The 144179-nt window shown below is 36.1% G+C and overlaps 8 protein-coding genes and 2 non-coding genes across 11 annotated transcripts in view; 6 read left to right on the top strand and 4 right to left on the bottom strand.

Moving 5' to 3' along the window:
- The window catches only part of LOC120427067 (ejaculatory bulb-specific protein 3-like), a 23059-nt gene extending 20497 nt beyond the window's left edge, over window positions 1-2562 (top strand). For both annotated transcript variants that reach the window (XM_052707647.1, XM_039591906.1), the window contains exon 3: window positions 2125-2562. In XM_052707647.1, the coding sequence (XP_052563607.1) occupies window positions 2125-2309 (185 nt within the window). In that variant the 3' untranslated portion in view covers window positions 2310-2562. The remainder of the gene's footprint in view (window positions 1-2124) is intronic.
- Window positions 2563-17936: 15374 nt separating this feature from the next.
- LOC120427054 (chitinase-like protein Idgf4) lies at window positions 17937-23025 on the top strand. The gene is made up of 2 exons (XM_039591884.2): window positions 17937-18119; window positions 21769-23025. Exons 1-2 carry the CDS (start codon window positions 17996-17998, stop codon window positions 22965-22967), a joined length of 1323 nt encoding a protein of 440 aa, XP_039447818.1. The 5' UTR covers window positions 17937-17995; the 3' UTR covers window positions 22968-23025.
- A 1987-nt stretch (window positions 23026-25012) lies between these two features.
- On the top strand, window positions 25013-26560 carry LOC120427052 (imaginal disk growth factor 6-like). Its single transcript, XM_039591883.2, has 2 exons — window positions 25013-25227; window positions 25287-26560. Exons 1-2 carry the CDS (start codon window positions 25089-25091, stop codon window positions 26495-26497), a joined length of 1350 nt encoding a protein of 449 aa, XP_039447817.1. The 5' UTR covers window positions 25013-25088; the 3' UTR covers window positions 26498-26560.
- A 3847-nt stretch (window positions 26561-30407) lies between these two features.
- Window positions 30408-35665, top strand: LOC120427063 (chitinase-like protein Idgf4). The gene is made up of 3 exons (XM_039591902.2): window positions 30408-30608; window positions 30897-31629; window positions 35103-35665. Exons 1-3 carry the CDS (start codon window positions 30494-30496, stop codon window positions 35575-35577), a joined length of 1323 nt encoding a protein of 440 aa, XP_039447836.1. The 5' UTR covers window positions 30408-30493; the 3' UTR covers window positions 35578-35665.
- Window positions 35666-44956: 9291 nt separating this feature from the next.
- LOC120427065 (putative odorant-binding protein A10) lies at window positions 44957-103740 on the bottom strand. Its single transcript, XM_039591903.2, has 2 exons — window positions 102999-103740; window positions 44957-45591 (listed from the first exon to the last, which is right to left on the bottom strand). The coding sequence occupies exons 1-2, from the start codon at window positions 103222-103224 to the stop codon at window positions 45449-45451; spliced, it is 369 nt and encodes a 122-aa protein (XP_039447837.1). The 5' UTR covers window positions 103225-103740; the 3' UTR covers window positions 44957-45448.
- Trnaf-gaa (transfer RNA phenylalanine (anticodon GAA)) lies at window positions 59796-59868 on the top strand. Its single transcript has one exon. It is a non-coding gene; the product is annotated as a tRNA-Phe (tRNA).
- On the bottom strand, window positions 59964-60036 carry Trnaf-gaa (transfer RNA phenylalanine (anticodon GAA)). Its single transcript has one exon. It is a non-coding gene; the product is annotated as a tRNA-Phe (tRNA).
- Window positions 103741-111854: 8114 nt separating the features above from the next.
- On the top strand, window positions 111855-113515 carry LOC120427066 (uroporphyrinogen-III synthase-like). The gene has a single exon (XM_039591904.2). The coding sequence runs from the start codon at window positions 111980-111982 to the stop codon at window positions 112730-112732; it is 753 nt and encodes a 250-aa protein (XP_039447838.1). The 5' UTR covers window positions 111855-111979; the 3' UTR covers window positions 112733-113515.
- A 4384-nt stretch (window positions 113516-117899) lies between these two features.
- LOC120427062 (uncharacterized) lies at window positions 117900-127682 on the bottom strand. The gene is made up of 4 exons (XM_039591901.2): window positions 127478-127682; window positions 125713-127308; window positions 118254-118391; window positions 117900-118199 (listed from the first exon to the last, which is right to left on the bottom strand). The coding sequence occupies exons 1-4, from the start codon at window positions 127512-127514 to the stop codon at window positions 118102-118104; spliced, it is 1869 nt and encodes a 622-aa protein (XP_039447835.1). The 5' UTR covers window positions 127515-127682; the 3' UTR covers window positions 117900-118101.
- A 7343-nt stretch (window positions 127683-135025) lies between these two features.
- Window positions 135026-140067, bottom strand: LOC128092827 (uncharacterized). Its single transcript, XM_052707644.1, has 2 exons — window positions 139023-140067; window positions 135026-135927 (listed from the first exon to the last, which is right to left on the bottom strand). Exons 1-2 carry the CDS (start codon window positions 139273-139275, stop codon window positions 135695-135697), a joined length of 486 nt encoding a protein of 161 aa, XP_052563604.1. The 5' UTR covers window positions 139276-140067; the 3' UTR covers window positions 135026-135694.
- Between the last annotated feature and the right edge of the window lie 4112 nt (window positions 140068-144179).

Here is a 144179-nt window from a genome sequence, read left to right as displayed (position 1 = left end):
CTGAAAAATATCTTTTAATTGTCAAAAAAGATTTTTCCAAGTTCCCATACCTCTAATACAGCGAGGTCGATGCAATATTTTGCACCAGTGCATCATTTTCATATGGTAACATTTCAAAAGATAATAACTTTTGGTTGCTGTTAAGTATTTATCACTATGAACAAGTGCTATTCTTAATCGGACCTGCATCGAATTAGGTATAAAATGTAGGATTATTTTGTGACAATCTTTAAAGCTTATTTTGTTGAACATTTTCATCAATTTATTTATTTTTAATCGAAAAAGAATTGTTATGAATGTCGAAAAAAACATAACTCCTTTCTGGTAATGGGACAAATTTGCCACAAAAAAATCACACAATGATCGAACCACTCGTGCAAGGCTTGCTACAACCATTCTTCGTCTGTAGTCCCAGGTAGAGCTTGCCAACAATGGTTGAATTCGGCGAAAAGGACGTGACAACATCAACAGAGCTCGCTCCCTTCTGGGTTTACATTGTGATGAAAATCAGAGTGGTGTATTATGAGGTTGAGATTTTTTGTCATTTTGAATGAATCAAATGATTCCTACCATTAACACACAACCTTGGTCAAACAGAGAAACGTTGTCACACAGACAAGATGTAGCTGGTGCACGCAGTCTGGCACAGTGGCAACAGGATTTACATTTTTGAGTGATTTTTGAGAGGTGGGATTTGCTTGTCGTTTCTAGAGTAGAAGTCCCAGGTTACATGTCGGATGTCAACCGGTAATGGGCAGAATTGAATGTTCCTAAACTCAATTTATTTGTCGATATTTGCCAACTTTATATTTTGTTAAAATTTGAAAGAGTATATTAAAACCATGAATTATGCAGGACATCGCAATAAATTAAATTGAAATTTCCGAGAAAGCATTGTCATCAGGAACACGATTCTCAAATTAAAGTGACTAACTTAAGTACACTACAACTCACAGTCGTTACTCTTAAACAGAAGTGTGAAAGCTGCCTCACCTGTGCGCCACCAGACGAGCTGCTTTCAACACCAAACGGTACTTCTGTTTAATCTTTTCAGCTTTCCCCAAGCTGTTTTTCACTCTTGTATAAGGATTCCGCCACTCCTTCTGTTCAAAGCATACGGCAGCCAGCAGTAATCCACGAAAAGTCACTGTTGATGCTCCAACCCACCACCCACCGCCACCATTCATGAGGTGCCGCCGGCTTTTATATTTATTTCTTTTTATTGCGCCTATTCAGAACTTTTCCTTCTCTTCTCGGTTCAAACTGTGCGCCGTGATTCTGATGGTGGCCGATTTAAGGCCTAGCGCAAACTTGGTTGGCTGCCATCATCATCATCTGAAAAGTCGGGCAAAAGTTGGACTCAAGTTGAGTGGAACCGATGAAATTGAGATGTCTGCAAACAACACTTGTTCCGCGAAGACCAAAGTCTTCTAGTTTACTCAAAGGGAATAGATATGCGGACTTCAATTTTGCTCTTTGAAAATTACTAGTTTTTTAATCATCGAAAGAAATTAATATACTTGCAAACATAACATTTCTTGTTTAAAACCGAAATTTTGAATTTTTTTGATAAACAACAATAAAAATTTTCACCATATTGGAAAATGTTGCACAATTTTTCCACTGGACAATGATAGAATTATTTTCTGATCCAATATTTAGAAAACGTTTTTAAACACTTTTATTTTAATTGTTATTGTTATTTTATCAATCTATGAATACTTCGATCAAATTTCCCATGCTTCACATCCCCTTACAATCCACTAACGAGTGGTTGTCGCGCCGCTGTGGTGGTGATTTATGGACAAAACTTTCCATCGTCGCAAAGCCGATTTTCTAGGGGACTCTTCATCTCGCCGAGTACAACATAAGAAAGAAGTGGATAAAAATCTGTTTCCCCTCGCACACCATCAACATTAACTTGACCGTCAGGATCAAACGTCAGAATAAATTGAGTTTGTCTCGTTCCGAAAAAAAAAAAAAAACTTGAAAAAGTTATCTGGTACTTGTTACTGAAAAGAAGTCACCAACTGGCCAACGGGGAAGATTTTCGTAGATTTACGTCAGTTTTAAAATTGGTCGCAATTTAATTTCGGAAAAACTTTTCCCTCTTTCCCCCCTCAGAAACTCTGCCGGACGCGCTGCGCAGCAACTGTGAAAAGTGCAGCGAAAAGCAGCGGAACAACTCGCGCAAGGTCATCAGCCACCTGGAGGCGAAGAAACCGGCCGACTGGAAGAAACTGCTGGACAAGTACGACCCGGAGGGCCTCTACAAGAGCAAGATCGAGAAGCTGAACAAGCGGTCCTAAGCAGCAGCAGCTTCGGCAAATTCAGCGTGCGCATTTGATGAGTGATTGAAATTGTTTGTGTGTTAGTGTGTGTGCGAGAGAAAGAGAGAGTGAGTGCATTTTGTGATAGGAACCATTTATGACAAATTTATATAATAGTACAAGATCGTTACGATTAAGAAATTGATTCTCCAAATTTCTACAAAGCCATCAATAGTTTTCTATAATCCAAGAAAATTCGAGTAAATAAATTACCAACTATAATTACCCAAAACTTGAGCCTTTAGCTCCGAAAGCCAACACCGAAAGTCCCATGGGAAAGATAAACTGATTTTGCAAGAGGTAATGATGAGCTGTGCACTATTTGCAAGTTGAACAACATCATCAGGAAGCATCTTTTCTGACCGGGCTCACAGTGGTGCAAAGTTATGTTTCATAAGGATGGAATTTAAAAATACTTCCAATTAACTTTTCAATTTCACTACTGATAAAAAACGAAGTTGACTTTATAGCTGTCGGCCACCATTGCTAGTACCAACCATTAGTGCCTTCCTTTTTATCTACAAGGACTTCGCCGCCCTGGGCTCCTAAGTGTATTAAAGTATGGCACGGAGCGACGGCGCCGAATACCCATATTTACACAAAGAATTTTAGAGCGCCCGCCGCGGGATTCGAACCGTCGACCTCTGGATTGTGAGTCCAGTGCGTGGTCCGATTGATCTACACGGGCAGGACAACGACTGATTGATGTTATTATTATCATTTACCCTGTTTGGCTTCAATTAAAAACTGATGTGACAAAACTGATTTTTCAGGACGATATAAAACTTGATTTTTTTTCCGGAAAATTCGTCGAAAATAGAAATCTGTAATGTTAAACGACACTTCAAACAATAAAATTTCAAAAATCAAAAAACTACATCATTTTCTCAATCATTGGAATCAATCAATGGAAAAAATCACCACTTGTAACTTTAAACTTTTAGGTACATTCAACTTCCGGTGGTTGGCCACTTTTTCGTTTGACACTTTTTAGTCAAACTAAAAAATGACGGACTGTCACTTTTTACACGAGACTCACACTTACTCTCAAACCAAACTTTTGCTAGTAAGTGTGAGCTCTGTGTAAAAAGGGAGTCAAACCAAAAAAGTGACCCTGTTCATTTGACAATAATTGGTGTCAAATCATCAGTGTTTCAGTGTACAGTCGACCTTCTGGCTGTCGATCTTCTTGATATCAAAATTGCTTTATCTGTCAATAATTTTTCAGTCCCTTCAAATAGCATACACAGCAAAAAATCCGATGGTAAAATCGCATGCAAAAGCATGCACATCACCTTCGTCAAAATAAACACTTAATATTACACACTGCATGTACAGTTTTTGCAAACACAAAAAAAAAAGTTGCAACCGACGGGATTCAAACCCAGCACCAACAGTATGGACTGGTGCCTTAGCCCACTCGGCCATCAGACCGATGAAAGGCTGTAGGGATAAACGCATATATGAGTTTGACATTTCGGTCAAGTAGGTTTCCCATACTGATGGGCTACATATTTCGGGGTGTAAAATTACATAGAATTGCATGAAATAGTGCAATATTTATTTTACACCCAGGCTTTTTACACGCAGCTGGATTACTACATTTTTAGCTGTGTATGCTTTAATTTTTCGTTCTTTAATTTGATACCTCCCGCTCTCGGCGGTTCCTTCAATATCGACAAAGATATTTTTTTTAAATGTTAATGAAGGGCCAAGATAAAATTATCAGTGACACAAACATACTTCAAATATATTGTTAATTATCTACTTAAATTTTATTTTTTTGTTGACTGTTTGTTGAGATTCATCAAAAAGTTAATCCAAAAAAAAAAAATGCTGTAACAAAATGGCTACACGGTGGGTAAGAAGGGGATTATTATGTAACATGCATGCACCTCGGTCAGAAAAAACGATTCATAAAATATTCTGTCGGTGAAAACTGATTTTATCTCAATTTGAAGTCAAAAAACCTAATATATCACCTGAAACCTCAAAAATACGTCCAAAATATCGGTGTAACTTAGGACAGAGATGTAAATATTCATCAATATATCAATATGTTGTTCTCAAAACATATTTCTGATACCACACTCATTGAATCGATTGATAACATGAACCCCAGAGTCATTATGGGCTGTAAATAGTGGTAAACAAACTTTCATTACTGAAAGCAAAAACTAACGATGCAGCGTTGTTGCATACAATATTGTTACAAATTAAAATAAAATTTATCATATTTCTGAAATAATGTCGCAAAAAATAAAATATTCAAAAAATAGTACACTCTTAAAAATATATTCTCTCTCTCTCTCTCTCTCTCTCTCTCTCTCTCTCTCTCTCTCTCTCTATACTTTTTTATCAATTTTTTTTCACAAATCTTTGAAAATCTTTGAAAATAGGTAGAAAAAAAATTATTTCGTTTTAAATGCAAAAATCAGTTTGGATTAAAAAAAACCTTTACATAAACTTTGATAAAGTGCACCGTTTTAAAGGTTAATCCACCAAAAGTTAGTTTTTCCCATGGTTGCCCAGGTCTAAACATTTTAGAAAATTTCCTTGAAATTTGTCCAAGAGATTGGACCTTTAGTTGCAGAAATACAGCCACATAAAAGAAAACGAAATAGGAAATATGAGGTTTTTAGGTGATCACCCAATTAGCTCTTTATTTTAAAATGCTGCATTCTCAGCTACTACACCCTTAATTGGGCTGCAATCGTCCGAGAGAATAATGGCATCGAACTGAGAGAATAATGATACCACTTACGGACACAGAGAATACAGCTCGACAAGAGAATTTAAAAAATGATTTTAAAATTTTCTTTTTATTTTCATCGCAATGATCAGTAAACTTCACTTATTTTATATTTTTTACATTGAAAATCGGATAAATGATAATTTGTGCAATTTGGGTAATTATCAATTATCCAAATTTTTCTTGTAATTTTTTTTCTTTTTATGGCTGAAGGAACTAGAAGTCTAATCTTCAAAGTTTCTTTGACAAATTTATATGAAATATTTCGAAACTTGGGCAAACATGGGCACATCTGAAAAAAAAAACGAAAGATTGTTATTTTTGTAATAATCAAAGTTTAGGTAGATTTACTACAAAAACGGTGTTCATTTTCTATAAAGTAATCTTTGATTTGGATTTTTTTAATACAGTCCGTTTTTTCAAAGTTTTCCAAAAAAATGTCAAGTATTTTATTCTGTTGCTGGGTCATAACTCTAACTTGTCTTTATGATCCTCTAAAACAAATTAAAAATGCAAATTTGACGGGTTTTCCACAAAAATATCCCCATTTTTTTAAATTATATTTGTATTTAAAAAGGATGCAGCAACTTTCCTTAAAAATAAAAAAATCATTGATTTTCCTGACAATTTTGAATGAAGTTCTTTGTTTTAATCACTGTCTTTATAGTAAAAGTAATTCTTTCCCAGTTCCTGAGGGGGACACCCGTGAAGAGTATCAGGGCCGGCATTTACAAAGCGGATTCAGTGGCAGTTTTTCACTCAACTAATGTTAACATGTTTAGGTTAATGTTAACATTTCATAGGTCGCCTCCCTAAAGTGTCGTGATAAGGTCCAGTGACGATACACTACCTTCCCTTTTCTTAGCAATCGATTCCAGAAGGGAAAAGATCACCAGTTGTGTTGGTCCGAGCCGGGATTTGAACCCCGATCTACCGCTAACGAGGCGGAAGCGTTACCACTAGGCTACGTGGCTTGGTCATATACTTTAAATACAGCGAATTAAAAAAATGTTTTGAAAAACATGTATATTGCATTTTAAGGTGGTATTTAACTATTTTGTAGAGAGAGCGCTCTCTACCCTTATTTTAACATTCCAACGCCCAAGGCTCCAAAAAAGTTAGAACGGTAACTTCAACTCAATTGTTCTCGGGCATAACTCAACCAATCTAGATGATTCTTCTTTCCAGTGATTTGTTAGGATGTCTAGATGATCCTAGAACTTTGCAGAACTTAATTTGATCAAATCTGTAATTTTTGCGATCAAAAACATCGTTCCAACATTCTTTTTTGCGTGTAAAAAAAAATTCGCCAAAAATTCCGCGGAGGCAGTCGTTTAAAAAAAGGTGGAACGATGTTTTCGGTCGCAGAAATTACAGATTTGATCAAATTAAGTTCTGCAAAGTTCTAGAATCATCTAGACATCCTAACAAATCACTGGAAACAAGAATGAAGTTACCGTTCCACCTTTTTTGGGAGGCTTGGGCGTCCGTGTAAGTAGGTCATGCATTGGGCGTTCCAGTGTTAAAGAACTTTGTACAATCAGAAAAAAATCTAACCGATTCTAGAGTTTAAAAAATAAGTCCTATAAGCTATGGGATTTGCTATGTTAAAAGGTCCTTTTCAAATAAAATTCTAGAATTATATTCCAAATAAAAAACAAACCTTTCTGAATTATCGTCCATTAAATACCACATTACAGGGAAGGAGAGAGTTCACGGGATGTCCACGTTCCATACAATACGTGCATTTTAGGCCAAATTGAGTTAAGATCGCCATTTTGTGCAGCTCACAATGCCTTACCTTTTGACTTTCACAGATACCCAAAATTCGATTTCAATCCTGAGATATTCAACGAAATCCAAAAAAACTCCGTGCATTTTTGTCACATGTTACATATGAAAGTAGTTTAAACTTGTCGTGCTATCTTGTCATTCCCTGAAAATTTATGTAAATGCAACAACTGGCCAAAGGGATTTCAAGTCAGAACGCGTTTGACGCATGTACAAGTTGGATTACCGTAAATATTTGTATTTATAGCTCGGGACTCGAGCAACCAACTTCAACCAAACTTCGGTACAATGCCCAGAATGGTTAGCCAAACAAAACGTGTTTGTTATTCTTTACATTGCGTGCTCTAGTTTTTGTTTATTCAAGGTCAAACATTAAAACGCGTTTTTCTCGGCACGCCGAAATGGCGGGTGCGACAATGTAGCACGACAACGTCGAATTGTGCATAGAAGGGATAAAAGTTTAAATTACCAAAAATGAGCTCTAATTGAAATTAGAATACTTGACCATATAAATCAAATAGCATTAATAATTTGAGGACTTTATTTTTAATTCCGATTATCTTGACCATTAGATTGTATTAAGGACCCACCGTACCCTAACCAGTTGGTCCACGTGGGATGCGTCCCGGTATTCTCTTCGCACAGCACAGCTCGAACGAACGTCAGCAACCTGTCGGAAGACTATGCCATTACATCAAAAGCTCGTGATGCTTCCAGTCTTCGAAAGTCTGGCTTGCTGGTAGACTGGCGGATCCGGATGGGCTTCTGTGTGGTTGTGGGGTTTGGGTTGGTTTTCCTCCCTTACTCCCCAAGTCGATGCAGGAGGCCCAGTTGGTGGTTACGTTCTGGTGGTGGTTCCATTATCATAGCTTTTGCTTCTTAACTCGTTTGCCTACAACTTCAGTGGCGACGAGGAGCTGTATAGCAACTCTTTCAACAGCTAGAATTTCGAGCTTTTCGAGATCTTGTCGGCACATCACGTCGCACAAAGGGTTCTCTGGAGCTGCGGTTTTTCAAACTTTTGTTTTGCTAGGTTAGTTCCGTTTTTTGTTTAAAAATGAGGAAAACACGTTGAAGTGATTATTTATAAAGTTATGCTTTTTACACATTTTATTTCAACTCTGCTATTTCAAACCAACAAACAAAAAACAACTCTGCACCAACGTACTCTGCTGACTTGGCCATCATCATCACGTTGAAGCCTGGTGGCATTTTTGCTTCTTCAGCAGAGTCCTCCCACGGGAGCAGGAGGAGGCATCATAGACATAGTTGAATCTAACCAACCCCTTTTGGGACATCAGGACTCGGGGCAAAAGAATAGAGTAAATTCTCTGCTGTTGGCATTAATGCGGTACTTTTACTGCTGTTGTACGCCGCATTATTGTGAAAATGAGGAATTATTCGTGCTGGCTGGGAGCTCACTCGTTGAATGTACTTCTGTGCAGTACCGTAAACTGGGGTGACTTTGATAGCCCGGGGTGACATTGATAGAAATTTGATTTGTCCACTTATTTTGATACATTCAATGTAACAGTCACATTTTTGCATATATGTTTGATAATAAGCTATCCCTTAATGCTTACATACTCAAAATTCTCAAAAATGTTTAGATATAAATTTGACGGGCATTTGAAAAACCTATCAAAGTCACCCCGGGCTATCAAAGTCACCCCAGTTTACGGTATTCGAAGCGAGATGGAGCTTTTCGTTCTGGGAATAGACCAACCGACAACAGCCACAACAACAGCAACAATGAGCTGAGTGCGGAACCGTAAGTCTTGCATAGAGAGGATGCTTTGAAGAGCTATGGTTCGGACCTGTTTTGTGGCCGATGTATTTTTAATTCTGTAGAATTTGTTGATTCAAAAGCGGAGCTATTATTTCTACAAATTGGTTGATGTCGAGTGTTTATCAGCAATTTGCATAAATCGTGATTTTAAAATTATGTGCTTATAGCTATAATTCAAAAAGTATGTATTTTTCACAAAAAATACAAAATAAATAACAGTTTCCTTCCCCACCCCCATGGCCAATACAAGACAGGAAGGACCTCCCGCATAAAGATTTCTGATGAACTTACAGTAAATTTTAACGTTACAAAACGATAAAATATATTGTCATTTTGACAGTGTTTTAACAGTAGACAGCATCGTTTTTTAAGATAATTTGCGTCGTATTTTGGGATTTTGCCATAAAAAAGGGGGGTTGTTATGCACCGGTACCATAAAAATTTCGAAATTTTTCCATACATTTTTTTTCCAAATACGACGCATTTTACTGTTAATCTAATGTTGCATTTTTCATCCAAAAACTCATCCTGACTATAGAAAACATCATACATTAATAATAAAAACAGCAAGCATTACAATGCATTGCACAGTCAATTTACAGTTCTTCATGGTTTTTTATCTACTAAATGATGCGGTAAAAACTATATGCGGACAATAAAACTAATAAGCATTACAATGAATTACACAGTAAAATTATTGTTTTTCATGGTTTGTTCCCTACTAAATTGTACTGTGACAACAATGTTCGGACATTAAAATAAATAGTATATACAGTATGTTTTACAGTACTTTTATATTATTCATTTTAATTTATTTACATTCAACATTGAATCACTTTGGTTTTTTTTTCAATTGTTAATTGATAATACCCTCTCCAGAGTTTTGCAAACACCAAAACGAAGCCGCTTTCTTTCGCTTTCGTTCTCGATCGCGACCGATTCTTGTTTCTCCTCGGATGGATGATGTCATGGTGCGTTTAAACTGACCACCGGTCCCTTTTTGCGACTGGAGACTCCGGATTGATTTGCTGGTTTCTTTAGTGCTTAAAATGAGAAGAGTAAAGGATAAAATCAAACATTTTTTATAATGCTGAGTACAAAGCTCAGAACGAACGCGGTAAAAAAAATAGTTGCGCAAGTTTTATGCTCCCGCTCGAGTTGAACCTGCACAAAAACTTCGTAGGTCGGTGTTATTTGATTCTTTAAATTCTTAAAAATAATTAAGTTATTAGATTCTAATATTATTATTATTAAAAAAAATATAATTAATACAAGACATTTTAAAAAAATCTGAATTTCCAAATGATTCATTTATTCTTGAATTCTAAAATTCTTAAATCCAAAAATCTTAAATTCTTAAATTCTTAAATTCTTAAATTCTTAAATTCTTAAATTCTTAAATTCTTAAATTCTTAAATTCTTAAATTCTTAAATTCTTAAATTCTTAAATTCCTCAATTCTTAAATTCTTAAATTCTTAAATTCTTAAATTCTTAAATTCTTAAATTCTTAAATTCTTAAATTCTTAAATTCTTAAATTCTTAAATTCTTAAATTCTTAAATTCTTAAATTCTTAAATTCTTAAATTCTTAAATTCTTAAATTCTTAAATTCTTAAATTCTTAAATTCTTAAATTCTTAAATTCTTAAATTCTTAAATTCTTAAATTCTTAAATTCTTAAATTCTTAAATTCTTAAATTCTTAAATTCTTAAATTCTTAAGTTCTTAAATTCTTAAATTCTTAAATTTTAAAATTCTTAAATTTTTGAATTCTTAAATTCTTAAATTCTTAGTTTCTTAATTGCTTAATTTCTTAATTACTTAATTTCTTAATTTCCTAATTTCCTAATTTCCTAATTTTTTAATTGGAATTTCCTAATTTCCTAATCTCCTAATTTCTTAATTTCTTAATTTCTTAATTTCTTAATTTCTTAATTTCTTAATTTCTTAATTTCTTAATTTCTTAATTTCTTAATTTCTTAATTTCTTAATTTCTTAATTTCTTAATTTCTTAATTTCTTAATTTCTTAATTTCTTAATTTCTTAATTTCTTAATTTCTTAATTTCTTAATTTCTTAATTTCTTAATTTCTTAATTTCTTAATTTCTTAATTTCTTAATTTCTTAATTTCTTAATTTCTTAATTTCTTAATTTCTTAATTTCTTAATTTCTTAATTTCTTAATTTCTTAATTTCTTAATTTCTTAATTTCTTAATTTCTTAATTTCTTAATTTCTTAATTTCTTAATTTCTTAATTTCTTAATTTCTTAATTTCTTAATTTCTTAATTGCTTAATTTCTTAATTTCTTAATTTCTTAATTTCTTAATTTCTTAATTTCTTAATTTCTTAATTTCTTAATTTCTTAATTGCTTAATTTCTTAATTTCTTTATTTCTTTATTTCTTTATTTCTTTATTTCTTTATTTCTTAATTTCTTAATTTCTTAATTTCCTTATTTCCTAATTTCCTAATTTCCTAATTTCCTAATTTCTTAATTTCTTATTTCTTAATTTCTAATTTCTTAATTTCTTAATTTCAATAAAACATTATGCAAAAAAATAAAACAAATGAAACACAACATTAATTACAACATTACTGAAACGTTTGTTATTTTCAATTGCATTCAAATTTTCGTATCCAAATTGTTTAATTTATTCAACAAAAAAATTGATAAATAGGTACTACACATTTTTTTTGTACTTCACGATCTGTTCTTTTTCGTTCCTGCTTACCCGGTTGTGTTGGGAATGTTCCCTTGGTGATCATCTGACCCATGTGCGATGATGTTCCTCTATTGTCTGATGATTGCGGCCGGACTGGTACTCCCCGGCAGCACAAATTGGGCCACACGCCATCCACGATCGTCCATGTAGAAAAGCCAACTTCTTGGCGATCTTGTCGAGTGATTCTGTTGCGGCTTTCCTCGTCCATATCGAGCGCGAAGTTCACCCCATAGGCAAAATGTTCCCTGTTGAATAGAAACACAAAATGATCGTATTGTTTTTACATACAGCAACATAGCCAAACTTTTCGGCACCCTCAGCAAATGTAAATCAGTACAAACTTGCTGCCGGATCTCTTCCCGAAAAGATCCGACAGCAATTTTGTGTGGTTTACGTTGGTTGGGAGAGTCGAAAAATGAAGGCAAATCACTTCTTGCATCAGCCTACTAGGTTTTACGCCGACTCGAGTTTTAGGTTAGAAATTTGACAGCTTGCCTGTACTGTTTTCATTTTTTACACGTGTGTCAGTAAAAATGTGTGTGCGTGTGCGGTCGTGATGTCAAGCTGTGAAACCTAATTGTCTTTTGCGAGAGTAACACAAAAAAACTTTTCGGCATCCTCAGCAAATGTCAAATCAGTAAAAATTGCTGCCGGATCTTTTCCGGATCTCTCCCGGAAAAGATCCGGCAGAAATTTTGTTTGGTTTAAGGTTTGCTGAGTGTGCCGAAAAAAGATGAACAAATCACTTCTTGCATCAGCCAATATCCAAGCAGCTCAAGCAGGCAAAGGAAAATGTATGCCGTGGGACGGGATTCCGCCCTCCGCAAATATAACGCACCTGAAACTTTCGTTGTTTTACAGCAAAACTCTTCGCCATCGTCGGAACAGTTCGAACACCCGGCGGATGTGTCCAACACCAGGAACGCATTCAGAATCCTGAGGCCAACCGCTGGATGTTTCTTTTTCACGAGCACACGCGATTTACCGTTGAAAATTTCGGTTAACACTGCGACCGAATACAGACACTAGACAGGATCGAGCACGCGCGAGTGAAAAACTTTGACAGCTCGCTCAACTATGGTGCGTTCGTTTCAGGAGCGTCGCACGGGTTCAGTGTAATGGTGTGTCCGTTGCAAGAGCGTCGGCTGCACAGATTAAGTGTCATGTTAGGTTCGTTTGTTGATCCTTATTATTTATTTTTCGAAAAAAAGTTTAAATATTTAATTGTTTAAATGTTTAAATGTTTAAATGTTTAAATGTTTAAATGTTTAAATGTTTAAATGTTTAAATGTTTAAATGTTTAAATGTTTAAATGTTTAAATGTTTAAATGTTTAAATATACTCAACCCCCGGTGGTTTGTCACTTTTTCGTTTGAAAAAAAAACAAACTAAAAAGTGATAAACTGTCACTTTTTACACGACGCTCACGCACACTATCAAAACGAACGTTTGGTAGTGTATGTGAACTCCATGTAAAGGGGTGTCAAACTAAAAAGTTAGCCCGTTGGTTTGACAACAGTTGGTATCAAACCGTCGGAGTTTGAGTGTAATAAAATCAAAAAATATAAAGTTATCATAGTATCAAAACTTCACAATGTGTAGAAGCAATCAAACAACATTTAATTCTAAAATGTAAAAATTTCGAAAAAATCTGATATTTTTAATGTTGCCATATATTTAGTATTATTTTACGAATATTTTATTACTGAAATATGTCTATTTTCGACACTTTTGATGTTTTAATATTTATTTTTTTTTAAATATTTCAATGTTTTAATATTTTAACATCTTAATTTTTCAATATATTTTAAAAGAAAATAGTTTATTTTTCTAGTATTTCAATACTTTTCAAATGAAAATAGTTTAATATTTTAATATTTAAGTACTTTAATATTTTAATAATTTGATTTTATTTGATTTGAGCTTGTCAAAATCGTTTGTAATGTTTTGTATTTAAAATTTAACTCGGTTTTCAATACTTTAATTACAAGATTCGCAATATTAAAAAAAAAAGTTACACTACGTAACTATAACATTACAATGAAACTTACTGTAAAAAATAATTGGAAAAAATGCATTATGAGATTTCCAGTAACAGAACCATAATATTCGCTGTAACCATGAATTTTAAGGTAGCTCTATCGCCATTCCAATAAAGTTCGAAAAAGTCAACAATAAACTTACCATAGATATTATAATATCTATTGTAACTGCATGATTTTTACAGTGCAAATCATCATATAATTTTATGCGGGCTACTTATGATGATGTTGTACGTTTACGGTTGGTAGATAGTTCGTCCTGAAGAAGGAAGCGCCTTAATATTTCATTTCCGTTGAAGGCGGTAGTCAGCGTTAGGTGGAAAAGGTGGATTTTATTTGCAATTTTAACCGAGAGTAGCGAGCACTTGAGTGGAGTGCAGTGTAAAATTGTTGAACTGTTCGAGTGCGCCTGCAGATATGCAATATTATTCTGACTTTACCGATGATTGTTGGCGGTGGGTTTAAATCTGTGTTTTTTTTTAATTTAAATTATTGTCATCAAAAAGAAATTGAGACAATGTTGGATCTCTTTTCTATTATAATATTTTTTTGTAAAGGAAAAAAACAGCAACTACCGAATAGGTGTGATATGGGTTGTAAAGTTAAAGAACATGTAAATTGACAATTATTTTGAACAAAACATTTTCATGCGCACTCAATTGATTTAATATAAATAACTGCCCTGAATTATAATATCTAACAAAACTAGATCTAGGTGTTAATTTGTTTCGTTTATTTTGGATCTAAAGTAATCATCACAACGTCCTTCCTTAACCTGATAAAAAGTGTTATACTAACAGGCTACCGTTTCCAATAAATTACAAATTACAAATTACAAACATTACAAGGTATAAAAATTTATGGGAAATTTCGGTCAAATCTAATTTGACATTTATATTTTTATGTTTTTTTTATCCACATTTGATTTCAATTGTTTTGATTATATAATCGGTCTTTTTCATTTTCATTTAGGCTAAACTTTTCAATAAATTAAATAGATATATGTTTTTGCTAATACAGTCCAGACTCGATTATCCGAAGCCTCGATTATCCAAAGTTTCGATTATCCGAAGGTTTGTATGAGACTTCGGATAATCGAATCACGAACAACAATTTTTTTCCTGTTTTTTTTCTTTTTCTTGTTTTAAACATAAAATTCTCGGATTAGTTTTCAAAAAGACGTTAAAGCCAATGGTAAACGAAGCCTTTTTTACATCGGTACTCGACCTACTTACGAAAAACAAATTTCAAAAATGCTTAAGATTGTTCATCTTCATGTCTTTCAAGTGCCCCAAATTAAAAATAAATGAAATTTTGTTACAATTTGGAGAAAAACGAAAATTAGTGTCGGAGGTCACGGTGGCTCTTACGGTTTTTTGAAAACTCACCCGAGAATTGGAGATCTGCGACCCCATTTTAGTCAAATTTAAATAGTTGATTGCCTATTAAATAATAAAATGCTTTTTTTCAATATTGCGTCACTTCCATCTTGGATAAAAAAAAATTAAAGTCACTTTACACAGCTAAAAAAGTAATAATCCAGCTGCGTGTAAAAGGCCTGGGTGTAAAATAAATATTGCATTATTTTATGCAATTTTATGTAATTTTACACCCTGAAATATGTAGCCCATCAGTATGGGAAACCTACTTGACCGAAATGTCAAGCTCATATACGCGTTTATCCATACAGCTTTTCATCGGTCTGATGGCCGAGTGGGCTAAGGCACCAGTCCATACTGTTGGTGCTGGGTTTGAATCCTGTCGGTTGCAACTTTTTTTTTTGTGTTTGCAGAAATTGTACATGCAGTGTGTAATATTAAGTGTTTATTTTGACGAAGGTGATGTGCATGCTTTTGCATGCGATTTTACCATCGGATTTTTTGCTGTGTAGTTTAGCGGTTTAAGCTCGACAGTCAAAAATTAGACAGCGAAAAATTTTTTTTTTTGCGATTCGATTATCCGAAGTTTTGATTATCCGAAGTGATTTTTTTCCGAGGCCTTCGGATAATTGAGTCTGGACTGTAAATTGAATTTGAAAAAATAGTGCAGTACTATAACACATTAAATTGAATTTTATTTCCTATATTTTTGTTTAACAACATCATTATGCTCAAATGCTCAAGTTCTATTTACCAAGTATTTTAAATGTTTTAAATATAAATATAACCTGTTTCAAAATTATGAAAATTGATTGAAAATATTATTATTTAGTTTTACGGTATGGTGGGTGACACAGAACCACTTATCAAAATTTGTATTCAAACCGAATTTTGTACAAAAATTTAATCAAATTTTCGGTAAATCGTCAACGCAAAAAAGAATCGTTCAATTTTTGAATACGGGTAATTCTCCGCCAACTCACACAGCAGTTGCCCCGACCCCTCTTCGATTTGCGTGAAACTTTGTCCTAAGGGGTAACTTTTGTCCCTGATCACGAATCTGAGGTCCGTTTTTTGATATCTCGTGACGGAGGGGCGGTACGACCCCTTCCATTTTTGAACATGCGAAAAAAGAGGTGTTTTTCAATAATTTGCAGCCTGAAACGGTGATGAGATAGAAATTTGGTGTCAAAGGGACTTTTATGTAAAATTAGACGCCCGATTTGATGGCGTACTCAAAATTCCGAAAAAACGTATTTTTCATCGAAAAAAACACTAAAAAAGTTTTTAAAATTCTCCCATTTTCCGTTACTCGACTGTAAAAAATTTTGGAACATGTCATTTTATGGGAAATTTAATGTACTTTTCGAATCTTCATTGACCCAGAAGGGTCATTTTTTCATTTAAAACAAAATTTTTCATTTTAAAATTTCGTGTTTTTTCTAACTTTGCAGGGTTATTTTTTAGAGTGTAACAATGTTCTACAAAGTTGTAGAGCAGACAATTACAAAAATAATGATATAAAGACATAAGGGGTTTGCTAATAAACATCACGAGTTATCGTGATTTTACGAAAAAAAGTTTTGAAAAAGTTGGTCATCATTGATCATGGCCGTTCATGGTCACCCGCGACAGACACGGACGACGAAACAAAGAGAAACGCAAAAAGTAACTTTTTCAAAACTTTTTTTCGTAAAATCGCGATAACTCGTGATGTTTACTAGCAAACCCCTTATGTTTCTACATCAAAATTTTTGTTATTGTCTGCTCTATAACTTTGTAAAACATTGTTACATTCTAAAAAATAACCCTGCAAAGTTAGAAAAAACACGAAATTTTAAAATGAAAAATTTTGTTCTAAATGAAAAAATTACCCTTCTGGGTCAATGTAGATTCGAAAGGTACATTAAATTTCCCATAAAATGACATGTTACAAAAAATTTTACAGTCGAGTAACGGAAAATGAGAGAATTTTTAAAACTTTTTTAGTGTTTTTTTCGATGAAAAATACGTTTTTTTCGGAATTCTGAGTACGCCATCAAATCGGGCGTCTAATTTTACATAAAAGTCCCTTTGACACCAAATTTCTATCTCAGCACAGTTTCAGACTGCAAATTATTGAAAAACACCACTTTTATCGCATGTTCAAAAATGGAAGGGGTCGTACCGCCCCTTCGTCACGAGATATCAAAAAACGGACCTCGGATTCGTGATCAGGGACAAAAGTTACCCCTTAGGACAAAGTTTCACGCAGATCGAAGAGGGGTCGGGGCAACTTTTTCCGATTTCGTGTGATTTGGTAGAGAATTACCCATACTTCAAACTGAAACTCTAGCATTTAATTCATTTAGTTTTTATCATATTAATATAGTCCTTTTATAGTATCTATAGAATCTATAGAATCTACAGAATCTATAGAATCTATAGAATCTAAAGGATCTATCGAATTTGTTGCATTAAAAAATATATTTGAGACAAACTGCAGTTAACCCAGAACTCTTGGTGCTTTTTAATATATTAATATCAATAGTAAAAACAACCTCACATCAGAAATTTTTTAAAAAAATCGTGGTTTTATTGTTTAAAGTAAATTTTTTAGGGCTTTCAATAAATTGACCTATATTCTTATTTATTATAACAAATATGTTTTCATAATTGTGTTTTCAATTTTCGAATAATTTGCCTAACAAAGGAAAATATGAACATTTTTTATTCCATGATTCTTTAAATCTTTAAGGAGGAAGGGATAAATGATTTACAGATATTATTGAAAACTTGATAAAATTAGAACTGTATAATATATTTTTCATCCAATTTAAAAAAATGCCTTTAAAATAATTACTTTAAACACAATCAACCTTTATTTATTTCATATTAAATCTTATCATTCTACAATTCGTCAATTTGTTCAGTATGACTAACATACGTATTAAGTTCTAAGTCACTCACTAATCAAAACCACACAAATTGCCCCAAAAATAATCGCCTCTCTCACCGCCACTAAATTCTCCCCCAAACTCTTACTCACAAATATTCTCGCCCGTAACTCAGCTCACCGCGATTCTCACCGACATCGGTCACATCGCCGATCGTCTCACGAGTTCCTTATAAAACCGGCTGATCATCGTCCCAGCCGACTCAGTCTCGATCTGGTCGTGTTTCTAGAGTGGTAATAAATAGTAGACAAAACATGCGGCTAATCCAAGCAGGCCTCCTGGCGGTGGTCCTGGTGGCCTTTCTGGTTCACGGCAGCCACGGCCAGACGACCCCCAAAGTGCTGTGCTACTACGATGGTGCTAATTTCCTGATTGAAGGTAAGTTAACGCTGGTGACAGCCGGTGATGTCATCTTGTTGTACCCGGCAATGGCCGACGACTCTTTTCCGCAGTTGTGATGGATTTATCAATGTGAACTACGACGAGGCTTTGCCGATCGCGATCTTTTTGTTTTGTTCTGGCAGATATCGTTGAAGTGTGAAAAGTTTACGAAGTACACGCTATCATGTGATCAGGATGACTAATCTTAGGCTAGTGGTCGGAGTAATTGAAACTCATTGCGGTGTAAATTAGTTTTGCCGGGCAGCAAAGCAACCGTTGAAATTTAAATCATTTCATGTCTAATAACCAAGATTGCCTTGCCAATTGAAATATGGAACCGGTTCAACCTTTTACGTTATCATGACAAAGTGCTTCTATGCCGTGTTGTTCTGAGAAATCTTCCGTTGATGCTCGAAGATGACCTCCTCTGCCCATCGCGAGTAAATAAATCAAGACCCGTTCGAGGTTTGTCACCTCTGAAACCGTCTGATTGTGAAAGAAAACATCAAACATTGTTTACTGCGAAAAAAAAAAAACAGTGGGATTTTTTAACCTTTGCGGGGATTCCTAGAAAATTGTTTAAATATTGGAATAATAACTTCACAGCTCGCTTGGATGAGGTTTACGCTCCACGAGACCTCCGCCACACCCACGGACTATGGAAGCGATTCGAAGAAAAGCAATCAATCAACTATTGCGGCGAAGAATTGTTTCTTGGAAGACTTTCTCTTCGAGCTGTTCCTTTCTCTTCCTTCAAGGCTTTTTTAAATAAGTTTTGACTATGAAGTACTGAAATAATTAAAATAAGTACGTTTTTTCGCAAACAAATCGTATTTTATTCTCAACATTTATTCTCAGCCTGCTAGGATTTAAAAGTGGATTTATTAAACTTTTGAGTTGACAAAATATGATCTAAAATTGGCATTCCTTTTTTTATCAACTTTATCAAATTGAGAAAATAATCATATTTATTTCCAGTAATAATATAACAGTATTTTTTTTTTCATTTGTATGGCTACAATTCTTATTATTTTCAATTTATCAAAGTTTCTTTTAGTAAAATTGTAAATCAAAATTTCTGAAAAAAATTAATAGGTTAAAGCGGTGCGTAATATTCATATAAAACAAGCTCTTCCCGGCAAACTTCGTTTTGCCCTTTTTTAGTTTCCTGACGTTTCTTGCTTGTTTGCTAATTCAGCCTCCTGTGATCAAAATTTGATTTTACGCAGCTTTTCCCATACAATTTGCCGATGCTCCGGAATCGGTTCCAGAGTGGCCAAAGTGTCAATTAGTTAGCGTATAAACCTTCCTTGGGCTTATACGAACCCAACGCAACAAAGAGCACCTCGATCCGACGCTCCGTATTGAACTGATTCGCGTTCGAACAAAACCGTCGAAATTTTTTATATATATAGATACAAAATTAAACCGAGATTTTATCACCCAATATTTTGGGTACAAAAAATGTGTAACCTTACAAATGCTGTTTAATTGCCCATTTTGTACACACTAATTTAGGTCAAATTACAAATAGGTTATATTAATTGATCGAATTTTCAACCTTTCAAAATTCTACTTTTTTTTTTACTTTGTATGACACTTTGTTTATGAATCCATAGGCAAATTCGGTATTATGAGCCAAATCAATTAAGTGTTATAGATTTCTATAAAACGTTTAAAATTGAAAAAAAAAACAAAATGGGACAGGGAAGATCATTGCATTTCATCAATAAACTATGTTGAAAAATTGTCTAATGGTAGATTTTTATGTAAAATTTACGTCAAAAATATTGGTGAAAGGATTTGAGTTGAAAACATTTTGCGATTAAATAACACAATTAAGTTTGAACATATTGTTTAAAAAATCACTGCTAGGAGGCATGAACAAAATTAAGCGTTATGGTTCATAATTCTATACTATGTTTTACTCCTTTTTCGAAATTATAAGCTTCTATCAACAATCAACATCAATAACAGAGGAATTAAGTGAACAGAATAAGTACAATGAATTTGTTTGTTTCTGAAACGTATGTAGATTTTCAAATAACTTTTAAATTAATTATCTCTTTGCTTTTAAGTATTCAATTATTTGGTTGAACAATTCTCAAAAAAAGAACATCTTTCTTTAAAATTTCTCACATATATACAGCAATTCCCCACGAAAACAGCATGGAAAAAAACAAAAGTGCTCGGATCGGGCTCAACTTTTTTCTGGGGGTTCCCTCGCCGAAATAATTAGACCCGTATTTTTTTGTTTGGCCATTAGGGTGACCTACGCCGTCTTAGGGTGGTCTGAAAAATGGCCATTTTCGTCGATTTTCGCAAAAACCATTTTTTTCAAAAAAACATAACTCCTCGCCATTTCAACCGATTGCAATTGTCTTATACGCAAATGAAAGGTGATAAGTTGGCCTTTCAAAGAAAAATAATAAGAAGTTTCAAAAAGCGTAACATATGAAAAGGTCGAATGAAACTTTAAAATACCGTTTTGACGGTGTCTGGATCAAAGAGCCTATGTCTGGAAATATTTTTATCGGAATCCCCAGACATTTTTACATAACATACTAAAAAATGGAAGGAGTTCATTAACAGGATTCCGAGATATGATTTTTTGAAAATAAAATCCGTGTTTTTCGACGCGAAGCGCGCAAAAACACGAAAATGAAAAAATCGGCAAAAAATCAACTTTTTCCACTAAAACTGCGATAACTTAAAAATTGCAGCGATTACCTATACATGTCTGGGTACCAAAAGTTGCGTCTTTCAATTACGAAAATTTTGGTACCCAGACATGTATAGGTCATCGCTGAAATTGGCCATTTTTCAGACCACCCTAAGACGGCGTAGGTCACCCTAATGGCCAAACAACAAAATACGGGTCTAATTATTTCGGCCAGGGAACCCCCAGAAAAATTTTGAGCCCGATCCGAGCACTTTTGTTTTTTTCCATGCTGTTTTTTTCGTGGGGAATTGCTGTATATAGAAATTTATAATTTTTTTCAAAACTTAAAAATCAAATCAAATTATTCGCTGTGAGTCCAACTGTCTACCAGCGACTCCACCGAGGCAGCTGGAAGGCGTTCCCGTCCGACGGAAGGCATGGTCAGACAAATCTCGTCTCGAAAAATGCCCCCGAGACCGTCTGGGATCGAACCCAGGCCGACTGGGTGAGAGGCAACCACGCTTACCCCTACACCACGGTCCCGGCTTTCAAAACTTAATTGCTCCTAAAAAACGTGACGTACAGAGCATCAACAAAGTGTGACATAGGTGGAAGAGGGGTACATTTTGGGCGATTTTAGCGTGACATATTATATGGATGACGCCTAAGAAGAGTACTTTTGTAGCATTTCCAAAGCTTTTGTCGTTTGTCTTAGAAATTTCCAGAGCATTGAGAATCAAAATATTGCTGCCTACTTTCCCTACCACAATTGATTATGAATATGCTGACACTAGCACTCCATCACCGTAATCCACCTAAATTTTCGAGGGAGAAAGTACCAAATCTTAGCTCAACCTGAATGAGCTTCTCGTAGCGATAACCCACTTTCTGCCAAAGGTCAACATAATCACCAACCACCCCACGATGTTTACTCCTAACTGATAACCGAACGCTCACACTTTCGTCCATTTTTCGTTCCTCCAGGTCTGGCCAAAGTATCGCTAACCGACATCGAAGCCGCACTCCCGTTCTGCACCCATCTGGTGTACGGCTATGCCGCCATCGATCCCACCTCGAACAAGGCCGTCTCGAAGAACCCCACGCTGGACCTGGACACCGGCAAGAGCAACTACCGGCTGGTGACGCAGCTTAAGCGCAAGTTCCCCGCACTCAAGGTCCTGCTGGGCGTTGGCGGCTACCGCTTTTCTGCCCCATCTCCCAAGTACTTGGAACTACTGGAATCGGGCGCGGCTCGGATCACGTTCATCAACAGCGTGTACGCGATCGTCAAGGCGTACGAGTTTGACGGAATCGATCTAGCGTGGCAGTTCCCGCAAAACAAGCCAAAGAAGATCCGCGGAACTACGAGCAAGTTGTGGCATGGATTCAAGAAGGTCTTCAGCGGAGACAGCGTATTGGACGAGAAGGCCGATGAGCACAAGGAGGAGTTTACTGCGCTGCTGCGTGAGTTGAAGAACGCCTTCCGTGCTGACGGATACCAGCTGGGAATCACCGTGCTGCCCCACGTGAACGCCACCATGTTCATGGACATCCCCGCCATCATCAACTATCTGGACTTTGTCAACATTGAAGCGGTCGACATGCAGACTCCGGAACGTAACCCGAAGGAGGCCGACTACGTCGCTCCACTGTACGAGCTGACGGATCGTGTGCCCGGAAACAACGTCGACGGACTGGTCAAGGTTTGGCTGGGTGCCAACACGCCTCCCTCTAAGATCGTCGTTACGATTCCCACCCATGGTCGTGGTTGGAAGATGAACGCCGATTCCGGAATCACCGGAGTCCCCCCATTTACCGCTGACGGAACCGGTCCGGCAGGTCCCCAGCTCCAGCAGGAAGGTTACTACACCTGGGGAGAAACCTGTGCCATGCTGCCCAACCCAAGCAACACGGCCCTCAAGGGAGCTCAGGCTCCGCTGCGCAAGGTCGGTGATCCCACCAAGCGGTTCGGACCGTACGCGTTCCGGCTGCCGGACGCCGATGGAGAGAACGGACTGTGGGTTTCGTACGAGGATCCGGACTCCGCAGGGAACAAGGCTGCGTACGTGAAGGCTAAGGGACTGGGAGGAATCGGCATTAACGATTTGTCGTACGATGATTTCCGTGGAACTTGTGCTGGGGAGAAGTTCCCGATTCTGCGGGCTGCCAAGTATCGGCTGTGAGGGAGTTTGAGTTTTGTTGTGTAATGGAAAAATAATAAAAAGCATGTTGAATAATTGAGTTGGGTGTTGTTTTGATTGCGAAAAAATCTTCCTTTCTTGATTTTCGGCTCCCACACTAAACCGTTCATGGTCGTAAACAACCGTGTTGAGAATGAAAGAAACAGTTTTTGTCGTGGTTCTCCGAAATCATTGAGTTCGATCCAGTCAAGCAACTTGTTTTGATCGTAGCTGGTCCGGTTTTGTGCAAACCATTTTTTTGTTGCCATTTGCTGATGATTTGCGGTTAGTTTAAAGTGTGTGATGTATTCTAAACACGTTCTTTATGTTTATGATTTCGTTGAATTTGATGAACGATTGCATAATGATTTTGTTAATCTTTTTGAATATAATTTACAAACATCACGATTACTGAAGCAAAGCTTTTGTCGAATTCTCGCTGAGGAAAGTTTTTAGATTCACTTGGGTAAAATTGACAAAAAGAAGCTTTTTTATTTTTGACTGGTTCTCTACGTTCTCGCAAACCAACTTTTCTTCAATTTTTTTTTATTTGAATGAAACAATGAAATGAATGGACAAAGCCGTGTAATTCCTATTTCAAAAGAAATTTTGTTTGCATCTTTAGTTTTTCTAAGGAAAACTTCATACAATTTTGAGGGCTGGTCATACAAAATGGGCATGTGAATATTGGAAAATCTGTATCTGAGTAAAGGATTTTTTGACACTCATGAAAAAAAAAATTCCCATTCCCGAAATTATTTAAATAGAAAAGAGCAAACAATTTCCCAAAACTTACATTTTTTAACATTGAATACCTAACCAATGGTATGGGACCATCCATAAACCACGTGGACACTTTTTTGGTAATCTGTTACCCCCCCTCCCCCCCCCCCTCGTGGACAATTGTCCATACAAAAAAAAACTTATTTGTATGGATCGTGGAAAATCACCCCCCCCCCCCCCTAATGTGTCCACGTGGTTTATGGATGGTTCCTTTCAAAGAAATCGCGAGAAGAAAAATGTGTATGTTGACATTAAAAAAAACATTTTCACAAAGCTGTTCGATCTATAAAGTCTAAACTTATTTTTGGAAATTTTCTAATCTTTTCAAAAATATTGTTTGCAGGGGAGCTTTTTCTTCATCAAGTATTTTTATATTGCAAAAAATGAAAAAAAATCACCTTAAATGCCAGAAAATCCCTTTAAAAGACAATTTTTTTGATTATCACATTTCCATTTTGTATAACATTCCTGCAAAATTGTATAGAGACATAAGGAATGCATGAACAAAGTTTCATCCAAATTCAAAATACAAAAAAATAAATATAGAAAAAATTGCAAAGGTCTCTAGAATTACTCATAAACAGATTTTGATAAATCTTTTTACAGTTAAACAAACTTTATATTTAGTTATGGCGAAAATCCATGAAAAATATTTTTCATAGAGTTGGAAAAAAAGGTTAGTCATACATAGAAAAATAAAGATGATGCTGACAGCTAATCATCCTTGTTTACTTCCTGATGAAAAAAAAACTGTGAACATATTGAATGAAAAGCAAACATTTTGCTCTTTGCTATCATGTATTATTTGTTTCCAATTAATTTTTTTCACAATTTATTGTAAAAAAGAGTATTTCTTATAGACATGATACCACTACTCTTAAAAAAGATCATGAATGCTTATTTAAACCAAATTGAATATAATAATCAAATCATAATATTTTAGACAAAAATGTTGGTTTTGAAATTAATAAAGTCCAAAACAGGCTTCAAGTAAAATCTCCATTAGTGATTTTTCAAAGAACTGATCATGATGTCACGGACAATTTCCAGGCCAATCTCTTATCAGCTGCGAATGGCTTGCATCTTCTTCCTTTTCCTCCATACATCTTCGAACACGAGCTTCGAGATCAGGCAAAACTCACTCACTTTTCAAGCGTGTATTTGCCGGCATTTGCATTTATAAAAAACCAACAAACAAAAAAAAGTGAGTTCTACCATCCGATTTGACCAGTTTCGATTATAAAGCGTTCGCCTCCGACCAGAAGCTCGGTTAGTTCATTTTGGTCCGTCGAAACGACGAGGTCGAACAAACAGTGTGATCGCATCCGTAAAAGAGAGATAATGTGGTTCAAGTCGGGAGCTTTGTTGCTTCTGGCGCTGGTGGCCTTAGCGAATGGCAACACAACCAGCCCCGGTACTCCCATCTCGACTCAACGCAAGGTTCTTTGCTACTACGAGGGATCCACCGCGTTGCGGGAAGGTTTGAGAGGATGATCTTTGAGAAGTGGTTTTCGATTGATTGTGAGGTGTTTGTTTCAGGTTTGGGCAAATCGATCATCGCGGACATTGAACCGGCGCTGCCGCTGTGCACGCATCTGATCTATGGCTACGCCGGGATCAACGCGGACAGCTACAACGTGCGATCGCTGAACGAGGCACTTGACCTTGACTCGGGCAAAGGTCAGTACCGAGCGGTGACGACGGAGTTGAAGCGTCGCTTTCCGTCGTTGAAGGTGCTGCTTGGCGTTGGCTTCTTCAAGGATCCCACCGATGAGAAGACAGCTGATAAGTACTTGACGTTGTTGGAGAGTGGAGGGAGTCGCACGGCGTTCATCAACTCGCTGTACGCGCTGGTCAAGTCGTACAACTTTGACGGTGCGGATTTGGCGTGGCAGTTCCGGCAGACCAAGCCGAAGAAGATTCGTGGAATTGGGGGTAGTTTGTGGCATGGATTCAAGAAAGTCTTCAGCGGTGACAGCGTGCTGGATCCGAAGGCTGACGAACACAAGGAAGCGTTTACCGTGTTGATTCGTGACTTGCGCAATGCCTTCGAGCACGATCGTCTCCAGCTGGGATTGACCGTCCTTCCTCACGTCAACGAGTCCATGTTCATGGATGCGTTCCTGCTCAAAGACAGCGTTGAGTACGTTCATCTCGCAGCGTTTGACCAAAAAACCCCCGAGCGTAATCCCAGCGAAGCCGACTACACATCTCCGCTCTACGAACCCACCGGAGATGGTGAACGTATCGCAGCGAACAACGTCGACGCCGAAGTTCGCTACTGGTTGACCAACAAAACCCCACCAAACAAGATCGTCGTCGGAATCGCGTCCTACGGACGTGGCTGGAAGCTCCCCGAAGACAGCGGACCAGTCCCCCCAGTCACAGTTGACGGCCCCTCCCCAGCAGGTCCGTACACCAACGAATCGGGCCGGTACAGCTACGCGGAAATCTGCACCCAACTGCCAGGATCTCGGTTGAGCACGCTGGACGGAGCTGCCCCTCTGCAAAAGCAGGGTGAACCCAAGAAGGCGGGACTCTACGCGTACCGCGTTAAGGACAAGAAGAAGAAGCTCAAGGGAATGTGGGTGGCGTACGAGGGGCCGGAGTCGGCGGCGGAAAAGGGAGCGTACGTGAAGGCCAAGGGTCTGGGGGGAATTTCGATCTTCGATTTGAGCAACGATGACTTCCGTGGGTTGTGCACGGATGAGAAGTTCCCGATCCTGAAGGCGGCCAAGAATATGATGTGAGCGGTGGAAACGTGTGACGAATTAGCTTGCGAAAATTTTACAATAAATGATCAATTGATTGAAGCTGGTTTGATATTTTACTGTCTGAAAGAATGTTTTTCCAGTTCAAATTAAGGTTTCTTTGGCATACAAATTTTTGGAGCTTTCGGTAAGGCTGATATAGATATTTTTTTAAGTTTTTGTCAGCCGCACCGCCCCCCCCCCCCCTTCACCCTCTTCAAAATTGGCCCGAAAATCAGTAAAAAAAGGGGAGGGGAACACCCGTGAAGAGTATCGGGGCCGGCATTTAGAAAGCGGATTCAGTGACAGTTTATTAATCAACTTAATGTTAATATATTATGGTAAATGTTAACATTCCGTAGGTTGTCTTCCTAAGATGTCTTAATAAGGTCCAGTTTGTGATGATACACTACCTTCCCTTTAATAAGCAATCGAACCCAGAAGGGAAAAGATCACCAGTTGTGTTGGTCCGAGCCGGGACCCCCGAATAAATATGTTTTTTTTTTTTCAAAAAACTTCAAAATTTCAGTGGAAATTTATGTGAAATCAGCTAAAATCAATTTTTAAGAGCGAGTTTTTCACCAATGTGTAACAGAAACTTTCAGCGTTTGTTTGTCTATACATGAGATGAACTCATGCCAAATATGAGCCCTCTACGACAAAGGGAAGTGGGGTAAAACGGGCTTTGAAACTTGAGGTCGAAAAAACATAAAAAAATCTTAAAATTGCTCGCATTTCCGTAAAACTGCATCAATTCCAGCTCTCTTGGATGCATTCGAAAGGTCTTTCAAAGCCCTCTTAAATGTGCCATAGACATCCAGGATTGGTTTGACTTTTTCTCATAGCTTTTGCAAATTACTGTCAAAAATGGATTTTTTTAAAACCTTAATATCTTTTTGCAACAGCCTCCAACACCCATACTCCCATAGGTCAAAAGATAGGTAATTTTATGGACTATAAGCCTATGGTATTAACTTTTTGGCCAATCGCAGTTTTTCTCATAGTTTTTAAATTTTTCTAGAACAAACATTTTACAACGTTAGTTTTACCCCTGTAGGCCACCATAGCGACCCTTTTTGGTCTCAATTTTGTAATATTCGGAATCCTCGGAAAATTTCACGTAAGTTAGAAGTATTGGAGTTGTACATTTGATCGGAAAAATTGCCATTTAGAATGAATTAAAATATTTTTTAACAATTTGTTGGATTAGGGGTAAAACAGGTTTTCGCCTACTTGATACAGCATTTGACGTATTGATCATAGGGTAAATAAGATCTATTTCTTTTTTCAAAAATGTTTTATTTAATTATTTTTTAAATCAAAATTACAACTCCAATACTTCTAACTTACGTGAAATTGTCCGAGGATTCCGAATATGACAAAATTGAGACCAAAAAGTGCCGTCTTCTTGGCCTACAGGGCAAAAACTAACGTTGTAAAATGTTTGTTCTAGAAAAATTTAAAAACTATGAGAAAAACTGCGATTGGCCAAAAAGTTAATACCGTAGGCTTATAGTGCATGAAATTACCTATCTTTTGACCTATGGGAGTATGGGTGTTGCAAAAAGATATTAAGGTTTTAAAAAAATCCATTTTTGACAGTAATTTGCAAAAGCTGTGAGAAAAAGTCAAACCAATCCTGGATGTCTATGGCACATTTTAAAGGGCTTCAAATTACCTTTCGAATGCATCTAAGAGAATTGGAATTGATGAAGTTTTAAGGAAATGCGAGCAATTTTAAGATTTTTTATGTTTTTTGGACCTCAAATTTCGAAGCCCGTTTTACCCCACTTCCCTTTGTCGTAGAGGGCTCATATTTGACATGAGGTCATCTCATGTATAGACAAACAAACGCTGAAAGTTTCATCAAAATCGGAGCACCTCGATACGACCTCTAGAACAAACCGAGCAATATTTACAAATACTGCCTCTTAATGCGTTCCCCAGTGTTTAGAATAAATTTTGGCATTTTTTGGGCTCGATTAAATTTTTTTTTTGAATTTTTGAAAATTTTCGATGTACACTACCGCAAAAAGTTTTTTGTTTCACTAAAATATTTGTTTTCGTCAAATCTTAAATTTATTTAAAACTAATGATTGCAAAACAACAGAAGTAGTGTAAAACGCATTTTAAAAACTTTTTTTAGTCAAATGTTGAACATATGGCTTGTCATTCAAATTTTTAAACCCTATTATATTTTTTTAAATTTAAATAATATTATAAATTTTGTTTTAGTTGTGAAAATGGCCTATCTGGATTGTAGCAGTTTCAAAAAATACAAAAAAAAACGAGTTATCGCGATTTTACGAAAACAAGTTTTGAAAAAGTTTTTTTTTGCGTTTCTCTTTGTTTCGTCGTCCGTGTCTGTCGCGGGTGACCATGAACGGCCATGGTCAACGACGACCAACTTTTTTTTTCGTAAAATCGCCATAACTCGTGATTTTTGTAATTCTGCTCTATAACTTTGTAGAACATTGTTACACTCTAAAAAATAACTTAGCAAAGTTAGAAAAAATACGAAATTTTAAAATGAAAAATTTTGTTCTAAATGAAAAATGACCCTTTGGGTCAATGTAGATTCAAAAAGTAAATTAAATTTCCCATAAAATGACATGTTCCAAAATATTTTACAGCTGAGTAACGAAAAAATGGCAGAGCTTGTTAAAAATTTTGTAGTGTTTTTTTCCGATGAAAAATTCGTTTTTTCGAAATTCTGAGTAGGTTATCAAATCGGGCGTCTAATTTCACATAAAAGTCCCTTTGGCTGCAAATTATTGAAAAACACCTCTTTTTTCGCATGTTCAAAAATGGAAGGGGTCGTACCGCACCTCCGTCACGATATATCAAAAAACGGACCTCGGATTCTTGATCAGGGACAAAAGTTACCCCTTAGGACAATGGTTTATGCAAATCGAAGACGGGAAATCGTAATAACTATTTTTTTTTCACATAATAATAGATTATAATTGTTAAATAATACTTTGGGCCATTTGATAACAACGTAATAAATAATCAATCATGTAGGGATTTTTTTTATTGATTTTCAAGAAAAAAACTAAAAAGCATGTAATTTATTTTACAATTATCGACAAATCAAATTTAAAAACATCAGATATCAATCAAAAACTAAAAGCTCTCATTTTGGATAGAAAAAAAAAAAACTATGGAATCATTCTAAGAAATCAAGCGCCTCCATAGAACCTTCCTACCTTAGAATGAATCGATGGAGGCGCTTGGTTGCTTCGAATGTTTTTTACTATGCGACTCTAACTGAATATAATTGCACAAATGTTCTAAATACTTAAGTATTACTCATGATTTCGTTTCTCAAAATTCGAATTCTATAATGTTTTTAGACTCGAATGCATTTCTGGTTCAGTTACACCTTTAAGCAATAAAATTGTAGATATTTTTATATGTATCCATGTTACCTGTCATTTTGCAGAACCATTTACCATGTATTTCCAGTAAAAACTGACTAATCCACATAATTAATCATGTTTGACAAAGATTAAGTTCAAGAAAATATCAAAGATTAGCTCATTATTGTAACTCGTGAAGATACATGCTAGTCATTATTCCAAGTAACTGTTAGTTGTGGCGAACAGACCGACATACCCATATTTCACCTTTGATCAGTATGTAGATTATGATTCATTTCGCCCTATATTGTCATGCAAATAGTTTAAACTCCAAATCAACAAGTGTTTATTAAATTGAAGCTCATCAGTGTTGATAGCTCATGATTTTGTTTACGTTGGTTTCGCCTTATCACCGTTGGCTCGATGTATCAAATTTCAACGGAATCAACCTTCTCAAAAACCGGAGAATGAGTTCCCTCCGTAACGCTTCAAGACAATCTCAGTCCCACTGACTTCCACTATGAATATAAAATGATCCGCTCACCGTTGGCGGCTCTTCAGTTGATCTCGCGACTTCGTAAGGACTAGACCTACTTCAAAAGTAGTGCATCCAGAGTGTTTGTTTGTGATTACGATGTGGACCCGCCTAGGAGCCATATTGCTTCTGGTGGCCGTGGCCAACGCCAACAATGCCACCCATGGACCGAAGGTGCTGTGCTATTACGACGGATCGGGCTCGCAGCTTGAGAGTGAGTTTCGATGAAGAGGGTATCAGGAAATTTCCAGATTGGGTCGTCCGACCTTCAGACCCCTGTCGTGAGATTAATTGATCTTGTCGCGATGTTGAGTGGATTTTTATTAAATCAAGGTCTACAATCGTTGACGACGATGACGGCGGTTGTTCGGAGTTGTTTATTATTGTACGTCGTTGTTGTTACTGTTGGGACGTTTGGGATTATCAGCTAGAACGCTCAATTCCAGCTAATCAGATGACTTCATTGCGCGATCTTCAATTTAAACACACTCTCTACTTTCAGACCTGGGGAAAGTAACTCCAACGGACATTGAGCTTGCGCTGCCATTTTGTACCCACCTGATCTACGGATATGCCGGACTCAATGTCGCAACCCACAAGATCCGTTCGTTGAACGAGGAGCTGGACCTCGACTCCGGCAAGGGTCAGTACCGACAGATTACCTCGCTGAAGCGTCGCTACCCAGGACTTAAGGTTCTGCTCAGCGTTGGAGGAAACAAGGACTTGGCCGAGGAGAAACCCTTCGAGAAGTACCTGAAGATGCTGGAAAACGGAGGAAGTCGTACGGCCTTCGTCAACTCCGTTCACTCGCTCCTTAAAACCTACGAATTCGATGGTCTAGACATGGCCTGGCAGTTCCCCCAAACCAAGCCGAAGCGTATCCGAGGCTGGTCCGGTAAGCTGTGGCACGGATTCAAGAAGCTCTTCACCGGCGATAGCATCCTAGATCCGAAAGCCGAAGAACACAAAGAAGAATTCACCGCGCTGGTCCGCGATCTGAAGAGTGCCTTCCTGCACGAGAAGTTCCTGCTGGGGTTGACCGTACTGCCGCATGTGAACGAGTCGCTGTTCCTGGATATTCCGCTGTTGAAGGACAGTCTGGACTACGTGAATCTGGCTTCGTTTGATCAGCAAACACCCGAAAGGAATCCCAAGGAGGGAGATTTCACGGCGCCGATTTACGAACCGTCGGAGCGGGTTGTTGGAAATAACGTCGATTCGGAGGCCAAGTATTGGTAAGTATTGGGATGTCTTATTAGATATATTTTTGGCTGGTGTCCATTTTCGATCATTGCATTCTTATTTTTGGGAAACCAAAAAAAAATCAAAGAGATATTTTGACTCCTTGTAGATTTCACGATTAAACAAAAACATATCCGTGATTTTGGATCAATTTATTCAACTAAAAATTTTGTTTTAATCATTTTTAAACTGTTACAATATTTATGATTTGTTTTCTTCATTTAAAATACTGCATAAAAAGTTAAACCAAAATTTATTAAAAATTAAAAACGAGAATATCACGAATCTTTGGCTGGCTTAGTATCTGGTCCTGTTTCCATTCAATTAGCTATTTTTTTCAATACAGAAAATTACTATTTTGTTAAGCATTAAATTGAATTATACTTTTTTACTTCTTTTTTATCTATTCTTATCTTGAATTCAGTCGAAAACTCACATTAAAAACTATTGTCGAAGGATTGTATGATATTTTTTTTATTTTTGCGCCCCTGTGATTTTGTGTGCCAATTATGAAAAATTTTCGTGCACTGAAAAAAAATCAATAAAAAATAGTTTCATTTAAAGGATTTGTTTATCTTTATAGAAAAGCAATAAAATCATCAAAATGTTTATGGTCAAAAAAACACCGGTACAGTCCTTACTTGAATATCCAAAGACCGATAATCCGATGGTTTTGAATCATGGACAACATTTTTGTTATGATTTTTTCATATATAAATAGAATATTTTTCAAAGTTGATATTGCCCCCTCTCTTCCCTTCAAATTCCAACCTTTAAAATTTTAATGAAACAAGAAGTCTAAATAACTGAAAAAGGTCTAATCAACTAGAAACAATTTTTTTAAATGAAATTCTTATGAACAGCACGGAAAAAACCATCTTTTTCGCAAAATAAAATCGTCAATACTTAGATATTTTCTGAAATTAATAATTTTAAGACAGCCTGACAGGTGATATCGCACTTCAAAACACTGTTTTCATTGGAATGTTGAAAATATGGCTCGTAATTTCAATTTTTATGCTTTTTTTGCCCCCGACTCTGATCAGAATCGAGTGAATCGAGTTCTAAAAAATATTTATAGTGGTTTTGACATAATAAATTATTATTATTATTTCTTACCGAACAATTACCTACTTTCATAAAAAAGGTACACTTCTTATTGGTCATGGTTTACACATTAATTTCATAAATTTAGGAAATGTTTGCCTTAAAGAGTGAAAAGATTTCAATTCAAAGAAATGGAATACGAAAGGAAAACGACAAATAACAGAATTCAATCTATCAGTCATCAGATCGTAGTTTTGTGAGCACTTACTATCAATAGCTCATAGGAGAGATCCCTGGCAGACGGTAATAACAAAATTCATGCCATTTCAATAACAAATGCTGTTAAAATAACAGAAAGTGTTATGGAATCTTCTTGAAAAATCCATTTTTGCATAAGTGTTTAATAACACTTTATGATATCATAACAAAATTTTTTATTGGTCTGATATTGGTTGGAAGCCAAAACAACTTTGGAATAACATTTTTTGTTATGGAAGAATAACTCCAACTGTTATTGGGATGATCGGATTAGTTGTTAAAATAACAAAAAAATAATAACAAAGATTTGTTTGAAGAATAACTAAAAATGTTATTAGTCTTTCATTATATTTTTGCGGGCGTTAATAATTAGAGTTCACGCGCGGTGGTACGACCGCAAGATAATGGTCGCATGACAACCGCAGACAATTTTTTTGGCAGTTGTCAAAGGTTGCCTTGAGCTTCGGCTGACTTTTTGGAAAATTTTCAAAACAAACCATGTTGACAGCCAAATCAACGCAGATTTTCAGTTCAACTTGCTTATTTTCACACTGCGGTAGTTAGGCGGCAGTAATCTCCTGTCAATCACAGTGATGGAGAAACGTGATTTTATCTCGCAATAAGCAATAATAACAATCCAATAACATAAAAATCATAACGACGAATAACAAATCTTGTTATAAATAACATGATATGTTATTGGCCTAGTATTTTCAAATATCAAAAATGTTATTGCCAAGTTATTTCCGTCTGCTCGGGATGGAGGTAAGACGCAGACCATAAAGTAAAAACTGATTTTAAATCAAAACAAATCATTATTTTCAACTCAAATTTGGTACCGAGGGTCCTGATTGCTCCAAAACGACTCATTCACTCGCTACTATCAATCGAAAGCGACAAAAGCCTGCTCTGACCGTTTCCTACTTTTTGTTGCTTCCGAACCAATCACTACAAAATACTCTCTTTTTGCTCTCCCTCTCACTTCAATCGAGTAGTACAGCGAATGGTTCAGAGAGACCGATTGCGTTATGTCGCTCAGTCGCTGAGTCGAAATCTTTTGCGATCGGCTTTGTTTTACTCATTTATAAAACTGGTTAAAATCTATGTTATCAAAAGTGTTTTGTAATTTTGTTGATAACACGACATCAAAGACACATTTACAAGCAATTTCCATCATGCCAAATACAAATTTACGGCAAACTGTAGTAGTGCAGGCCAAAAGAGCGCCGAGCTGGTGTGTTGTTAGATTCTCTCCTCTCTGAATGTATTCGTGTGTGACTCGGGTCAACGGACGGAGTGGGCAAAGAAATTCACGAAGTATTTGTGTCGCTGGGAGAAGCGATTGAGCAAATGGTTGCGAGCTCCAGTCGGCAAAGATTCGCTCGGTGATGAGTGAGTGATTTCTGATCTTTGAACCGAAAATCAGGACCCTTGTTTGGTACAGAAATCAGTTGGACTTCTCCTTCATAGTAATGACCTAACTTGGTATTTGTAAAATAAACTTTTCTTTACTTTTTATTGATTTAAAAAAATGGTTTTTCGATCCTTCCTCCTCTTGCAGGGGGTAAGACGCCACCGTTTTTTGCAACTTAGATAACTAAGCTAAAAATACATAAAAACCTAATATTTGCATCTGATACTGCTAAGGACTTTATCATCATCACATGTGAAATGAAAAGCTTTTATTAATATGCTCCAAATTTTTTTTAAACAGTTTATGAACAAATCATTTTTTCAAGCGATAAATATTACGTTATACTGGTGATTAAGGCTAAGATTCTTTGTGTAAATATGGGTATTCGGCGCCGTCGCTCCGTGCCATACTTTCATACACTTAGGAGCCCAGGGCGGCGAAGTCCTTATAGATAAAAGGAAGACACTAGTGATTGGTACTAGCAATGGTGGCCGACAGCTATAAAGTCAACTTCGTTTTTTTCGTGATTAAGACAATTTTCTCATACTTATCAAAATTTTGTTAACAACTTTTTTGTTTTCCGAAAAGTGGATCAAACTTAGAAGCCATAAGTACACTATCATTATATATTTGGGTAACTTTTATCATGTTTAGTATTAAAACAAGCGCATGGCCGTCTTTCCTCCACCTCTCCTAAGTTTCATTAAAAAAAAACAACATTGACAACAGATATTCTCATCTCTACAGGCTCGCCCAGGGAACCCCCGCCGAGAAGATCATCATCGGCATCCCAGCTTACGGCCGCGGCTGGAAGCTGAACGAAGACTCCGGCATCACCGGAGTTCCCCCGCTTCCCGCCGACGGTCCCTCCCTCCCCGGCCAGTACACCGGCATTCCCGGATTCTACAGCTGGGCCGAGGTGTGCGCTCTGCTGCCCAACCCAGGAAACGCCAACCTCGGAGGTGCGGATCAACCGCTGCGTAAGATCGGCGATCCCACGAAGCGATTCGGCGTGTACGCGTTCCGAATTCCGGACGAAAACAACGAGCACGGAATGTGGCTCTCGTACGAAGATCCGGACTCCTCGGGGAACAAGGCGGCCTACGTGAAGGCCAAGGGACTGGGTGGAATTTCGATCTTTGAGCTGGGATACGACGATTTCCGGGGAACGTGCGCCGGCGACAAGTTCCCCATCCTGAGGGCGGCCAAGTATCGGCTGTAAAAAGTGGGGAATTGGTTCTCTCCCTTCACGGCAGTATCGATTTGACCTGAGACATGCAATAAAAAGTCATATATTACAACGTACAAGAGCCATTCTTTTTCAATTTTCCTGGCGGAAAAGTTCAGACCTCCAACCCCACTTCTCTCCTCCCTGTTCCAGCATTGATTAAATATACATCAGTGTCAATACGGTTCGCTGGCGGAACAGAAGAAATTGGAAATCCCGGACGCCCTCCCCCCGCAGTAAAAAATCTCCCATGGGATCGTTCAACCTGGGTAGAAGCAATCGTTTGACACATGTTATTTGACTCGGTGCCGAAGCTGGGTACGGGAAAGTAAAACTTTTTACGTGATTGCTGCAAAGTGGCGCCCTTTCCCAGGAAGTGGATTCCAAGGAAGCGTTGCTCTGCTGGAATCTCGGTAGGGTTCTATGCATTTTTGATACCGACGACGAGCGCGGACTTGTTGGCAAGTAGTGCTACCGAGGAAGTAAGTATCGACGAGATTCTTGCTTTTTTTTCTTGAATCGCTACTTTACCTGGAGAACGAGAAAAAGAGTTGTAAAAGTGGGAAATCTTACATAAGGTATATGGATGAGACAGGCTAACAGAGCGATTGCATTTGATAGTTTTTAGAAGAGGAAAACTTTCCCAGATTGTTCGGGTGTTTCGGTGAAGGTCTTCCGGTTCTGTGCTGGGATTTGAAGTCCCAGTCATGCGATGTGGGACCTTTCGGATGGTCACGTGTTATTAAGTAACGATGATTTCGTGATGATTTTTAGCACGAAACTTGAGAATGGAGTTATCGTCTCGTTTTTAGAAAGCACAGATCATTTGTACTTATTTAGTGATATTCTTTGAAAAATGCTTTACAAAAAATGATTTTATCTTAAAAACGTTTAATAAATTTTATTTGAATATTTTTAACATCAATAAAACAGTTGATTTTTTTAAGCTTAAAAGAAATTTGAAATTTTTTCAATTTAAAATCATGTCTTGCGGTATCATCCAAAACGACCCTTAACTGGCTCATCAGACGCCAATACCGCCAATGCAACGAGGCTGCAAATTTGATACCCTTCCAGAAGCACCAATTTCGCTTCCATTAGGCTGTTCTTCTCGCTCTCAACCCGAAACCCATCCATTACCGGGTTTCACTAACTGGCCCCGACCAGACGTTGACGATGATGTTGTTTACGAGCCGACGTCTAAAGAGCCCTGGAACCGGCCAAATTACATCCATCATCATTTTTGCAATTTATTATTACGGCCATGACCTTTTTACTTTCTACCTTTTTTCCAACCGTCATTTCGAGGTTCCCAATCCTTCCCTTCTCACCTGAGGCCTTCCGGAAAGCAGCCGAATTTTATGTGGCATTTTTCGCATTTTCCCGGAAAACCAACCAGCGTTTGCTGACGAAAGCGTGTTCAGTGAAATTGCTCTAATTCCTTCTTTGAAGAAGGGATTTTTTTTTGCTTCATGCTCGTACTTGAGCTTTGGATTAGGGTTAAAGGGGGTTAAATCACTTATTTTTTGATAAATGATTTTCAACGAGAACTTATAAAAATGTTTATTTTCTTTCAAATCTTTTCAACGTTTTTTTTCTCAACTTTATGTGATAAATTCGAGCTAAGCGCATTATATCAGAAACAAAGAATGAATTGATTGGAATTCCTCCATCGCCTCCACCACCACAATTTTGTCCTGAAAGCGTTCAGAAAGCTATTTTCCGGGAATTTCCCTTGGCATGTTCGGGTGCTGCCGTCCAACCCGGAATCGGTATGTGGCATATGAGATGGAAGGAAAATCCCGCCAGAAATTGAAAACCTCAGCTTGAATCGATCCCTTAAGGTTTTCCCAGGTTTTTTTTTACCGAACCCAGCAATATCACTGTGAAAGTGGAAAAATACACAAATTCCTTGCCTCCATTCCATCAAGAATTGGCTATTTCTCATCAGCCCCTGCTGCAGTATCATTTTCCTCCGGGAGGGAAAGTTTTCGATTCCAAGCCCAGAAAGTGGGCGGAAAATTGGAAAAATAAATTATCGTTCATTGCTTTTGATTGAGCTCCGCGTCGGAGTCCTTGCGGTTTCTGCGGTTTCAGGCTATTTGGTGCTTGAGGGGAAGATAAACAAAACAAAAATATTGAAACAGTTTTATGCCATTGGCAGGCAAATTTAAAACGAACAGAGCAGAAGTTAAGACACCGAGAACTTGAGGAATATTAAAAAAATAAATAATCATTGAAAAAATAATAATTGGTTTAATTCTGAAACTTGGAGTTTATAAGACATTTTTACTTGACTAACATTTATTACTTTAATTAAATTACTTTAATGAGCAATTCTCTACCAAATCAGCCAATTTCGATCATTTTTATTTAGTGAATTTTTATTTGGCTCAAAGTTTGTGGATGCCTTCCCTGTGACCAAAGAAGCTTTTTTGTGTCATAGGTTCACCAATACAAGTCTCCATAAAATTTTGGCAGCTGTCCATACAAAAATTGTTCCTAAATATACAAAAATCTGTAACTTTTCAAAGACTATTTAGATTGATTTGGTGTCTTCGCAATATTGTTTGTATTGATGAGGACTATTGAGAAAAAAACAGAAAAAAAATAAAAGTTTGCGGATTTTTATAGTTTAATTCACAAGAACTCAATTTCCCGAAACCCTTTTTATTTTATTTTCAAGATTTTTTGATATGTTGTAGGGGACAAAAACCCGCAACTTTTGATCCATAAAAAAGTAGTTTTAGGGATAAAAATCGAAATTTCATATAAAAGATTTTTGACCTCATTTTTTCGGTGAGTCATGGGTTTCCTATGCAGATAGGACCTTTTGAAAATTTATTCTAGAAATGGCCATTTCTGAATTTTTCTTACAATTGTCTAAAAGACCTCTGGTTGCTGAGATACAGCGACTTAAAGAAAAAGAAATAGGAATGGTCTGATTTTCAATGTTCAAAAATGAAACATTCGTGAAACTTTCCGATCGATTCGAAAACAATATTTTCAATTTTTTGGAATCAACCTTCGCATTTTAAAAGGGCGCAATATTGAATGTTTGGCCCTTTTGAAATGTTAGTTATTTTCATTTTTTTTTAATCAACCTTCACATTTTAAAAGGGCGCATTATTGAATGTTTGGCCCTTTTGAAATGTTAGTATCGAAAATATTTTTACCAGAAAGCTCGTCCAATTTCCAATAAGTTTGTCTTTGACCACTTTTCAATTTGGTTAGATTTTCAAAGTTAAAAAAATTGAAACATTCGTGAAGTTTTCCGATCTTTCCGATTTTAAATATTTATGAAAAACTGTTTCGATACTGAAAAATTCAAAAATATTCAAAATCGGAAAGATCGGAAAACTTCACGAAAGTTTCACTTTTTAGCATTGAAAATCGAACCAAATTGAAAAGTGGTCAAAGACAATTGGAAATCAGATGAGCTTTCTGGTAAAAATATTTTCGACACTGAACAATCAAGTCTGTCATATAGAAATGGCCAAAATCTCTGTTTGTTCAACATTTTTATTGTTAAACCCGCTGTAACTTCACAATGATTGGACTAAGGACAATGATCAACATGTAAAATTGTCTGGAATATCGATTCCCACTTCCGAAAAAAAAAAACAATTAAATGAGAGTAAGGAATTTCTTCCTATTAAAGCTGCTAAATCAGTTAAAGTTCACCCAAGTCCCAAAAAATCATCCAGCACGTAAAGCAGCATCACGAAACCTTAATCACAGGTTGTGGAAAACGAAGCGAACGACAGACCCCGGGACAATATTCCTCTGGAGATTGAGTTTGCTCCCCATAACACCAGGCTACCCTCCCAACAGCTGCTGGCTGCTAGAATCAGGGAATCCAGCGAGGACACACCCACCCGGAGCGCCGGAGTCGTAAAAATATGTGACACAATTTGTTGCGGATTTTACTTCCCCCTCGAAGGACTCGAGAAATCACCAAGTCCGGAGGGACTGCCAGATCTAACAAAGTTTATGGTTTTGTGTTTTGGGGGGCCAAGAAGGTACATCTGAAGGATGGAAGGGGGTGGGGGGAGAAGATCTGTTGACCCTGGACCATCACCACCCACCATCCGGCGGTGGTTTGTTGGTTTTGTCAGCACATTTTACTGCTGCTCCTGCTGCTGGTTGATGCCAAGATTTGGTGTAGATTCGACCACCACCGGCAGGAGAGCAACTCACCACAATTCTGGGAATTGTCATGAACTGCGGAGTTTTATTGCTTTTGCACGTCACAATTTTTTCGGGTATATTCCCGCGGGGAGGACAATGTAAAAGTGTGTCACATTTTTTTATTTATTAACCAAAAAACAAGGAAGAAATTGCATATTTCTGTCTTGATTACATCCTTTTAAAAAGTTCTTAGATTTCTCAAACTAAAAATTGTAATAAAAACAATATTTAGTAAGCAAAAAAATATTTCTTGTAAAATAATTCATCCCCCTCTACCCCCAAAAAAATCTTCAACATTTCAAAGTCTTACAGCAACGTTTCAGGTCTGATTTGGTGTTTATTGAGTGGAAAAATCGTTGCGACAGCCAGCTGGCAGCCACGTCTGGGTGCAGTGAGGTGAAGGCGCTTTTGGAGATTACTTTAAGACTGTTGTTTTTTTGGAAAGTGTTTTCTACAAAGAGAAGCAACTTGCTAGCTTCAATTGAAGTTCTTTAATACTGTGAAAAAGTTGGAAACTTTAGAAAGCTTTGATTTAGTGCCAAAATGTTGATGATGTAAAATTAAAATTAGCTTATTGACTTTTGTGTTAATGTGTGTGCTCCATTTTGTGAGTTCAATTTGTTGGGTGGTGACGCGCGGTCAATTATGTGGCATTGTGTGTGAAAAGAAAAGAATTTTATTTCGTGTTTCATCCTGGTTGGCTTGCCCACAAGCAGAAGAAAATCAGTTCAATTTGTCGGGTGGTGACGCGCGGTCAATTATGTGGCATTGTGTGTGAAAAGAAAAGAATTTTATTTCGTTTTTCATCCTGATTGGCTTGCTCAAGTCCTTCCTACATCATCGTTGATCGGAAGGCACGACGTCGTGTGAAATGTTGCATTAAAATAAGTTTAAGTGTTACTGTAAATGACTGTAAAAAAGTCCTTCTTATATCATCAATGTCGTCTGGGTAATCGTGATGAAAAATTACATTTATTCAGTATTTAAATACCTGTGCGCGAGTGTTTTGGTGTGCTAATTAGAAAGACCTTCCCATAGCATCGTTGCTCGGAAGGCTCGCTGACGGATTTGTTATGAAAGTCCTCCCCATAGCATCGTAGCTCGGGAGGCATCGAAAAGCCAATACCTTATCCTACTAACCAAAAAAAAAAATAATCACGTGATGCTTGAAGGAGATGCTGTGGATTCAACGGTCTCAAGCGGTATCAACAAGTATATAGCGAAAAACTATGTGCTTGATGAGTCTGCAACTTCAACTATCGGACTAACATTCCTCCCTTTTGTTGAACTGCAGGCTTCTTGGGAGGGCGCCGGTATTGACTAATAAAGTCGGGGTCTTCAGGGGTTAAACAGTGAACGGATGGTTGGCTCCCACTGATCATTTTTGATTCATTGTTTAACTTCAGCTGATCTGTCAATAACGGAGTAGCAGCTCATTGGCAGTCAACCATGCTCATGCTCATGCTCATGCTCAATGTGTGTGCTCCATTTTGTTTTATTTAAAATATAGGCTTGGGAAAATAATATGCATTTGCATCAAAAAGCAAACCATATTTTTTCAAATTTGTTACATATTTTCACTAAGAAAGAATAATATAAATGGGTAATTCTCTACCAACTCACACGAAATCGGGAAAAGTTGCCCCGACCCCTCTTCAATTTGCGTGAAACTTTGTCCTAAGCGGTAACTTTTGTCCCTGATCACGATTCCGATTTTGATATCTCGTGACGGAGGGGCGGTACGACCCCTTCCATTTTTGAACATTCGAAAAAGAGTAATTTGCAGCCTGAAACGGTGATGAGATAGAAATTTGGTGTCAAAGGGACATTTATGTAAAATTTGACGCCCAATTTGATGGCGTACTCAGAATTCTGAAAAAAAAGTATTTTTTCATCGAAAAAAAAAAACACTAAAAAAGTTTTAAAAATTTTCACATTTTCCGCTACTTGACTGTAAAATTTTTTGGAATATGTTATTTTATGGGAATTTTAATGTACTTTTCGAATCTTCATTGACCCAGAAGGGGCATTTTTTCATTTAGAACAAAATTTTTCATTTTAAAATTTCGTGTTTTTTCTAACTTTGCAGGGTTATCGCGATTTTACGCAAAAAAGTTTTGAAAAAGTTACTTTTTGCGTTTCTATTTGTTTCGTCGTCCGTGTTTGTCGCGGGTGACCATGAACGGCCATGTTCGATGACGACAAACTTTTTCAAATAACCCTGCAATGTTAGAAAAAACACGAAATTTTATAATGAAAAATTTTGTTCTAAATGAAAAAATTACCCTTCTGGGTCAATGTAGATTCAAAAAGTACATTAAATTTCCCATAAAATGACATGTTCCAAATTTTTTTACAGTCGAGTAACGGAAAAAAGGGAGAATTTTTAAAACTTTTTTAGTGTTTTTTCGACGAAAAATACGTTTTTTTCGGAATTCTGAGTACGCCATCAAATCGGGCGTCTAATTTCACATAAAAGTCCATTTAACACCAAATTTCTATCTCATCACCGTTTCAGGCTGCAAATTATTGAAAAACACCTCTTTTTTCGCATGTTCAAAAATGGAAGGGGTCGTACCGCCCCTCCGTCACGAGATATCAAAAAACGGACCTCGGAATCGTGATCAGTTACCGCTTAGGACAAAGTTTCACGCAAATCGAAGAGGGGTCGGGGCAACTGCTGTGTGAGTTGGCGAAGAATTACCCAAATAACAAAATAATCTTGCAACCGTCTGTCTAACCACTTTAACACTTTAGGATCAAATTTGCTCTGAGGCAAATCTTTTTTTTTTTTCAAGTTGAATTTTAAGAAATCTTTGAGCTGACGCTGGCTACGTAAATAACGTATACCTACTATTCATACTTTTTTTCAAGACATTTTTTTGCAATTTAAATAAAGTTTTTACGAAAAACACAGATTTGCAGTTTTAGCGAACATTTAAAAAAAATAATTAAAGATCTGGTCACCTTTTTTGCGAAGCATGCTTTAAATAAAAATATGAAATTCTAATTAAAGGAAAGGAAAAGGTTATTTCAAAAGTTGCAAAGTCAATAACAGTAAAATGAGTAAATTAAAAGCAATTAAACATGCCAAATTGATTGTTCAAAATATTGTTCAACATTATTTTTAAACATCATTGAATATATATTTGAGCACTTATTGGTTTTTAAGTTTTGATTTATGGGTTCACAGATCAGAAAAAGTAGTGAAACTGAAGACAAAAAATATGTTCTTGGATTCATTGATATTTCGCATTTTTTTAAGATAGTATGAACGTATAAAAGCATTATGTGATATTTCTTGCAATGTTTAGAAAATTGAGCTTAAATTGAATATGTTTTGCTCCTCGACGTCGAAACGACGGGGTTGGGGACAAAAATTTTATCAAAACGTCTAATCAAATCTTATAATTTGATAATCCAAATTCTTGAATCCAAAGGGTTTAAACCTTTTTTTCAAATTCCAATATCACAGCAACACCAATTGGTCCAATTTTCAAAGCTGAAAAATTAAAGTTTTGTGAATTTTTTTGATCATGACTATTGATTTTTCACGGCGATAAAAATAAAATTACGCATCCCGCCAATTTCAAAACATTGGAATTTCACGGCAATTTCGCTGTACCCAAAAATCTGCATAAAATTAACGCAAAATTGTGTTATTTAAAAATAGTTGTGTACAGGAAAGTTACTGAAAAAGTAAGCAGTTGTTTAAGATATAAATATTATCCCCTGACACAAAGTATTTAAGACAGAACAAACATTGTGAGTTCAATTTCGTGAAATTTTGCAAACTTTTTACTATAGGAATTTAAGATTCAACCATAACAATTTTAATAATATATTTTTTAAATTTAATTTGCTAAAATATCTTTAAATCGAAGTACATCCTTCAATATAAATAAAAAATAATCACAGCTATTCGATGAAACCATTTACATTTTGTTTGCAAATGGCTTTCAGGAATAGTGAAATTTGAGTATTTAGCCAAAATTTCATTTAAAACATTTTCGTTTACCATTTAGTCACTTGTGTGCTATATTGTGACGAGTCTGCTGTAAAAAGATAGGACGAGTCACAAGATAGCACAAAAGCGACGATTTGTTATTGATAAGTCCAGAAAATTAGAAAATGTTGCTAAGTGCTTAAAACCATTTCTAAAAACATAAGCAACTCTATTTTTATACAAAATTTCCTTTTTAACAAAGATTCAAAAATAAATAACAAAACTGCTGTGCAGTTTCTTTTTTTGCTGTTTTGAAAATCGTCCGTTCACATTTTGTGTGAAATGTTAAATCATGCTTTGAACTTCAAATTGTATTATCCAAGTCATTAAAACATAGTAATAATCAATATTTTCAAAAATGAGTTTCAAAATGTCTGTTAAAATTCTTGTGTATTGCTTATTTACAAAAGAAATTTCACGGCCAAGGGCAAATTTCACGGATTACGCGGCTTCCGCGAAATCGCAAAAAATCACTAGCCCTAATCATGACCTACAATTCGAAATGGCCAGTCCGAATCATCATAAACCACAACTTTGCCGAAGATATCAAATCGGTCAGAAAATCCCTTCTCGAGAATCAGATTTTCGAAGTTTTTTTTTATGGATGGATACATTTTTATGGAGACTTGTATGTAGAAACTAATGATGCAAAATGGCTGAAAAATCTATGAACAAAGTTTTAGGTTTTTTTTTAAAGACAAAAGACAATGTTTTAATCAAAACGTCAAACAAAGTTGATGGGTAGAATTTCTTTTTTTCCAAAAAAACACATGTTCTTTAAAAATTCTAACACCTAAAATATATTTTAAAAAAATCAAAAATGCAGATGTAAGGAAAATGATTTTTTTGTGAAGTGTTATTCACAAAATGAGGAATTTCAGTTCTGTGTACCATTTTTTCAGAAGTTCTTATCAGTACCTAGAACTTTTTCAAAGACACAAAATCGATCAGAAAATTCCTCCTAAAGGAACAGCTAAAAAAATATGAAACCTAGTATAGGGGAGCCATTAAAACAATATGGCTTCTATATTCATAAGGAAGGCCCTAACAAAGTTTGAGTCAAATAAAAAAAATTACACCTAAATTCCATTTCCGGTTTGAGTTTACAATTGCTCCATAGCTAATTGAACAACAGTGTTGGGGATTTCGGAAGTAAACAAAATTGAGAATAGTAGCTTAAATTTTCATATCTCTTTTTATTGTAATTCGTTTCAGTAATGTCTGCTTTTTGTTCGAAACTCTTCACTCAGATTGAGTACAATAAACATACACACAGTTGTTTTTACATCTGATCTATAATTCCTAATGTTATTGGGTAAAATACATTTCTTCCTTTTCTTAACAATACTGTCTTATTTTCTCATGTAGCGTATGACACGATGAAACTATAAAAGCGGAAACTGGTTATGATGAAATTATGCTACTTTGGTTTTAAACTCTAGCTTCCAAGAAATCATTAGTTTTATTGAAGGGGGATATGGATGTATCACATTTTATTCTGCCTCTAGCTTGTTACTGTTTCACTTCGAACCTTTAAATTTCATTCATAACACGTACTTTAACTATTTAAAAAAAACTGCATAACTCCTTTCGTTGAACATTGTGCTGAGGGATGGTTGAATGGTGATGGTTGGCGCCTGGTGCTACCCAAAAAAGCGGGGGGATGTTTTAGACGGCACCGTACTTGCGTATCAACATGGCCCACACTTCCGGGTAGCGCGTCTGCAGGAAGTTGGTCAGCTTCTGGGCGTTCTGGGCCTGCTGGGGCGAACAGTTGCGACAGTTGCGCTGTATCACCTCGGGAAGGGCGGCTGCAATGAAGGGGGAAATGGAGAAAGAGAAAAGAGAGAACAAATTGAAACAAATTGCGATGTCAACGAGAGATGGCAGAGGTTATGTGGATGTTGGTTTTTTTTTGCTTGGATACAGTTGTATGGGAAACTTTAAGAGTTGAACTTTATTCTGCTTTTAAAACTTAAACTCTAACTAAACTTATAGGTTAAAACACTTTTTCATACACAACTTTTGGGCTACCTATCAAAACGAAATGAATCTCAATAGTTCTTAATATTATCTTTAATCGAATGCAATCGGTTTGACTAAATGCACAAATTCAATTTTTGTATCATAAAGGCATTTTAGTACGATTAAATTATATTACGAAGGGTGATTTTTTTACGAGAAGTATTAAAAAACCTATTAGAGAAGGATGAATCTCTCTTTATAAGGTTAACAGCAGGGATGCTCAAAGTTTTTGAAGGCCGGGCCAAATATGAAGCTCAAATTAGCTTGCGGGCCAAATTTACAAACACAGAAAACAAAAAGTTAAATTTTGGAGGGTTGAAAATAAGGTAGGTTGAATATTACCTACTTTTTGAGTAATATTACACCAAAAATGTGTAAAAATGTAAACTTGATAAGTATTCATCAAAAACTGATGAATATTCACCAATTCTTGAGGAAATATTACACATTTTTTAGACACAAAATTTGTCACCATTTCCTGATGAATATTACCATAATTTTTTTTTCTGTGAAATAGGTTATTCAAAAAAATACGTAATTTAGTTATTTTTTTTTTTAAATTTCTGTTATTTTTTGATCATTTTCGATAATTGAAAGTGATAGAAAATACAAAAAGGGAGCTTTCTATTGGTGTTGTTGGTTTTATTGTTTTAAGAATTTTAACAAACTTGTTTTTACCTGAATGTGTTTTCAATAAAAAATATTTTTCAAACATTCAAAATTAAAATCAAAATTTCAATGGAAAATTAAGAGCAATCAGCTGAAATCGATTTAAAATGCATTCCCCTGCAAGTAGAATAATGTTTAGACATGTCTGAGTTTGTTAAAAAAAAAATAAAAATAAACAGTTAAAAAAATTGCATCGCAATCGCAAAAAGTTTTTGTTTTCGCCAAATCTTACATTTTGTGAAAACTAATGATTGCAAAACAACTGCATTTTAAAACACCTTATTCACTCAAATGTTGAGGATATGGCTTGTTATTTCAATTTTTATATTTTTTTTTGTGGTCAATAAAATTTGTTTTCCAACTGTCATGAGTTCGAATCCCGAGATAAGGCTTCTCAATAAGTCTTTTCATAAAAGTTCCGAATTAAAATTGAATACTGATGTTTTTGCAATTATTACAGGGTTCTAAATATTTCCAAAAATGTCTGATGAAATTTTTGACGTTATTTACTGTGGAATTGTTATAATTATTGAGATTTTTGAATAAAATCTTTGGGTCCTAAAATGCACAGAAAAAAATGATGGTAATATTCATCAGGAAACGGTGACAGATTTTGTGGCAAAATAAATGATTTATTTTACCTCTGAAAATGATGAATTTTCATCAGTTTTTGATTAATATTCATCAGGCATTTTTACACATTTTTTAAGTAATATTACACAAAAAAGAGATTATATTCAACCTAACAAATTTACACATTCAAAAATTCAACTTTTTTTGCTGTGTGGGGATAAAAAAATTAATAAATCATTAGTTTTTTTATAAAGAGCAATTCCATGTCAAATAGGAAATCGGTTGTACCCGACCCTCTCCGATTTCAATGAAACTTTGTAGACATGTTATCCTACGCTTATATAAGCCATTTTTGTGTATATGGAGCCAGTTTTAAATATTTTTGTATTTCGTAATTTAAATATTGCTGTATCTCAAAGCCATTGCATCGTATCAAAAAGTGGTCAAAGACAAACTTGTAGGAAATTTGACGGGCTTTCCGAAAAAATACACTGAAAGAAAAAAACACTCCACTTTTATGAGATTTTTTGATTTTTATGTTTAAAAGTCAAATTTGAAGGTGAGCCCACGATTTTTTTTTTTTTTCAAAATATTTGTGAAAATAGCCTAAGATGTAACAAAAAGACTCACGAAAAATGCAGGAACTTTTCGATACGATGCAACGGCTTTGAGATACAGCAATATTTAAATTACGAAATACAAAAATATTTAAAACACAAACGCCCTTCTCAAATGTCATTATCGAGTGTAACTGGCTCCATATACACAAAAATGGCTTATATAAGCGTAGGATAACATGTTTACAAAGTTTCATTGAAATCGAAGAGGGTCGAGAAAAATGTATCTAAACAATTCTTGTTTTGACTGGAATTGCTCAAACAAAATATTATAAAGATTAATTTATAATAAATCTTAATTTTGAATCAAAAATTCACCAGGCCACGTTTGGCCCGCATCTGGCCAAAATATGAGCACTCTAGGTCAACGAGAAGTGGGGCAAATCGGGACACAATGTTTGAAGGTTCAAAAACGTCAAAATCTTAAAAAGGCTTTAACTTAGGCAAAATTCAATTTATTTTCAAAATTCAAAATGCATCTGAAAGAGTTTAAAAAATGCAACAAAATGCAGGGAGAAGCATCCCGATTTGTTAAAGCTAAAGGGAGTTATTGGCGTTTTAGTGAAAAAATAGCATAATTTTCAAACTCCAATAAAAAAATGTTCCATCCAGATATCAACTCGGTTCGACCTGCAGCTTGTTGGGGACATCTGGGACTACCATTTGAGACTTAGACCGCTTTGGGTAAGGCAGTTTAACATATTAAATAGACACTTTTACTTTTAGTGAATTTTTATATTGTAAATTTTTGCTCGGGAGACCCCTTAGATCTCATTTTCTGGTGATTATTTTATCATATTCGTGTTTCTCAGACAATTACACAATAGTAACATGCATAAAATGTATATTTTCATCTATTTTAGCCCTTTAAAAAATAAAAGTTAAAAAAATCTTCGACTCACATTTATTGAAAATCAAGTTCGTTTCGAAGGATACTAGATGACACCAGAAAAAGCAGCTTCTTAATTTTTTTTAACTTTCAGCAGGTCGAACCGAGTTGATATCTGGATGGAACACTTTTATATTTGAGTTTAAAAATTATTGTATTTTTTCACTAAAATGCCAAATACAAAGGGGTATGCCCTGTTCGTGGACTCGCTCTTAAGATTACAAAGTTAAGAAACTTGATCCCATTTTTTTGCAATCACTAAAATTACCTATAATTAAAGTAATATTGTTTGTGACTGAACTCGATGAGCATTGTTGTAGATGTCTTAAATATTATTAAAATCATAAAAAAAATCGTGAATCAAGCACAAAGCCATTGCAATATTTACACCAGAAGTTTTTGTATTTTCCTTTCAAAATTTTGGTTGAAAGGCTCTCTTATACTGCCCATAATTGAAAATTCGGCTATTATGCCAAATCAAGTATTCCGAGAAAAACGCGTTTTAGTGTTTGTCACAAAATCTCCGTCAAGGCAATTTCCCATAAGAATAGCATATTAGCCGTTTGGTTTTTCACATCGGCAGCCAAGTCTAAACACTATTTCAGTGAAATTCAAGTTCCAAAAGATGCGTTGGAACATCCTCTACCACCTGGTGCTAATATCTCATTTTTCCCAAAAGTGGATATTAGCCGTTTTTTCAATGGTGGGCAGTATACTAAGCTTGCTGGGATTCCTACCTAGATAGTACAAGAGAACACACGGGCATCGAAAAATTGGTATTATATATTTTCGTATAACTTTTGAAGAATGAACAAAATTTTTCATAGCTGTTATACATAATTCAGTGTTAAAAGTCAACCCTTCTTGTCTGTGCCACACTCCTTTCCCAATTTGCATGGTATGGGACTCTAGAAAGCACTCGGTCTCCTCCCGAAGGTCCAATGAGACGCCGTCATTGTTGGTTGTCCGGACGGAGGACGTTAAAGGACAAACGAACAGAGCAGCAATGGAATGCAACCGGCAACCAGGACGACCAGTGCTGCGCGATCGGAACGATAAAGCTTAATTGAGCCCTGAGGGACTTTGAATCGACAGCAAAGAGAGAGCAAAAGCTCGCGGAATAGATTAGAGTTTTTTTTTCGGGATCTCCGTCGCAGAGCTCGGGAATGCAATAAAAATTGAAAGGACACATTTTTCCCGAGCGGGATTTTCACTTGAGCAACGGGTGGAATTCCTTTCGCTGTGTGATTGGATTAAATTAGTTTATTGGTGCATATTATTGGAAAAAAATGATTTTTTCCTTGGAAACTAAAGTGATTCGAAAAAAAAAATTCATTTTGATTAAGTTGGGGCAAAAGTTTTGAACGCCAAAAGATGCTACCAAGAACTACTGCAAAGAAACTTCTAGTAAAGTTCAAACTACATTTGCTCGCTGCACTGACTGCCATTTTATGCAAAAGGAACAACTTTCACCCTAGCGGCAGCGTATGCAGTGTTAATTTAAATGTTAATTTCTGGTTCCCAAAGTCCCTTCTGGATTTGGTTTTCCTGTACCAGAAGTGTGTAGTTCTTGGAAATCGAGCAGGAATTTTCGCTTTCCCGTCACGTACTCGATTGGTTAGAAGTTGGTGACTTGGAAGTCAGCTACACACGATTCGTTGGGAAATTAGTTCCACGTGGAAAGTTTCCTTTGCAGGACACAAATTGGAGCATTTAGCTGCTACAACGAGGAATCCACTAATGATAAACGAGCACTAATTATGGACTAAGGATGGAGGAAAGGGGGACGACTTTGGATACGGAAGTGGCACTTTTGCCGTCCTGGCCTCAGGGAAAATGAGATTAGTTGGGTTAAATATTTGACAGTCATTTGTCTCAATTTAAGCTGGGAATTGCTTTTTGAAGGATTTTTTTCATAATTCCCTCAACAAACCATAAATCACACTTCAGATAATTTAACAAGCAAACATATCAATTACACAACCGCTTAACAACCCCAACCTCCTCGTCTAAAGTGTCTCGATAACTGTTGCCAGCTCGTTGCCAGAAGAATAGGATGAGGCCTTTGGCCACAAAGTCACCACCGAAGCACGTTCTCCTGGTGCCTGTACGAATCAGCACAAAAAACGACCCGGAAAGCCTCATCCCTTCCAACCAATTAAGCTTATGACACAATTTTTTTTTTTCTGTTTGAGTATTAAGACACGGAATCCTGATTACAAGGACTATTGTATCGTGTTACCCATTTTTTACTGTTATTAAGCATTTCCAGATCTATAACACAGTTCCTATTGAGAGGAAAAGTGCTGTTCCATCCAGATGCTGTAAACTCCATTCCTTGAGCCTTGTACGCTATGTATCGCTAGAACCGCGGTGACAATTTTTTCGTGTCATTTTTCAAGCTCTTCCCAGCAGCTATTATTTGCCGCGCGGGGTCTTGTAAAGACAATTGTCTTTTTGCGGCGCTATTCTTGCGGTGTTCCCTTTGCTCTGATCTGGACAATGCGACTGGACTGCAGTGCAATACCGATCGGCTGGGCATTATTTACATGCGAAGACACGAGGAAAGTATTTTGGGAAGAGGCGCAAAGGAATATCCCAAGATCGATCACATGCTTGAAGAGCACGTGAAGCAACCGTTTTATACTCATACGGTTGCTGCTACCTCTGAACTTAAACCTAAGGCTGCCACCCTGAGAAGAACCCATGACTTTCCGCTTATGAGGCGAAACCCGTAACCATTCGGCCACAGGAGGTATGACACAATGCATGTAGGAAAAGTGTTTCGAACCGGCTTTTCCATCCGGTTGTTACGACAGGGTGATAATGGTTTGCAGATTTTTCAGCATTTTCCATCAAACCACTCAAGCCATCACCACTCGCTCTCTCTCTCGTTGGGGGTAAGACACCTGCCTGTGCCAGACAGGACAGGCGTTGGAAAATTCTGAGAGACAGGATTATCCCGAAGGGTGCCACTCAGTGGTGATTTTAAGGGGAGTCATGTTACGATAGGATGGAAAGCTGATACTTTGCAGGGTTCTAGATGGATGAAAGTATATTAGGTGTTGTTAAAGTTTAATGTTATTTTTGGGGGATCTTTTTCGACAGGAAATGACTATGAAAAGGTTTGGGAATTGAAAATTCGAATGAAACATACTCGCAACACATTTTGGCAATTGCAGAAATTAATACTGAGCATGCTAGTTCAAAGAAAGCTTAATCCCCTGGTACCCGGGCAGACGGTAATAACAAATTTAATAATATTTCAATGACAAATCCTGTTAAAATAACAAAAAGTGTTATTATTTTATACTGAACTTCAACTTCAAGAAGAAAATCCGAGCAGACGGAAATAACTTGGGAATAACATTTTTTGATATTTGAAAATACTAGGCCAATAACATTTTATGTTATTTATAACAAGTTTTGTTATTCGCCGTTATGATTTTTTTGTTATTGGATTGTTATTGTTATAACAGACTTATAACATTTTTAGTTATTCTTCGAACAAATCTTTGTTATTATTTTTTGTTATTTTAACAACTAATCCGATCATCCCAATAACAGTTGGAGTTATTCTTCCATAGCAAAAAATGTTATTCCCAAGTTGTTTTGACTTTCAACCAATATCAGACCAATAACAATTTCTGTTATGATGACATAATCTGTTATTAAATTCTTATGCAAAAATGGGTTTTTCAAGAAGAATCCATAACACTTTCTGTTATTTTAACAGTATTTGTTATTGAAATGGCATGAATTTTGTTATTACCGCCTGCCCGGGTATGCAAAAATTGACTTTTCAGGAAGATTCCATAACGGAAAAAAACGGAATCGACGTAACACCTTATAATGTGGCCCTCTTAAACCTTGCGGTTTCGTCAACGGATCCACAGGCGTGTATCGTTCTTTTTGCGACAAGACTCCGCCTCCCGGGTCTCCTAAGTGTGAAGGTATGGGCACGGGGAGAGGGCACCGAATACCTATATTTACACTTAGAATTTTTTGCGTCCGCCCCGGGATTCGAACCGGCGACCTCTGGATTGTGAGTCCAGTGCGCGGTCCGATTGATCCACACAGGCAGACGATTCCATAACGCTTTCTGTTATTTTGACAGAATTTGTTATTGAAATGGCATGAATTTTGTTATTACCGTCTGCCCGGGAAAATAATAACAGTTTCTGATAAAATAACAAGATTTGGTATTGAAGTGTAATTATATTGAAAATGTTTAATAACACGCTAATAAGAGGAAATGTTATACAAAAACACTCCCAATAACAAGATTTGTTATTCGTTTGGTATTCTGACTTAGAATAATATTACCATAAATCGCACAAATGGAAAAGTTTCTAAGTGTCCATAACACAATCTGTTATTATTATTTCTTTTGTTAAACATGTTTAGATCTTTGGAATAATTTTGATCATTTTCGTCGGGGTCATTATTTTAGTCATGAAATGGGGTCCTAAACCTAAAATTATTCTAAAAAGTTGAAATTTTAAAAGTTGATTTTTTCAATTATTTGGTATACCCCCTAAGGGACTTTGCTTAAATTGGCTAGAACTATGGGATAATTTTGACCAATTTCGTCGGGATCATTATTCTGGCCATGAAATGGAGTCTTTAAGCTGAAATTATTCTAAAAAGTTGAAATTTTAAAAGTTGATTTTTTTAATTATTTGACTTTGCTAAAATTGGCTAGAACTATGGGAAAATTTTGATCAATTTCGTCGGGGTCATTATTTTAGTCATGAAATGGGGTCCTAAATCCAACATTATTCTAAAAAGTTGAAAATTTTGAAGTTGATTTTTTGTATTATTCGATATACCCCCTGAGGGACTTTGCTAAAATTGGCTAGAACTATGGGATAATTTTGACCAATTTCATCAGGGTCATTTAAAATTCATCCGATAAAATTAAATTAAATATTGTTATATTCCCTACGAGAATTTTTGAAATGTGAATAACAAAAACAGTTATTATTGTCACAGAGCCAGGAAGTCGGAGCTGACGTTGAAGTTCGAGCCGGAGTGAGACCTCGGCGACGGCACCGGATTCAGCTAGTTTTCAGCAACTTTTACATGGAGTCGGAATCTGTGAAGTCGGGTATTTTTGGAGAGCTGAAGTCGGCGTTGACGTCATATCCTGCATCCAGAGTCGGAGCTATCTTCAAAGTATGGATTCAAAATCGCTTCGAGGTACTCGACTCTGCAGCCGTGAATAGTACAGAGGAGTTATGGCAACTGCAGGTTTATTTGCAAATTACAAATAAACCAAAACAATAACTTTTTTTGTTATGGAGACATACCAGTTCAATAACATTTTTTGTTATTCCTTCATGATTCCTTCTGCGTTATTGGTTTGTTATTGCAATAACAACATAATAACAGTTTAAGTTATTCTTCAAACAAATCTTTGTTATTAAGTTTTGTTATTTTAACAACTAATCCGATCATCCCAATAACATTTTCCGATCTTCTCACAATATCAAAAACTGACCTTCCTAAGTTATTTCCGTCTGCTCGGGTAGTGACTCCAAAATTTCAAGAAAATATTTTTCGCGACCGCTCATGACACAACTCAACTCCAAATGTTGCATCGCACTCCGTTCGAACGTCCAACTATTTCGCAGAAATAGAACCATGTGTGGCATGCAATTTATGTACCACACGATACCACCACCCAACTCAACGCAACCCCTTGTGATGCTGTTGTTTAAAGTTGTCATCAACGAGGAACAGGAGGTTGTTTGTGAAACAAGAGCAAACAGTTGAACCTGGCGAGCAGCCGAAGCACAAGACACATGTTGTACAGTGATCCTGGATCACACACGTTAGGGAGCATCACGAAACCAAGCACACAGACAGTTTCGTTCGCGTTTAGAAACACATTAGAAACCACCACCACCACCCACAGAGACGTGACTTGATGGGTGTCACGTGGTTCCAAACTCCCGCCCCAAAAGTTCATACCATCAAACTCGATTGTCAGCCAGTTTTCCCCACCGAGATTCACAGTTCCGAAAAATTCAATTAATCGATCCTTGTCGCTGTCAAAAGTTTGCTTCTTCGCTCATAAAAAAGCATTATCGCTTGTGGGGGGAAAACCTCACTGCGGTGTAGCAGCATGAGTTTATAAATAAACTTTAACCGTCCAACCATGTCTTTTCTTCGTTAGTCGTTGTTGGAATTTTGTTCGAGCAGCTGTCACCATTATCACCGTATTATCGTTCTCCGTATTGTCGTATCAGGTCCGTTCGGTTTGGTCCCCGAAAAAAGTACAATGTTTAGTGAACACTGATCACACAAAACAGAGTGTTGTTACTTTCGATGGTATTCAAGAGACATGATAAAGAAAGTTGAGGAACATCATACTTTTGTTTATTTTTCAGAAAGAACAATTTAAATTTCTTACACACTTAGATTTTTTTTACCGAATTTGTAAGTTGAAATATCGGTTTGGGATCGGGAAATCTGTCAAAATTTACAACATTTTACCAAATTTCTGTCGTACGATGAATATACTTTTCGAATTTCGGTAAGTTTCTACCAAATTCGGTAATTACCAAACTTTTCAGCAGTTGAATATTCGGTAAACTTTACGGAATTCCGTAAACAAATCTTAGTGTGTATAATCTATATTTTTTTTACAAATGATTTTAACGTTGTTTATTTCTAACATTTTCATAGGATTCTGTTTTTGGTAGGAATGCATTTGTTTCAGTCTTAATTGAGAATTCCAAATTATCACATTTTTTTCTGTTGGCTTTTCAGATAAAAATAGGTACACAAAAAAAAAAAGTTGAATTTTGGAATGTTGTGAATTTGATAGATTGAATATTACCACTTTTTTGAGTAATAGGAGAAATATACCCATTTTAAGCCTAATAAGCGGTCTTGTTTGAATGATGCTGTATAATCTGGAGTGTTCCTTGAAATTCACTAAAACCAAGTAAACCAACGAGTAGAGCCACATTTTGTGAACATTTCTGTTTATTTTCACGTTTATTAAAAGTTATGCGATTCATTTTACAAGCATTTAAAACAAATATTTCCAAAATGCATTCCAATCAATCGAGTCCATTTTTCTATTTTCAGCTTAGTTCTTTTTTTCCAACGCTCTTTTGGGTCTGCTTAGTGCTGCCAAAATTGATGAAATTTTAAGCGAACACTCACGAAAAGTAGCATTTATAGCGAAAGTTTCCTGGCAACACCACAAGCGCTGCTGGTGGTGTTGGTGGCCACCCTTTGTTCTTTATTTGCCTTGGCTCCTCGCTCGGTTTTCTTCAGCCTTTGATTGGAATGGGAGGTCGAAATTGAAACGTCAAAAGACTTAGCGCGTTTGTTTTTTTGATGGTGCTTGCTAATTATTTACATTTTTTGGGATTATTTTTCAAGTGAGTGACTAACTAATATGCAAAAGACCATGTTACCGGTAGTTGGAAGCAATTTTATAGCTTAAGCTCTTTGAAATCGTTAGCGCAAGTGAAAGGATATTGATGGTGACTTCGTTAAGCAGATATCCTCTGATCTTGCGTGTGGATGTGTGTGCCATCAAAATGATGAGAAATGGTCTCGCAAAATAGAATTTATGACCAAAAGTGCTTTAAATTTGATCTTTTTGGCCAGTAAGTGGCATGCATTTGCGTGCTTACTTGAGGCGGTGCTGTTGCTGGTAAGTTCATAGCTTAAATTGGATTTTTGGAGTTTGATTAGAAAGGGTATATTTCCCCTATTACATAAAAAATGTGTAAAAATGTGAACCTGATGAATATTCATCAAAAACTGATGAAAATTTTTCATTTTCTGGGGAAAATTAATCTTTTTTTTTGCCGCAAAATCTATCACCATTTCCTGATGAATATTACCGTCATATTTTCTGTGTATACGAGAAAAAATGTTGATTTTTATGATTTTTTGAAAATTTTAATGCCAATTTCTTGTATTAAGTTTTTTGTAAAGTTTGATTTTTTCTTGATCTCAATATCGGCATTTTTTTATACACGGGAAGGGGACCATCGCCAAAACGCGATAAAATCCGCTAAAACTAGCGAAAAAAGTTGCTAATTTCTTAGCCAGCAGAAAAATTACCTGGAATCGTTCATTTTTTTCGCTGGTTTCAAACTCAGTCTAATTTGATCGAACCAGTGAAAACATTTACTGGTTTAGTAAAAATTTTCGCTGCTTGGGGGACCGGTTTTGCTAGAATCAGCGATTAGTTTTGCTGGTTCAGGAGAAGGTTCCAGATTTCTGGCACTGAATCAGCGTTTTGTTTCGCGGACGTCTGTTTTTTTCCGGCGGCTTTGATGGATTTGAATTAGCTCAGCCGCTGGTTTAAACGAAACATTTTGCTAGTTTAGTGATTTTTTTCGCAAATATCAGCAAAATTAAACCAGGAAAATCCTTCTGCTGATTCGGCGATGGATCCCCTTTCCGTGTAGGTCAACTTTTTTGAAAACCACTGAAAATAACGCTCTCGGCAATTTCGGGATTAAACCTCTGTGTTTGTAGGCGCTGTCTTACTGTGAGCGTCATTTGGAAATGTAAACAAAAGAGTTTAATTCTTTCAAAAGGTGAATTTAAATTATAATAATTATTATTTTTATAGAAAAGAGCCGAAAAAATTATTAAGGCTTTTTTACCAATAGCTTCCGCGATATCCCTAGTTAAAAAAAAAACTAACTTAATCCACCTATGTGGTTGAAGCCTTCCTCACTCATTACCATCAATGGCTGTACACAAATTTCATCTATTTTTTAGATCTGGATTAAAAAAGAACATAAATATCACTTAAGTGGAGCCATATCTCGAGACAGGGTTGCCAGATCTTCTATGTTTTGAACTCGATGGAAAGGTCTTTTGATAACCTAACCAACGATGGGTCGGATAGTGGATCCGGACATAGTTTACATACATTTAAGTGAGATCCGGCTTCAAAAAAGTACATAAATATCACTTAAGTGGCCATATCTCGAGACAGGGTTGCCAGATCTTCAATGTTTTGGACTCGTTGGAAAGGTCTTTTGATAACCTAACCAACAATGGGTCGGATGGTGGATCCGGACATAGTTTACATACATTTAAGTGAGATCCGGCTTCAAAAAAGTACATAAATATCACTTAAGTGGCCATATCTCGAGACAGGGTTGCCAGATCTTCAATATTTTGGACTCGTTGGAAAGGTCTTTTGATAACCTAACCAACAATGGGTCGAATGGTGGATCCGAACATAGTTTACATACATTTAAGTGAGATCCGGCTTCCAAAAAGTACATCAATATCACTTAAGTGGCCATATATCGAGACAGGGTTGCCAGATCTTCAATGTTTTGGACTCGTTGCAAAGGTCTTTTGATAACCTAACCAACAATGGGTCGGATGGTGGATCCGGACATAGTTTACATACATTTAAGTGAGATCCGGCTTCAAAAAAGTACATAAATATCACTTAAGTGGCCATATCTCGAGACAGGGTTGCCAGATCTTCAATGTTTTGGACTCGTTGCAAAGGTCTTTTGATAACCTAACCAACAATGGGTCGGATGGTGGATCCGGACATAGTTTACATACATTTAAGTGAGATCCGGCTTCAAAAAAGTACATAAATATCACTTAAGTGGCCATATCTCGAGACAGGGTTGCCAGATCTTCAATATTTTGGACTTGTTGGAAAGGTCTTTTGATAACCTAACCAACAATGGGTCGAATGGTGGATCCGAACATAGTTTACATACATTTAAGTGAGATCCGGCTTCCAAAAAGTACATCAATATCACTTAAGTGGCCATATCTCGAGACAGGGTTGCCAGATCTTCAATGTTTTAGGCTTGTTGGAAAGGTCTTTTGATAACCTAACCAACAATGGGTCGGATGATGGACCCGGACATAGTTTACATACATTTAAGTGAGATCCGGATATATGTGAAAACACATTTTTATACATAACTTTTGAACTACTTATTGAAACTTCAATCTATATAAAACTCGATCTATGGGACCATAAACCAAGTCGAATGCAACAAGTTCGGGTCAAATCGGTTCAGCCAGTGCCGAGAAACATGAGCTAGTTTGTTGGTCACATACATACATACACACACACATACACACAGACATTTGTTCAATTTTCGATTCTGAGTCGATATGTATACATGAAGGTGGGTCTACGATGTTTTTATACAAAGTTCATTTTTAGAGCAGGATTATAGCCTTACCTCAGTGAGGAAGGCAAAACCATGTTGATGTCTCAGAAAATAAAAACTAATTTTAAATAAAATTTTAACTTCACGATGATGTATCTCAGAAACTAGCAGTGCAACGAACCAAGCCAAAGAGTAGAAAACTGTGGTTATCTTAACTATTTGAACATAGTTTGCCGGGATGACCGTATCTTGAAAAGCGTTTCAAGACTAACATTTAAAACGGTCGAATGATTGGATTTAGACAATTTTCAATTGTATAAGTCGTACTTTAAATTCTTATAATATTAATGCTGGAGCTGTTAAACTTTTGCATATTCTTTTAAATATTGAAAAATAAAAAATCGTGAAAACCAAATTTCCCTAAAATCACAACTTAAAGCAGCACTACACCATCATAAACGTGTTGACCCACAACATCTAATGATGTATATTTCACCTGAATCTTGCCGGCAGACCATACCAGCTCCCGATACAAGGTCAAAAGACTGTGTTTATTTTGTGTCCAGGAAAAAAAACCCAAAAGGAACAAGTTTCTTCTTCGTTAGTCTTGATTTTGCCCCATCTTCTGTGAGGTTCAGTAAGTGTGTGTGTGTGTGTGTGTGTGCGTTAGTAAGTTTGTGTAAGCGTGTGGTTATTTTCCTGTTATTTCTGGCAGCTGGAAAAGCATCGACAGACCGCACGACGAGTTGGAGCTCCGGGCGGAAAACCATGATTTCTGATGTAAAGCTTGTCAACAACAACACAACCGCAGGGCCCCTCAAGAGCTTGCAATGGCTATGTTTAATTGTGTTTTAAGTTAGGTGGAGCAAGTTTGGTTTGAAATTAAAGTTCAGAGTGATTCGTACGAATTAATGTTGACTGCCATCAAATTCTTATCTTCACTTGAAAAATAAATATTTACCATATTGCACTTTACTTCAGTGCTGTTATCACCTTTTTGCTTCACCTCAACTCCTGCAAAATTAATGCAATTAAATTATCAGTCCCCAAATGAACAAGGCAAATTCACAATCTTGTAAAGTTGTGTGCTGTCATCATCAGCCGAAATAGCTCAGTTGGGAGAGCGTTAGACTGAAGATCTAAATGTCCCCGGTTCAATCCCGGGTTTCGGCAGTTCTTTTTTTGGAGTTTATTTTTTTCAGACAATTTAACAAATAAGAAACTGCATTGAGTTGCTACTTGATGATGAAAAAAAATATTTTGAGATTTGCCGAAACCCGGGATTGAACCGGGGACATTTAGATCTTCAGTCTAACGCTCTCCCAACTGAGCTATTTCGGCTGTTGAATTTTACTAGTGAAATTATTTTTTTCAACCTTATTTTGAAGTTGAATTCAACACATTTATAGTCCAACTTATCGTCCTGATTCAACAATCTCAATTCCACAAAATCTCTACAAATCATTACTAATCCTTCCAGCTTCCAATTTCATCCCACATAATCCTTCCACCACTTTTAAATCCCTCCCAAAAGTACTCTTTAGCTTGCATTTAATTCCACCACCCAACAACAACAATCTCTCCAAATTGAAATCTACGTGCGCTTGGTGCATCATAAATTTTAATTTTCCCAGCTCCACGTGTCGCCATTACTCATAGTGCTGCTTCTTCCTACTTCCTTTTCCTCCTTTTACTCCTCCTCATCCGTCTGCAGCCGCCTGCATTTGTCACCGTCGTCTTTGGCACAAGTTCCGGCGCTGCTGGCGCACTTCCAAGTTTTCCCCTTCTTGGAAAACTTGGCGGGAAAAGGGTAGTTGAATCCTTAATTTATGGCACCGAACGGGTCGGGGCTGGCCAACGACGAACCAATCTGCGCTAATCAATCTTGATTTAAAGGTGCTTCACTGCCCATGTTCGCATAAATGTCCCATATGCAAAAACAGCATGCTGAGAAAAACGCATTTGAAGTTTGTCCCATACCTAAGGCTACATGTTAAGTTTTCGCGAAAAAACTGGATTTCCTCCTGATTTCTAGAACAAAGTACTGGATGTTATAGGCTCTTTTGAAAGAGCACACAATTTTGAACCAAACTGCATCAATAACTCGAAATCGATGAAAACGCATATGGGACATTTATGCGATCAGGGGCAGTTCAGCTTTAAACGGCAGAGGTCGACGGGACTTCATTGGTTTGGTTGGTAGGGGTGGTGACTTGAACGAATTAAAACAAGACTTTTCAATATATCATGTTTTTTTACAAGAACTTATAATGATCATAATATTTAAAGATTAAGATTGAGATTGAGATTTAAAAAAAATTGTAATTGTTTTAATTAAATTTTGTATATATTTTTTTATTTTTTATATGCATTATATTTAAAAAAAATCACCTAAATAAATAGTAGAACTATTTTTTAATTAAGACTAATGCAAATTTAATTTCACGTTCCTAACAAATTTCCAAAAAGTAAAGGGCCAAAAACATGTTGCTGAAATTTTAATTTTTGTAACAAATTAAATAATTGAGAGCACTTTAAGACTTTTGATAGATTTTGAGTACTAAAGACATAAAAAGAGATTTTTTCCATAAATTGATTGATACAGTATTTGTTCGGTAACTGGGCTGAACGAAAAATAACGAGGGGAACACCGATGCACAATATTTTCCTGATGAAATATAAAAATAAAAGTTAATCAAATTTATTTACGATGTTTACTTTTCATATTTCTTTGATTGTGTATTGAAATGAACTAAAAGTTTGAAAAAAGTTTTTATTATTTATTGAACATGTTTTGCATCCATTAACCCCTCGGTCATTTCGGTTTGTTTTGGTTTTTTGACGTTTGTCTGCTTTTTAACTGGGCTACGGCCCAGTTATCGAGCGCCCAATTAAAAAGCAGCCCAGTTAAACAACGCCCAGTTACCGAACAACTACTGCATTTAAAAATAATTTAATACCATAACTTGCATTTTTTTTTCGTCATTTTCAATTCGGTTTTTGTTAAGTCAAACTTTGTCCATGAATTCTTTATGTAAAAAAAACCACTTTGCACTATAAGATTTTCCGGTTGATGCAGGGTTGCCAGATACACAGATTTGTCTATGTTTCACAGACTTTTGAGCTTGTGCCAGACATTTTTTGAGGTGCACAGACTTTTAAAAAACTTCATTAAATAAATATTTTGTAATCTTTTTTGTCTAAACTTATTTTGTTAGACTTAAAATGCTTAAAAACGCGATTTCTGATAGATTTCAATGACTGTGAATTGATATATTTGAATTTTAGACAAATGCACAGACATACACAGACTTTTTTACAGACATTTAAAAAAACCAAGTGGCATCCCTGGGTTGATGTGCACTGTAAAGTATTTTAATCGCTTAGAAATGCTAATAACTTGAAAACTGAGCGCCTTATAAAAAATTAAAGTCATTTCTAAAATCAAAGTTTAATTTTTTTTATATTTCTTTTCAAAAGATACAGGTTTTCGAATGTTTACATGCACATTTTGTATGTCCAGTATATAGATTTGTCATACTTCTGGCTATACAAATTTTATTGTTGGGCTGGGAAGTTAAAATTCAACTAAATTTATTTTTGTCTCCTTTAAATTTGTACCAGCTTAAATAATTGATGTTAAATATATTTAAACAAAATAGATTTTACTAAAAACATTTAAAACTTTGATGAAAATCAGATTATGAAAATTTGGCATTTTTTTGTTAATACATGATTAGGCTTAGTGATTTTTCACGCTCGAATATTGCAAATTTCACGGGGACCTTAATTTCAAAACACCAAATTTCACGGAAATTTCACGGATTGTGAAAAATGTTAAAATAACTCTGGAAATCTTATGTTTAATTCACAGAAACTTCTTTTTATGCTTCATTATATATTATTCTTCAATAAACTAAACAAAATGCTAGCACAAAAAACACAAAAAAAAACTTTTCATAATTTCTAAAAAAGTTTCCAAGTAGTTTATGGTTGGGCTGTAGGGCACACGAATTCTCATTTTTTGACTGCCTTTTTAATACTCGACTACCCACTGAGAATTTTGGCTCAAGCCTCGACTCGACTCAGGCTCGATCTCGAGCCAGATCGACTCGAGGCTCGAGCCGGAATTCTCAGTGGGTAATATAGCTAAAAAGATTTTGCTGATTTGCTTCTATTTTATCATTTTACATTTTATTGAATTTCATTTCTAAGCAAGATTTAACAATCTTGTCCAGCCAAAATGATTAAAATAATTTGAGTTTTCTGCAACATTTTGTCCATGAAACATATTTTTGAAGATTTTGCATCACACTTTTCAAAAACTAAATTAAAATCAATAGGCAATAATAATTTGATCTGTAACGAAATCACCAAAATTGTATCCAAATTCAGAACAGAAAACAAAATAAGATCGTATATTTTTAATTTTCACGGGAACCCCATCCAAATAATCAAATATCGTGAAAATTAAACAGGACTCAGAAAGAAATGTTTTTAAAGGTTATTTTAAAGGTAAAAATTACTATTCATATTATATTGAATCTTTAATTTCTTTTAAAATTAAACCTTTCAAATAAAATAGTAGTCAAATTGTTATTACAGCGATTGAAGATATTATTAAATTTAGTTAGTTTTCTAAAAAAGAAAAACTTAAAAAAAATGAACGAGTCATCAAATGGTTCATATCCAAGTTCATATCACCCTTTTCAATTGAAAACTAATAAAATTTGCTTAAAAAGTCCTTATCGATGAAATTTTTATTGTTTTTGTTATTTAAAAGAATTGATATGAGAAAAATGATAAATTTCACGGAATTTCACGGAAATCTTCAAATTTCACGAATTTCACGCTGTCCGCGAAATCGTGAAAATTCACTAACCCTATACATGATTGATAAAAAGCAAAACCCTTTTCTTACTTGCTTGCGGATTCAAAAACAAAAACTTAAAACCAATTTCTCTCAAAAACATCCCAATTACAAGCTACTTGTTCAACTTTCCAACTATAACACCCAACTTGAATCTAAACTTTAAGGTAGGTCAGCGTCAAGCTTCCTATCGCACCACCACAGCTTTCCCGACCTTTGGCTGTTTCCGGAAATGCCGTGGCAAGGGCACTCAGCCCATTTGCGTCGATCAACCGACCGACAACGGGCAGCCAAGACTTCCGCCAAGAAGCCACAGAAGTGCACAGTAAAAACAAAAATTTAGGTTTTTTTTTTTGCGCGAAAATATGTTTTTATTTTATGTTATTTCTAAATTCGTATGATTTGAGGAATCATTTTATGTATAATTATGATGCAACACTTCGATATTGTGTAATTTGAAATTTGCTTTTAAAACTATTCGTCAAGAATAACACCACGCTTCACCCTGTCCCTCAGCTTGGCAAAGCACCCCTTTACAGCTAAGGGGTGGTGGCATGAAAAGGTTCGTGTAACGCGTGCAAAGCTAGTGGAAAATAATTTTCCTTTTCCTAATGAGGTGTACTGAGGCGGCTCACCCAACACTTGGCTCATGACCTGCGGGATATTTTTTTGAACTTTTTACACTAGATTACAGAAATATTTAAAATATTGTAATGTATTTAAAATTGCTTCAGGTTTAACAATTAAAATTAATATTAGTTTTCGAAAAAAAAGTAAAGTCAAACCAAAGTTTCCCGGGAATGGCAAACGCTAAACCAACCAACCAACCACCCAACCCGCCAGCTGCTAGTGTAAAGGATTAAAATAAATTAATGCCCTGGAAAATTCTTGCAACACGAGTCCAGCAAATGGTTTTTCCAACAGCACGACGACGACGACGACGACACGCGGAATGCGATTAGAGAGAGCGGATTGGCGCGGGAAAATTTATTGCTTCTCGGAGTTCTGACCACCCCCACCCCCTTTTTCCTGAAATTGAAACAGATTGGCGTGCGGAAAAGCTTCCCTCCCAACACCCGGAAAGTGGTTTTAATAGTCCGTGACGGGATTAATTGGGATTGGATTCATTGGCCGGGGAAAAGCTTTTAAAGCAAACGGGGGTGTTGAAAGTATTAGCTGGATTTGTTTGGCGATTGATGGTTTTGCAATGGGCGCAAATTTGAAAATTTACAAAATCCAATAATTGTATTTTTTGGTTGTTAAAGTTTAAATTAGGCCGATGCAAATATTTTCAAAGTTCAAAATTTTTCCCTCGGCTCTGGCTGGGATCGAGGGGGAGGGGGTAAAAAATAAAATAAAATATAAATAATGAAATAACAAGCCATAGTTTTAACATTTGCATGGAAAAAGTGTTCTAAAATGCATTTTACACTAGTTCACTGCCCACGATCGCATAAATGTCCCATGTGCAGTTTGGTTCTAAATCGTGTGCTCTTTCTAAAGAGCCTATAACATCCAGTACTTTGTTTCGTGCAAACTTAACACGTAGCCATATGTTTGGGACAAACATCAAATGCGCTTTTCTCAGTTTGCTGTTTTTGCATATGGGACATTTATGCGCAAATGGGCAGTTCAGATGTTTTGCAAGCATTAGTTTTCAAAAAATGTAAGATTTGACGAAAATAAAAAATTAGCGAAAAAAAAACATTTTGCGATACTAAAGATCAAACATTTCCAAAATTCAAACTATTTTTAAATTAACACTAACATGCTAAAAATGATTCATAACGCAGGAGAATGCATTTGAAATTGATTTCAGTTGATTGCACTTCAAATTCCATTGAAATTTTAATCCAATCTAATCTAATCTAATCTAACACAAACGCAGCCAGTCCGATGAAAGCATGCTGGAAAGTCTTGTGATTAGATTACCCCCCAAGCACTTTTCTTGACATTATTAATAATCACTGTACGTCCGAGAACACCCAAAAATGTATTACAAAAATTAAAGCGGCCAGCCCTACTGCGTTGTGTTTACCGCAGAGAGGATTCTATGAATGGATCACATTTCATAGATTCTAAGGGGAGGATGGATGCGTGGACATACCGTACCAAACGCTCCGTTTTTTTGCCATATGGTTGTGAATGTCATGTTTAGTGTTATAATATTTAATTAAATTGAATATAATAATTGGATATGATCAATATCAATATCAATATATTTTAATGCATAATATTACCTTAACTACCAGCTGAAAAAAAAAATTATAATTTAAACTAGACACATGTTTTTTTAAGTTGAATAAATGAATAAAGCGGTGGTAGGGAATTTTGGTAAGAAAACCTGAGTAGAATATTGAAACGAGGATTTTGATTTTGACGCCCGCCCTCAAAAGGAACATTTCCAGACGAAATCATCGGCCTCCGAGAATCACTGCTCTTGTGGGGAACCATCGTCCTCAACAAAGGTCCTCTCCTATCAAAGTACGACCCCCTTGCCAGTCAAACTCCCGTGTCCACGGAAAACCGCTTGGGGTCACTCCTTGTTGCTCCTCTCAAGACCGAATCGCGATAACTCCGCGTCCCAAGGAGTCAAATCAGAACCACGCACGGAATTTGAACCAGACCTTTCCGACGACTTTTCCAACCCGAACTTTGGTGAACACAACTTAAAATTTATAAATAATATAACAATTTGAGCTAATATTTAAACGAAAAATGCAGAGCAGAATTTATAAACGGCAACACGCGTGCGCGGCTTACTTCGATTCTCCTTCAAATTCCATTGAAATTTAAAGTTTAAACATATTTTTTTGCCACCTGATTTTTCGGGCCGACTTTGAAGGGGGGAAGACAAAAACTTTCAATAAAATTTGTACAGATCTTATGAGTACATTAAATTATATTATCGCTTCACTTTAAATTGGGAAAGACTCAAAAAAATTATTAAATTTTGTTGTTTTCACTAAAAAATATTGTAATTTCGATGTCGGTGTGCTCCTTTGTAGTAAGCTAGGAATCCCCTATCTAGATAGAACAAGAGAGCACACGGGCATCGATTTGTTAACGCAACTCAAGGAGGTATTAACCTACGGCAAACAAACACACAAAACCACACTTTTTGACAGTTTGTCAGCTTTGTTTGCAAAAAGAGACATCAGCCTGCATACATTTTGCCATGTTTGCGAGTCAAACACGAAAAAGTGAGAGTTTGTTTGTTTTCTTGCCATAGCCTGATACCTCCTTCACACAACTGTTTCTACATTCCCGTTTCGATTATCATGGAACTTTGTTTTAAAAGTTAATGTTGGACTCCACTCCACGCTGTTCATTTTTCGATAATTTGTGATAGAGAAACCTGGATAGACATTCGGAGTCAAAAGAAATTTTATGTTATAAAGAGCACTTTGTTGTTTTTTTCTGAGAGCATGTTTTCAATAAATAGATGTGTGAAGAATTTTTAAAAGGTCGAATCAATTATTTCGATATAAAGAAAAAATCAGTTTGCATTATTTAAAAGTTTGGCAGTTTTTTGAAAAAAAAAATCATACAATAATGTTTTTGTCATTCCACCATGTAACTCGCACCAAATTGGGAAAAGTTGCCTCGACCCCTCTTCGATTTTCGTGAAACTTTATCCTGAGGGGTAACTTTTGTCCCTGATTACGAATCCGATTTTTTATATCTCGTGACGGAGGGGCAGTACGATCCCTTCCATTTTTGAACATGCAAAAAAAGTGGTGTTTTTCAATAATTTGCAGCCTGAAACGGTGATAAGATGGAAATTTGGTGTCAAAAGGTCTTTTATGTAAAATTGATGGCTTACTCAGAATTCCAAAAAAAAACGAATTTTTCATCGAAAAAAACACGAAAAAAAGTTTTAAAAAATCCGCCATTTTCCGTTACTCGACTGTAAAAAATTTGAAACATGAAACCTTAAGGGAAATTTAATGAACTTTTCGAATCTACATTGAACCAGGAGGGTATTTTTTCATTTAAAGCAAAATTTTCCATTTTAAAATTTCGTGTTTTTTTCTATCTTTGCAGGGTTATTTTTTAGAGTGTAACAATATTTTACAAAGTTGTAGAGCAGACAATTAAAAGAATGATATATAAACAAAAGGGGTTTGCTTACAAACATTACGAGTTATAGCGATTTTAAGAAAAAAAAGTTTACATAAAAGTCACCATATTGACCATTGTCCTAAGTCCAATCCTTGTGAAGTTACAGCGGTTTTAAAAATAAAAATGTTGAAAAAATAGGTTTTTTGATGGTTTTTGGCAATTTCTATATGACAGACTTGATTTTTCAGTCTCGAAAATATGTTTACCGGAAAGCTCGTCCAATTTCTCATAAGTTTGTCTTAAACCGCATTTCAATTGGATGTATGGGCTTACAGATAAAATATCATAATTGAAAACATAATATTTTTTCAGTGTAGTATAGTAAGCTGGATAGTAAATTAGCTTAGGTATATCTGTAAGCCCATACATCCAATTGAAACATTAAAAAAAAACGTTTCTTAATCCACAATTAGGTGGTTGGTGCCTTCCTCATGTTTACAAAGTCATAATGAAAATAAGTTTATGAAAAAAATATATACCTGATACAGACTTTTCCAGAAAACATGCAGACTCTCATTTGAAGCAATGTGGCAACCGGGCGTTTCGCATCTGGCGCGACTCTCGCATGTAAACAAAACGACCCGGCTTTTTGAGGTTATGCAAAAAAATCACCCTTTTTGTAGATACAAATATCTTTTTCTTAGCATAACTTTTCAAATACTTTACTAAACAGAATAAATTTTAATAGGGTCTTATGGGACCCCAAAACGAATCGAATGAGGCTGACCCGGCCAAAATCGGTTCAGCCAGTTATGAGAAAATCGTGTGGAAAAAAAAATCATGTCTACACACATCCCCACAGACATTTGTTCAGAATTTGATTCTGAGTCGATACGTATACGTGAAGGTATATCTAGAAGGTATATTTAAGAAGTTCAATTTTCGAGTGATTTTATAGCCTTGCCTCAGTGAGGTGAGGAAGGCAAAACAATGACAATCTTATGGGAAATTGGACGAGCTTTCCGTTCAAAATATTTTTGAGACTGAAAAATCAAGTCTGTCATATAGAAATTGCCAAAAACCATAAAAAACTATTTTTTCAACGTTTTTTTTTACCGCTGTAACTTCACAAGGATTGGACTTAGGGCAATGGTCAATATGGAGACTTTTATGTAGAATTGTCTGAAGAATCGATTCCCGCTATCGGTTTTAGCAAATTTTGATGTTTAGAGCACTTTTGAAAAAACAGTTTCAGTAAATGATTTTTGTATTTTTTTAGGTGAGTTGCTCCATCCTGCATTTTTCGTGAGTCTTTTTGTAACATCTTAGACTATTTTCACAAAAGTTTTGAACGAAAAAAAATCGTGGGTTTACCTTCAAATTTGACTCTTAAAAATTTAAAAATCTCATAAAAGTGGAGTGTTTTTTTGTTTCACTGTATTTTTTTCGGAATGCTCATCAAATTTCCTACATGTTTGTTTTTGACCACTTTTTGATACGATAAAACGGTTTCGAGATACAACTATATTATATTACGAAATACAAAAATATTTAATATATTTAATATATATTTAAAACACTTACGCCCTTCTCAAATGTCATTATCGAGTGTAACTGGCTCCATATACACAAAAATGGCTTATAAAAGCGTAGGATAACATGTCTACAAAGTTTCATTGAAATCGGAGAGGGTCGGGTATAACCGATACCCTATTTGACATGGAATTGCTCTGTATTAATTCATGAATTGGTTCATCTCTTGGCTCTAACAACACTTTAAAAACCTTTTTGTAATATGTTCAGTTTCAACTGCTTGATGCATCAAAACACAGATAATCCTTCTTTGCTCAAACTATTTAAGTAAAAAACTCATGAAAGTCTGTCTGCATCTGCTATGATGTACTGATTTAAAGGATTAAGAAAAAAAAACTTTCATTTCATGGAACGTTACAGAATGAAATCCTTTCTGTGGCCACACATAAAAGATCTGGCCCGGGCATCTAAGCAATACAATAGAGCTGTCTGGAGCAGGCTGAGGTATTTCAGATGGTTCTCCATCGAGACTTGCAGAACTTTTAATCTCTTAAAAGCTTGCACTTCGTTATCTACGGTGATGGGTTGTTATTCTTCGTTTATGAATTGGACTTTGCAATTCCATTCAAAAGATAAGCACTAGTTTGAATTCACGAAGCTTAAATTGATTCAAAACATTTCAATTCAGTGAAATTTCATGTACTGTATTCAATTACTTAAATTTCCATGCTAATAAAAAAAAACTCAAACAAAACGCACCAGCCGTGATTTCCATTCAATTTCACTTTTCAATTCAAACAAAAATAAACCAAACCGTGGTAATGTCCTCTCGCGCAGTACTCCCACCAAGTACCGGGTACAACAAAAAAAACCGGTCGTCCCCCGGAGAACCATGGACTTCCGCCGAGTGCAGTGTAAACTCTAATATTTATTCACTATACAAAATGCATCGCAGCAAGCGTCTGGCTGTTTTTTTGCCCTCACTATTATTTCAGAGAGCTCAGCAAAGTTAAACAATGGCGTGCCAACATGAGTTGTCCGCGATGAAAAAAAAGAATAGAAAAAGTTAGGGTAGCAAACAAAGTTGGGTGCACTGCTCCCATTTCGTTTGCTGGAAAATTCAATGATTCATGCTGGAGGTGCACCTATGTTGGGATTAAGGGTTTGTTGTTGATTTTTGTTTTCTTGTAAATTTAATCTTCAAATGAAGACAAGTTCAACGAAAATTCAACTTGACTAAATTCACGAGCAAAACTTGTAGCTAAATTGTAAAGTTTTGTTTTTCGCCATGTTTTCTTCCCGGAACATTTTGCACGTGTCCGCTTCCGGGGCCACGTGCAGCCCAGTGAATGTAGAGGGAGAGCGAAGTTTCCCAACTTGCAGCAAAAACTCCAAGTTCCATGTTTACAAATAATACGCTATTGCTTGGGTGCTGCTGCTACCATGAAAACGCCCCCCTGACTAGAGCTGGCACGGGAGGGTGGAAGCAGAGTTTTTCAAAACCGAACGACCACACAATTTCTTGTCGACGGTTTGTCGAAATTGAGGATGTAGTGCTGGAAATAAGGTGGTTAGAATGAAACTGCTTCCGGTTTACCAGCGATTGGAGCTTGTATACTACTGTGATGGGTGCTGCTTATGCACAAAAGTTGTTTTATTTTCCAAGTTTGTCAAACAACTTGAGGTTTGTTAAGAGCTTAATTTGCTAATATTTTTATTTTATTTTTTTTAATTCAGTTTTTTTGGCACACATAATTATTAACAAATTTATTTTAATGTTCATGGAAGAAAAAAAATGAAAAAAGCAACATAGAGTTGGTTGTGAGCAGTTCTCTACGAAATCGATCTTTTTTTTTTGAATTTTAATTTTTGTATTTTTTAACCTGGCTGAAACTTTTTTGGTGCGTTTGGTAAGCCCAAAGAAGCCATTTTGCATCATTAGTTTGTCCATATAATTTTCCATACAAATTTGGCAGCTGGCCATACAAAAATGATGTATGAAAATTCAAAAATCTGTATCTTTGGAAGGAATTTTTGATCGATTCGGCAAAGTTGTAGGTATGGATATGGACTACACTGAAAAAATGATACACGGTTAAAAATTTTTTGTTGATTTTTTATTTAACTTTTTTCACTAAAACTTGATTTGCAAAAAAAAAACACTATTTTTATTATTTTTTGATATGTTTTAGAGGACATCAAATGCCAACTTTTCAGAAATTTCCAGGTTGTGCAAAAAATCTTTGAGCGAGTTATGAATTTTTGAATCAATACTGATTTTTTCAAAAAATCGAAATATTGGTAGAAACAATTTTTCAATTCCATTTTTTGATGTAAAATCAAATTTGCAATCAAAAAGTACTTTAGTAAAATTTTGATAAAGTGCACCGTTTTTAGGTTATGGCCATTTTTAGGTGGCTTTTTTGAAAATAGTCGCAGTTTTTCATTTTTTTAAATTAGTGCACATGATTGCCAACATTTGAAAAAATATTTTTGAAAAGCTGAGAAAATTCTCTATATTTTGCTTTTTTGTACTTTGTTGATACGAGCCTTAGTTGCTGAGATATTGCCATGCAAAAGTTTAAAAACAGGAAAATTGATGTTTTTTAAGTCTCACCCAAACAACCCATCATTTTCTAATGTCAATATCTCAGCAACTAATAATCCGATTTTCAATGTTAAAATATGAAACATTCGTAAAATTTTCCGATCATTTCGAAAAAAATATTCTTATTTTTTTTTTAACCAAGACTGACATTTCAAAAGGGTCAAACATAAAATATTACGCTTTTTTGAAATTTTAGTCCTGGTTTAAAAATATTTTTTTCGAAAAGATCGGAAAATTTCACGAATGTTTCATATTTTAACATTGAAATTCAGACCATTAGTTACTGAGATATCCACATTAGAAAATGGTGTGTTGTTTGGGTGTGACTTAGAAACATCAACTTTCCTGTTTTTAAACCTTTGCATGGCAATATCTCAGGAACTAAGGCTCGTATCAACAAAGTTCAAAAAAGCAAAATATAGAGAATTTTCTCACCATTTCAAATTTTTTTTTTTTCAAGGGTGGACAAACATGTGCACTAATTGTAAAAATGAAAAACTGCGACTATTTTCAAAAAAGTCACCTAAATATGGATTTAACTTGAATGAATTGAAAAATGAAGTTGAAAAATTTTTGCGACCAATTTTTCGATTTTTTGAAAAAAATAGTATTGATTCAAAAATTCATAACTCGCTCAAAGATTTTTTGCACAACCTGGAAATTTCTGAAAAGTTGCCATTTGATGTCCTCTAAAACATATCAAAAAATAAAAAAAAATAAAAATAGTGTTTTTTTGCAAATCAAGTTTTAGTGAAAAAAAATTAAATAAAAAATCACCAAAAAAATTTTACCGTGTATCACTTTTTTTCAGTGTAGTCCATATCCATACCTACAACTTTGCCGAAGACACCAAATCGATGAAAAAATCCTTCAAAAGATACAGATGTTTGAATTTTCACTTATCATTTTTGTAAGGACAGCTGCCGAATTTGTATGGAAAATTATATGGACAAACTAATGATGCAAAATGGCTTCTTTGGGCATACCGAAGGCACCAAAAAAGTTTCAGTCAGATTAAAAAATACAAAAAATAAAATTTAAGAAAAAAGACCGATTTCGTAGAGAATTGCTCAGGTACAAGAAAAGAGATTTTTTTTATTAACTTTTTTTTTCACCGAAATTTAATTTTCCAAAATACGTACTTTATGATTTTTGAGATTTTTTGGTATTTTTTAGGGAATAAAAATCCGCCACTTCTGAGCCATAGAGAAGTATGGTCAAAAAATCTGCAGCCGAGTTTCTATTTAAAAAAAAACAGTGATTTCTGAAAAAAATCGAAATTTTAAACAAAACAAAATTTTACACAAATTTTTTATTTCAAATTGAATTTGCAATCGAAAAGTTCTCTACAGACTTTCAGATTTTTTTGATTTTAGCGAAATATTTGCTGTTTCTCGATTTTTTAAAATAGTAACCGTGAGTAACCATTTCTGCAAATATTTTTTTGAAAAGTTCACAAAATTTGCTATGAAATTGTCTAAGTCAATCTTCAAATTGGATCTCTGGTTGCTGGCTGAGATACAGCGGCTTAATCATAAAGAAACAGGAAAATTGAAGTTTTCTAATTCCTACCCAATAAACCCATTATTTTCTAATGTTGATATCTCAGCAACTAATGGTCCGATTTTCAATGTTAAAATATGAAACATTCGTGAAATTTTTGAATCAAGACTTTCCATGACAAGTCATCCCGGATTCAGCCTTGAACAAAATTTAACATCCATTGTTGCACCGGTGATTTAATTCAAATTGAAATTTCTTATTGAACGAATTGAAGTTATTCTTCTTGCACAAATCCGTTAAAAAAATTAATGATATCATATAAAGTTTCATCTCATTTGATTATGGTTGCTTTGTCGGGAATAATTTGGTAATATTTTTTTAAATGAAATAACACCGTTTTGACTAAAAAAAGCTTCCCTAAATTGTAATAGCTAATTTTAATGAGGATAGATCTAATTCCAGATGCTTCAAAAAATAATATCATCAGATCGAAATCTTGATATCACATTTTTTACCATCTGATAAATTCTAATGAATTCACCAAAAAATTGAATTGAACCAAATTTTGTTGAGTTTATATATTTTTTTAAGCATTAAAAAAATGGTTCCGAAAAGTTCAGAAAATATATTCTAATGCTTGCACTTCAAAAATTCCCGGGAAATTTATAAATTTCGCGGGAAACGGAAAGTGATTCATAAAAATCGAAAAGGAAAACAACATAACTCGAAATAAGTTGCAGATGTGTCCAAGTTCCGAAAACAAAAACAATATATTCCTGGCAGACTTTGTTCAAGCCCCCCGTTTTTCCTCCCACCAAGTTTCCAAAAATAATCTAAAGTTTGCGATTTCCACTAATCTCTGCCCCGTGTTGGCCAAACGAACGCAAACAAAAAATTGAGAAACAAAACAGAAGTTTTATCGCGATTATTGCTGCTGCTCTTGCTGTTATTCCTTCGACCCTCGTATTTAATTTCGACTTGTTTTTTTTTCCTTATTGCCCTTCAGGGTGGGTAACAAAATTTACGTTCGATGATGAATTTTGGCCGTAAAGTTAAGCAGAAACAACAGCAACGCCCGGCGAGCAGAGATTGTAAGTAATGAGAAAAGTTTTGTTGTTCCCAAAATAAAAACGATTCCGGTCGAGGTTCCAAGATTTCGCCTTATTCAGAAAAAAACGAACAAAAAAAGCGAAGGAAATCTTGCCCAACTCGGTTCGAAATATAATCGTTCTAATTAAATTAATATCATCTTTAGCGCGAGTTTATCCGGTCGGAAAATGAATCTCCAAAGGGCGTGCCAGGACGTGACAAAAAAAAACGACGACGAAGCGACTTCCTTGGGGATGCTTTCCACTGATCCTGTCTCCCCCCTCGCCAAAAGAAGGGAGATCCGTAATGAAGAAATAACAAGCACTTTTCCACCAAGTCCGACTTGCCTTCCGGAGGGGGAAGGTCCTCTCGAGGGGATATTCGTATAATTAGTGGGATGAAAATGACCCCACCCCGTGGACCGTTGGGGAAATTAATCAAATTTTTAAGAGGATTAAACTAATTGCAATCGTCAGCAAGAGGGGGACTGTAAACTTTTCATTTGCTGGTTTGTTTAAGTCTTATTGCTTTTTAAGCAGAGATTTTTGAAATTGTAAACTTGTATTCTTTATCCAAATGTTATATAAACAAGCCCAAACAAACAAATAAATTCAACTCTTCTGCCAGAACACATCGCTGGAAAAGTGCCAACGTTTCTGCAGGAAATGTCTTTTCCAAAACCCACATTTGAATCAGTAGCAGACGTCGTCGTGGCAGCCAAATCCACCTACGAAAAAAAAGGATGAAACATGCTATTACTTTGGAAGTGTGTCACACGACGTCAATGACATGGGTATTGCGCGCGAATCCTATTCCGGGAAGGCACTCGGCACAGATTAACAGAGAGAAAGTTTTTTTAACGCACAGAATGAAAAAAAAATATTTAGAAAATTAAACATATAACTGAACAAATATTTAAAAAAAATCTACTTAAAAAAATAACGTCCAATTGTCTGTGATTTCCCATAATCCTACTAGGACAGCCTGTCTGTATTCCTGGGACCATGTACGCTTGTTGCTATACTTTCGCAGAAGCAGTTTTGTGAGGATAATAAAATAAATTGAAAGGAAATGGTACAGAATCGATACTGACGACTTGGAAATGGCTTTTCCAACACCATTCTAGTAACGATTCAGTATGGAAATCTAGCGTTTGTATAGCAACCAAATTTAAAGGACATCAATTTAAAATCTAGAAAAAGAAACTTTTGAATACAATTTTCGATTCCACGACGGCACCAAATATTTGTAATATTTTTTTTTCTTATGTGAGACCCTTCAGATAAAATATTCATAAACTATAAAATAAATGATTATTACGCCAGATTAAATACATTAATGGAAATTTGATAACGTTTATTTTCCATTCTGTATTTTTTAACATTCAACCGATTGTATCACAACACCGTTTAGATATTACTAGATTTATTATCTGCCATAAGTACCCAAGCAGTCAAGATTGCAGTAATTATTTCGAAATTCTATTAGTCGAAATCTTTAAGTGCGATGCTACTGTTATTAGTTGAACAAAGTAGGAAAGGTTTTTACGATTCACACAAACCACAATAATTTCAATTTCTGAAAATTTTAGCTTTTTTTGTTTGTTAAGAGCAAGTCCACGAACAGGACATACCACTTTGTATGGGACGTCATTTGGACCTCACCAATCTGCCTGAAATTTTTAGGGGCTGTTTGTACATATAAAACTAGCATCTGGCCAAAATATGAGCACTCTAGGTCAATGAGAAGTGGGGCAAATCGGGACACCCGAGCAGACGGTAATAACTTGGGAATAACATTTTTTGATATTTAAAAATACTAGGCCAATAACATTTTATGTTATTTATAACAAGATTTGTTATTCGTCGTTATGATTTTTTGTTATTGGATTGTTATTGTAATAACAGACTAATAACATTTTTTGTTATTTTTCGAACAAATCCTTGTTATTATTTTTTGTTATTTTAACAACTAATCCGATCATCCCAATAACAGTTGGAGGTATTCTTCCATAACAAAAAATGTTATTCCAAAGTTGTTTTAGCTTTCAACCAATATCAGACCAATAACAAATTTTGTGATGATAACATAAACTGTTATTTAAACCTTATGCAAAAATTGATTTTTTAAAAAGATTCCATAACACTTTCTGTTATTTTAACAATATTTGTTATTGAAATGGCATGAATTTTGTTATTACCGTCTGCCCGGGCACATAGCTTGAAGGTTCAAAAACGTAAAATTTTCAAACTCAAATAAAAAAGTGTTCCATCCAGATATCAACTCGATTCGACCTGCACCTTGTAGGGGACATCTGGAACTAATATCTGAGACTAAGAACGCTTTGGGTAAGGCAGTTGAACATATTAAATAGACACTTTTTCTGTTAGTGATTTTCATCCAACTCTTTAAAAAATCGTAGTCAAAAAAATAAGAATCTATCTATTCTGGTGACATCTAGTATCCTTGACGGAAACGAATTGAAAGTAAAAAAATGTATTTTGCACATGTTTAGTCTATCATCTCATGGTTTATAATTTTTTAAATAATTTACTTTAAAAAAAAATGCTCTTAAAGTTTATGTATTGTATTGATCGATTGATAGCAAACAATCTTTTAAAAGCAACATTTAGTAGTTACAGACGACTGTATTACAGGGATCGATAAAAAATATTGAGGAATCAGTGATCGCTATTTGGAGCATCTACAGTTTTCTTCGAACACAAGTTTTTTTTTATAGATTTGACTACCGTTTTAGGTTGAAGGTAAATATACAAAAAATGATAACTAATAGTTGGTTTATTTAAGATTAATAAGTTTTGCTACATTTTTTATCATTGAAATCAAGCCATTTTAAAATGTTTAAGATTTTTCTGAGTTCTGTGAAATTTTCAAGATTTTTAATAATTTGATGAAAATAAGACATTTTAAATTGAAAATTAGAAACGATCAGAAAAAAATAGATTTATAAAAAAATAGCAGAATAAAATTAATTCCTGTAATTATAACATACCATTTTCATGGAATATTCAATATGTTAAACGTTCCGTCAGCGAAATTTCCGTAAAATTTTATATTTTGGAATTAGGGTCCCCGTGAAAATTGCAGTGAAAAACCCCTAAGCCTAAAGGGAAGGCCTATCAAAAAAGGGTGAATTTTTATTTAAAAGATTGCCCATTTCAACTTAATGAACCCAAGAGCATAAAGTAATATATTATTGCAAAGCAAAGCAGTGATGTTAAGCAGAGTAAGATATTTTTTTCTTTTTGAAACGAAAACAAGCAAAAAAACAGTTTTTCAAACAGATTATCACACTTTTATTTCTTACTATTTTAATTTAAAATTATCTGAATAAACACTTTTTACTTTTTATACACTTATGATTCTTAAAAAATATGTGATGCCACCCCTATTCAAAGTTGAAAAGAAAAAAAAAGTTCTCCGATGGGGTTCAAAATTTTTCTTGGGATTTCTTCACCAAAATAATAATACCGGTTGTTGCCTTCTTGAAGCCACTGAAGAAATTTTTGATCTAAATCAATTTTGCTTCAATTTTTTTTAAATTTTGTGGGACAGTCATTGACGTCCTAGTTGGCAATCATCGATTAATGACGATTTTCATAACTATACAACGAATGGGATAATCGTTACCAAAAGAAATCAGCATGTGTACAGCACTATTTTAAACAAATTGTTGAAGGAATTTTGTCAAAATATTGACAATGTTGGAAGTCTTCACGTTGCTCTTCTCAAATGGAATTGCTGTATTATATTTAACAATTCTAAGTCTTCATAATTCCCACGGATCCCAAAAAAGAAAAAAAACATTTCCAACAATTTGCCACTGTCAAAACAATCCGCCAACGAAACGTGTCGATTGCGTGGAATTGAATTAAATTAAATTTCAATCATCTGGCAGCTGTTGCTGGCATGCTCCTTCTGTGCCCCCCTCTTATCAACAAACGTGTGTGAAAGTTTCCACCCACGGCAAATTTTACCGGGAAAAGACGACATCATAAGTCAAAGCCAGAACGGTGAGGGGGTTAAACACTTTTCTGGCATGCTGTTCCGATTAGGCGTATAAGTTGGAAATTGTTTTATTAAATCGTACAAAATATTTCAGCTGAAAAGAATTTAAAATAATATTCGAATGGCATTTTAGAAACCCACGATACGATAAAGAGCATGTACGTCTTGGGATTGTATTACTTCTGATATCTTTACCTTACAGGCTCTGTCTCGTTCTAAATCATATGCCATGTAGATTATGTAGATTTTGTCCCAGACCCCTTCTCCAAGAAGAAAATCAGCTTTAAAAGTCATAATTCTGAAGAAAACCTTTTTGAAAGAAATATATTTCAATAAAGCTGTTTTGAATTTTTATAAGAAACCCCCAAACTGTTAATTATCGAATAAAATCCAATTGTCTAACTTGCCATATCTGCTCTTGTGAAAAAATCCCCAAATGTGAAACCAACCTTCCTCCAAATAACTCGCGACACACGGCCAAGAGCAAAATATTTACTCTTCATGACTGCTAAATATTTCAAAAATCCACTCCAACGCGAGACTTGGCAGAGAACACGTGGCATGACGGGGGCCCACCGTTGGGCCTAAATAATTCATTTGCGTTTATTTTCGCGCGCGCCCACCCGTCCTTGTTCTAATCCACGTGGCTTACCGACGATGACTGGCGAAACATTGAGCGCCCAAAATTGAGTCACCGTCATCCGTCACGACATGCCGTGGCTGGGACTATGGGAGGGTTTGTCGTAATAAAAACGTAGGAGGACAGCAGGCCCTCAGAATACAATTAAATCATCTGTTGAATATTTTACGAGGCCAGGGTAGATTTAGCATGTCGCGGAAAATTGGCTGCAGAAAAGGCGGCCCGACGAAGAATCACAGATCGATGAAAAATGTAAACAAAGCTGCTCGTTTTTTGGTGTGCTACGAGAAAGACGAGAAGAGGTTCTCGGAATATGACTGTCTTTAAGACATCTTGGGCTAGTAAATCGATCAGCCGAACCATCTTCCTTGTTTTTCAACTATTTTTTATATGTTGCAAAAAGATACAAGCGTTGAAATATTTTAAAACATTATGATTTGACATAAAAATCTAGCTTACTTTTTCAACGTACATAGAACCTTTTGAAAAAGTAAGCGAGAATCTTATTGAACATTTTGCGTCAGTCTAAAGCTAAAATTAGGAATTTTAGGTGAAATTACTTGAATTCTTATGAATAACTTTTAAATTCCGATATGTCAAATTTGTAAAATAAGAATTTGTAGAATTTGTAGAATTTATAGAAATTTTAGAATTTGTAGAATTTTTAGAGTTTGTAGAGTTTGTAGAGCTTGTAGAATTTGTAGAATTTGAAGAAATTGTAGAATTTGTAGAATTTGTAGGATTTGTAGCATTTGTAGAATTTGTAGAGTTTGTAAAATTTGTAGAATTTGCAGAATTTGTAGAATTTGTAGAATTTGTAGAATTTGTAGAATTTGTAGAATTTATACAAATTTTAGAATTTGTAGAATTTGTAGAGTTTGTAGAGTTTGTAGAGCTTGTAGAATTTGTAGAATTTGAAGAAATTGTAGAATTTGTAGAATTTGTAGGATTTGTAGCATTTGTAGAATTTGTAGAGTTTGTAGAGTTTGTAGAATTTGCAGAATTTGTAGAATTTGTAGAATTTGTAGAAATTTTAGAATTTGTAGAATTTGTAGAGTTTGTAGAGTTTGTAGAGCTTGTAGAATTTGTAGAATTTGAAGAAATTGTAGAATTTGTAGAATTTGTAGGATTTGTAGCATTTGTAGAATTTGTAGAGTTTGTAGAGTTTGTAGAGTTTGTAGAGTTTGTAGAGTTTGTAGAATTTGCAGAATTTGTAGAATTTGTAGAATTTATAGAAATTTTAGAATTTGTAGAATTTGTAGAGTTTGTAGAGTTTGTAGAGCTTGTAGAATTTGTAGAATTTGAAGAAATTGTAGAATTTGTAGAATTTGTAGCATTTGTAGTATTTGTAGAATTTGTAGGATTTGTTACATTTGTAGAATTTGTAGGATTTGAAGAATTTGTAGAATTTGTAGAATTTGTAGAATTTGTAAAATTTGTAGAATTTGTAGAATTTGTAGAATTTGTAGAGTATGGAGAATTAGTAGAATTTGTAGAGTTTGTAGAATTAGTAGAATTTGTAGAATTTGTAGGATTTGTAGCATTTGTAGTATTTGTAGAATTTGTAGGATTTGTAGCATTTGTAGAATTTGTAGGATTTGTAGCATTTGTAGTATTTGTAGAATTTGTAGAATTTGTAGAATTTGTAAAATTTGTAGAATTTGTAGAGTTTGGAGAATTAGTAGAATTTGTAGAGTTTGTAGAATTAGTAGAATTAGTAGAATTAGTAGAATTTGAAGAATTTGTAGAATTTGTAGAATTTCTAGAATTTGTAGAATTTGTAGAATTTTTAGAATTTGTAGAATTTTTAGAATTTTTTGAATTTGTAGAATTAGTAGAATTTGTAGAATTTGAAGAATTTGTAGAATTTGAAGAATTTGTAGAATTTGTAGAATTTGTAGAATTTGTAGAATTTGTAGAATTTGTAGAATTTGTAGAAAAAAGGGTGTTAGTTCGAATCCCGGGGTGGATGGAAGCTTAGGTGTATAATGGGGTTTGCAATTGCCTCAACAATCAAGCCTTCGGACACCTAGTTTCGAGTAGGAATCTCGCATTTCGATTTTTTTGAATTTCTTGAACTTCTTGAATTTGATAATTATTTGACTGGTTCTTACAGTAATCAATTCACCGTTAAACATCACAACTTTTACCAAAAATTATCCTCAAGAGTGGGAGAGCAATCAACCACATGGCCACTCCCAACACTGTTGGTGGCCTCAAACGCTGGGGGATTCAATGGGTCAAAAGTTCCCCATAATTGGCCCAAAAGGAAAACTTTCTCTCCCTCAAGATGAGTTGGTCGATGGTGGAGGTGGAGCCCGGAAAAGTTTTCTGTTTTCCTTTTCGCCTGTCACGTGATTTCCTCCTCCTTTCTTTTTCTCGAACATTGTTGTTTCAGCGGAACTTTTTCCCACACATCGCTGCGAACATCATGAACGACGAGTAAATTGAATCAAATTACGGTAATAATTTCCCGATGATTGGCCATGAATTCGGAATGTGTGTGTCCTCGTAACTGTCCCCAGCAAATATTGCTATCTATTTTGAGGGCACGCAAAAAATAAGCAAACTTTCCCCATCAACATCATCATCACCCTCGCATCGATTGGTTCTCAATGGACAGGAAAAGTGGGGCCCCCAAAATGTTGGAAAACTGTCGATGCCCACACCCCACACGGAACAATAATGGTCAAACGGCTTGCCGGCGCTGGGCGGATGAAAGTTTTCCGAGGAAATTTTCCCTTTTTTGCACAGTAAAAAAAGTAAGTTTGAGAAATGAACAAGTTTTTGATGAGAAATTATCTACAAAATAAAAATAAAATTTCGATTTTTTGAGTAAAAATTACACTTATATTTTCGAACTGTGCATAGAGGAAGATAACAGAAGAAATGGCATTGGAATTGGGACAAATGAGCCCATAATGAGGGTTTTCTGATGCAAGTTTCGGCAGGACATGTGCTCGAGTTATCCCAATTTTGGAAAGTGATCTTGTCGTACGCTCTTGTTCTCGGAAGGTTGTCTCCAAATCCTGTGAATTGGGGTTGGAAAAGTTTTGTTCTAGTTTCTCAAACTACCCACTTGAACCGAAAACTTTCAATGTTGAATTAAAGTTTTACCTTTTCAATTTCATCCACCCGCAAAGGGCTTTAAGTTTGCCACAATTTAGTCTCGTTGCGTTATGAATCATTTATCGAACCGGGTGTGGGACGGAACATCAAACTCAATTACCGCGGAAAAATATTTGTTCCAACTGAAAAATAAATGAAGCGTTGGATTCTCACCGGAATTGAGTTATTATTTATATTGGCAACAAAGTTAAAAATAACTTTTACTCTAACACCGCAATTCAAACGAAGCTGTTTTTGAGCAACAAAGAATTGTAGAGCTTCATCATTTTTTTTGCAGGCAAAGCTGACAAAACGCCTGTGACAGCTCACCACACTGGTGCTCACCCGAAAGTGCTCTAGAAGAAAGAAGGAGTTTTTTAGTCCAATTTCTGGTTTTTACAGCGCTTCATTTCAACCCCGACAGTGAGGCCGTCAATCATGCAAAGTTAAAGTGGAACACACATTTTTTCTGGAACTGTAGGGGAATTCTACAAAGAATTAGCAATTTTTAAACCAAATAAGCAATCGTATCTTGAGAATAGATTTTCTGATCGATTTGGTGTCTTCGGAAAAATTATAATTATAAAAAAAATATTGAAATTAAAAAAAATATTTCAGCTTTCACACGGTAAATTGGATTGCGCAAAATAATCGAAAAATCTCATTCTTAGATATTTTTACGATGACAAAGAAAACCTGTTATGAACTTTGGCACAAGTTGTTCATTATTCATTTGGCAGTCATGCCAATTATTCGAAAAAATCATAATTTTTGACCCCAAATCAATCAGAAAACCATTTGGTTTTTGTTATGGACAGCTGCCGAGTTATATGAAAACTTGTATGAATGATCTAAACTATTAAAAAAACACAAAAAGTACACACAAAATTTCATCCAAATAGAAAAAATCGTTTTCCATAATTTCTGGGAATTGCACCAAAATTGGCACTTCCACAGCCTTTGTTAATTTTTTTATTCATTATTTTGTAAATTAGTTAAGTATACAATTTAAGCAAAAAAACGTCATTTTAAATACATCGAATTATGTATTAAATTATTAAACAAATATCAAACATGTATTGAAAAATTAACTATTATTTGAAATTCTTTATACAAAAGTATATATAATACTAAACTAAGATTTTGACAAAAATAAACGATATTTCGAGCGGTGAAATTTCTCCAATAATCATTTTTACTACGTTCAAAAACAAAAATCGTTGAAAGCGTTAACACTCAAACGCTCGGGTAGTCATTTGACCCCTATTTTTTTTTTTCTTAAAAATCTCATAACTTTTGGTACAATTGACCAATTTGGATGCTTCCGGATGCAAAAGATCAAGATTTGTCTATATTTTCAACTATCAGATGGGAGACAAATATGGTCCACTTTTACCGGAGATATTCCTATGCAGGATGATGTATTTGTTCCGACGCGGCGCAACAAATATCATCGCGGAAGGGGTTGGGATAGAAAGTGGAGCGGCGACCGTAGCGAAGTTAGCTTCGGTGCAGATGACATCTGCACGAAGAAACGTCGTACAGAAGGACGAGAGAAAAGTTTGTTTACAAACAGAAGAAAGGGAATGTTCGGGATCGAGTGATCAAATAAGAAGGTGCAATCTGTGGGTGAATTACCAGCGAAAAGCGTGGTGATTAATTGGAATTATTTTCCTGTGCGTGCAACTGATGTTGTAAGTTGGAGGGAAATTAAGAAATATTTAAAACTAATCCTAAAATAACTATAACTAGGTGGTCCGCGGGTGTGAACCTGTCGCGTAATCTGTTGCTGTGCTAAGTGGTTCAGGTTGAGGTTATCAGTACCTGCTCAAATCTCGGCGTTGCGTTCTCCTTAGAAGAATGTTGAATTAAAGGGTCAAACTAGGGTGACCGATGTGAGTAGCAACACAATCTAAAATTTGTACTTAAGACTAATAAACGTATTTAGCTTTTAGCATTCCTTACACTTAAAAATCAACGGCGTTAAATTGCTGGAAAGAGCCCGAAATTCGTCTCAACAGTATTAGAACAGGTTTGCCCAACATCCGGCCCGCGGGCCGGATCCGGCCCGTGAAGCCATTTCATCCGGCCCACGACGGCTTTTCAAAATAGTTCTATGACCGGCCCTTCATAAAATATTTAATAAATAAATAGAGCGTCTAAATAAAAAAAAATATCTTGAGATCAATTTTGCAAATATTATAACAAAACATTTATTTGTATATTTTGCTTTTGACATACAATGTTGCTAATTCAACGTTTGTTAGGATTATGTCTTTGTATTTTTTGAAATGATTTTATTTTACATCTAAACATATTTTATTCAGAGCAACTTTTCAATTATAAAGTTTTGCTGGGAAAAAGCCTAAAAAAGGCAATTTAATCATATTGAAAGTAAAGATCGATGCTAATATTAAAAAAAAAACAATCTAAAGAAGTTAAGAAATCAGATAGCATTATTTCATAATCTTCATCAAAATTCGTTTTAATAATTTTTATATTGTCTCGTTGATTTTTCTAGCTTGAATAAAAACTTGCAACGACGAAATTTTGATATTTTTTTTAAAGTTAATGATGGCAGGGAATTCAATTTCAATCGACAAAAACAATTACAATACAGATTTGTGTAATTACAAGACAAAATTTAGACGTTCAACAACCTTCTAGAAGAGCAAACAATTCCAAAAATGAACCACCCTAATTTTGAACCAGGACAAAAGTTGCCCTTTTTCATTTGCAACAACTCTTCCCAAGACACCAACCACTAGATGTCAAATTTGTTTGTTGTTTGTTGTTTGTTGTTTGTTGTTTGTCGTTTGTTGTTTGTTGTTTGTTGTTTGTTGTTTGTTGTTTGTTGTTTGTTGTTTGTTGTTTGTTGTTTGTTGTTTGTTGTTTGTTGTTTGTTGTTTGTTGTTTGTTGTTTGTTGTTTGTTGTTTGTTGTTTGTTTTTTGTTGTTTGTTGTTTGTTGTTTGTTGTTTGTTGTTTGTTGTTTGTTGTTTGTTGTTTGTTGTTTGTTGTTTGTTGTTTGTTGTTTGTTGTTTGTTGTTTGTTGTTTGTTGTTTGTTGTTTGTTGTTTGTTGTTTGTTGTTTGTTGTTTGTTGTTTGTTGTTTGTTGTTTGTTGTTTGTTGTTTGTTGTTTGTTGTTTGTTGTTTGTTGTTTGTTGTTTGTTGTTTGTTGTTTGTTGTTTGTTGTTTGTTGTTTGTTGTTTGTTGTTTGTTGTTTGTTGTTTGTTGTTTGTTGTTTGTTGTTTGTTGTTTGTTGTTTGTTGTTTGTTGTTTGTTGTTTGTTGTTTGTTGTTTGTTGTTTGTTGTTTGTTGTTTGTTGTTTGTTGTTTGTTGTTTGTTGTTTGTTGTTTGTTGTTTGTTGTTTGTTGTTTGTTGTTTGTTGTTTGTTGTTTGTTGTTTGTTGTTTGTTGTTTGTTGTTTGTTGTTTGTTGTTTGTTGTTTGTTGTTTGTTGTTTGTTGTTTGTTGTTTGTTGTTTGTTGTTTGTTGTTTGTTGTTTGTTGTTTGTTGTTTGTTGTTTGTTGTTTGTTGTTTGTTGTTTGTTGTTTGTTGTTTGTTGTTTGTTGTTTGTTGTTTGTTGTTTGTTGTTTGTTGTTTGTTGTTTGTTGTTTGTTGTTTGTTGTTTGTTGTTTGTTGTTTGTTGTTTGTTGTTTGTTGTTTGTTGTTTGTTGTTTGTTGTTTGTTGTTTGTTGTTTGTTGTTTGTTGTTTGTTGTTTGTTGTTTGTTGTTTGTTGTTTGTTGTTTGTTGTTTGTTGTTTGTTGTTTGTTGTTTGTTGTTTGTTGTTTGTTGTTTGTTGTTTGTTGTTTGTTGTTTGTTGTTTGTTGTTTGTTGTTTGTTGTTTGTTGTTTGTTGTTTGTTGTTTGTTGTTTGTTGTTTGTTGTTTGTAGGATAGGCTCTTTTTCAAAACAAAATTGAAACCCAATATTTGAAAAAAAAATGTTGGCAGGCCTTCGCCGCCCAGAAGCAGGAATTTCAATTAAACAGAATGTTATGTGAAACGAAATGTGAACAATTCCGCAAATGCAACAACTTCATCCAAAAACCCAATTAAACCCTCAAACTCACACATACACTTTCACCCGTTGCACACCACTTTCCAGAGTGATGAATTTCCCACTGCCCCGAACGAACATTCCACACGCGATTAAATTCCTCGTGGGACTTTCCGACGAACTGGAAGTTGGGCCAAAAGTTTTCCCCCCAAAACATCAACCGATAAACGCAGCCAGAGTTGCCGCAAAACTGCGCGGTAGACATCGTAATTAAAAACAACGGCAAATTTAATCCCTGGCTACAAATGTAGGCTTTTCCTGTCGTGTTGCAAGTTGCACTTTTTCACATTTTCAAACCCCCATCAAACTGAACAGAACAACGAAAAATAATAAAATGAAATACAGACACCGGAGTGATAAATGGCTGAAAAAGCTTTTTCATGGACTAGGACCAGGTTGGGATGGTGGAAACCTTTTTTTCCTTTGCCCCAGAACAGTCTGTAGTCGGTGGTGGGTCGTAATTAAATTAAACGCTTCTCGGGGTAAAGTTGGCAGAACTAGAGCTCATGAACCCTACTGCTGGTTCGGCTGATACTGCTGCAGCTGCAGGATGATATTTCCAGTTTGCTGATGTGGAAGGAATTTCGAGTTGGAATTTTTGCAGCAAGTTGCAGGATTCGTCCATGTTTCAAAGTATGGTTTCAAAGTAACAACATTATATGGATATGAAAAAAATCCAGAAGTTACAGTGTCTGTAAAACATAGCGATAAAAAAAAATCAATACCAAAACTGCTTCAAATTTCAAAGCCTTGAAGAAACCAATCAATTGCTTGGCAGCTGTTGCCCGTCCATCAAACCATTTTTTTTTCAGTCCATTTTCATTTCACCCGATGACGGTGCCAGGAAACGCCATTGATCAAATCAAGCTTTCCAGCGAAAAATCTCAACCCAGCGAACAGTAAAACAAAAAAAAACTTTTCCTCTTTGATGGCTTTAAACAACACAAACAGCAACAACAAAGCGAGGGGTTAAAATGCCAAACAAAAACCTTCTGACCGGTGCCAGCGAGAATCATGTAATAAAATAAAAAATCTGAACTCGACTTTTCCTCATCTTTTACTCCATTTCATTCCACTTTTCAATGTGATGATGGGTAGGGAAAAAAAAAGTCAAACAGAAAAAAAACCATCGGTCTTTTCCCCACCGGGATACATTTCATTTTGAGGCACCCCCAGCTTCGTCATTCTCGGTCGAAAAGCAAAAATTCTGTAAATAAAAAGACCTTTTTGCCTTGATGTCTGGCCAGCTGCTGCTCCGGCTGCTGTGTTGGTGGAATTGAACGACTGGTGCTGCGAGCAGTAGGGTGATAAGCGGAAAATGTTATGAAATCATCCAAACGTTCTTTTCTGTAATTTGTACGATTTGATCCTTTAATAATTTGATAGTATGTAATTGTTTTTGTTTAAAGCTCTAAAGCAGTTTTTTTGTGAGAAATGTCGAAAAGTTGTTCAGCTGTAGATTAAATCTTTACGAATTAAACAAATTTTAGTAGAAATTTAACATATGGGTCATTCCATCTCAACTGTGCACGAAAAAGTGCAAATTTGAAAATTACCCTCTCCGATCCTGCTCAAATTTGGCAGAGCTGTTGATACTATCAAAACATGTAAGAATCCCGAATTTCATCCAAATCGGACCACCCCCTCCATTTTTGTACCTCCCCAAAAAATCGACTTTTTGGCGATTTTTGACCAAACCTCCTAGTTTCAAACGGCGATAGCTCAGGAACCATAAATCTTAGAGGGTCGGTCTTAGACTCAATTTTGAAGGAAATTGGACGTAGAATCCATTTCCGTGATCAAAATTTAGATTAATTTATTTTTTCTACCTGTATTGCGCAATTGAAAACTTTAAACGGCCGTATCTCAAAACACCCCAACTTATTTTTTTTATTTGACCTCACCATCGTGTTCCCCGGCCAATTTTACATAAGAATCACTTATCGACAGAAATGAATATGTTTTGTTCCAGAGATATCGAATTTTAAAGTTTTGTGTTTTCGAGATTACCTACATTAGCTTCATTCGCCGCATCTGCTAGAAGCACACAGGCGGGCTGATCAATAACTGCTACCTGGTGTTCTGGGAGATAGTTAATTTAATTTATCTTTTTATAATTTTACGCAAATATTTATTCAAATGGCTTATAGGGGAAATTCTCGTATGTTTGGCAGGTTAAGTCAAAAAGCCGTAATTGCCAATGGTAAACAAAGCCTATTTTGTATCGGTATCCGACCTACTTACGAAAAAACAAATTTCAAAAATGCTTAAGATTGTTCATCTACTCGTCTCTCAAGTGCCCCAAACTGAAAAAAAAATTAAATCTTGTTACAATTGGGAGAAAAACAAATTTTAGTGTCGGAGGTCACGGTGGCTCTTACGGCTTTTTGAAAACTCACCCGAGATTTTCACTATTTAAACAACAAATTTTGCAAAACTTTTGATAGAAACTTGTTTGTTCACTTCTTTCTTATTGAGCTATTTATCACTCGATTTCAGTTGAAAACGCTTTTAATCAGCTGTAATTGAATGCCAAAGCGCTGATATGGCAACATTAGAAGAACGCTGGAATTAGATGCTGTTCCCCTACCTTGATCAATCTATTTTTGTGAAAAAAATATTTATTGGGTTATTTTGAATGCACCGTTTATTTACGTGTTGCTAACCGTTTTAGAGAACCTCCGAGGCCATGACTAGGGCCTTTATCATGGGCGGTAGCAAAATAGTACCATTCAGCAAAAACCCCAAAACCTGCTTTATTATTATTATAGTTTATTATTGACACTTTACCATAATTTGGCAAATCTCATTTATGGGTTAAAAGATTGATCATATTAAATCAATTTTTATATTGTGAGCCAGCTCCATTTGATTAAAAGATGATTTTGGTCAAGGTACATTTTATTTAAAAAAATCCTTTATACGTGAGGACAGCAGCCGTATTGTGTTCCAAGAATCCAAGAATGACAGAAGAAAAAAAACACTGTTGTTCGGACGATGTCGAAATCATCGCAACAAAATTTGGGGAATTAGCCGCTTTGCAGCAGATCAAACTTTGTGATTTTCTTACATTTTTCAGTTTTATACTTTACAGAAATCCTTTTCCTACTCCTTGTGATCGTCCTTCACTATAGAGTACAACAAATCAACAAATTTTATTCATTTTAATTCATATTTTTAACTCAATAATGTATCGTGCACTTATTGTTCAGTGTTACTAACAAGATTAATTGCATTTTGCATCGGAATCCAATTCTGCCCTTTACTGTGTGTCGTTATTGCTCTGTCCTGTGGGTTAGCACAGAAATTCACTTCATTCATTCGCGATTAAACTCCAGTTTCCTACAGTGTTATACAGTTTATTTTTGCCCAATTTGATAAAGATTATTTATGATGAAATATTATTTCAATAAATGACCAGGTAGCAGTTATTGATCAGCCCGCCTGTGTGCTTCTAGCAGATGCGGCGAATGAAGCTAATGTAGGTAATCTCGAAAACACAAAACTTTAAAATTCGATATCTCTGGAACAAAACATATTCATTTCTGTCGATAAGTGATTCTTTTGTAAAATTGGCCGGGGAACACGATGGTGAGGTCAAATTAAAAATATAAGTTGGGGTGTTTTGAGATACGGCCGTTTAAAGTTTTCAATTGCGCAATACAGGTAAACAAAATAAATTAATCAAAAATTTGACCACAGAAATGGATTCTACGTCCAATTTCCTTCAAAATTGAGTCCAAGACCGACCCTCTAAGATTTGTGGTTCCTGAGCTATCGCCGTTTGAAACTAGGAGGTTTGGTCAAAAATCGTCAAAAAGTCGATTTTTTGGAGAGGTACAAAAATGGAGGAGGTGGTCCGATTTGGATGAAATTCGGGATTCTTGCATGTTTTGATAGTATCAACAGCCCTGCCAAATTTGAGCAGGATCGGAGAGGGTAATTTTCAAATGCTGTTCCGCTTCAGATGGAATGACCCATATGTATTTTTTATTTTACTAAATCTTTTAATGGGGTGTTTCCATGACCAAATAAGGAATTTTGCATCCTTAGTTTATCCATACAAGGGCCAAACGTTGCATATTACACCCATTTAAAATGCTAGTCTTGATTTAAAAAAAAATCAAAATATTTTTTTCGAAAAGATCGGAAAATTCATGTTTTAACATTGAAAATCGGACCATTAGTTGCTGAAATATCGTCATTAGAAAATGGTGGGTTGTTTTTCTGAGATTTAGAAAACATCACTTTTCGTGTTTCTTTTTTTTAAAGCGGTTCTGTCTTAGCAACCAGAGGTCCAATCTTCAATGTCTCTAAGACAGTTTTATAGCAAATTTTCTGAATTTAAAAAAATTGAAATGATCTCATGGTCACTAATTTTAAAAATTGAAAAACTGCAAATATTTCGCTAAAATCAAACACTTGGTGGCTATATCTTGAAAGCTGAGCCCTTTTTCAAAAAATCTGTAAAGTACTTTTCGATTGCAAATTTATTTTTGCTTGAACAAATGATGTCAAACTTGTTTTTGCATGAAACTTCGATTTTTTTCAAAAAACACTATTTTAAAAAAAAATCATAACTCGGCGGAAGATTTTTTGACCATGTTTCTCTATGGCTCAAAAGTTGCGGATTTTAGTCCCCTAAAACATATCAAAAAATCAAAAAAATCGTATTTTGAGAAATTGAGTTTTAGTAAAAAAAAAGTTGATAAAAAATCTGCACATTTTTTTCCACGTACCTATTTTTTTCTCAATAGTTCTCAACAATACCTACAACTTTGCCGAAGACACCAACATGATCAGAAAATTCACTCAAAAGTTACAGCTGTTTGAATATTTACATACCACTTTTGTATGGACAGCAGCCAAAATTGTATGGAGACTTGTATGGGTGAACCAATGACACAAAATAGCTTATTTGGTCATAGGGAAGGCCCCCACAAAGTTTGAGCCAAATAAAAAAATACAAATAAAATCCATTTCCAGTTTTGTTACAGAATTGCTCATAGGTCCTTTTAAAAAAAAACTCTGGATTTTTACAATTATTTAATAAAAATAAATAAATTTGGATTCAGAAAACATTTTTCACTGGATAATATAAAAATTTAAATTACAAGCAATAGTTTTAACATTTGAATGCAAAAAGTGTTTTAAAATGCATTTTACACTAGTTTAATTGTTTTGCAATCATTAGTTATCAAGGAATATAAAATAGTAGTTTATGCAACAAGTTGCAAAAAGAAGATTTTTTCAGCACGTGTCGTACATTTATCCAACGAGGTTCACCGAGTTGGATAAATACGACAAGTGCTGAAAAAATCAAGGTTTGCAACGAGTTCCATACATTTTTTTTTTTGCATTTCTGAAAAACACCAATTGAGTGAAATTATAAGTCGAATATTCATGTATTTTGTCAATAAATCGTTTAAATCAATTTTTTTTAAAAGTGTTACTTTTCAAAACTAGTGCTGAAAAGTTCAACTTTTCAGCATCCATTTCAGTGCTGAAAAGTAGAACTTTTCAGCATTTGTTTTGAAATGTGTTTCTATTCGATTTTGTTATTTTTAGTAGATAAAAGTAGGCTTTTTCGTCACGCGAGAATGACAGGAAAAGTAGTAAGTTTCAAGACGGAATTGCAAAAAATACTTTTTGTGATACAAAACATCAAAAGTTTTGAAAAATTCAGAAGATGTTTTAACTATCCCAAACATGCTTATAGATGATTCTTAATGCTGATTTATGCATTTTAAATCGATTTCAACTGATTGCACTTAAATTTTTATGGAATTTTTTAAGTTTTTTGAAAAAATATTTTTTTGCCCTATAGTTTTTCTGGCGAATATTTAAGGGGCACAAAAGACAAAAAATTTAAATAAAATTTGCTTTAGTCTGAGTTACAGTTTTAAAAACGTTTACTCAATTTTTAAATAATATTTTATCACAAAAACTCCTTTGTGCCCGTGTTTTCCGAATACAATCAAAAAATGAAAAAAAAAAAATCAGCAAAGTTTTTTTTTATTTTTAAATATAGTTTAAATCTTGGTTTATTTTTGAAAAAAATGCAATCGTTCCTTTGAGAAAATGCTATACAATTTGCTTTTTTGGATTTCGCTGATTGCTTGAAAAAAATTAAAATTTCCAGAAAATATGAATTAAGTTATAACCAATTGAATCCAAAAAATATGCTTAAATTGAAGATATTACTGTTTACAGCGATAACGCTTAAACAGAAAGCATCCTACTTGACAGTTCGTTTTATGGGGATTATAGTTGATCCAACGTAAAAAGTTGTCTTGCATTTTTTTTTTTGCGTAAGGCCAAGCCCTCCCCGCCCCTTTAAAATTGGTCCAAAAAATCACGAGACAAAAATATCTCAAAAACACCAAAGTTGAACTGAAAATATGAGACTAATCAACTGAAAACAATCTAAAATGCATTTTTCTGCATTGATTTTCATATTTTGCATTTTTGGGTTGTTATGAATGGTTGTTATTTGGAATAGGGTCCTAAAGCCCTAACTTTTTTTAATTTTAATGCAAAAGATGGATCGATGGATCAACTATGGTCCCTTTGAAACGAGCTGTCAACTACTTTTCTGTCAAGAAGGACCGCGAGGTTAATTTTTCAAAATTGATTTAAAAATCCATTTTAAACTCTTTGTGGTCGTACAAAGAGTCTTTGTACTCAGAAAATAAGCTTTATCGCTGCAAACAATAATATCAGCAACCTAAGCTTTATTTAAGGACCCAATTGTTGTGAAATTCCGATGTACAGCACCACAAACTTTTTTTCTAAAAAAAAAAATTCGCCAATATTTAGATGTTTTGGAAACTGACTAACTGAAATCGTTTATATCTGGAAAGTTACAAAAATTAAAACAAGTTCAAGGAAAAAAGCAGAAGTTTCTTCAAATTTCATTACATGGTCGATCTTTGGTAATTCTTCACTATTTCCGTAAAAGAACAATGATTTCGTGTACGAAAAGCTGATTTACGAATCCAAGTAAGCAAAACAACATTACCAACGACACAAAAATTATGTTCCCCCCAAGTGGTGGGGGCGATTCCTGATTCTGGCGTGCGTGACGAGATAAATTGGGACGACCGACGACGACGACGACGGGTGACTTGGTAAGGCCAAACTCGCCCTTCTCCGAAATCCGGTCCAACTGGCAGCCAGCTGAGAGATGTGCTATCTGGGGATGTTTTTCCGCTTCCTGAACGGTTTGACCCGGCCGATTTCCCGGGGCCCGATCTGCGATGAAGCGCGTCACCGAAGACACGACGCATGTAATGGTCTGCAATTCATAATCCGCAAATAATGAAAAGAAGCAAAAAAGGAGAAATCTTCCGAAAAAAGGCAAACATCAAACTGGCAAGCTTCAGACATAAAAAGCTTTCGAGGGGAAGAAAAAAAAATAGAAAGGCATTCCGGCTTCTTTTATTTAACGTTAGTGGGATTTTCCTTCGAAGAAAGCTCAGCCCCCCGGATTTCCACCAAGCTTTCGTCACGTGTTGCTGCTGCTGCGAACCCTTTTTCTTTTATTTGGACGCCGTTTGATCTTTGTCAACATCCCGCGAGAGGGGCCAACATGACAAGGCAAGAAGTTTTTTTTTCTCTCGTGCCCCAATCTAATCTATTGAAGAAGAAAAGAGATTTCGGGGATCGTCATCATGGGATTGAACCCCCACCCGAAAAAGGTTAAATGTTTTGTCGGAAAGATATGATGTTTTTTCCTCTTTTTGACTGTGAATAAAAATCTTCTAGGAATAGCCAAAATGTCGTGTCTTTTTATATTCTTTAACATTATCAAAATTGAATTCTTTCAAATAAACAAATTTGAGGAATAGTACATCATAAAATTAGTCCACTATTTAAACTCAAACTGCCAGCGTTCACTTTTCAATGATCCTTCGCTCAGGTTTGCAAATACTTGAAACCGGAATGGTCAAATTTGGCAGAATGCTGCACTTGACTCGGCCCTTGATGATGTTGGTTATGGTGGGTGGCCTCAAGGACCTAGTTGTGCACTTTTGTTTTCTAAATTGAAAGATACTCAAAAGTGGATGGCTGAGTGGTGGTAGTCTGGAATTAATTGTACCTTTTAAAGCTTAATGAATGGCAGGAATGGGTACAGTTGAACTGCTCTTGAAAACTATTTCTGCATTTTTTCGTACATTTTTATAAAGTTTTTTGGAAGATTTAAAGATTTGAAGATTTGAAAATTTGAATATTTGAAGATTGAAAGATTTGAAGATTTGAAGATTTGAAGATTTGAAGATTTGAAGATTTGAAGATTTGAAGATTTGAAGATTTGAAGATTTGAAGATTTGAAGATTTGAAGATTTGAAGATTTGAAGATTTGAAGATTTGAAGATTTGAAGATTTGAAGATTTGAAGATTTGAAGATTTGAAGATTTGAAGATTTGAAGATTTGAAGATTTGAAGATTTGAAGATTTGAAGATTTGAAGATTTGAAGATTTGAAGATTTGAAGATTTGAAGATTTGAAGATTTGAAGATTTGAAGATTTGAAGATTTGAAAATTTGAAGATTTGAAGATTTGAAGATTTGAAGATTTGATTCAATTCAATTCAATTTTTATTTTATTAGTGGTACTAATCGGTCTACAAGTTGTGGTATTTAAATACATTAAATAGAGATATGGGATTCCTTTCAGCTATACCTAGATACATGATAATCGATCGATGTTTTAAACTTTGAAAAGGGGGGGACAGGAGCAGGAAAAAACTATCAAAAAACCTACTGTAATTGCATAGGGAAGGGGACAGGGAAAGGAAAACTTAATTCTAAAGTGCAAAGCAAGCCAGATCAATTCCGGCGTCGTAGATCTTCAGCATGCGTAGCAGTCTACCCTGCTCCCACGTACTTCAACATCAGCTCGCCGAGGGCCATGAATTGCTGCTCCTTGTTCTGGCAAACACGGAAACGGGTAAACATTTCCCGAGCCAGAGAAAGAAACTCCGTTAATGTGAAGAGATCAGACCCTTCAGGAGCGGCAGCAGTAGCAGACGTTTCGTTGCTTGTCGAAGCAGTTACGCTAGCGTAAGTTCGCCCCCAGCCAGGTGGGTGCGTCGTACCTTGAGCCATCGAAGTCTTCGGTTTAGGAAGTTGACGGTTGGCTGGTTTCTTCCGCTGCTTCTCCAGCACCTCCAAGTAGGTTTTTCGCACGGAGCATCCACGGAAACTTGCTGTGTGATTCTGTCCACAGTTGGCACACTTGATTTGAGCCTTGGTCCTCTCGGCGTTGCTACCTTCCCCCAGGCTCGATTTCCGGGGCAACGAACACTGGTCCGTGAGGTGAGCCTCCCCGCATTTGACACACTTGGGGGCCAGTGTGCAGTTGCGAGAACCGTGACCGAAGCGTTGGCATCGGTGGCATTGGGCTGCGTCGGACGACCGCTTGGTGAAGTACCTCCAGCTTACCACGAATCCGTCCAACGTTTTAATCCGGCGAAGGTCTTGAAGTTTTACCGACCCCCGGTCGAACACTAACAGGTAAAGCACGTGTTCGCCTGTAACCGTTTCAGAACTCGAGAGCACTCTGATCTCTTGAGGATTCACATCGTAGTCCGCTAGCACATTCGCTAGCTCCGTCGGAGTCACTGGGATGAATCCCGTTAGCACTATTTTCACCGGGACTTCGTCACGCGGCTGGTACGAATAGTACGGAACTTTATCATCTTTTAGCACGGTCAACACTTTTTCGTACATTGGACGGTTAAGTGTGACAACACGAACGCTGTTCTTCAAGATGAGCAACTCAAACTCACAGCCAGCCCGAGACAATAAATTGTGCACCGCTGCGCCGGGATAATCGGGAATAACAATAGGCACTTGTTTTTTATTTTTCGCGTTCGCATGGTCCTCTGTGGCCATCGCGTTGTCTTCATCGTTCTGCTGCTTTTTGTCGTCGTCGTCGTTGCCTTCATCACCACTCTCGTCACTCAAAACACCGTACGTGTTTGAGGTTAGGAGCGTAGATTTCGATGAAGCTGGATTACCACCGGAGGATTCCCCGGACGAACCTGCCTTCTGCTGCGCAGCTTGGGACGTCTTTGCACGTGTTTGTATCGGGCTGCGACTAGGTACGTAATCCACGTGGAGTTTTGCTGGATCCGGAGGGGTCGGCTTGCAGTTAAGAAAAACTGAAGGTGACCAGGTCCGCTTGGGATTATCCGCAGATTTCGTGATTCGGCCCGGGGAAGCACCTCGCGATTGACCCGGCCGAAGAAATGGATTACGCGGAACCCGAACGGTATTTTTCCCCGCGGGGGGACCCATTCGCGAGTAATTAATTTGATCACTTCGAATAAAGTAGAATTTTGTAGAGCGCGCAGAAAAGTGAACTAGCTGGCTCGAGACTTGCCAGTGCCATTCTTTGAAGATTTGAAGATTTGAAGAATTTGAAGATTTGAAGATTTGAAGATTTGAAGATTTGAAGATTTGAAAAACTTTAAAACTTTAACTTCTGAGTACATTTATCAATGCAAAGTCACTTCTAATTTCAATTCCATATGCATTCTAAACCCAACATCATACTCCCTGAATGTATGCTATTAGAAAAGATCTCCCTTTCTATAGGATACTGTTTGCATATTTACCATCGAAATGTGCTTCTTCGGCATTCTGCTGTTACTTCTGTTGCCTTCAGGACGCACTCTATTCAAACAGATTCCAAGTACTTGCTTCAGCATTATGCTTCCTTTTTGCTTTCCCATTCATTGCGAGAAATTATGCAAACAGATATTTAAATTATCTATTCTCCGTCCCTGGTCCATGTTCTCAAGCCCAAACCCAATATAAACTTCCGATTCTCCCCTTGTGGCAAAATTGAATCGACTTTCCCTGACTCGACTTGAGCTTGTCGACAATGAAGTCTCGGTACAATATTGGCCCGAGGGCTCAAATTGACTGAAATACCCTTCGCACCGTACTGTTCTGCTGTTTGGCCAAAGGATCAACGAGCTCATCAATTTCCGCGACGTCGTGCAAGCACTCTCGGCAGAAAGCTTCCAAAAAGCTCCATTAAATATGCAGTCAATTGAAGGGAACAGGGGGGCAAACCCAACTTGCTGGAAAATGATGACCGTAAAGAGTGAATCTTCGGCTTGAAAAGGGGCCAAATTCACACCTCTCAAAAAGGCACGAGAGATCCTTCCAGAATCATGTTGCCAAAGGCCAGATTTGGCAGGTCCGTCCCGATACGTGACTTGAAGTGGAACGTGCCGGAATTTAATTTCGGGGGACGACCACCCCTGCGTTCGGTGCAAAGTTAAGCTGGAGCTGCCAGTTGCCAAACCGACCGACTCCAACTGGCAGGAAGGGACTAATTGAAAAGGTATTCGGGGCTCGTCCGTGCACGAGCGAACTGGGCTGAAATGGCCCACGAAGAAATTGGAAACCCAAAAAACGGAGGAAATTGGTCCGCCAGGGGTAAATAAACGAACAAAAACAGAAATGTGCGTGAAGCGGTTGACTGGAGAGGCCGGCTGGCCCAAACTTTGGTTGACAAGTTGGTAATTGAAACCGGATCCATGGAAGTTAATGAGAAGTGATTTTGTTTCACGAGGAAAATTGTTGAGTCAGGCAGGTTTTTGTTACTTTTCATGTACATTTTATGAATATTTATCGATGACGGTGATTTTGAGGAAACCAGAAAATAATTAATTTTTTTTCTTTTAAGACTTGAATTCGTTGCATTTTTACCTGTCTCATCTTACTGAGGAAATGCCATAAAAATTAACTTCTTACTTTTACCTCCTAGACCCACCTTCACGTATACATAGCTACTCACAATCAAGTTCTGAGCAAATGTCTGTGTTACCTCCGGACTGGAACAAGAATTGGTCTCATGCGATTCGTCTTGGGTTCCCATAAGTCTCTATTCAAAATCATTAAGTTTAGTTAAGTACTTCAAAAGTTATGCAAAAAAAAAAAACAAAAAAAAACCATTTTGACTAAGATCCAGAAGATATTAAATATGCTCTTCGAAATCCATTTAATTAGATACTATTAGATAGGCTTGACAAATCTCAAAAATTTAGTGCTTACAAGGAAGATTTTTCGATTACTCATCCACGAGTTTAAGACAACTTTCAGATTGGACTTAAAATTGATGCTCATTTTAAGAAATGCAGACTAGACTCGATTATCCGAATCTCAACTACCCAAAGATCTTCAAAATAGCTTGCAATGGTCGAATCATGATGAAAATCATATTTTATACATATAATTCGAGTTCAGCGACCCCAAATAAGTCAAATTCCAGTCGTTGATTGCATGTTGCATGTCCAAATGATTATTTTCCACACTTTATATTGACCCCCATTTTGGAATATCAGATAACTTTGGAATATTTTTGGAGTCATATTTTAACTTTTAAATCCAAATTAATCATAATTCGATTATCCAAAGAGATTATCTTTTATCAGACACAATTGAAAAATTAATTCAAGTATTAAGTTACATTTTCTAAGCAAATCAATAATGGTTTAAACTTCTTTTCAATCTCAACTCTGTTACAAAACAAGACAATTTAATTTAGATAAACTGAGTTTATTGAGAGTTTACTTAAGTAAATACAGTGCAGACTCGATTATCCGAAGGCCTCGGCAAAATTTCACTTCGGATAATGGAATCACCATTTTTTTCTTTTCGTTGTCTTAATTTTATGTTCGAGCTTAAGTATAACTTATTAAGAAGGGTGACCACTCAAATCCCATTTTCAAATTCCCGACTTTTTCCCGACTTTTTTCCAGACTTTTCCAGAATGCTCAAATAATACGCATTTCTTATCTAAAGAATGATTTCAAACAAAAAACTTTCTATAAGAAAAGTCAATATTAACCACCGAAAAAAATTAAATGAATTTAAAAATAATCCAAACATAGACGTTTTTTGTAAATACAGAAACTAAACAACAATTTAAAAAAACATCAAAAATGAAATTTAATTATATGATTCTGAGTAGAAACACAAACAATTAGTCTTTGAAAAAAATATCGAAAGTTCAACAATACTTATAACTTCCATGTTATTTTTTAAATTGGCAAAAGTATAGTTTTTGATACTTCGTTTCATCTGGAAATGACAAAAAGTCAAAGATAACTGAACTTAAAATTTCGTTCCTATTTTTTTTAAACATCATCATCATTTTAAATCAAAGAATGATCAAAACATAATTTCTGATATTATTCATTCAAAAGATTTACAAAAATGTCAAGGAATTAATGAAAAAAAAATTTCCTAGTTCCCCTTTTAATTTTGTAATTTTTGATATTGTTTTTTTAATCAATGTTATTTTATCTAGTAGTCAGTATTTAACTGTTTTTTTTTTTTTTTTCAATGAACATTCAGTTTGATATGATTTTATGTTTTACCACTTATTTTAAGCAAAATGTTTGAAGAGAATTTTTTTTAACAATTCTGCAATAACTCTAAATTTCTTGGATTATTTTTTTGAAATTTGAAAATTTTCTTTGTTTATAAAACGTAAAAAAAGTTTTTCAATTTTTGATTTTATTCGATATTTAAGTTTTCCGAAAACTGAAAATCAAGCTTTATGTATAGTAGGTTATTTACCCATATGAGCAGTTCTCTACGAAATCGGTCTTTTTTCTTCAATTTTAATTTTTGTATTTTTTAATCCGACTGAAACTTTTTTGGTGCCTTCGGTATGCCCAAAGAAGCCATTTTGCATCATTAGTATGTCCATAAAATTTTCCATACAAATTTGGCAGCTGTCCATACAAAAATGATGGATGTAAATTCAAAAATCTGTATCTTTTGAAGAAATTTTTTGATCGATTTGGTGTCTTCGGCAAAGTTGTAAGTATGGATACAGACCACACTGAAAAAAAATGATACACTATAAAAAAAAATTGGTGATTTTTTTATTTAACTTTTTATCACTAAAATTTGATTTGCAAAAAAACACTATTTTTAATTTTTTTTATTTTTTGATATGTTTTAGAGGACATAAAATGCCAACTTTTCAGAAATTTCCAGGTTGTGCAAACAATCTTTGACCGAGTTATGAATTTTTTAATCAATACTGATTTTTTCAAAAAATCGAAATATTGGTCGCAAAAAAATTTCAACTTCATTTTTCGATGTAAAATCAAATTTGCAATCAAAAAGTACTCAAGTGAAATTTTGATAAAGTGCACCGTTTTCAAGTTAAATCCATTTTTAGGTAACTTTTTTGAACATTGTCGTAGTTTTTCATTTTTTTTAAATAGTGCACATGTTTGCACACTTTTGGAAAAAATATTTTTGAAAAGCTGAGAAAATTCTCTATATTTTGCTTTTTCGGACTTTGTTGATACGACCTTTAGTTGCTGAGATATTGCAATGCAAAGGTTTAAAAACAAGAAAATTGATGTTTTCTAAGTCTCATCCAAACAGCCCAACATTTTTCAATGTCGATATCTCAGCAAGTAATGGTCCGATTTTCTATGTTAATATGTGAAACATTTGTGAAATTTTCCGATCTTTTCGAAAACAATATTTTCAAAATTTTCAAATCAAGACTAACATTTCAAAAGGGCCAAACATTCAATATTACGCCCTTTTAAAATGTTAGTCTTGGTTTAAAATTTTTGAAAATATTGTTTTCGAAAAGATCGGAAAATTTCACAAATGTTTCATATATTAACATTGAAAATCGGACCATTACTTGCTGAGATATCGACAATAAAAAATGGTGGGTTGTTTGGGTGAGACTTAGAAAACATCAATTTTCCTGTTTTTAAACCTTTGCATTGCAATATCTCAGCAACTAAAGGTCGTATCAACAAAGTCCGAAAAAGCAAAATATAGAGAATTTTTTCAGCTTTTCAAAAATATTTTTTCCAAAAGTGTGCAAACATGTGCACTATTTTAAAAAAATGAAAAACTACGACAATGTTCAAAAAAGTTACCTAAAAATGGATTTAACTTGAAAACGGTGCACTTTATCAAAATTTCACTGAAGTACTTTTTGATTGCAAATTTGATTTTTCATCGAAAAATGAAGTTAAAATTTTTTTGCGACCAATATTTCGATTTTTTGAAAAAATCAGTATTGATTAAAAAATTCATAACCGGGTCAAAGATTTTTTGCACAACCTGGAAATTTCTGTAAAGTTGGCATTTTATGTCCTCTAAAACATATCAGAATATAAAAAAAATTAAAAATAGTGTTTTTTTGCAAATCAAATTTTAGTGATAAAAAGTTAAAAAAAAAATCACCAAATTTTTTTTACAGTGTATCATTTTTTTTCAGTGTAGTCTGTATCCATACCTACAACTTTGCCGAAGACACCAAATCGATCAAAAAATTCCTTCAAAAGATACAGATTTTTGAATTTTCATACATCATTTTTGTATGGACAGCTGCCAAATTTGTATGGAAAATTTTATGGACATACTAGTGATGCAAAATGGCTTCTTTGGGCATACCGAAGGCACCAAAAAAGTTTCAGTCGGATTAAAAAATACAAAAAAAAAATCGAATGACCGAAATCCTAGAGAACTGCTCCCATACTTTCAAAAAAAGTTTAAAGGCAACATTTAAAAAAAACATATTTTAATAACTTATTGAATTTAGTTAAACAACTAAAAATATTTACCAAAAAAAAAACCATTGTCAAACTCAAGTTGGAATCTGTTTTCAAATATTCAATCTATATGACAAAATGAAATAGAATCATAACTCTAAGCTGGCCATTAGGCTCTATTTTTATATTAGTTTTTCATTAACTTAATCTCTTGTTCGATAAACAAAAATTAATAGAGATCATATGATTCATGAAAAATATTATGAAGATCTGTGTCAAAGACTCCAATATCAATTATGATTTTGAATGTCTTAAACAGCTTTTCCATACTCAAATATATTTAAATTGTGAAAAGAACCTTAAATTTAAAGTAAGTTAATAAAGCAAAATTGAGCGAATTCAATTTGAAAATTGCACAAAATATTACAAAATTATTCAAGAGTTAAAATTTTTTTTTCAAGCAAGTATGCTTAGAATTCCCGACTTTTCCCGACTTTTTGACAAAAAATCATAAATTCCCGACTTTTTCCCGATTTTTGGCGGATTTTGGCGAATTCCCGACTTTTTCCCGATTTCCCGACTTGAGTGGCCACCCTGTATAACCCATAAACTACTCTGAAATGGTTTAGAATTTTTTAAATCCAAGATGGCGTCCAAAATGGCGGTGATAACATATTGAAAAAAAAATCAATTTAAAAAGCAATCAAATATTCAAATTCAACTCAAATGGGGTCACAGAAGTCGACTTTGATGTTAAAAGTAAGAAAATTTAAAAAAAAACCAAAAACAATTTCGTTGGTTTGTTTGGTTCGATTCTCTGAAGTCTCATTCAAACCTTCGGATAATCGAGTCTGGACTGTATGTATAAAACATTACACAAAATTAACTAATTTGAATTTTTGATAAAAAAAACTTTTTTCACTTTTTACTTTTTTCGGATAAACTTTCTAGCAATCAAGATTGACTAAAATCACGATACTCCTTGAAATTTACACTCGTTATTCGTTAGTTCAGATGAAAAAAAAATCAAATCAAAATTTTAATTTAAAACAGAAATGTTCAGTGACACTTATTCCGGGCCTATTACATGTTGCTTTTAAACCTTGGTTTATAAATCATTTTCCCTTTTTACAATTAGCTGATTGCATTTATTATTCGTTTTTTCCATTCTGTAATACCCAGCTCAAAGGCATACTTTTCAAGCACTTTCCCAGGAAAAAGAATCCCCCCAAACTCACCCTTCAACTGCCGCCCCAGCTGATCGCAGGGACTCTTCTCCAGCACGCACATAATCTGCCGGCTGACGATGACCTGGTTGTTGAGCAGCCGGTTCAAATTCTGGGTATCGTTGGCCGCGACCTGTCCGCCACCGAGGACCAACACCAACACCGCCAGCGCGACCCCGACCGCCATCAATCTACAGCTACTGCTGGCGGACACTCGTGAAAACGTCGTGGAACTCATCTTCTTCCGTTGGAGGATTTTGATTGGCAGCACAGTGAACTGAATCCCACACACAAACACAAACACACACCACAATTGCTAAACTTGATGTTCTGGGAAGAACCGCCGACACAAGATCCACTGAACAGAAGAGTGCTCAAGGGTCGCCCACTTTAGCCGGACCACATTGAATTAAGAGCGTGATTATGTTGTTGATGGTATCGGATTCGAGATTTCCTTGGAACACCACACAAGACCGCACACACTTAAGAGCTCTTAAAGTTGAAGAACCGACTAGAGAGCGAACGCTGGGCTATGGCACTGACCGGAAGTTGGCCAATTATGGTGACAACACTCGAGGGAATTAAGCCTGATATGTAGATTAAGATTCCCTTTCCTTAGGAACAGCCGAACTCACTGAACTGATGTGATATGTGGTTGTTAACGCACGACGACGACCTGTGTGTTTCACGTACTGAACTGTAATCTAGCAGAGGAGAGTGGAACCTTCTGAATCAGACGACGGTCGACATCGGACTGAGGTCCGTACCGACTGGTGCGATATGTTTTATGCTACCAAACATCAACCTAGCTGTAGAGTAGGGTGGCAATTCCGTCCTTTTTGGTCCTCACCATCGTCACAGAGAAAGCTTCCCCCCGAGTAGGAGAGAAAGTTTCGTTCTCTCATCACGCGCGAAGAGAGAATTATCAAAGAGTCCTTTGGAAATCACATGGTTGTGAAACACGTGGAATGAAGGAAAGTGCGCCAAAACAAAGCAAAGAGAGAGAGAGCTGAAGAAGGATCTCCTTGGCTTGAGGAGTGTGTTTTACCTACTTGTTTGAATCGGAGGATGCTTTTTTTGTGTCTGTTTTGCTTGGAAAAGCTTTGCCAGAAGAGGGTTCTTCAAGTGGAGGGGTGTGAGTGCATGCCTTCTTCCGGTGTAAGCATGTTTTTGTTGTGATGGGAGTTGAAAGAGTGTTGAGAAAGGGTTGAGTTGATGCTTTAGGAACGGTATCAAGTATGATTATGAGCAGTAATTTAATTAGCTGGTGTGTTTAACACATTGTGCAATACTTTTTGTTGATTTTTGGAAGAATACCCTTAATAAAACGTTTTTTTTTACAAAATAACATCGCTTTAATAGAAATTATGCTAACTCGGTTTTATCTCTAACTTCGATTCAATTCGGTTCTATTTGTGAATAATCAAGTTTTGATAATTCATTTCATAATCCTTACAGAAGCTTTCAGTTCCTTTAGTTGTGTGTAACGTCTTAATTGATTATGGAGGAGTTATTCATGTTAACTAATGAGAGCAAGAGAGCAATTCTCCACCAAACTCGGTAATGGATTTTATAAGTATTTTTTTATTTGGCTCAAACTTTGTGCGGGCCTTCCTATCACCAAAGAAGCCATTTTGTGTCACTGAACTAAAAAAAAAACGTTTCTTAATCCACCTTTAGGTGGTTGGTGCTTGGTGCCTTCCTGGCATTTATGAAGTGAATACACTACACAGCCTCAAAAAAGTGTATTAATAACACTTATTTTTGATCAAAATATCTGAGATCAGGCCTAAAAAAAAGTGTATTAAAAACACTAAAGTACTTATAACTTTTGATAGGGTTGTCAGATCTTCAATCTTTTGGGCTTGTTGGAAAGGTCTTTTGATTACCTATCCAACGATGGGTCGCATGATAGATCCGGACAACTTTTTCATCAAAATATTTGAGATCCGGCCTCAAAAAGGTGTATAAATAACACTTAAGTGCTTATAACTTTTGATGGGGTTGTCAGATCTTCAATCTTTTGAACGCATTGGGAAGGTCTTTCAAATACTTTTCTAATAATATAAAGCATGACGGGTTTTCTAACTAAAACCACCCTTTTACAATCTTCCGAAATTTAGTTAAAATCTTTTTTTAGCATAACTTTTGAAGTACTTTTCTAAACTTCATAATATTAACTAGAGTCTTGTGGGACCCCAAGACGGATCGAATGAGACCAAAACGGTCCAAATCGGTTCAGCCAGTCCGGAGATAATCGTGTGCATATTTTTCGGTGCACGGACTTACAGACATACACACGCACAGACATTTGTTCAGAATTTGATTCTGAGTCGATAGGTATACGTGAGGGTGGGTCTACGAGGTCGAATAAAGAAGTTCATTTTTCGAGTGATTTTATATCCTTTCCTCATTGAGGCGAGGAAGGCAAAAATCGAAATCTGTTACATTTCAAGGATTTTTTTGATTGATTTGGTGCCTTCGGCAAAGTTGTAAGTATTGATGAGAAATTTTCAGAAATGAATAGGTACACGGAAAAAAATTGGTGATTTTTAAATTAAGGCCGTTGCAAATTTTTTTTTTTTTTCGCCCCCCCCCCCCCCCCCCTTCAATATTGGTCTGAAAAAAAAAATGTGATTTTTAAATTAAGGCCGTTGCAAATATTTTTCAAAGTTTATGTCGCCCCCCATTCAATATTGGTCTAAAAAATCAGAGGGCAAAAAATACTTTTTCAGAAATCTTCAAAACTTCCTTGAAAAAACAAAAAAAAATTCGTCAATATTTTGATATTTTGGAAACTAATGATGGCAAAACAACTGGACAGGTGTATAATGCATTTTAAAACACTTTTTCATTAAATGTGGAAACCATTGCTCGAAATGTAAATTTTTATACTTTTTTTTATTTTTTTTTGCCCCCCTCTCCCTTGTGTTTGGTCAGAGTCGAGGGACATAAACCTTAAAAAAATATTTGCAACGGCCTAACTTTTTTTTACAAAAACTCAATTTCACCAAATCCATACTTTTTTAATTAGTGAATTTTTAGATGTTTAATTGGATTTTTTTTAATTTTTTTAACCGATATTTCCTAAAATTTGTTGCAGTGCGTGGCCGAATGGTTACGCTGTCCGCTTTGTAAGCGGATGATTCTGGGTTCGATTCCCATCTGCTCCAACCTTCCATCGGATGAGGAAGTAAAATGTCGGTCCCGGCCTTGGTTGTTGTTAGGCCGTTAAGTCATTCCAAGTGTAGGAGTCGTCTCCATGCCATAAGTACAAACAACACACCAAACCAAGCCTACTCCGGTGGAATCGCTGGCGGCGGTTGGACTCGCAATCCAAAGGTCGTCAGTTCAAACACTGGGGTGGAAGGTTCCTTGGAGTAGAAAGAGGTTTGGGTGCCCTCCCCATTCAAGCCTTCGGACTCCTAGGTTCGAGCAGAAACTTGCAATAGAGACCACAAAAGACCCGGGGGTCGTTAATGTAGATGGTTTGATTTTTTTTTTTGATTCCTAAAATTACAATTTTTCAAAAAATTATTTCTCTGGAATCAGTCATTTTGAGTCTCTTCAAACATACTAAAAAATCGAAAATTTGGAAATACTAATTTTGGGAATCCAACTTTATGTGGAAAATGTTTAATTCTGATATGGGTATGGTTTAGAGTGCATTTTTTTCTGGATGGTCCTAATTACAAAAAGATATTCATCTATTTATGTACATATTTTGTATTTCCAAACCAGCAAATTTTATGGAGACTTGTATCGAAGAACTTATGATGCAAAATTGTTTCTTTTGACTTTAAGAAAGTATCAACAAAGTTACATCCAAATAAAAAAATACCAATTTAAAAATCGCGGAATAATTTGCAAAACGACTTAGTTTTCATTTTTTCATGAAATAAATGGTAAATTTGGTTACCGTTATTTGGGGCGAATCAGAATACAGGAAGCGAATTGGGTCATCGGTTTAAGCTTTGTTACTGCCCAATATTTGAATATTTTTGATTGGTTTCGCACAGAACAGAAACACATCAACAAAAATAGTGCATCGATTTCCAAATGTCAAGCTTTTGAGTGCTCTAAAACCAGCTGTCGCTATTCAGACTGTAGTCCCGATTCATCCCAGATGACAGTGTGAAATGTTAATTTACAAAATATAGCAGAAATTTATTTCAAATATTCACTGTTAACGCTGATTGTAAATTTTTGTTGTAAAAATATCCTTTTGTTGTATTTTCCATTAAACCGAATTTAAAAAAAAATCCAGTGCCTTCCCGTTTCACCGTAAGTTCAAATGAATAAATGAATTCAGGTTTATTAAATGGCCTTCATAAGTCATTTAAACTTATTTTCATATATTTTCATCTTATAAATTATAAATTTTATTTTAATTTATTTTATTCATTTTTTGTAGATACGAATTTCTGGTAGTAACCAATATTTTTATTATTCATATTCAAGGTATAAAAATTGAAAAATAATTCAAATTTAAAACTGGTTTTCCCGGCTCCAAAAATATTTTTAATTTAAAAAACGGGGTTAAAATATCTCCAAACCATTTTTAAATTCCAAGAAAGCATAAAAAGGACCTTCGTTTTAAGCAACTTAAGAATGTAAAATTTGTTTGACAAAACAACTTAATGCTTCTGCAATCTGGATCAAGTCCAAAGAGTTCCACCAGTTTGCACGTACTAAACGTTGCTTCTGTGGCGAAAGCACTTCCATCATGGAGCCACTTATCTCCCTTGCGGTGGCTGGCTGGCCACCCATTGCAAACCATTACAAATTTATCAGCTTTCGTCGCTGTTTGCTTTCTGGCGAGGGCAACGAAGGTGAGGATTGTGGTGGGTGACCCTCGCAATTACCGGTACGGAACGTGGACGGAATTTCTGAGGGCCCCTTAGCGAGCGGACGAAGAAGCACTTCCGGTTTAGGGAGATAGAGTATAGAACGGCGTGGTTTATCTTTAAATACAGAACAAGAAACAGGTGGTCCGGAGTCTTCCGGGTGAAGTGGACTTGCGCTCCGTCTTTTGGGACGAGGGCACCGCTGAGAAGTTTAATGAATATTTATAAACGGAAGAGATCGTAAATCGAAAAGACGTTAAAGTAGTAGATGATGTTTGCTTTCTTGCTGGAACCGACTGTTTCACAATGTGAGATTTTTTTACTGCCATCATCAGGGGAGAGATTGGGTCATACAAATTTCAGCATTTTTGCATGACCCAATCTCATCTCCCAGATTCTATGTTACCCCTGATGATGGTAAAGTTTTAATAAATCTTTGAAGTTGAAATAACCAGTTTTCAAGTTGAGAAACATGAAAAGATAAGAACTTTTTTTTCCCAAAATCATGAAAACTGCATTTTATAGCATAGCATAGCATTGGTGTCTACCCGTAGTTGCTACTCTGTTATTGACCAGGACCTCCAAGAATTGCTCCGTGGACCACAGATGAAGAGTAGGAACCAATCATCACCACTTCGCAACTTTCAAATGTCCCTATCATGCTAGCCAATCACAGCGCCGGCCACGACCAGTGGTAAGACACGGGGGAAGTGGATAGGAATTTTAGTCCGATACTTGAGTGATGAAGACCGCTAAATCAGCTGCGTCTTCGACAAAGTATCACTGGAGGTTTGAGGGTGTTAGTAAGATGGGTGTGAAGCCAGGATTCACCGTGGTAAGTGATGCGGCCGGTCAAATATCTATTTATAGTCCTTTATTCTTCGTATGTTCTTGGATTCATTTTTGGAAGCTTTCCAAATTCGGTTCACCAAGCTTTTTGTGGTGAATTCTGGTCGTGTTGAAAGTTCAATATTCGCCTAACAATTATGCAACCAGTGTCCTTGAATTCAACTTGCATTCAATATTGCATTTTCCTTTTCTTAGGTTCACACAGATTCCAATCAAGTTTCTTGGATTCTTATAGCATTCTTAATCCTTCTAGACAGCTAAGCCTCGATGGTCTGGTGGTTAGCATTTTTGTCTGCTGACCCAAAGGACGGGGGATCGAACCCCGCCGTTAGCCAATGAATTATTCCTTCTTTCCATAATTTCTCGATAGGGGCAGATGGGAATCGAACCCAGAACCTTCCGCTTACAAAGCGAACAGCGTAACCATTCAGCCACGCCTACCCCATGATAAATCATGAAAACTGCATTTTATAATCAAAAACTTAGTGTACTGACTTTTAAAAGAAATGGTGGACATATTTTGTAAAGTTTATTTTCTTTGACTTTTGCCAAAGTATAAAAGGATAACTTAAAAATTAAAAAATAACCAGCCATTGTTTGAATATTTCAATGAAAAAAAAGTTGTAAAATGCAATTTACCCTTAACAGTTGGCAATAATTTAAAAAAATAGTTTTCGCGGTTAAAATTATTTTCAACTCAGAAAAAAACTTTTTATAATATTTTCAGTTGATATTTTGAAGGCTTTTAAAAAAATATTTTACTCCCTGATTTTTTGAGCCAATATTGGTGGGGTCCACCACAAACTTTGAAATAACTGTTGAGTAAAAAAATGTGAATATTTACACAAAATAACAAAATGTTGTATAGTAATATAGTATTCAACTCAAACAAATAAAATTGAATTTTCCTGTGTTGGTACTGATACTTACATGCTTTGGCTCGTTTAAACATATTTTGGATTTTTGAGAAATTCTGATGTATAGTACAGCTTATTTTTTCTCTGAAATTTTTTAAGTATTTTGGAAAATATTGATTGCAAAACAACTGGACTGTTGTTGGATACATTTTGCGAGACTTGTTTCAAGGAAATGTTGAAATCATGACTTGTTTATTATTATTATTTTTTTAATTATTATTATTACTATTTCTTTTATTTTTTGTCCCTCCTTGACTTTGGTGAGAGTCAAGGATTATAAAATTCAAGAAAAATTAGCAGCGAACTAATTTATGTAAAAAACATATTTTTTATATCAGAAATGGGGATAAAACAGTGACAAAAATTTAAATACTGTATTAAAAAACTTACACAATTGAATTTCAATGGATTCAAACTCAATTTGTAACTTATGTTTCCATTTTAAAACAAAATTAGCAAAAAATCTATTTCCATTTTTTTATAACTTTTGGCAGTAGCATTATTGTAATTATGTCTCCAGCATTTTGAGATACATTTTGCTACATTGCAATGGCATAGAGCTATCTAAGCCCGATCTCACACACACTAGCACACCATTTGTTTTGCTGGCCGGTACAAAATTTAACCTCACTTTTTTTCGTGTACGTACACGCAATACATTCACACGTAGAGAACTCTATTGCCATTTACTATTCACTTAAAACAAGTCACAAACACAAACTCATTATTGTGTAAGGAGTTACATACATGTAGAAAAGCTTGGAATTTCATATTGCAGATATTTATTAAATCCACTTAAAAGATGATTTTCAAGCACTCCTGAAAGTTTCATAAAGATATTTCATGATTTAAGTGAGTTATAGGCAATTTAAGCTCCAAACTTTGCCATGCGCAAAGCGAACTGTCAAACTTTATGATCGTTTTTCTCTGAACATCAAGTTGATTTACGGGTGCCACGATATCTCGAGATGGGATGGACCAAATTGGCTGAAATTTTGGGTGAAGACTCCCAAGGCATATCCTGTGTGCATGACGAAGACCGATCTAGAAATTTTGCATTTTCAAAAAATTAAAAAATCAAGAACTGGCGATATTTTATATGAAAAACTTCAAACATATTTTTATTTTTTTTAAATAAACTTTTTGAAAATCAACCTTCGTCATGCACACCGGACCGGTTTAATGAGGCTTCAGCAAACTTTTGAGCCAATTTGGTCAAAGCAGTGTTGAGATATCGTGGCACCCGTTTTTTGAAACTGCTAACTTCAAATAGCTATATCTCGGGAATGATACCAAATGTCTTCAAATTTGTTTTGTTAATAGAAGAATGCTCATAACAACCTCTGACATTTTTGGCGATTTACATGTATGTAACCCTTTAAATGTATCCATTGTTTTGGCAACAACTCGAGTTTTTCAAGCTGTCTCAAACCTCAATGAAAACAACATAGCATAGCATAGCATTACGGGTCTGTACCACGCTGTAAGGAGTGCCACAATGGTCTCAAACCTCAATAAAAACAACACTAAACAAAATTGATTATTTCGACGGTAACATTTCAAAAGGCATCATGAACATTTTGACACTTTCTGGGTTATTGCATATTCTGAAAGTACTCCTAATAAGCCATATCTCCACTAAAAATGAGCAAAAGTAACTTCAGTAAAGTCTGTTTAATAATGATTTTAAATAAAGTAACATAAACAAAATCTCTGCCATCAGCAGTGCCTGTTTATATAACCCTGTCAACCTGTCAAATAAAAGACTACATGAACCTCGTGACGAAAAAAAAACATAACAAAAAAGCGCCCCCCTCAATGACAGCAGGGTGATATAGACGTTGGTGATTTCAAAAGTCGTTATGTTTGTTTTTCTCAAAAATAATTACTATTAACGGAAATAATGTTTTATTGAATATGGATGATCAAGTATCAATAAAAGCAACGTTTTTCATCTTTTTTATCATTAGAACATCTTCTTTTGCCTTTATATTAGAATGGGAATTGAAAAATGATGCCTGACATTCAAATGCGTTTTTTTCTCAAAAAGGATGGTTTGTACATTATGCTTTTTGAAATGTTGGCATCGATTTTAATGAACGAAACAAAGCAAACGTACTGCACCAATAACTGACCATTTCAAACATCTGTTATGTCTACCGACGCGCCATCTGTACGTCATTTGTCTCTCACATTCAGCCGGTGAAACACGCCGTTTGACAGACGGAGCGTTCAAGAGCAGAGAAGAGAGGGAGCGCAAAAAACATCAAAATAAAAACATCGATATCTCGCACAAAGTGCTAATCGTAAATACACGTAATCAGCACTCGTACGAGCAACTTTTTTTCACTAACATTATTTTTCTGTGGTGCACAAAATCATGAAAAAGGTGGTCGTGTTAAAATCCGAAAGCGACAACAGTGACACCTACAGCAGTCTCCTCCAGAAGCATGGCTTCGAGCCCGTCCTGGTGCCAACTTTGGATTTCTCGTTTAAGAATTTGGACGTTCTGCGGGATCGATTACTATCGCCGTACAAGTACTCCGGCCTAATTTTCACCAGTCCGAGGAGTATCACGGCGGTGCGGGATGCACTGGGTGGACAACGGTTGAAGGATGACTGGCGAACGCTGGAGAATTACAGTGTTGGGGAGACTTCGCATGATTTGATATGCAATCACCTTCAGCTGAACACGAAGGGTCAGCAGTCGGGAAACGCGAGCAATTTGGCCGACTTTATCAAGACGGACCTGTACAACAAAACGATAACGTTGCCGTTCCTGTTCCCCTGCGGGAACCTCAAGCAAGACGTCCTACAGTACAAACTGTCCGAATACGGGTACTCGCTGGACTCGGTCGAAGTATACGAAACGGTGCCCCACAAGGACCTGGAGCGGAACCTGGTCCAGCTGTTCCGCGGTGACGCTCCGGCGTTCCTGCTGTTCTTCAGCCCGTCCGGCATCAACTACTGTTCGGCCATCTTCGAGCGGAACAAGCTGGACCTCGGTGGCTGCCGGATCGTAGCCATCGGCCCTAGCACCAAGAAGGCCATCGAGAACAAAGGCCTGACGGTGTACCGGACGGCGGAAAAACCCTCGCCTGAGTACGTGGTTGGGGCCCTTTTGGACACCTAACCGGGTAGCGTTGAGTAGTTTGTAGTCTTACCCTGAATCTTTACTGTGTGTACATGTTTTACATCACGTCCCCGCTCAGGAACTGGCTTCCGGCGGGGGCGACTAAATTATACTACTATATATGCTGTTACGAACTAAAAAGAAGCAAATAGATTTTTCTCCTAGATGAACGCAGACTAAATGAAAAGGTTGTTGGTAGTTTTTAGAGTGCGGGCGGGCAAAGTTACCGTGAAAAGAGAAATGTTAACAAAAAATGGACGTTTATTAGGTGAGCATGGGGGCTAATCCAGAACAAAAACGATGACATTGTTTTCACTTTCGTAAACACATGTTAACGAAAATGTCGACGGGATTTGCCCCCATGTAATCGGCCGTAGTTGTTGGACTTTAATGAAATGTTGAACTAGTGTTGAGACGAATCGGTGCGCGGAATAAATAGACATTCAAATAGTTATTTTTTATGATTAAATAGTTTTATGTAGTTGGAACTAGTGCACCGATGGAGTCGTGTCAAGTCAAATTAAATGTGTCAATTGAAGCGAGTTAGCACACATCGCCGTTTTCGTTCCTTTCTTGTGAAGACTTATTTTACACAATCCGATATTACTGATTCTGAATCTGTTGCGCACCTCGTCGTACGACGTCGAAAAGTCATTAGATATTGAAATGTGTAGTTACATTTAGTCAACAATAGTGGATTTTGAATTTACTGCTTTTACTTATTTTTAATTAGTGATAACAAAAGAAGATGACAAATAAAAATAAATATTGTTTGGAAAACTTTGTGTTTTGATTAAAGATTATTTGCATGTTTGTGTGTTTATATTAGAAAAAAATGAGGTAGTAGTAGTTTACTCAACTAGTTGTAAAAACATGTTTTTTCAGTTCGTTTATTCAAACAGATTAAATGAGTTGTATAAATACGATAAGTGCTGAAAAAATAGTTTTCGACCTAGTTGAACTTCTCAGCACTCAAGACTCTGTGTAACTCCATTGTGAAACTACCATTTTTTTCCTGTCTAACTCGAATGAAACATCGGCCTACTTTTCTTCATAAAAAATAACAAATTCATAAAGTAATACTTTTCGATATAATATACATTTTTCTGTACCTACACTAGCCTGTCCCATTTTGAGGTCATGTCGAGGAATTTCAGGTGCTCACTTCTTAAATGATAGATTATGATGTTAGGAACAATGTTTTCTTAGACAAGAAAAAATAATAAAATACTTTCTCGCACCCCCTAGTCGATTTACTGAAAAAAGTCACTTTTTTGAACAAATTTTCTAAAATCGCTTGGAATCAATACAAAAACTGTTTCGATCAGGTGTGTATTATCTTCAAACGATAGGTTTTTGTCCATAGATTAAGATGCACTATCAATATTGGACCAAAATTTAAGTTTTTGGACTCTCCCAGGCGGATTTGTGTCGAAAAAATTGCATTTTTTCGAAACTTTTTTCAGAAATGTTCATTTAATTTAGAGTAGCCTATTTTTCCCAGTAAAACCAATACATGCAGCTTGTAGGAAATTTCATGGCAAACATTTTTCCCTCTGAGAAAATCCAATTTCGACACTCCAGAGCCGAGATATTTGAGTTTTAGTGAGGAAAAAAGTGCCAATTTTCAAAATTTCTCAGAATTCAGAAGCAAGGCCTACTAATTACACGATGTAGCAAGCATATGTCTCAAAGGTCAGGGTATGCTTTCTTATAGTAATTTTTGCCGCTGAATCCGAATCTGAATTCAAATTTCGTGTAAACAGTGATGTTTTGGAGCTACACCCTTTTGGAATGTTATTTGCGTGTTTAAGAGGCAGTTTTTGTAAATATTGCTCGGTTTGTTCTAGAGGTCGTATCGAGGTGCTCCGATTTGGATGAAACTTTCAGCGTTTGTTTGTCTATACATGAGATGAACTCATGCCAAATATGAGCCCTCTACGACAAAGGGAAGTGGGGTAAAACGGGCATTGAAGTTTGATGTCCAAAAAACATAAAAAATCTTAAAATTGCTCTCATTTCCGTAAAACTTCATCAATTCCAACTCTCTTAGATACATTCAAAAGGTCTTTTGAAGCACTTCAAAATCCAGACATCCAGGATTGGTTTAAACTTTTCTCATAGCTTTTGTTTTTTTTTTTAAACCCTCAATATCTTTTTGCAACAGCCAGCAACACCCATACTCTTTTAAATCAAAAGTTAGGGAATTTCATGGACTATAAGCCTAATAACTTTTTGGCCAATCGCATTTTTTCTCATAGTTTTTCGATTTTTCTTTAACAAACATTTTACAACGTTAGTTATTGTCCTGTAGGCATCCATAGCGGCACTTTTTAGTCTCACTTTTGTCATATTCCAAATCCTCGGAAAATTCAAACTTCAATGCCCGTTTTACCCCAATTCCCTTTGTCGTAGAGGGCTCATATTTGACATGAGTTCATCTCATGTATAGACAAACAAACGCTGAAAGTTTCATCTAAATCGGAGCACCTCGATACGACCTCTAGAACAAACCGAGCAATATTTACAAAAACTGCCTCTTAAACACGCAAATAACTTTCCAAAAGGGTGTAGCTCCAAAACATCACTGTTTACACGAAATTTGATTTCAGATTCGGATTCAGCGGCAAAAATTACTATAAGAAAGCATACCCTGATCTTTGAGACATATGCTTGCTACATCGTGTAATTAGTAGGCCTTGCTTCTGAATTCTGAGAAATTTTGAAAATTGGCACTTTTTTCCTCACTAAAACTCAAATATCTCGGCTCTGGAGTGTCGAAATTGGATTTTCTCAGAGGGAAAAATGTTCGCCATGAAATTTCCTATAAGCTGCATGTATTGGTTTTACTGGGAAAAATAGGCTACCCTAAATTAAATGAACATTTCTGAAAAAAGTTTCGAAAAAAAGCAATTTTTTCGACACAAATCCGCCTGGGAGAGTCCAAAAACTTAAATTTTGGTCCAATATTGATAGTGCATCTTAATCTATGGACAAAAACCTATCGTTTGAAGATAATACACACCTGATCGAAACAGTTTTTGTATTGATTCCAAGCGATTTTAGAAAATTTGTTCAAAAAAGTGACTTTTTTCAGTAAATCGACTAGGGGGTGCGAGAAAGTATTTTATTATTTTTTCTTGTCTAAGAAAACATTGTTCCTAACATCATAATCTATCATTTAAGAAGTGAGCACCTGAAATTCCTCGACATGACCTCAAAATGGGACAGGCTAACCTACACTCAAAATCAGAAGTATCCCTCAAAAGGATACTTTCTATCCTTTTTTCAAGTTCACCCGGCGTCACCCTTTCAAAAGGGTATGTCAAAATCAGTACATTTTCGATACCCTTTTAAAAGGGTGACGACGGATGAACTTGAAAAAAGGATATTTTTGACTATGAGTGTAATGTTATTTTTGGCGATGAAAAAATTTGCCGTTTTAGAATGACAAAAAAAGTTAGAAGTTTCACAAGGAAATCGCAAAAAAAAATATTGGTTGTTTTTCATACACACATTTTTGTTTGCTTATGTATCTAAAGGTCTTATTTTAATTACTATTTTTGTCTGCTAAAACAATTTATTTAATTTTGCATACAAAAAAAGACCATGATTAAACCAGCATTACACCTCCTCCGATTATTTATCATTCTCATTAAAATTAACATTTAGTTCAACTTTTTACTATTTTAGCAAGGCTATTACTTAATAATATAAAACAAAGATTTTGTCAAAAATTATTCCTACATATCAAAATTCAATGATGCAATAAAATTAAAAGACTATCAATTCATTGTTCCCAAATTGATTGCAAAAATATGAAAAATTAGAGGATTAGGAAATTCCACTTAAAAAACATGTTTGTTCAATTATTTGCTGAGATATTCTTACCAGGTCCTGAAAATTTTACGTTTTTTGATAATTCTTAGAAAACATATTTAATCCTATTTATTGCCCTTTCAGATACTACAATCTCAGCAATCGTTTGACCAACACTACTTGTCTTAGGAACAAATTGAAGTCCAGACTCGATTATCCGAAGTTCGATTATCTGGGATTATGGAAGTTCGGATAAACGAATCATGAACAAAAAATTGTGTGATTTTTTTCATTTTCTTATTTTCAACATCAAATTTGAGTTCTACGACCCCATTTTAGTCAAATTTGAGTTGTTGATTGCTTTTTGCATACCAAATACATTTTTCAGTATTTTGGATTTAAAAATTAAATCATTTTAGAGCATGTTATGACCCCAAACATGCTCTAACAAGCCCTAACTCAAACAAACAAGCTTAACAATCAAAAACAAGACAACGAAAAAAAATCTTAAATGGATTATCCGAAGATTCGATTACAGTCATCCCACATATTCGGAATTTAACTGTTTTTGTTTTGTCTTAAAATATGTTAAAAATGGTCTTTCCAGCTGAAAATTTGGCAAAAAGTTCAGAAATTGTTCTTTATTTAAAGAAGTGGAATTATATTTTTCATGTGAAACCTTTCATTTGTCACCGTTGTTTTCCTTAAATCCTTTAAAATATTATCACTTTCAAGTATAATCCAAATAGCTTCGATTCAATTTCCCCCTGCGAAGGACACCCGAGTACTTATCACAAATGAAAAAAAAAATATCCTGCTCCATCAATAATCTCCCTTAATCCTTAATCATCCCCTGATAATTTCCACAAACCAGATCCCACCTGCAGCAAGCAGCCATCGCCGTCTGTCGGCAAAATATGTAATCACCATTTGTGTCACCTTTTATGAAATTGATCCAATTTCGTTGATTCCAGCTTTTTTCTTCTTCCTCGTAATCGTCGTCGTCGTCGGCGGCGTTGTTTTTAAAAATTGTGCAGCTAATTATCATCGTTTCGCTGTCTGCATAATTAAACTCTCTTACGGGTAATCTGGTTCTTTTCCCCTTTTCCCTGGGGACCACCTTCCCGGTGCAGTCTCACGAGCTCCGATTAAGATATTTTTGGTTGAGCTTTTTTGCTCTGCTTTTACACTGACAATTAAGCTATAGAAATGATAAGGAGTTTGTATTTGCATAGAGTCGTCTACCAAGTAATTTCTTTCTCGGGTAGGAGCTTCATCTAATATCACCATCAACGTAGAGTAGTGATATCTCAGAAAGTTAAGCAAATTAATGACATGCTCGAGGAAATCAGTGTTCCCCTCAATCCATTATGGTGTCCACTTACGCACAAATTGAGCGACTTTTTATTGTTTTATATATCAAATGTTGCCTTTACGTTAAGCCGAATACTTATTACACACACAAACAACTTTCCCATCCGTTTAGCGTCGGCGGTTCGACCCACTAAAGTACGCTAAGAAACGGCTTTTAATTAACTTGCCAACCGATTTTACGGTCTCGGTCCGGCCTGATTGAAGCCACCGCCGTTGCTTGCCGGCAGAAAGGGATTATTCCGGCTTCTTCTGGGCGATCTGGTTTCCGGGAGCTCTGCAAAACCAAACAGGTCAAATCTTGCTTCGCCGACTGGTGATCATAGCTTACCGTTGAAATCTACGATACTTGGGGAATAGTCAGTCGGGGAGAGTGGTTCGAAGACCTGCTGCTTGGGACGAGGCTTTGGGGATTGGCGGACCTCGAAGGCTTCCTCCGCGAACGGGTTCATCGTGGAGTTGTCGTAAGCTGGAAGAAGATGAAGGTTAGAGGTTACCCAATCAAACCGTTCTCCGGTTGACGGGTTCATTCCGCTTCGAATTCCGCTTCGAAAATTGCTTCGAAATTTTCTAAACGGTTTGTCTGGTTGGGTTCCGCTTCGATTCCGTTTGAGCAATTTTTGCACAAGGGCGACACCTGCTGGTGTATGGTGGAACCTCGATGACATTTCGCCGCGTTTCGCCGAAGCGGTTTTCTTGTTGATTTTTGGCAATCAAACGTCAAAGTGTTAGGAAAAAAATCGGAAAACTTGTTCGGTCATGTTTTCATTCGCGCCACGTTTTTCGAAGAAAAACTATTTTACTGTGGAAATAAAAGGTGAGTAACGCTGCATTTCTGATGATTCGGACTATTAACCCAATAACCGACGACTCCTTCAGATTCCTGGCCACCGTTCCCGGGCTCGGCGGAACCGGCTTCTTTCATGTGTCTTCCAGTTTCTCCATCCTGTTCAGCTTGTCGGACCCACTCTGAATCTTGTTCAGTGAGATCTTCAGCTCGGTCAGTCGCGCGCTCCGGCTAATCTTAGCCTTGATCTGGTCCATGGACATTTTGCTAACGCTATGTTTCCACCAGAGCAGGAACCTGTGCAACCTTCGTCGGCGCTTTTGGCGGCACTGAACTCTGCCCTGGCCGACGCCAGCGGCTGGGACGTGGTGGCCAATTTGGCCTTGGCCGGACTGGCCTAGGGGCGCTTCTTTGGCGAAAGCATCTCCCGGGTCTTCTAGTTAACGGCGACTGCTCCGATGCGCTTGATGGACCGCGTCGCCTTCGTAAACCCGTCGTGTCTCCGGCGTTGCCGCCATCTTTTTCGTCGTTCTGGCGTCTGTGGCCTTTTTGTCATCCCAGCCGGAAGCAGCAGCGGCGGTCGCTGGTCTCATTTCTCGGTCCAGTTTTCGCAGGATATCATCATCGTTTGCATGTCGACGAATCTGGCGCAGGTGCAGGCTGTGGCCAAGGGCCGTAATAAGGCGGTACAAGACTATGGATCGACTGGGCGAGGACATGGTCAAGTGTTAAGTGAATGTACACATGGAGGGCCGTCGGGGAACTCGAGAAGTTAGAGTACCGAGGCAAAACAAACTGGAGTGTTGCGAGTTGCGTTCCGTGGAAGTACTCTACCGGAAGTACATCTTGCGCATCGTGGAAGATGACTGCTGTCAAAATAAAAAGGCCAACTCGGACATGCAGAACAGATAGCACCTGCGCTTCAGCGGTTCATCCTCAGGAGTCGGTGTAGTCGTGGCACTAAGATCGAGGTTGAGGCCATGGACCAGACCAAAAGCGAGAATCTCGTGAAACTAAGCGAACGAACGATAAGGTCAGTTTGAGTAGGATTTTGCGAAATTAATTTTTAACACCGGGTTCTGTTTTAGGCGATAAAGAAACTAATTATGGAACCGATCAGGGTGCAGAAGAGCGTCAAAGTTGACAGGCACATCGGTTGTGCACGTCGGGACTGAAGGCCGATTCCGTGCCCAATTTAAGGTCCCTGCTACAAAGGCCAAAAATTGAACGGCGCGAGCCAAGGAGGTGGTAAAGGAGCAGCTGGAACCGGAAGTGATTGTGGTTGCGTGGCGTAACCGGGGAGTTTTTTTCAACAAATTCCAAAAAGAGAGAACTTGGTGTAGCATTCTACATTAAAATCTTTTACTTCCTTCCTCCTTTCAGGTGCAGCTTCCCCTTCCAAATCCAGCAGCAGCAGCTCCGGCCAAACGAGGGCGCGAGAAGGCGACCGCCGAATCGGAGGCTGCTTTAGTAATTTTTAACTTAAACGTAGCGGTCATCAACTCGATCCTCGACTGAGAATGGGAATTTTGGACTTTTCAGCCAATCATCTGGCCCAGTTCGACCGTGTTGCGCCTGTAGCTGGCGGACAAAACTCCCGGCAATATTTCCGAGGCTTCGATGGACGCCTTCAAGCTGATGCAGGGAGAGTTGCGGTCAAGGACTATCTGAGGAACAGTCACGATAATCGATTCTGTGGCGATCGGAATCTGTAAGGTCAGTTTGGGTAGAGGATTTGCCAAAATGATAACTCAGGTTTCCTTTTTTAGGTGTGGTGATGACCGTGGAGAAGCGTATGACGTGCTGTTGACGGAACCGACCGAGGTGCAGAAGATCGTCGAGGTTGACCGGCACATCGATTGTGCCAAGTCGGAATAATGGCCGATTTGACGATCATGGTCAAAACGACAGTCGGATGGCGTTTGGATTCTATGACACGCAAGAGCCACCATGAGGATGAGGAAAAGCACCGCGCCATAGTGACAATTCTACGGTTTTTGACGAGAAGGTAGCGGAGGCGTTTGCGTGGGAAATGTTAGCCCCGACATGACCGAAGTCATCATGGGAATGTCGCAGTACTGGTGTCTACTGGTTATACAGCAGCAACCACCGCCAACGGGAGTGCTGCGCTAGCATCGTGTTCTGGAAGCACACTTCACGCCACGCCTTCACACACTGGGAGGTCAGATTTTCCCGGGACCTTCTGTTGAATCGCTGTCCTGATTGGCCTCGAACATGGCTGGGTTGAACCTGGGAGCTCCTGAAAACAGTGCGTTCAGCTTTGGAAGAGCCCTTGGCAATCTGGTATCGACTCTGGCATCACCTTCGCGACTGCTGGCTGGTGGCCCCTCAAACAGCCCGTTTCCGTTGATGTCAATGCTGCCGACTGGAACCGTTGGAAACATTGGCCGTGTGCCGCAAACACTAACCGGAGACAAGCGGAACATGGCCGGTGCGGGACAGGCGAGTTTCCCCGAGATCTGAGGTCAAGTCTATCAGTGCATGTTGCTGAACCTGTTCGAGGAGTACAAGTTCTTCCCGCATTATCCGGATTTCGACCGAATTGAGCCTGAGCGAGGTGGAAACCATCGGCAAGAACCCCACAAACAGCGGGGAGAACACGAGGCGACAGGATCGCCGTCAAATTCATCTCCAAGACCGTGCTCGAGGAGAACGTTCCTTCCGAACCTTCTTCTCGCTGACCCGATTGTGGCACGCTCAAGTGTTCCGTACTGCCGCTGAGCAACAACGCCGACTTACCCCATTCAGGAAGAGTCTCGGGCCATACACTTTTGATGGAGGAGGAACTGAACGCCGAAGTAACGACGTATAAGGCAGCACAGGTAGGTATGAAACGGATGGCCCATTGGCCCACCAAAAGATAATTCAACTTTCTTCGAGGAGACGAGTGGAAGTCGTCAACAGTTTTACCGCCAAGTACGCAGCAAAAGCCATTCCTGTAAAACGTCCAACGTCAGAATAGGTTAACCTTACAAGGCACCGTCGAGCACGGACTGACGGTGGACGGTGAACTCGACACAGTTTGATTACGCCGGTAACTTCTGTATCTCCTGGTCCAAGAGATGACTGGCCAAAATTTCGGCATCAGCATTTCAGATGCTTAAACCAAGTGTAAGTGCGATTTTTAATTTATTTATTTTCATTTAGGGACCATCCATAAGCCACGTGGACACTTTTTTTTAGAAATCCCCCTCCTACCATGTAAACAAATATCCATACAAAAAAAACCTTTTGGCATGAAACCACACGCATAAAGACTGAAAGATTTTTATGCTACTCAAAATCAATTGGGATCAATTTGCAAAAAAAAATCACATTTCTAAAACAACTAAGATACAAAAATTCTAGAATTCTAATATATTTACAAACAAATTCAAAAATTCTTCAATTCTGAAATCCAACTGAGCAATTCTAGAGCTTTTTTCTAAAAAAAAAATTTCATTCTAAAATTTTAAAATTTTGGAATTATAGATATCAAAATTATAAAATTCTAAAAATCTAATATTATAAAATTCTCTTCATCATGATATTATACGCTTTTAAAATTCTAGAAATCATTTCATTTCCAAATTTTGAAATTCTAGGGTTCTAAAATTCTTAAATTCCAAAATTCTGCATTTCAAGATTTCTTAAATCCTATAATTCAAAATTCAGTTATTACAAAATCAAGTTCAGAATAGCGGAATTTTAGAATTTAAAACTAAAATTTTATAAATTCTGTTATTACAAAATCAAATTCAGAATATTCGATTTTTTTAAATTACAAAAACCAAAGGTTCTTTAATTATTTTATTTTAACAATTTTAAATGCTTTAATTCTAAAATATAAAAATTCTAATATACCATTTTCAAAATGCTGTAATAAAAAAACAGTTTCAATATCGGAGTATTGGAATTTTAGATTTGGCTTTTAAGAATTGTGAAATTTTTTAATTTGAGCACTCTGAAATTTTAAAATTCTATGATACTCAAATTTTGAATTCTTTAAATCCTAAAATTCTCACATTTGTTAATTAAAAATTTCTCAGTTGTTTAAATAAAAGAATTGAAAATATTAGAAATTTGAGTATGTGAATTGATTTTTTTTTAGAATTTTGCGATTTAAGAACTTCTAAATATCAAAATTATTAGAATTAAAGTATCTAAGGATTTCAGTATTTTAGATTTAAAGAAATCTCTAAGTGTTGAATTTTTGAATTTTTAAATTTAAAATATTATATTTCTAGATTCTCTGAATTTTACAGTTTTTCATTTTTAAATGTTTTTAATCACAAAATTTTGAATTGAAAGAATTTAGATTTTTTTAATGTTAGAGGTTTTAGAATTTCAAAATTCAGTAATTACAGATTTTCAAAATTCACAATTTTTAAACCCCTTAATGTCTCATAGATCAAATCTAAAATCCTTCTATTTTTTATAATTACAAAATTATGAATTATAGGAAAATTTGAAAAAAAAATAATTTTAAGAACTAAGAAACTAGGATTTTGAAATTTCAGATTTTTAGAATTTGAATTCTGAAATACAAAAATTTCAAATTCCCTTAATAATTATTTTATATTTATATCTGAAATGCTGAAAAACTAAATTTTCAAAAAGTCAATTTTTAAAAGATTTATAAAATATGAGATTTATAAAATATGTGATTTTGGGATTTGTAGTTTTTTTTTATTTACCATTAACTTAGTACTCTTTAATTTTTATTTCTTTTTCATTTTTAATTTTTCATTTTTTTATTTTTTTTCTCATGTTATGTTGCGACGAGATCATTGGGAGTACATCAATTTCTCAAACGTCTACAAAAAAAAACTGGATCGCCAAACATGTAAGAATAAAATTATTTCAATGATTTAACTAGAATCTGAACAATACTTAAAATTGCAGAGCCGTCTTTATATCGGATAAGGAGGACAACAAAGCGCCGGATAAAGATACCATCCAAGTTGGCCGAACTTACGGAAAAAAGTTCACCGAAACAGACACATGGAGGTGCACGAGCTGGCAGTGACCATGACCAAGCAGCTGGGCCGTTGTCATCACCACCATCACCTTTGTCATCCCGATGACCACCAGATGGCCTAGATTGGAGCGCTCAGCCGAATACAAATCAATTGGGTGTGGACGGAACGCGAAGGTTGCTCGGAAATGGATGCGCGACGAGAAACTTCAGCCGTGGAAAGCAAAAGTTTACGCGAGCTTCAAGACGGACAAGATCACGGAGGAAATCGATCGGAAGCTGTTTGCCTAGTTTGGTTCGATTAACCAGATTCTAATGCACACCCTGGTCAACAACAACGCGTGCGACGGGAAGGACTATCACAGGTGGTTGGCAACGCGGTAACCCCAGCGGTACCAGCGGCGGGCCAACCGGTACGGGTTTGTGTTAGTGGTCATCAAGATCAAGCTGGCAGCACCGGGTTTGGCTGATTCCACCCAAGATCTGACCGGAATTGTCTCGTCAAACCAGTCTTCCATCATTAACGCGGGAAGTGTTGGTCCCTTCCAACTTCTTCGGAGGCAAGCCGCCAATTCCTACAGATTCCACTGTCCGAGGGGCTAAGACACTACGACGTTTGGTCGTACTAGACCAAAGCAGTTCCAATTTGAAGACGTCCGGGCTTGGGTTATGTTGGCCAGTTACGAAGCGGATTGCGAAACGACATCAACCGGCAGCTGGGCACGGCCGGGGAACCGGTCAAATATGAGGAGATTCAGGTCGAAGGAATCTACGCGGTGCCGTACGAAAACTGCTTCTACCGGGTTGTGGTGCTGGAGAAGGTCTGGACGGATTTCTTTAACTTGTTTATAGGTTATGAATGACAAACCTCTTCCTTTTGTTTCAGATCGCCTCGTCGAATAGCTTGGTTGGTCATTCCGTCAACGGAGTTGCGACCGCCGCTGCTGTTGATGAAGACGGCCCAACTTTGCCTTCGGTTTAGGAAAGCGCCAGCTTTCCGGAACTTTGTCTGTGACTTCAAGCAGGTCGACATCAACTACTGGCCGCAAATCCCGCAGGACAAAAGCATCGTCCGGATCGTCCAGATTACATAACATCTTGATGAACTCGCGATGCTGTACCGGGCTTAAGTCTTGAAAGTCGTCTCCGCGAACGCCGTCGAAGTCTTCGATCTGGACAACGGCTCCATCAAATCGGCCCCCTCGGACAAGTTGCGTGGTTCCACAGGGTTTACCCGCACCGCCGTTAAAAGTCCCGGACTGATCATCGAGTAGCTGCAAGACTTGAGGTCCACCAAACGTCTCCTGCAGCAACTGTTTGAGGTCAAGTCCTGTATGTTCAACGGCCGTCGCTGACCGACCTGAAAATGAACCGCTCGCTGGGTGTCCTGCTGCTGGAGAACCACGACAAGAAGCTCAACGAGGCGGCCAAAGCGGAAAAGCTCAAGAGCGAGCACAGGAGGTAGAAGCTGCTTGGCAGGCCAAGGCAGAAGCTGGACGTAAACAGCAGGAACAGGAAGCGGAAATCGAACGCAAAAAGTGCGAATAGAAAGAAGCCACTTCGATATTTTGTCTGTTAACCTACAAACATAATAATTAAAATAAGGGGACTCAGGGTTGGGCCGCGTATTATTCAAAGATTAATATAACGGAAAATAAATAAAACTAGTTTTCAAATAAGAAAATCAAGATAAATCAATCTTTCTGGTTGAATTCCAATAATTTGGATTCAACCAAAACAAAAAAGAAAAACAACAAGAAAAAATAAGAAGAATAAGAAGAAGCTGTCAAAACTAACCCGTCCATTCCGTTTCGATTCCGTTTGAATTCCGCTTGAACCGATTTGCGGCGAAAACTCAAACGGAACCGGTTGTTGCGTTTGAAACGGAATACGGTTTAGAATCTAAAACGAACACTGTTTAGAATTCGAATCGAACTTTTTTCGCTCAAGCGGAATTCTAAACGGAATTCAAACGGAACGCGCTGAGTGGGTAAGATCAACTCTAGATGTGACTTTTGAGTTTACCGTATTGTCCATCGGCACGCTCGCTGTACGGATCTCCGGTAGGGAAGAAGCTCGGCACGATCTGGTGTGGCGACGGGAACATCGAGATGTCAAACTCCTTCTTCTTCAGCTCGTTCCGGTCATCATCCGGCTGCTCGCGGCTCATTTTGGAGATGCGCCGGTAGTCCTTGAAGAAGTCGATCTTCCAGATGCTGTACAGCACGAAGATGAAGGCCGCCACGATGCACAAGCTGATCGCGATCCAGATCAGGAGGACTTGCGAGTTTTCAGGCATCTTGTACGCTTCGATTCCGATCTGGGCCAGCGCCATCGCGCCGTAATCGTTCCACATGCGCTCCAGGTTCGCCTCGGACAGCTGGTACTCCTGCTTGGGAGGTTCGGTTGTGGAGACCGAGATGTAGCTCTTGCCGAAGAGTCCGTTGAGTCCTTGCGGGGATTGATCTTCTTCGACGGGTTCGGGACGGAGGGGTACGGCGAAGCGGAGCGTTACACACTCCTCGTAGTTGGGCCACGTGTCCGGACACTTCTGGGCTACGATTCGGATGTCCTCGGGCTTGCTCGGCCTGTACTTGAGCTTGTGCTCCTCCACAAACAGATTCGTAGCATTGGACAGCTCCACCCGAACCTTTGCCCACGTATCCAAGGCTTGCATCATTGCCTTAGTGACGGATATCTCCTTCCGGATCCACTGGTACTCCTCCTGTGGAACCGGTGGCTCCGTAGTGGTAGTCGTAGTCGGTTCTATCTTGGTGCCGAACGGTGCGTACGTCAACCGGAACCCTCGATAATCGTGAGGCTCCGAACCCGCCTCATGCTGAGACAAAAACCTCACCGAGAAGGTCGTCGTATGGGCGATCAAAAAACGCACCGGCTCATCAATCTTCCCAGTAAATATCGGTCCCTTTTCATCGGTATCGTTCACTGTTCCACCCCGAATGTGCAAGAAGTCACTGGTAGGATCCAGATCGAGCTCGTGGATCGTTACCTGAACACCAATCCCTTCGGAAACGTTAAACTCCTGATAACCTTCATCAACAATATCCGGATAAGGCTGAGGATACCCAGGCGATACAAGTTCAACCTCCTCGGAATGCTCCTTCTTATAAGCCGCAAACTTGGCCTCCAAAGTCTCAGTGTCCGGTACGTTGTAGATCTTCGGAGACTTGATCAACTTCACCGGGTAGTCGTTCAACAACTCCTCATCCGATTGTTCGACCAAGTTATCCTCTCCAGAATCTTCCACAACGTCCTCATCGTCATCATCAACCACACTCTCAATAGACCCAACAACCACACCATCCTCATCCCCCACAGCCAACGTCGTCAGCGAATCTTCCCCCACCAACACCACGGAAACATTCTCCACCGTGTAGTTCTCCCCTTCGGAAACCTTCGGCACCTGGAACGCGTCATCGTAGTAATCGTCGTAGTCATTCTCCGCGTCCCCATTCATCGTCTTCTCCGGGTCCATCCCGGGTGGACAGTTGACGTAGTCATCGATCAAGGACGGTGTCACCGCGTCATCGCCGGTGACCACGGTTTCGTCCTGGTCACCGCTACCTTCGTCCAGCTGGCAGCTGACGATCGTCACCAGTGCTACAAAAGTGAAGGGATTAGAGTGGCATCTTGCGCACGAATCGCGATTTGCGAGTTGTTGACGACTGCTTTGAGTCAATACAGTGTTTTATCTTATCACTTGGAGAAGAAAGAGCCATTTCGAATCGATGGTCTCGTCAACTGGCGAAATTGGTCGTCTCAAACTCACCGATTAGAAGAAATCCAACCGACTTAATCGAACACATTTTGTTGAAGATTTGACTTAGCAGAAGTACAAATGATCTCAACCAGCGATCGTAGCTTAATTCATACCGATTAGATATTAAATTGATATTTTCCCCAAATAAAAATCAACAAATGATTTCAACTTCTTAGGGTTAGGTAGCTCGCGGCAGACTGAGCTGGAAAGGCGACCTGGAGACCCGTTATCACCCACTCAGCGAAGAATTGTTCTTATCTGATAACGACGAGTCGTCGTCGGGCAGATAGTGTGATTGGTGGGGGGGAGCGGAAGCTAGGTTAGGAAAATAAAAAGCATTCGCGCGGCGGAATTTGTTTGTTTAGTCTTGCTTTTTGCGAAAGTATTTGAAAAACACCTTTAATGTCTTTTTTCTAGACACGTCATGATTTTTCAAATCGCTGTTATCAATGTTCTGGCTTCTGTGACGTTTAATGGAATTTCCAGGCTTCAAAATCTTGAACCCAAAATGCACGCTACGCTGTACGCAGTCGAAATAACCCCTAAATGATTCATCAAAAGCGACATTTATCGTCTGTTTTTCGAATTTTCAACTTTTAAAAGCCAAACCCCTATCACTGTCATAAATCGGCCATTAGGTCCGAACCGGGCCGCGGGCGCAGCCCGACTGTCCACATATTTCATCCTACGATCTAGATTAGCGACAGTAATTAAGCCGATCAACGGGTATGTCGACGGACCACGAACGTAACGCAACTCGCAGCTGAAAATCCCTTTTTCCGTGTGTGGCGGCGCAGTCACAATTTTTTATCCAATTAATCTTAACCGGCCCCCAAACAACCGTCAATTCGTCGATATCCGTCCGAATTGGAGGGAAGTGAATGAAGGTTGATTTTTTGTTGTTGTTTGTGATCGTTCGAGCCTTGACGAAAGTGTAATCGCGTGCGGATTCCAGCATTTGCGTGTAGACCCCTTTGAGACACGTGGCAAAAACAAAACGTTTGCCGACGTCGGTTGCGATAGGGATCTGATGGCTTCTGGGTCAAGTCGAACCGGGGTTGAGTTTTTCTGTGCAGGGCTTAATCAGTTTGACGATCGATTTGATGTTCCGGTTGTGTGACATTCGTTAGAATTGAACAAAAAAAAACATTAACGATGCACAACGACCAGACCTTTTGCACCAATATTTTTGTTTCAGATAATTTAGTATTTTAAAAACTACGGGAATCATTGATATAATTTTTTAATTCATCCCCTAATGTACTGTCTACAAAGCGATTAACAACAAAATTTGCCTATTTTTGCAATCAGATTATTTCAGGATTGTGTCCGTAAGTTTGACTATATTGAAATAAGAAGACAACAATTTCCTTGGTTGCTGTGCACTAGGGTGCCCAGAAAAAATGACCCAGTGCTCCACAAGCGGAAAACAGTTTTTTAGGTTATTTTAAGCATCTGTGTAAATTTTGAGCGAATTTGGTTAGGATTAACCCATTGATACTCGAGCCTAAAGTTGCCGAAAAAAATGTTTTTCATGCAAAAATGACTTTTTTAAATCGCTAATAACTTTTCAGGATCGAGTTTTACAGCTTTGGCATGTTCTACAAAGTTGTAGAGCATTAAATTTCCAATAAGAATCTTACTTTTGAGAATATTTGGATGGAAGTAGCGCGCCTTGCAGACCAAAACGTGAGGAAATTGCGTTTTTCATACATTTTTTCGATTTTTCCCATACAAACTTCACCTTCGAGTATCAATGGGTATATCAGGGGGTAATGGGTAATATCAGAAACTGAAAGGCATTTTCTAAATTTTAAGTTTTTTTGAAATGCAAAATGCATTTATTTTGAAAACAGTTTGTCGTAGTTTAGTTGATATCTAGAGTTTTTTTTTAAAAGGACCTATAAACTATTGTCTTCCATATGTTTATAGGACCTATTAAAAAAAACTCTAGATATGAGCAACTCTCTACCAAAACCGGAAATGAATTTTACATGTATTTTTTGATTTGGCTCAAACTTGGTTCACCCATACAAGTCTCCATACAATTTCGGCAGCTGTCTATACCAAAAAGGGTACGTAAATATTCAAACAGCAGTAACTTTTGAGTGAATTTTCTGATCAATTTGGTGTCTTCGGCAAAGCTGTTGGTATTGTTGAAGACTTTTGAGAAAAAATAGGTACACGAAAAAAAAGCTTGCCGATTTCATGATTAACATTTTTTTCACAAAAACTCAATTTCCCAAAATAAGTATTTTTTTATTTTCGATATTTTTTTATATGATTTGCGGGACAAAAATCCGCAACTTTTGAGCTATAGAGAAGTATGGTCAAAAAATCTGCCGCCGAGTTATGAATTTTTGAAAAATAATGATTTTTGGAAAAAAATCGAAATTTTATACCAAAAAATAATTTGACCTCAATATTGAATGTTTGGCCCTTTTAAAATGTTAGTCTTGATTCAAAAAAAATTAAAATATTGTTTTCAAAAAGATCGGAAAATTTCACGAATGTTTCATGTTTTAACATTGAAAATCGGACCATTAGATATCGACATTAGAAAATGGGTGAGACTTAGAAAACTTCAATTTTCATGCTTCTTTTTCTTGAGCCGCTGTATCTCAGCAACCAGAGGTCCAATCTTCAATGTTTCTTAGACAATTTCATAGCAAATTTTCTGAACTTTTCAAAAAAATATATTTTTAGAAATGGTCACACATTGTCACTATTTTTAAAAATCGAAAAACTGCAAATATTTTGTTAAAATCAAACTTTTGGTGGCTATATCTTGAAAACGGAGCCCTTTTTCAAAAAATCTGTACAGTACTTTTCGATTGCAAATTCAATTTTACATAAAACATGGAGGTCAAATTCTTTTTTTGGTAGAAAATTTAAATTTTTTCCAAAAATCACTATTTTTTTCAAAAAATCATAACTTGGCGGCAGATTTTTTGACCATACCTCTCTATAGCTCAAAAGTTGCGGGTTTTTGTCCTCTAAAACATATCAAAAAATCTCGAAAATCAAAAAATACGTATTTTGGGAAATAGAGTTTTTGTGGAAAAAATGTTAATTAAAAATTTATTTATTTTTAAATAGAGAAAAAAAAACAATTTTCAAAAATTGCAGCCAAAAATGCCTGTATTTGAAACTGTGTACGCTGTCAAAACAAATTTTAAAGTCAATTTCGATTTCATTTCAATCAAAAATAAAAAAATGCCTAAATCTCTCTTATTTTTTCAAAAGGACCTATGTGCATAGGAAACCCAAGGGGCATTTGTTGTTTTGCAAAAGTAACTTAAAAATGATCACTAAGATTTGTATTTCAAATTTAATTAAAATTAAATTAATGAAAATTAAAGAATTTAATGAAAACAAAATTAATGATATTTTTGAAAACATGCAATAATTGTATATTGCTCTCCGATGTCTTAAAAGAATTTTGAAAAACATTTGAATTCAAAAGTGAAATTTTAATTAGAGATTCCCATAATTTTCTGAAATCAAATGCTGAAATTGTAAAGATACAGTCATCCCACAAATAAATTAATTTAATTTTTCAATAGCATGCCAAATGCATCTTTTCTGTCGACCCTACCATTTTTAGGACCTTTTTTTCGGACATCCTCTTACTATTTCACAAGTAAAAGTAGTTCTTTTTAAACAAAAAACTGCACTAAAAGACTATTTTATCCAGAGCAGCAAAACCCTGCCTGCAAATTGCTTGTTCCATAATTGTGGGATGTTTCTGTGTCTCCGACAATTGTGAAACACCTGAATTTAACTGATATTTTCCCAAAAAAGTTATCAGACTATTCATAAAACATTAGTAAGCTTGAAGTTTTTTAAATACAATGTGTGAAGTCATTATTTTGTAAAAATAAATGTACTCTTGGAGAGAATCAAAGTTCGTTTAAATCCGTAAAAAAAGTGTTCCAATTTGTGGATTTCAAGGTTCAATGTTTTTCTTTAAAAACATGATTTAAAACGTAAAAAAATACAGTTGTCGATACATCAATCAAAAGATTACAAAAGAAAAGCTCTCACATGAAGGCAAAATTAAATCATTATGTTCAATTATCGATTTTCTATGATTTTTTGAACATTGCCCAATCTGTAAACTGTTCCGAATATGTGGGATGACTTTACACTAAAATTGCAAATGGCCTTCGATTTTGATTGAGATTGATTCCCAATGCTCCCCAAATATCATTGTCACCAGATTAAGCCAGATAACAGCGTTCAACACGTCAGTTTCATTAGTCATATTTTGCTCAAACTCTTTTACCAGTTCACATCTAAGAGCAAGGTTTTTGGAATGTCAACCAATGGCGCGGGCGCGCTCGCGCCAATAATTACCATCGATCTCGTGACTCAGATCATTTTTTCGAAACGACTTAAATTTGTGCAGTTGTTGTTGTTGCTACAGTGTAGATCATAAATTATATCCCCAACAAGCACACAAGTTTCCATAGGCCACACACAAGTCACAAATACTTACCTCAGCCTAGAGCTTAGAGTCAGTGACGGGGGGAAAAATGTCACCATTTTGCCCACGTTTCGCGACGTTCAGAGCGCGACTAAGTTCAAAGTCATAACCGCGAGGCAAAATTCCGATCGGTTCGACTTTTTTTCTTTGCTGAAACAGAGGAAAAATCGATGGCTATTAATGCCATGATTTAGCCATTAAAAAGTCACTGTCATGTGGCTAAAGCCAATCTAAACTAGTAAAACTTTGCAGTTGAACGAAACTTAACAAATCTAGTTGATATCTATTTTAGTGAAATTCTGAATCTAAAAATTCAAACATTTTCTGTATTAAAAATTCCTAGCATTTATTGCACAATTAATTAAGGCCAAACACCATCCACGTGCTCCACGCGGAGAAAATAATAAATTCGCATACATTAATCAGCGATCGCCGGGCGCACCTGAGCCGTAAATGTGGCGACTAAACGCCCATTAACCTCAACAATAAACTCATTACCCGGCGTGGCCAAAAGCGCCCCAAAGCATCACTCGCGAAGCCTCTCTTCACGACGAATGAAATCAATCATCGTACGGTTTTTGCCCGGGATCTTCACCGTGGTCGAGATTGATGAATCTATTACAGTCGATACAGCCACAACAAACGGGCAGGCAGGCAGGTTGTATCGGGGAGTCGATTGTGCTGCCAAAGTAGCTCACCGCAGCCGCCGTGGGCCAGATCTTTGAAGAGGGGCCATCACCCAAATAAGGACTTTTCAAGTAGCGCGCCAACCCGCGCGGAGAAAATTATCGAAAACGGGCCATCGAAAAAGGTTAGGACACAGTTTGTGTGTACGATGTGGAGTACACAAAGCAATTGATTGATTTACACGGTGAAAACATCAAACAACGAGGTGGTGGGAACTAAATTTGGAATTGAGCTGTTACGATTTGTACGGTGTGCGGACAATTGCTATTCTGTTAAGGGTGAAAACATGTGTTAGCAATAAACATAACGGCATCAGCGGTGACATTGAGTCTGGGGAAGAGATTAGGTAATACAAACATGCTGAAATTTGTATGACCCTATCTCAACCTCAGACCCAATGTCACCCCTGATGACGTACTTTATAATTCTACATAGTTAAAAAAATATTATGATTATATTACACTCGAGAATGGTATCAGCATCTGTGTAATAAATAATAAGTATAATTAAACATCACGAACTGATGAAATTTTCTTAATCTGAATTTCACAGTTTTACACATGTCATGATAAAAAAGATTTCCATTTATAATTTGTTTTATCGTCAGTGGAGGTGACTATTGGTAAAAAAACAATATTCTCGAAATCTTTGAATGAGTAATCATCTACGTTTTTGCAATTCGACTATTTTTTTATTTGTGGAAATGGATGGATCAGTTTTTTAAGTACAATTTTGTTTCTGGTCATACATAATGAAAATGTATGTTTAAAAATCTGTATCTTGAGAGAGATTTTCTTTTCGGTTTAGTGTATTCGACAAAGTTGTAGGTTATGGCTAGGAATATTCAGAAAAAAATGTTCAAATTTTCCGATTACTTTATACAACTTTTTTTCACTAAAAGTTAAATAAGCCAAACAAGTTGGGTTCTAAAAACTCCCGGCAAATCTTGTTTCAAGGGAAATTAAAAATCTTGAAAATCGATTAGCGACAGCTTGTTGAAGTATACATTTTGTGAAAATGAGCTAGTTCTCAGTGCACAGTGGTCCAGATCGCAAAATGAAGTGGAAAATTGATTTTCCCAAAAATGGTGAAGTTTTGGAGCTTTGGTGTCTTGAGAAGAGTTGAAAGTTAGGGTGGTTCACGATTGAAAATTTGACTGGTGATTTTCAAAATTTAACTTTTCGGGAATTTTATGTCTTCTAGAAAGTTGCTTGGATTGGAAAGCCCAATTTGGGCTTTGTAAAGTACACCAAAATTTTATCTTGAATTCTACGCCTTCTACGACCAAATTTAGAGAAAACATTAAAGCGAACCTTCAAAAATCAATTTTTTGAACGAAAGAATTCAGGTTTACATTAATAATAATAATATTCGGGACACTTTTAGAGCTCTGAAAAACGCATATTTTTATTTTTTGACAAGTCAATTCGTACTTGAGAGTCGAATCTGTGCCTGTGGTCGGACGCATTTTTCGTTTGCTGTCATTTTCGACCTTCAGATAATTTTTAAATTTTCTTTAAAATGAGTGAAATAAGTTAAAATACGAAGATCTCGATACTTCGCGGGTGCCAATCATTTACAGTGGAAGTGGTGGAACCCATTTGGAAGTTTTTTTTTAATGGAACATGAGAAATTTGGTCCTACGACAACGGAACAAGAAAGGCAGGCCGCAGGAACAACAATTGCGAAGTGGCCATTAACTCAAGCGTTCCTGTGGGTCAAGTTCCTGCAGCATAACATCCAGGACGGCGTTGGGGACGTTTGATGGCTGATCCTTACCGACAACAACATCAATCAAGAATAACTGACGAAGGTAGGGGTGATGATCATCGTCCAAGCACTTCAAAGTCGTGTGGTGCTTGCTGTATATCGTGCTGGATCAGGTCTACTGCCGGAAGTTCTGATGATCAAGGCAGATTCAAGACAAGAACTCAAGAAATCTAAAGATTCATGTGGAACGTGGCGAAACGATTGGAGTGAAGCTGTTTTTGAAGATTTCGTGTTTTTGGTGAGAGCTTTCCATTATTTTTTTTCAAATAACCCTTTCATCAATTCTAACATTCATACATTCCAATGAAGACAACTACGCCATTTTACTATATACGTGCACGGAACAAAATCCGGTTTGCGGAATCGCAATCTTTGCTTCCGATTTGCTCTAAAAATCGCAAATCTCGGTTTCCACCCGTCAGCAGGAAACATTGCTTCCAATATCGCAAACCAGTTTCCCCGATTTCGCAAACGTAACGCAGTAACGCCTAGCCCGGCAAAAGCACACAGCACGCAGCCACTTCAATATTTACCTTTTTGAATTGACCGTTGCTGTTTTAAATTTGGATGGAAATAATAAGAAGAAGAAGAGTTTCCTGAGTTTTATTTCTTTATTTTATTTCAAAAACAAACCAAACAAATTGCGTAAGTGGTTCACTACGGAATTCTAGATCTATCGAGTTGTGTGTTGCTTTTGAAAGCTTTGTCAAAAACACGGACCAAGCGGTGACGGTTCGAACGAACCTACTCTCCTGATCTGGCAGACAAACCGGAATCGATGTCCGTGATGCAGCTGGGAATTGCTGGGCACCGTTGCCGCCGTTAGTACATTGCTTTCCGTGACGTGTGTTCGGTGCTAGCAGCAGGAGGAGAAGGAGGCGTGGCCGCCGTACACTCGTTGATGCTCCTCTTGCTCTTCGAGGCCGGCACCGTCATCGCGGTGGCGATTTCTTTGATGATGACGTCGGCGGTTTGCGTTTCGTGCAGCAGGGTGTGTGAATTCCGGTCGACAGCCTCCGCCTTGTCCAGATCCTTCTTGTACTCGGTGACGTCGGCGGCATGGCCACCCGAATAGAGGTGCTACTGAGAACGGTGCAGCGTGCTCGGGCCGGCGATCATGGTGATTTCTGGGGCCGGATAAAGACTCGGTTCCGTGGCATCGCGAAGCGCTTCGCGCTTCCCCTGAACGGATTCACGTACCGCTGGAAGTTCTCCTTGTTTTAGAAGTTTTTTTTCCTCTTTGTGCCTTCGGGAAAGGTCCTGGTGCAGACGGAGCTCGATTAACTCTGGAGCATCTGGCGCCACATGATGCCAAAGCAGAGCGTCACCATCGCGATTCCAAATGCGACCTCCACCTCGAGGATCGACTTGAGCGGAGCGGCCTCCCAGATAAGACCATCCACCTTGAACGGGTTCCCTCCTTTTGTACGCCCTGCTGGCGGGACAGAATCTACGCCAGCAGTCAGACCTGTTAAGACGTTTGCTGAACTCACGATGCAATCGATAAGGAAGGCTGCGAAAAAGAACACATAAAAAACAATTATCGTTTCTTGACTCTTGAAAATTATCAGAAATATAAATTTGAAAATCTCGATACTGTTCTTCTGAGTTTGAAAATACCAATACAAAAATTCTAAAATTCTAAAATTTTACAATTCTAAAATTCTAAAATTCTAAAATTCTAAAATTCTAAAATTCTAAAATTCTAAAATTCTAAAATTCTAAAATTCTAAAATTCTAAAATTCTAAAATTCTAAAATTCTAAAATTCTAAAATTCTAAAATTCTAAAATTCTAAAATTCTAAAATTCTAAAATTCTAAAATTCTAAAATTCTAAAATTCTAAAATTCTAAAATTCTAAAATTCTAAAATTCTAAAATTCTAAAATTCTAAAATTCTAAAATTCTAAAATTCTAAAATTCTAAAATTCTAAAATTCTAAAATTCTAAAATTCTAAAATTCTAAAATTCTAAAATTCTAAAATTCTAAAATTCTAAAATTCTAAAATTCTAAAATTCTAAAATTCTAAAATTCTAAAATTCTAAAATTCTAAAATTCTAAAATTCTAAAATTCTAAAATTCTAAAATTCTAAAATTCTAAAATTCTAAAATTCTAAAATTCTAAAATTCTAAAATTCTAAAATTCTAAAATTCTAAAATTCTAAAATTCTAAAATTCTAAAATTCTAAAATTCTAAAATTCTAAAATTCTAAAATTCTAAAATTCTAAAATTCTAAAATTCTAAAATTCTAAAATTCTAAAATTCTAAAATTCTAAAATTCTAAAATTCTAAAATTCTAAAATTCTAAAATTCTAAAATTCTAAAATTCTAAAATTCTAAAATTCTAAAATTCTAAAATTCTAAAATTCTAAAATTCTAAAATTCTAAATTCTAAAATTCTAAAATTCTAAAATTCTAAAATTCTAAAATTCTAAAATTCTAAAATTCTAAAATTCTAAAATTCTAAAATTCTAAAATTCTAAAATTCTAAAATTCTAAAATTCTAAAATTCTAAAATTCTAAAATTCTAAAATTCTAAAATTCTAAAATTCTAAAATTCTTAAATTCTTAAATTCTAAAATTCTAAAATTCTAAAATTCTAAAATTCTAAAATTCTAAAATTCTAAAATTCTAAAATTCTAAAATTCTAAAATTCTAAAATTCTAAAATTCTAAAATTCTAAAATTCTAAAATTCTAAAATTCTAAAATTCTAAAATTCTAAAATTCTAAAATTCTAAAATTCTAAAATTCTAAAATTCTAAAATTCTAAAATTCTAAAATTCTAAAATTCTAAAATTCTAATATTCTAAAATTCTAAAATTCTAAAATTCTAAAATTCTAAAATTCTAAAATTCTAAAATTCTAAAATTCTAAAATTCTAAACTCTAAAATTCTAAAATTCTAAAATTCTAAAATTCTAAAATTCTAAAATTCTAAAATTCTAAAATTCTAAAATTCTAAAATTCTAAAATTCTAAAATTCTAAAATTCTAAAATTCTAAAATTCTAAAATTCTAAAATTCTAAAATTCTAAAATTCTAAAATTCTAAAATTCTAAAATTCTAAAATTCTAAAATTCTAAAATTCTAAAATTCTAAAATTCTAAAATTCTAAAATTCTAAAATTCTAAAATTCTAAAATTCTAAAATTCTAAAATTCTAAAATTCTAAAATTCTAAAATTCTAAAATTTTAGAAATTTTAGTAATTTTAGTAATTTTAGTAATTTTAGTAATTTTAGTAATTTTAGTAATTTTAGTAATTTTAGAAATTTTAGAAATTTTAGAAATTTTAGAAATTTTAGAAATTTTAGAAATTTTAGAAATTTTAGAAATTTTAGAAATTTTAGAAATTTTAGAAATTTTAGAAATTTTAAAAATTTTAGAAATTTTAAAAATTTTAGAAATTTTAGAAATTTTAGAAATTTTAGAAATTTTAGAAATTTTAGAAATTTTAGAAATTTTAGAAATTTTAGAAATTTTAGAAATTTTAGAAATTTTAGAAATTTTAGAAATTTTAGAAATTTTAGAAATTTTAGAAATTTTAGAAATTTTAGAAATTTTAGAAATTTTAGAAATTTTAGAAATTTTAGAAATTTTAAAAATTTTAGAAATTTTAGAAATTTTAGAAATTTTAGAAATTTTAGAAATTTTAGAAATTTTAGAAATTTTAGAAATTTTAGAAATTTTAGAAATTTTAGAAATTTTAGAAATTTTAGAAAATTTTAATTCCAAATTTTTTTGAAAATTGAAAATTTTTAGAAATTTGATTTTTTTTAGATATTCAAGAAATTTTAGAATTTTTTTTTTTTAGAAAGTTAAGAAATTTTAGAATTTTTTTTTTAGAAATTTAAGAAATTGAAATTTCAAAAATTTAAGGAATTTTAAAAATTTAAGAAATTTTAAGTCCTCGAAATTTTTGAAATTTTAATTTTTAATTGAAGTTTCATCAATCAATTAATAATCGAAATTTTGATTAAAACGTACTATTTAGCTCAAATCAACAATTTTATCAGAAAATTCTCTTTTCAAGATACCGAATTTTGAAAGATTCGAAATATTTTTATATGAGCAAAAATAGGGTGACAATAAAACAAATCGACATGAGGGGTACCCCCTGACTCGATTCCTTGAGAAAAAATAAGTAACTGTAGCAATTTTGAGCCAAATTGGTTAAAGTTTAGGCTATTAATTGTTGAAGTTAGTATGGTAAAATCCACAAAAAAGTATGAGGAAAAACATCGCTCCAGAATTATGCCGGCAATGAACAGTCATTCAATTTGTAATGTGACTTCTATGGAAACATAAACAAACAATGGACAAAATTTCATAGAAAACTATGGACAAAAGAAAAAAATAGAGCTATCTACGTGCGCATTGCACGATGGATTTTGAGGTTAAAATTTGTGGTCGCCAGCAAAAACAAACGGTAAGTTAGTGTGCGTGAGATCGGACTTAGATAACTTTATACAAACAATTAAAATCACCGCTAAGTTTACTTCAAAACAAAATTTTAACATTTTTTCCAAGGTTACAACCACCATGATATTTAAAAGAATTTTGCAGAATTGCTGATAATGATTTTCAGTAAGTCCAAAAACTAATCTTACCAAAACTTGTCTGAACAAGGACCATCTTGAAGTTACTGTCGAATCCGGCCATCAGCTCGCTCCATTTCCGAAAATGATCCCTAATCGGCATCAGCTCGAGGCCTAACGTCCGGCGAGGGCCAATCTTAAGACTGCTGTGTTGAGGAAGGTTCAAGCTCGCTGAACATGCCACTGATTTGTTGGAGTTGCCGGTTGTAATCCAACTCCTGGACAGGCTTACAAAATCTTTGAGTAGGTTTTTGTGGTTCTTCATGTTCCGCGGCTTCTCGATGCGATCGGCAGTTCCGTTGTGGCAAACTTCTTGAAACTCCAAAACTAAACTTCCATCATCATCGTTGTCATACGACCGGGAGATGTTGAGTGAAACGTACCGGCTTAGTCCAGCGGAGCGGGATTTTTTCGGGGCGCAAACTTGGTGGAAGAATTATTGAAAGAGAAAAGCTGCAAATGGAACATTTTTTTCAATTTTAATACTTAGAAATAGAGTTTCTTACTCACCTTGCTAGCAATAAGCCCAACCCGGTTCCAGCTTTTTGAAAATAACGACAGCTGCCGGCTGCGTGACCATATTCTTTCGATTCTGGCCTAATCCAACACATTCAGCGTACCTTTTCGTCCTTTCCGGAGTGTGCCAGAAACACGTCAGTCAACGTTGTAATTTTTAACCCCGACGTGATCTTTGGCCGTGGTGGTCCCGTTAGAACAACGGGATGTTGACACTTCGAAGGAAAGGCAGTATCTCACCAAACTCCCGGCGGATGTGCACGCTGCAGAATCGGTGGAGGATGAGACCGGCGTTTTGTTCCACAACCGTAGTGGTCCCGGGTCGAGGAACGAGCGAATTAACGAGCAAAATCGCGACGGAAAAACAAAAAAACGAACCGAAAACACGCTCGAAAGCAAAACAACAAGTTCTCGCGGGAGCGAGTTTTGTTTTGTTCTCTCCTTTGCTGCTGAATTTGACAGTTCGTAACGCATTGGCTGCGGCATGCTACACGCTCAAAGGAGTTGGAAACAAAGTGTTTTCGATTTTGGAAACATTTTGTTTCGATATCGGAAACAATTTTTCCAAATCTGAAAACTTTGCCGATGAATTCGCAAACAATCATTGTTTGCGATTCCATCGCATTTTTTTTCCGGATTTGCTGACCGGATTTTGTTCCGTGTGGTAGGGTGTTCCCTTGGTCGTTCGCTGTGAGTTGTGGATTGCCTGCTTCTCTAATGAAGGTTCGACTGAGGGGGCATGCTTATTAATTTCTCGTCGCTCCATACCCTCAGTGACGTGATGGGAGCAAGGGCGTCTATGCGAAGTGTCCCTACACCCGCTACAAATTTTCGGCGCTTGGGGAGGGAAGAGGGAACCCATTTTGATCTATGCGCCGGTATTTGTAGCACTAAAATTCGTGCAAAAAAACTTATGCACGTGGGTGTACAGATTACGGAGTAAAAGATGATCGAATTGTTCACCTAGCGCTCACATGTGTTTCAGGACCAAGTTGCCTGCGGGTTTGGGGATCATACATACATACATACATACATAGTCAATTCGTACTTGAGAGTCGAAAGTTTCAACAATTTTAAAGTAAAAAGATGTTAATTCAAAACTTGAGTATTTCGAAAAGTCGCAGGACAAATTTTCAGCGCCAGGTGCATTCGAAAGAGGAGATCTGGCACTACAAACGCTGAAAAATACCATGATTTTTTTTCTTGAAGCCTGATTTTTTCAAAAATATTTTTGTTAGTTAATGATGGAAACATGATTCTTATGACCATACGGATATTATAGGTTAGTTTTGGAAATTTTAATATTGGATTATATATGACCCATCATGCCGTACAGGGTTAACTTCGATTTATCTTCATTTGGATATGTCTTATTTTCAAGGGTTGAGTGTATGGGACCACCCTAACGAAATTCGAAAATTGTCTAACTATATGTTTTTATATTTAATATTACCCGCTTAGTCTGAATCTAAGAATTGAGCCAAAGTGTCAAAGTACTCTCAAAAATTAACCCTGAATTACTTAGCTCAAAAAACTGATTTTTGAAGGCTTAGATGCTTTCTCTAAATTTGGTCGTAGAAGGCGTAGATTGCAAGATAAAATGTTGGTGTCTTCGAAAAAAAAGTTGCTTGGATTGGCAAGCCCAACAACTTTCTAGAAGACAATAAATTCCCAAAAATATTCCGAATAGTTATATTTTCAAAATAACCCTAATCGTGAACCACCCTAACGTTCAACCAAACCAAAAGTAGTCCCTCTCTATTTGCAACCACTCTTCTCAAGGCACCAAAGCACCAAAACTTCATCATTTTTGGAAAAATCCATTTCCACTTAATTTTGCGATCTGGACCACTGTGCGTTGTGAATTACATACTTTTCTTAGCATTCTTGAATGAAGAAAAGGTTTACTTTTTGTAGAGTCGAGGCGTGACCAAACCATTATAGACCATGCTCCCCTATATTGTCATGCTTTAAGAGAGTTTGACAGCAGGCGAGAGTGAGTGCGTCATTGAATGAGAGCGTGAGTTACCGGCGCGTTGTTTGACAAGTGCTCAGTTCGGATTCTACAATTGGCGCAGCCGGTAGCAAAAACTTTGCTCCTGATTTTGTGTGGTTCAATATTTTTTTTGCGGTAAATTTAAAAAAAATGGGGTGAAAAGTGTAAAGAAATCATGCGGACTGGGAGAGGAGAGGTGTGAGTAAGTATTCTTCCTGCGTTTGGCTTGGTTTGGGTAACATTTTGAGCGGCAACTTAACGAGAAAGGTTGCCATCATCAGATATGGTGAAAGTGTTTGTTGCGTAATCCTAGGGTCTGCCATTTTATGTGGAGTACGTACTTGCCAAGAACGGTCACGAAAGTTGCAAATGGCGGCAGCGAATGCAAGCCAGATAGGGAGAAGAAAAGCCTCAAATCGTTTCCTCTACTTTGTGCTGCTGTTCGTATTGTTATTTCGTGACCCTTTTTATTGTACGATCAGTTCCTTACTGGACTCGGTCGTTGCAAACGACCGTCGAAATAAGCGGCGGGTCAGATGCTGGATAACAAATGTCAGAACCTCTCCCCCCTCACTTCGTCTCTCCATCCAGCTGCTGCTTTGTTGAAAAAAAAAGGGACCACGTGGTCGCATGGCGGCCATAACTATTTTTGATATTGAAGAAGTGGTTACAGATAAAAAAATTTCAGCCATCATTTTATATTGAATCGAAAATTGGGCACCCATAGGCATATCCAAGACTGTTTCCAACGACCGCGAAAAGATGCTAGAAAATCCAGCTATCAGCTAAATCCTCAATATCTGAAGAAAATTAGACAGTTATGACGATTCTTGCAATTCTTTTAAAATTCCTTTTCTGCCAGATAGGACAGGGAAATTCCGAAGTTTTGACTAGAGAAAAGAATGGTAATTGAACGTGTGTTCTTCAATCGGGGTTGTTGTCCTTGTTGCTGTTAAGTGACGTCATGAGAATTACAGATCGTCTAGTGATGGACTGGCCAACATTATCATGTGTTGTCATGTTATTCCCGATTTTGAAAGTAGAATGATTAGTTGGGTTTGCCGTTCTCTGAACGAAAAAAAAAAAAATAAAATAAAATAACAAATGCCCAGTTGAAAGCCGAAACTACGACAAGGTATGAATTGATTCTAAAGACAAAAGGCGAGTCCGACGAAAGTCGTAGCGCTAGGACAAAAGGCGAGTCCGACGAAAGTCGTAGCGCTGAGGAAAAAGGCGAGTCCGACGACAGTCGTAGCGCTGAGGAACAGGCGAGTCCGACAAAGTCGTAGCGTTGAGGAAAAAGGCGAGTCCGACGACAGTCGTAGCGCTGAGGAAAAAGGCGAGTCCGACAAAGTCGTAGCGCTGAGGAAAAAGGCGAGTCCGACGAAAGTCGTAGCGCTGAGACAAAAGGCGAGTCCGACGAATGTCGTAGCGCTGAGGAAAAAGGCTAGTCCGGCGAAAGCCATAGCGAGCAATGGAAAGTTGAACAAATCGAAGCGGTGCTAAGATCACAAGTATGGATCGAATTTAATTGAATGAAAATTAATTATTCAATGATAAATAAATGATCAGGATAAGCCAGTATTTCAACACCCAATAAAAGAGAATGGGTGTGTGTAAGAGAGATATTTGACGGACTTTCGTTTAGAAGGCGGAATGCCAATCACGGCAGGATTCTCGCAGAGTTCTAGTAGAGCTGGATATTCTGACAACACTCTTGAAAGGATTTCACAATTCTAGCAAGATTCTTGGAGTTCCAGCGCTGCTAGAATATTTCGTGACTGAGAATCGGGAAAGAAAGAACATGCGATTCAAAGCACCAAGGTGGAGTAAAGAAGGTGAATAATAAATTGCATATGAAGGATTGAATGATAGTTACAAAATTATTACTGATGGTCAGGTAATTGCTAACTGTCACAGAGATAAACTAAGAACATAATTGTTTGTGTGTAATCAACTACTGGTAATGGTTTTGGTACATTTCCACCTTAATTTTTTTTTAAAGGATCGTTGAGTGGCTTAAATTAGTGCGTTAGTTCCAAGTTCGTCCAGTCCATGGATTTCTGCAATTGAGTGTGAAGTGTTGCGATTTTAATAACGCTATGTGTGATTCTTTCCAATAGAAACTGACTTTATTTATGTTGTGGTTATAGTGGCATGGAGTAATGCACTCACAATAATGCAAACCAAGATGGTGCATACCTCTGAGATACAAGCCAACCTCAGAGTAAATCTTCAAAGAGCCAGACTGTCAGAGATTCAAGCAATAAACAAGAGTGGGGATCAGCTCAATGAAAATTTAATGTAGGATAAAACCGAATACGCTAACAGTTTATTCATGAAAACCAAGGTATAACAGTTCTTGTTAAATATGTTGCCTGACAGTCAAAAATAAAACTAGCTAGAAGTCGCATGATGAACAACTTTTACGAGAAAGAGAAAGCAGATTTCTGATGAATACATTCATTAAACATCTATCTCAAGTGCGCAAGTAAGGGATCCATAGGGGTATATATGTTTGTAGGGAGGTTTTGCACTCAATGTTAGAGGGAGAGGTAGAGCCCTAGGAAACACCTCGAAAGGTATGGCGGGTTGATTGTAACAATTCTGGGCTTAGCTGATTCTGGGTTCAGCTCACTAAGCCGCGAAGGCCTCCA

The sequence above is a fragment of the Culex pipiens genome, chromosome 2 (assembly GCF_016801865.2).
Source record: "Culex pipiens pallens isolate TS chromosome 2, TS_CPP_V2, whole genome shotgun sequence".
In the NCBI taxonomy this organism is placed as follows: domain Eukaryota; kingdom Metazoa; phylum Arthropoda; class Insecta; order Diptera; family Culicidae; genus Culex; species Culex pipiens.
Note: the sequence above shows the minus strand (reverse complement) of the source record. Positions and strands in the feature narration are given on the sequence as shown.

Coding starts and splice junctions, on each gene's coding strand:
- LOC120427054 (XM_039591884.2), top strand. CDS start 17,996: ATGCGGCTAATCCAAGCAGGCCTCCTGGCGGTGGTCCTGGTGGCCTTT. Junction 18,120..21,768: donor TGCTAATTTCCTGATTGAAG/GTAAGTTAACGC, acceptor TCGTTCCTCCAG/GTCTGGCCAAAGTATCGCTA.
- LOC120427052 (XM_039591883.2), top strand. CDS start 25,089: ATGTGGTTCAAGTCGGGAGCTTTGTTGCTTCTGGCGCTGGTGGCCTTA. Junction 25,228..25,286: donor ATCCACCGCGTTGCGGGAAG/GTTTGAGAGGAT, acceptor TGTTTGTTTCAG/GTTTGGGCAAATCGATCATC.
- LOC120427063 (XM_039591902.2), top strand. CDS start 30,494: ATGTGGACCCGCCTAGGAGCCATATTGCTTCTGGTGGCCGTGGCCAAC. Junction 30,609..30,896: donor ATCGGGCTCGCAGCTTGAGA/GTGAGTTTCGAT, acceptor CTCTACTTTCAG/ACCTGGGGAAAGTAACTCCA. Junction 31,630..35,102: donor GATTCGGAGGCCAAGTATTG/GTAAGTATTGGG, acceptor TCATCTCTACAG/GCTCGCCCAGGGAACCCCCG.
- LOC120427065 (XM_039591903.2), bottom strand. CDS start 103,224: ATGAGTTCCACGACGTTTTCACGAGTGTCCGCCAGCAGTAGCTGTAGA. Junction 45,592..102,998: donor GCTGGGGCGGCAGTTGAAGG/GTGAGTTTGGGG, acceptor CCTTCATTGCAG/CCGCCCTTCCCGAGGTGATA.
- LOC120427066 (XM_039591904.2), top strand. CDS start 111,980: ATGAAAAAGGTGGTCGTGTTAAAATCCGAAAGCGACAACAGTGACACC.
- LOC120427062 (XM_039591901.2), bottom strand. CDS start 127,514: ATGTGTTCGATTAAGTCGGTTGGATTTCTTCTAATCG. Junction 127,309..127,477: donor GGTTGGATTTCTTCTAATCG/GTGAGTTTGAGA, acceptor TCACTTTTGTAG/CACTGGTGACGATCGTCAGC. Junction 118,392..125,712: donor GCGTGCCGATGGACAATACG/GTAAACTCAAAA, acceptor ATCTTCTTCCAG/CTTACGACAACTCCACGATG.
- LOC128092827 (XM_052707644.1), bottom strand. CDS start 139,275: ATGAAGAACCACAAAAACCTACTCAAAGATTTTGTAAGCCTGTCCAGG. Junction 135,928..139,022: donor CCTTGTTCAGACAAGTTTTG/GTAAGATTAGTT, acceptor TCTTTTTCGCAG/CCTTCCTTATCGATTGCATC.